This window comes from Nomascus leucogenys, chromosome 12 (genome assembly GCF_006542625.1).
Source record: "Nomascus leucogenys isolate Asia chromosome 12, Asia_NLE_v1, whole genome shotgun sequence".
Lineage (NCBI taxonomy): Eukaryota > Metazoa > Chordata > Mammalia > Primates > Hylobatidae > Nomascus > Nomascus leucogenys.
Genome location: NC_044392.1, coordinates 58,753,088 through 58,871,683, shown reverse-complemented (window position 1 = coordinate 58,871,683; position 118,596 = coordinate 58,753,088). Strand labels below are relative to the sequence as shown.

General features: G+C 43.5%; 2 protein-coding genes and 1 pseudogene across 7 annotated transcripts; 1 reads left to right on the top strand and 2 right to left on the bottom strand.

Annotated features, from left to right (window-relative positions):
- Positions 1-7,730: 7,730 nt before the first annotated feature.
- On the bottom strand, positions 7,731-18,426 carry TRIM45 (tripartite motif containing 45). Of its 2 annotated transcripts, none has more exons than XM_030824771.1 (6): positions 17,357-18,426; positions 14,659-15,392; positions 13,244-13,373; positions 12,198-12,312; positions 9,996-10,122; positions 7,731-9,092 (listed from the first exon to the last, which is right to left on the bottom strand). In XM_030824771.1, the coding sequence occupies exons 1-6, from the start codon at positions 17,842-17,844 to the stop codon at positions 8,944-8,946; spliced, it is 1,743 nt and encodes a 580-aa protein (XP_030680631.1). In that variant the 5' UTR covers positions 17,845-18,426; the 3' UTR covers positions 7,731-8,943. The 2 variants fall into 2 exon arrangements, with proteins under 2 accessions (XP_030680631.1, XP_030680632.1); XM_030824772.1 differs by having other exon boundaries at positions 14,713-15,392; positions 17,357-18,399.
- Positions 18,427-35,113: 16,687 nt separating this feature from the next.
- On the top strand, positions 35,114-35,431 carry LOC101178416 (annotated as a pseudogene).
- Positions 35,432-40,478: 5,047 nt separating this feature from the next.
- On the bottom strand, positions 40,479-109,321 carry VTCN1 (V-set domain containing T cell activation inhibitor 1). 5 transcript variants are annotated; one of them, XM_004089969.1, is made up of 6 exons: positions 101,749-101,967; positions 67,957-68,021; positions 56,044-56,391; positions 52,598-52,876; positions 44,486-44,655; positions 40,479-42,118 (listed from the first exon to the last, which is right to left on the bottom strand). In XM_004089969.1, exons 3-5 carry the CDS (start codon positions 56,201-56,203, stop codon positions 44,531-44,533), a joined length of 564 nt encoding a protein of 187 aa, XP_004090017.1. In that variant the 5' UTR covers positions 56,204-56,391; positions 67,957-68,021; positions 101,749-101,967; the 3' UTR covers positions 40,479-42,118; positions 44,486-44,530. The 5 variants fall into 5 exon arrangements, with proteins under 5 accessions (XP_004090017.1, XP_004090019.1, XP_004090016.1 ...); XM_004089968.3 differs by lacking the exon at positions 101,749-101,967 and adding an exon at positions 71,039-71,112 and having other exon boundaries at positions 40,482-42,118; XM_003268049.2 differs by lacking the exon at positions 101,749-101,967 and adding an exon at positions 109,191-109,301 and having other exon boundaries at positions 41,464-42,118.
- Positions 109,322-118,596: the final 9,275 nt, after the last annotated feature.

Sequence of the window (118,596 nt, the reverse complement as noted above, 5' to 3'; positions counted from 1 at the left end):
CTCACCTACACTGGACTATGACATGATCAAGGAATCTTTTTTTTAAGCTACTGAGATTTTTATGTTGTTTATATAGCAGTTTGTACCCTAAACAAACACTTGAGATTTTATGCTTCACGAAACTATTCAGATTTCCTTCTTCTCATTAGCAATTGTTCCAAAAACACTTACTCTGCTAATTTCTGCTAGAAAGAATCACAGTTCTTCTTACATAGAAACATTTCTCTCCCTTGAGTTGGGAAACAAGACCCTATGTTAACCCAGTCACAGTGTGGACTGAGGCATTCGGAGCCTGTTTAAGCAAAAGTTTTCTATAAGGACAAGATCTAAAGGCTTACAAAGGTAAAGACAATGGCCTGGTGGGAAGAACTCTAGTCTAGCACTGAGATTTGACTCTAGTTCTAGGTTCATCTTAGCTCGGTGTGTAACGTTGAAAAAAATTGGCCGGGTGCAGCGGCTCATGCCTGTCATCCCAGCACTTTGGGAGGCTGAGGCGGATGGATCATGAGGTCAAGAGATCAAGACCATCCTGGCCAACATGGTGAAACCCCATCTCTACTAAAAATATAAAAATTAGCTGGGCGTGGTGGCATGCACCTGTAGTCCCAGCTACTGGGGAGGATGAGGCAAGAGAATCGCTTGAACCCGGGAGGCGGAGGTTGCAGTGAGCTGAGATCACGCCACTGCACTCCAGCCTGGTGACAGAGCGAGACTCCATCTCGAAAAAAGAAAAAAATCCTTACTTTCTCTACACTCTGATTTCCTCATTTGTAAGGTGGGCAGTTTTCAGAACTTAGCAGCAATAAGGTTTCTGATAAAATCAAGAAGCAAAGGAAGTAATATTGCCTTTTTGAAGTTTTGCTGTAAGATCGACATACCGAGGTAAAGATTGAGTCACCTGAGAAGCAGTGGCTCCCAGGCCAGCAAGAATGTACAAACCTGGCTCTGCCATTTGCTGATGGATATTAGGCAAGTTGCAGATTCCTTGGACATCTCAATCCTTTCATCTGTAAAATGTGTGGATTAGCATGTATCTCATGCTCCACTGGGAATTTCATAGCAAATATATATACTATAACATGATCGACCAGATAGATCAGTAATGTCAACTAGAAGGTATTAGATGAACATTGTCAGTCTCCAGTCAAGCACTGTTTAGGGGAGAGGAATTCTTTCAGGTTCAAGCATTCTGGCTTTTAGTTTGGAGAGGGATGCAGGGATTGTAACTTACAATCTTCAGATATTGAGGCCATTGACAAGTAATCTACTGTAAGGTAGATGCCTCCTGGTATTTTGAAACAGCTTTTCTAATTTCCCCTGTTATTGTACGCAAGCAAAGCAACCTAGTTATGTCTTGGGTAGGTGTTCTCATAGCCGTGAGATGCTACTGATTTGATGTGGATGCAGAAAAAAATGGAACCACTGCCTTAATGGGATGGAATATACCAAACATGCATTCTTAAATCCTAGTGCTGGGATGGATTATGTGAATTACATTGTGGAGCTGCATATCTGTCTCCCCGCTTCCCTCCCTGGGGGTTAGGCTGGGTTTTTTTTTTTTTTTTTTTTTTCAGTTTTGTCCTCCTGAGGCTTAGCATCTAAGGGAGTCAGGCATAAATGAACAGAAGTGGCATTCAGGCTCATATTCATTTTAGTGTAAATCAGTTTCTTAAAGTGTAGGTATGACAGGGTGGGTCTTTGCACCTTCTAGTGATGGGCAGCATCCCACAACATAGTGGTCTAATTGAGGTGCTGCACTATGAGTCCTGCCTGTGTCAACCAGCCTTCCTTCATGTCACACTACTGCTGCTGGAATTGCTTTTTACATCTGCCTATTGCACCTGACTTGGGCATGGATGATATGAGGTAATAAATGCTTTGAAAACCATGAAGGGCCACACAAGTGCTAGTGTTATTGCTGTGAGACAAGGTCTGGGAATATGAGAACCAGCAGCAGCATGGGTGCAGCTGAGAGCCAGATGGTGAACATCTGTCACCAAAGTGCAACATTCCTGAGCACTGGATTTATAAGGTATTTCTTACTCGACAGAATTGACTTCATGGAAAGTTTGTAGTTTGACTTTGCCTTAGCCATGTTGATCAAATAGGAGTATTGTGCATGCTGCAGCTAGGCAGAGTCCTGGGCCCTTTAAAAACCTTGTCAGTGACTCCCACTGCAGGCCCAGCGCAATGGCTCATACCTGTAATCCCAGCATTTGGGAGACCGAAGCAAGATCACTTGAGGCCAAGAGTTCGAGACCAGCCTGGCCAACATGGCAAAACCTCCTCTCTACTAAAAATACAAAAGTTAGCCAGGCGTGACGTTGGGTGCCTGTAATTGCAGCTACTCGGGAGGCTGAGGCAGGAGAATCACTTGAATCCAGGAGGCGGAGGTTACAGTGAGCTGAGATCATACCACTGCACTCCAGCTTGGGCCACAGACGGAGGCTCTGTCTCAAAAAAAAAAAAAAAAATTCTCTCCATGGGAGGTGACTTATTTCTCTAGCAATCCTGTGAGTGATTTAGCATGGCAATTCATGAACACTGAGTTGTTTCCTTGCTCTGATTGTCTGTTGCTCAATGAAATGGCTTTTAGCAGGGCTCAAAGGTGAAGCCAGATTCTCCTGCACTAATAGGATAAGCATGGAGACACCAGTGTTCAGTGTGGCCTCTGGTTGTCTGAAACTTTGCTATCAACTATAATACCTTGAAAGAATTAGGTTTCTAAAGTGGGATATTGTACTGCTGTTTGTTATATAGCATCTAGCCTTAGGAAAGGGCAGGAAAAATTCAAAAGCACATCTGTAGGTACAAAGAATTATAATAGAAATTCAGAATTCCTAGGCATATGACCTAGACTAAAATGTTTTCATAACTAAAAATGAAATCAGGGTCATTTATAGTACAAACTACCACAGAAGTTAGGGGATGGAGATAGATATGGAAAAAAAAAAGCAAAACCCAGCCTAACTCCCAGGGAGGGAAGGGGGCGACAGATATGCAGCTACACAGTGTTTTTACTATCTTGAGTTCTTTTTACCCAGATTCCATAGCTAAATCCAGATGTATTAATAGGCAGAGACTACATAAGAAAGGATGAGACTATTTTCTTGCTTAATTATCCACACAGTAATTCAGAAATGTATATTGAACACTTTTTACATGCCAGGCCCTGCTGGGCACTGGAAATATAAAAGTAAGCAAAACTGAAAAACTATCCTGTCCTCCTGAGGCTTAGCATCTAAGGGAGACAGGCATTAGTCAACCCCGTGTGGCTGTGAATCAGCCATGATGCTGAATGAGTGCTACAAGAGAGGACTGTGCGGCTGGGAGGGCTTATAACAGGATTTGACCTAGTCAGGGAAGATCTGAGGAAATGATGAAAGAATGGAAATCAATATGTAAGAGCTCACAAGGCAGAGTGAGATGCTTCTTCCTATACTGCCTGCTTCTAATGAGCATCCACTTCATTGAACCACCTCTTCACTGAGCCAAACCTACCACACAGGGATACGTTCTCTGGAGGAAAGTTGAGCAACTATTGCATTTTGGACATTAGAGTATGGGTGGGCTGACAGGTATGTGTATGTTTATTATCCAAGACAGCCAAGGTGTTTATCCTGTTACAACATCCCAGAGGACAGAGGCTCTTATTTGTGACTCTTTTTTCTTACCTGTAACACCAGAGGCATAACTTACATCATAATGTTGCATCTTGTTGACGCTTCAATGCTCACAATTCAAAGGTGATTTCTGAAGCACTTTGTTACACTGGGGACAGCTCCTAAATCCTCCCACTCTTTTTTTGCCTCACCTTGGAGTCTTGGGCTCTGTTGATCACTGACTCTGCCAGGTCTTTCAGCAGGCAAGACAGCTCAGTTAAATTGGGTTTGGACTCTATTGTAGTGCATGCATGAGACAGCACCCCCAATCCCCAACACCCACACACAAACTTTAAATATTTGTAACAAACAGAATTGTTACCATTAATATTGCTTAAAGGCTAACACATTAGCCAGAACCTAGATGTCTTATGGAAATTTTTTATTGCAATGTTACTTCATCTACATAAAGTTGTCCAATCACTGAAACCTTCAACTGAAATAAATGGTAAGCTTTTTGTTCTCAATTCTGAAATCTGATTCATTAAAAAGGCACATGGGGAAAGATGATATAATACAACAGGCTTCTTCATGGCAAGCAGTTCCCTAGATGTATGAGGTAATTGGAAAATTCAAGGCTGGTCTCTCAGGTGCATATAATTTATACAACAGACTCGAGATAAGGCTGATTTTTTTCCAAGTGGTATTTGTTTAAATGACAAATACTGAGGTTTGGGAGAAGAGAAGTCTGGCTTATAAAAACAGACACCAAGGAGATCCAAACTAATTAGATCTTTATTCACTGATCATAATATTAAGTCTCTACTATGTGCCAGGAACTGTCCTACATGGGGACAGTATGGTAGTTTAAAAATATCAAATCCCTGCCCTCATAGAGCTTACAATCTAGTATGAGAGGACAGACAACAAACAGAATATATATATGTTGGCCTGTAATCCCAGCACTTCGGGAGTCTGAGATGGCCAGGAGTTTGAGACCAGCCTGGGCAACATGGCAAAACCCCATCTCTACAAAAAATGCAAAAAATTCACCGGGCATGGGGGGATGTGCCTATGGTTCCACCTACTCCAGGGCTGAGGTGGGAGAATCACTTGAACCTCGGGAGGCAGAGGCTGCAGTGAGCCGAGATTGTGCCACTGCACTCCAGCCTGGGCAACAGAGAGAGAGAGAGAGACCCTGTCTCCAAAAAAAAAAAAACCCACAAAATAAAACATATATGTATGTGAGATGGCGATGAAACTGGGCAACTCTGGGGTGGGAAGTTGCTATTTTGTACAGGGTAGTTAGCTAATAGGGTAATATTTGACACTGGAGCGGGAACTTGAAAGGAACATGAATCATGAAGGTATCTGTGAAAAAAGCATTTCAGATGGAGGGGCAGTGATTCTAAAGGCCCCAAGACAGTGCTTGGAGTTTGAGGAGCACCAGGCAGACCAGTTTGGCTGGAATAGGGTGATGGAGGCGGATGGGTGGGCAGCAAGAGCAGGGATCCAGATCATGCGGGGTCTTACATGCTGATGTAAAGACTGGCGTTTCTGAGATGTGAGGCCAATGGACAGTGGTGAGCAGAAGAATGACATGAGCTGACATATTTTAAAAGATTTCTCTGATATTGGGTGGTCAAAAAAGACAAAGATTGGGAATTGACCATTGGATTCTGTAACCTGGAGTTTACCGGTAACCTTGACAAGAGCTATTCAGTGGAGTCTTAAGGATGACAGACTGACTGGATTAGATCTTATAGAGAATGAGAGGGAAACTAGAGATACCAAACAACAATTCTTTTGAGGTCCTTTTAAAGAGGAGCAGAAAGGGGGAGAGGTTGCTAAAGGGGGATGTGAAATTCTTGAAAACTCAGCCCTAACATCCAATGCGACTATATTTGGAGAAAGGGCCTTGAAGGAGGTGATTAAGGTTAAATGACATCATGTGGGTGGGGTCCTAATCCAATAGGACTGGTGTCCTTATATGAAGAGACACCAGGAGCACATACACACGGGAGAAAGGCCATGTGAAAACAAGGTTGCCATCTGCAAGCCAAGGACAGAGTCCTCACCAAAAAACAACCCTGCCAGCACCTAGATTTTGGACTTCCAGACTCCAGAACTGTGAGAAAACTAATTTCTGTTGTTTAATCCACCCAGTCCGTGGTATTTATGGCAGCCCTAGCCAACTAATACAAAAGGGAAATTCGTATTTTAAGAGGGAATATTGTACCATGTTTATTTTCTGAAGTAAGCAATCCGGCAGAGGGGAAAATTACTGAAGCAATGTTTTTGGGCAGTGGCTATAGAATGGGATTTAGTACATGGGATAGAAGTTGGCTCTTGATAGGAATCGAGGTAGATGTGTACATGTGACAGGGATGCTAGGGAAATTCTCCTCTGAATCCTTTTATATTCTTGGTGAAATAGGAAGCAAGGTCATAAGTGCAGAGTAGAGGTGGGGTAGAAATTGGAGTTTGAGGGGAAGAAAGTATGAATTGTCTAGAAGCATGGGAGAATAAATGAACTGGGGAGATGTTTCAGGTTATTGGGCAATGCTAAGAGCCCACTGAAATTAGTGGTCATAAATTTAAAGTGAGACTAGTCATCACGCTTTTGTTTTTTTTTGCAGGATCATTCAGTTGGGTTAGATGGAAGGTTGGATCTAACCTGGGTTGGAGTTTTGCCAGGCAAGAATGAGAGGGAGACTATGCAATAGAGTGATTATAGTGATCATCTATAGAATCTAAGCTGGGAAGGATGAAGGGAAGGACCTGAGGTGGGTGAGAGAAACAACAGGAAGGTGGCAGAATCACTGCATTGTGGGCTCCAAAGAGGTAGAATTAGTAGTCAGGTTATTACAGTGGGTGAGCTGGAAAGGTGGGAGGTTGTGGTTGCAGGATGCCTGAAATTGAGACTATGCAGAGGGTGTGGTTGGAATCAAGATCTAGGGTATGTAAGGCTAAGTAGGGAAAAAATAATACTGGGGAAATGATCACAGAACTAAGAAGTCTGTGTAGACAATGAGTTATCCCAAGATTGATAAGGAGTTGTACCAGAGTCACAGCAAGCTCAATGCTATAATCTTCAAGGAATGAAGGGGAACTATTTGGCGCTCAGTAAATGGCTGAACCATGGAGGAATAGCAAGCTGTATAGCTGAAAGGCATGAGCTCCAAGGCTGGCCATTTTTAGAAAAAAAAGTAGGGCTAATGCTCTAGAACAGGGTTTCTCAACAGCAGAACCACTGACATTTTGGATTAGATACTTCTTTGTTTCAAGAAGCTGTCCCGAGCATTGTAAAATGACTAGCAGCATCTCTGACCTTTACCCACAAGATGCTAGTAGCACCTTGCCCCAGTAGTGGCAACTAAAAATGTCTCTGAGACTTTGCCAGATGTCCTCTTAGGGGCAAAGTCACTCCTGGTTAAGAACCACTCATCTCGGCCAGGCACAGTGGCTCACACCTGTAATCACAGAACTTTGGCAGGCCAAGGTGGGCAGATCATGAGGTCAGGAGTTCCAGACCAGCCTGGCCAACCTGGTGAAACCCCATCTCTACTAAAAATACAAAAATTTGCCGGGCGTAGTGGCACGTGCCTGTAATCTCAGCTTACTCTTGGGAGGCTGAGGCAGGAGAATCGCTTGAACCTGGGAGGCGGAGGTAGCAGTAAGCTGAGATCGTGCCACTGCACTCCAGCCTACGTAACAGAGCAAGACTCTGTCTCAAAAAAAAAAAAAAAAAAAAAAACCACTCATCTCGAAGCAGCAGTAATAAGCTAAAAGGACATATACTTCTGGGCTGAGTGACAGAAGGAGTGAGGAAGAGCAAATAGCTAATAATTTGAGAGGGTGACAGGCAGGAATGTGTTTTGGGAAGATCAGATTTAGGTTACAGAAAGAGGCTGAAGGGAATGTTTCCAGAAAAGGGTGAGAACGCAGAGAACATCTTAGTATTTACGGGTATAATGTAGCCCATGTCTGTCAGCCTCAAGGAGGAAATGTATTCCACAATGATCTGACAGTCATCATCTAATTATTTCACTTCCTTTGCCTGACCCAATTCGCCAAATGAGTCATCCACTTCTTAAGGGATCTTACAATGCAGATTTCAATAATTATATTTAATACATGCTGAGTTTATTGCTATATAAGAAATCAAGAGTTTCAGAAGAACACACAAAATATATACAGTGAAGACCTTGGCAGGGCTGAGGCACCAGTGCTATGTACATCCTCTCCCCAAATTCTCCAGCAGCTAAGAAGGCACACTATGAGTGAAGGCACAGTAAGAGTCAAAGCTCCCAGTTAACTTTCTAGGTATATAGATAACAGTGAAGACTACTCTACTAAAAAACAGAGCTGTGAGAAGGATGAAGGTGTCTAGATTTTCTGTATAAGTAGAACTGTAATAAATGTATGAGGTTCTATTTCAACACCATTCCCCTTTATTAACTTTCTATTTGTATGCCCTTGACCAAAGAGTAATCTTCCAGGCTTTGGGGCAGAAGGCTGACATGGCATAGAGACAGAGGAGGGGGACACCACCAAAACAAGATCACATTATCATGATCACAAAACGTTACCAGTAAATCCTCTGAAAGTATGCTAACAAAAAGCGGACAGGATGAAAGGAGGTTTCTAATCTCTAGGGGAAATATCGAAATAATGTGTAGCTCAGAGAAAAATTAAAAAGGTCATAATAGGCCAGGTGTGGTGGCTCACGCCTGTAATCCCAGCACTTTGGGAGGCCGAGGCAGGTGGATCACAAGGTCAGGAGTTCAAGACCAGCCTGGCCAACACGGTGAAACCCCGTCTCTACTAAAAACACAAAAATTAGCTGGGCGTGGGGGCGGGCACCTGTAATTCCAGCTACTCGGGATGCCAAGGCAGGAGAATCATTTGAACTGGGAGGCGGAGGTTGCAGTGAGCCAAGATCATGCCACTGCACTCCAGCCTGGGTGACAGAGTGAGACTCTGTCTTTAAAAAAAAAAGAAAGAAAAAAAAAGGTTATATCAGAAAGGAACTAAACTACCTAGACCCTTCAGTTCCAGTGGAATAGATACCTCCATACTGTACAAAATGAAAAGGAGTCTCCTGTGGTAGAAAAAGAACGTTGCCAACCTACCTTTAAGAGAAATGTAGAGGTGGTGTTTTGTGCTCAACCATCCACAAGTACAATCAGCGAGTAACTAACAAAAGAGCACTTGAACTCCAGTGCAAGATAAGGCACTTTGTTTTTAATTCTATCAGTCTCTTTAGAATGAACGAAGGTCTGGGTCCTCTGGAAATCTCAAGTGGTGCCTGCAGCTTTAAAAGGCTGAGCACAAACCCATCAGAGAGCCACGGTCCTAAGTAGACTCCTCGGTGCGCTCTGCCCACCTGTCCATGTGCATTCAGATTTCTCATTAAATTTTCCACAGCATGACCAATGGGGACGACCTGGGTGGCCTTTGTGTCCATGGCCACAGCCTAGGTACCCACCTACATGGGACAAAGAGGAAAGGACAAAAATCAACCATTAGAGTGGAGTCCAGCAGTTACCATTATCATGGAAATTAGACCTCCTGGCAACATGCAGATTCATGGGAGTGAAAATGTCTAAGAAAATCTTGGCAAGAGGAACAAGCTATCTGACTGCTGTGCAGTCAGGAGGACCCTGAAAATTGATCACAGCAAATCAACTCATGTTAGCCGGAGTTCTAAGAATGCTGTAGTGATAAAACTTACCACCTGAAGGAGGCGAACTAGTTTGCACATTAACTGTAAAATAAATTGGTTTGGATTTTAACTGTAAAATCATTGAAATAAAAAAGGATAGGTTGGTGGACACAAAAAAAATAGAGGTAGATCCTCAAGTGTTTATACAGAAGGATGCAAAAGCCCATTTTATGGCCCATTATTAGAGTAAGGACACAACAATTTTTTTTAAAAGTAATTAGATCCCTTACCTAAACTGACTCCCTATCCTTTCTGTCCCCCTGAAAGACCCAGACCTTGTTCAATTGGTTTAATCATCCACTCCCCCAGCCATGCCTCATTTGGAATTTATTTAAGGTTCTAAAAGGAATAAGATGGGTCCACAGTTTTCACACTGCTCAGGCCACTGGAAAGGGACAGACAAACTGACAATCCTACACAGAAGCACAGGGCTCATAGGAGCTGTCCCAAAACTAACAGAACTGAGAGCTTTTAAGTCTGCTATTTCAATTCAGAACAAGGAAGCTTTAAGTGACACTTTTACAACAGTGGTGTCTCTACAATCACAGACTGTGCTTCCTAGAAAAAGAGCCTAAGTCCAAATGTCTAGTGGTTATGTGGTAGGGAAGGGCCCGTCGCTTGATTCCCACTGCTGGCAGAAAGGCCCAGAGGGTAGTGCTTTCTTACCTGGCATGGTGCCTCCACAGGCACAGCGAGCCGTTTTCTGGCCCCCGCTGGAGCAGAAGGTGCAGCAGTGAAACACGCCTGGGTGCGGGCGGTGCTTTCTCCTCACGGTCACAGTGAATGGCGAGCCCTTCAGTGTTCAGACCAAAAGCAAAGAACAGCATCTTATGAGTTAATAGGATGTGCTGAGCATCACTGTGTGCTAAACAGAGTCTGAGGCACAGGGCCTGTCCTTGGACGAACAAGGACAACAGGAAAGAAAGAGATTAGAGGACAAGAACCCTGCTCAGCTGAGAGGGGGCAGATACAGCTGCAGTGGAAGCATCACAGGGTCTGTGCAGCCCTCCTACCATGCTTTTCACTGCAGATGCTAAGTACTAGACGTAGGTACTGATTTATTCCACGTAGCCGAACCTGCTGGACACTGACAGGACTCACACAGTCAGCTCCATTTTCAGTGACATCTGTATTAGCTGGGGATTGTTGTGGCAAGATGGCAGCAAAAGCAGAAGCCCATGCCACAGTAAGCTGAAGCTTTTCTTAATGGACTCTGCCTCTATCCTTGTATGAAGTATAAGTGCCTAGGTCATTCAATACATTAGTAATCTCAGACTGATTTTTCTCTGGGATTCTCAATCTCAGTTCTTAAGGAACCTCAGGTATAATAAGTAGAATGCTGCAACCACAAAGGTAGGACATTCTGTGGTCCCTTCTCCAATTTGTACGTCTTCTCACACACCAAGCTAGCCTCTTTCCTTCCATCCTGGACATGACTTATCTGTTTACTCACCCATTTATTCTGGGACTGTGAAGACATATGGAAGGGAGACAGGTTAAAATTTGTACAGCTAATAATTCTCAAATTAGTAACTCTCCCATCTGCCCCCTTTCCTTTAAGGATAACTTTCATTCTCTAATTTATATCCCATGTTAAACAAAAAATATTTATTTATTTTTTTAAAGATGAGATCTCACTCTGTCACCAGGTTGGAGTGCACTGGCACAACCATAGCTCACTGCAGCCTTGAGCTCCTGGGCTCAGGCAATCCTCCCAAGTAGCTGGGACTACAGGTGCACACCATCATGCCCAATTTAAATATTTAATAAGTTGCAATGTGCCTATCCTTATGTGAGAGCCACATTGTGAAAACGCAAAACAGAGAACCTAGCACCTTAGAAGTCTTTCAGATGTTAAATTTCCCATCTTAAAGAGTTTACAATCCAGTTAAAAAACAACTTGGCATTCAAAGAAATGGGTTCAAATTCCTATTTTGCTACATTTGCTGTGTATTTTAATGCAAGTTTGGTCTCTCAGTCTAATTGGACACTGATCCCTGTGCCTGAAGGGTTTTGAGGACAATTGAAATAATATATGTAAAAACACCTAACCTGTTCCTGACATACCATAATTAGGTAAACAATAAATGGCTATTAAATATGAGAGTTCCTTGGTGCACAAATCATAAGCCTAATATATCATGATGCTATATGGTATTTTACTGTCCCTGTCAGTGTTGATTTCTGTGGAGGGAAACCTCTGACTATTCCAGTGTCAGCAGAGAGATTCTGCTGGACCTGTTAGTATCACCCAATTTTTAAAAACTCATACTCTCTCTAAAGCAGGAAGTGCTCTACTTGTTTGTGTTATACTTGTTTGTAGAAACCATGGTAACATAACTTGTTTGGTATATTTGTTTGTTTATAGGAACCATAGTAACAGAAAAACCTATATGTAAAACAGAGTAGAAAATTACATGAGCAGATGGTTAGGCAGATAGATGACTAGTCAATTGTGAGGAGGGGGCATTACCCTCTCAACTGTGTTCATGTCCAGACACAGTCTGGACAAAACTGGAAAATCCTGAGCTAGATTATATTTTTTGAATATGCATGGTTGTCTGCTGGCAGCTCACCCCCTGTGGTCAAGACATCTTCTCCATATTAAGAATCCTAAGAAACCGACTGGGAGAATGATAAACTATAAGCATAACTGCCTGGAGGTGACACAGGGATACAGGGTTCTTATGGTCAACAGCATCCTCCAGGAAGAATAAGAGTAGCAAAATCTGGGCTGTTTCTAAAGTGAAGAAGAAGACATGGGGATTCTATTCAATCTCTCTATATAGCTGATCCTATGTGAAATGTCTCCAGATCCTAAGACAGTAGAACCCAGGGAGCTCAGGGAAGCACGTGCACCAGTCTTACCTGCACATGCTGTTCTTTGATGCAGACCCACACAGTATAGACGCCAGGTTCCTTGGGGGTATAGGAAATGTAGTATGTCCCATCCTTGTTATCCTGGACCATTGTTCTGACTGGGCTGAATGGAGATAAGAGTCAAAACACCACTCACTCCCACAAGCCGGCTTCAGCTGCTACTATTTTAGAATGTAAACTCTACACCATCCCATTCAGTACTAATGTTAAATATCCCCAAACAGGATGCTTCTTCCATTTGCTTCAGAAGTTAATTTTACAACAGAAGGTAAACAGCATAAATTCCTATTTAGTCTGATATTCAGACAAATTCCTTGAATATATTATTGTGTCCTTTTCAACAGGCTTCTGTTGAACCCTCTTGCTCTGTTGTCCCTCCTCCATTCTCCAATTCCAGAGAAATATAAACACGCTCCAGGCATAATTTAGTACCAAAGGGAGACTGAATTTTGAAAAGGGTACCATTCAGTCTAACACAGAATATTTTTCAACTTATTCTAAAGCTTGAGATGAAAACAATCTGAGGGGGAGACCATAGCTTTGAGAGAGAATTGAATACAAAACCCACACAAGAAAACACATTTGGCCACATAACGTTTCATAGTATTATGGGGAGGTAAGACGTGACTACTGAGTTACACTCCATTATCTTTTTTTTTTTTTTTTTTTTTGGACCTGGGGTCTTGCTCTGTTGCCCAGGCTGGAGTGCACTGGCACAATCACAGCTCACTGCAACCTCAACCTCCTGGGCTCAAGGGATCCTCCCATCTCAGCCTCCTGAATAGCTGGGATTATAGGCATATGCCTCCACTCCCGGCTAATTTTTTTTTTTAAATTTTGTAGAGACAGGGTGTCCCTATGTTGCCCAGGCTGGTCTTGAACTCTTGGGCTTAAGCGATCTCCTGCCTCCACTTCCCAAAGTGCTGGGATTATAGGCGTGAGCCACTGTGCCCAGCTCCAATATCTTAAAGGACCTCACGTTTCCAGTTTTCTCACTGCCTGTTATCCATGACACCTAATTGTGTCATACAAACCTGTCTTTCTTATCTTTAGGGACAATGGCAACTTGAACGTTGTCTCCTCCCCTGCCCATGATTTCTCCTGCAGCATCCTTACAAAGCAGGGTGAAAGAGGCTGTCTGTTTCTCCCGGGCTCTGTGGAGGTCTGAAAAAGATAAACACTCGGTCCTCACCTCAAATGTAAACTGCAGTGACTACATCTCCATCTTGCTTTTTCTCTTCAGAACAAAGGGTTGTACTTTCCTGTATACTGTAACTACCCTGGCTCCCTTGCTTTTCTCTTCTCCTTCTGCCTCCCAGAGTACGCCTCTTGGGAGTCCTTCCTGGTTAGCCTGGTTCTCTCAGCTAGCAGCTGCTTTGGACCACACAGGATCCTGGACCTCACCTTCAGTCCTGGGAGGCTTTAAAAATACTCAGGACTGACCGAGGTATTTAAAGAAAACCTCTAGACCCTGTGAGAGAGGATAGTAACCCCAAAACCACCCTCCCTAAGCTCCAGATCCTGCTGGGCTAGGCAGGGAGTACAGCTGACCAGCCTCACGACCCTCCACGTTTTGAGATCCTCTGCAACTTGGTAGCTCATGCCAAGGTATTGGGGGGATATCCAGTAGCTATAGCCCCTACTCCAGCATTCAGATGAAACGGTTTCTTAACCTGGGGTTCATGAACTACTATGAGGTCTATGGAAAGGCTTATGAAGAGTCTAAAAATCTAGAATTGTATGCACAAGTTACTGGGTGTTTCTGTAGGAAAGAACATTCTCAAAGAGATCTATGGCTTCCAAACAGTTAAGAATGCCGGTGTCAGAGTCTGATGACTCTTAAGATGCAATCTTCCTATCAGGACTGACAGGTGAAACATATGTTTTAATAACATGCTTCCATTAGAAAGGGAACACTCGTTAAAAGAAACCATTTTTCCCCCAATTAAATGAAACACCTACCATATCCTTTTAAATGCCAGTAAGGTTGATGTGAACCAAAAAGGGCCTAAAGGAAAGGAAACCGTAATGTCGTCTTCCTCATTCCTCTGAAACTCCCTTCAGAACTTGATCTAGGAATCCAGGGCCTGCCATGCTCCTCTCTGAGCAGGCAGAATTTCACCTGGCCCTAGTCACTGCTGTTACCTCCAATGGGCATGTCTCTGTTCTGCCATCTGATAGAAACAAAACATGATCTGTGTGTTTCTCAGCCATTACTACTTCTCTGAACTGGAAAAGGGTCAAGCCTCACTCCTGTATTAACTGTACCCTAACCAGAACAAACCAGAAAGGGCAAAGGTGAGGGTCACTGTCTTTCATATCAGTTTATTTCCCCACCTTTGGTAACCTGGTCAGTAGGGTGTGCTTCCTAGCAGAATAAGCCAACAATCTTCACACACCTTCTCTCTGTCCACTGCCCTCTCAATGTCAATGGGAAATGCCTTCCTACCTTCTCCTTGTAAGACACATTTGGCTGGATCAACCTCTTTGGTATTAATGGTACCATAAATTTCATAGCCATGGCACTGGCCTGCTTTCTCCTGAGGACAGAAGCGTATCTTATCATTTACTCCAGGACGGGCGCTATATTGAACTTTGTTCAGCTTCCTGAGCCGTTCTACTACCACCCCCTTGGTGATGAGGATCTCCAAGTCTGAGCCGCTGGTCAGCAGGTGCTCGGTGAACTCCACTCCAGTCCGCATGTCTGCCAGTAACTGTTCCAGCTGGGCCTTCCGCAGCTGCAGGGAATTTTCCTTCTGGGCCCGTATGTCTTCCAGCTGCTTCAGCAGCTTGTCCCGATGCTCCTCAATGGCCTTAATGTAGCCCTCCGAGAATGTCCGGACATCAGCTGCCACTGCCTCCACTCGTTTCTGGAGGGCACTGTTCATTATGTTGATCTGAGCCAGGGCTTCCTCCAGGGCCTCCACGTGGGGCTGAGTACCTTTGAGGAGCTCCCGCACAGAGTCCCCATGCTTGTGGATGACATTGCTGGTGAAGTCGCAGGGGTGTTCCCGATGCTCCCCCACCACGCAATCCCGGCACACGGGCCGGTCACAGAACTCACAGAACAGCCTCAGTTCCTCTGCAGGGTGAAGAGGACACATGATGGGCTTCCCAATCCGGCTGTAGCCTTTCAAGTCTTTTAGGTCCACTATGGTGTGGTAAGTCGTTTTCTTCTGCCGCCTAGGGGCAAACAGAGTCAATAACAGGAAATAAGGGGACAAATTTGTTGGGAATAGTTGGGCAGAAAGATTTTAGGAGCATAGGCTCTGAAGTTAAACAAACTTGATTTCAATTCCTTGCTCTAATCTCTAATTGCATGATCCTCTCTGATTCCAGTTTCTCATCTGTACAGTGGGGACAAAACCTACCTGAAAGAGCTGTTGTATAGAATAACGTGTGAACAGACTAGGGCTCTGGCTGGCTACATGCCTATGCAGAAGGTTGCAAGACTATGACTGCATGCTAGAACTTTCCCAAAGAGTTTAGACAAGAGTCACAGTCAGCTTCCTAAGGTAAGTTAGCAGTGAGGGCATGGCAGAAAACTAGCACCAAGAAACAGAAACCATGCCAGATAACACAGCAATAAAGTCCAAGCAATTAAAAAGCAGACACCAAGACTCATCTAGCTTGCATCTAAGATTTTGGTGAAGCATTTCTGTTGACCTGTATCACCCAAATCAGCAGGCTAGAATTTTTTTCAAGAGACATCGTCAACATTGTTAGAAAGCGTGAAACCGGCAGGGCGCGGTGGCTCACGCCTGTAATCCCAGCATTTTGGGAGGCTGAGGTGGGTGGATCAACTGAGGTCAGGAGTTTGAGACCAGCCTGGCCAACATGGTGAAACCCCGTCTCTACTAAAAATACAAAAAATTAGCCAGGTGTGGTGGCATGTGCCTGTAATCCCAGCTACTGCGGAGGCTGAGGCAGGAGAATCGCTTGAACCTAGGAGGAGGAGGTCGCAGTGAGCAGACATTGCGTCATTACACTCCTCCAGCCTGGGCGACTAGAGCCAGACTCCATCTCAAAAAAAAAAAAAAAAAAAAAAAAAAAGAGAGAAAAGAAAGTGTGAAACCAATGGTTAGTAGAATCAAAGCTCTCTTTCTAATTTCTTTCCTATAGTAGCCCTCTAGAGATGCAGGGAAATCCTTAGGAAAACATGGTGACTGTTCAGAGTTCCTCCATTAGCATTATATCAATTTGAATCTTATATGCCTATTCTGGCACCAGAAGAGTGGCTGCAGAGAAAATAGGGTCAGCTGGTTTGGCTGGCAGCAAGACAGTCGCAGGGAGTATCACATAATTACAAGTTAAAAATAGAGTGAAGTCTACAAACTTGTTCTGTTAGTGTGGCCAGAAAACAAATGGAAGTAGAACCCGAAATCTATTTTAGGCTAATCCTAAAACTGTGGTCATTTTATATTCTGGTGTCCTAGGATGGGGTAAGGTAGAGTAAGAAGGGACAAAAGTGATCCATCTGACAAACTATTCACCAAATGCCATAAAAGACATAGTCTGCACCCCAGTTAACACCTACCAGCCCACCTCACCAAGCTCCAGAGTAACTCTAAGGTACAAAGCAAAAGCTGAGGTCCAGCCAATCATCATCACCTATTCTAGGAGCGTAGCATAGGTTAGTGGAATGTAGTCAAAATGATCTGGATTTAATACTCAGTTCTGTTACAAACTTACCAACTGTAAGACCTTGGCAGATCACATGATATTGCTGAGATTGTTTCCCCAATTAATAAATGTGGGTGAAAACAGGGCCTGCTTTTCTGTAAGAGTTGCAAGATCAAAGGAGATCAAGAACAGGATCTGTGCTATTATATTCATCCTCCTGTTTCTCCAGCACCCAGTACAATTATTCACTACACGAATGATTGATGATTGAAGGAAACTGTAGCTGCACTTTGTAAATTGAAAGGGATTATGCAAACCTCTATTGCTATTGCTACAGGTACTATATTAGGCTGACCGGGTTAACTGTTGTACTGGAGTATTTGCTATTGCATTGTTATATTCCTCTTTGACCTTCCACGGTATCTGAGAAGGCTTTGCTTTTCAGCTGCTCACGGAGGGATTTGTCTTGACACCTCTTTGTAATCTGCTCTTAAGCTACACCTGGTGGAGTGTCCCATCTTTACCTATGAGCCTGGCAGCAGAAGTGGCAGAGGTTGGCTTTGCAGGTCTGACACCTCTTCTCTACTTCCCTGTCGTTGCACAGGTCACACACCAGGCCCTGGCCTTCCCCACGCAGGCTCTCCAGCATCACATCATTCACGGCCAGGTGGTCTATGGTTAAAGCCTTCACTCCACCCATGGGCAGGTCCACTTGAGCATCACATACCGGACAAAGGATGCCGATCTGCGACTGCAGACTTCGTGGCTTGAGTTCCTGGAATATTGACCCCTCAGAGCTTGTGTCAGAGTCTCCCCCTCGGATGTCCACTACTGAGAAGGGCTCCAGCTGCTCCAGACACGTGGTGCAAACTGTATGCAAACAAGGCAAGAGCCTGGGGGCTTTGAAAAGCCCCAAGCACAAGGGGCAGTGAGTCTTGCCTGAGTTCCCAAGTGCAGTCCCACTAGGGAGTTTGCTTACAAAGCCCAGCAGCGGCTTTCTGTTTTCTGACATACTCCCTACGTTTGTGACCAATATCAGAAAGGGCCCTGGGCAGTTCTACGATGTAGTAGTAGGTGATTAAGCCCACCCAAAAAGAAAGTTTCCAGAACTTGGGCAGAGACCATGGAGACTCCCTCGCTGACAAATAAAAGGGCAGACGGGAAGACGAGGCTTCCTCGAAGGAATCACCCACAGATCTACTCAGGAGGGCCCCCTCCTTTCCACTGCATCCCATACCAGATACGCCCACGCCCTCCTCTGCCCCGCAAGTCCTTCCCGGATGCGCTTCCAGGTCTAGCTCTCCAGCTAGTCCTGCTGCCAACAAAGTCACCCCTGCACCTCTCGCTCCCTCCACTGCCACCCGCCGCCCGCCCCACTGCGCCCCACACGCGACAAGCGCCGACCCCGCCCGCGCACGATGAGGTAGGGGGCCCTCTTGCTCCTTCCCTCTGCGAAAGGCGCGCGCCGGGCGAGGGAATTGCAAGCCGCCGGCGGGCTTCTCGGTGGCCACCGCCTCCCCCGCGCCTCGGACCGGGACGCCCGCGGGCTCTCGCCCCTCCTCACACCAATCCCAGCCCGGTCTACTCCGGCGAGTCCAATCACCGTCCGAGAGGGGCGGCCCTCACCGCTCCGGGCCCCGCCGCCCTCCAGAGTGACGCCACTAAGCATCCAATAAGCTTTGGCAATTTCACATCTTCGCCAGTCCACTCACGCGGGGGGCGGGACCTGACAAGGCCGTTGGCAGGGCGGCAGAAGGGCTTAGAGTGCGGCGGGAGGAAAAGGCCAAGGCTCGGAGCGAGCAGCATAGTGTAGTCAGCGTCACCGTTTCGCAGGGACTGTCCCTCTAGCTCTATGGTGACCAGAGAGGCCTGAGGACCTCTTAAAAAGCCACGCTGATTTGGCGCCGGGACGGCCCTGTTTCTGCCCTCGGACTGGTCCCACGAACGCAGACTGGGCTCTCCCATTGGTGGATGGCACTGTCAGTTGGCTCTGCGCTGGGAGTGGGAGACGTTTTTCGGGCTCCCGAGGCCTCGGCCGCTCGGGGGCGCCAGACCTTTCTCCTCCACGCGGGAGTGAGGCTGCGAGGCTCCCATCTGTCCTCAGGCGCTTACTGTAGCTCACAGGGCCCTCAGGCTTAGCGTGCTGGGTACAAGCAGTCCCGCAGCTCCCCCAGCTTTGGGTATTTTTCGGGGATAAGGGCATCTCAGGCTCGCGTTTCGGGGACCGATTCGGGAGACTGTGGAGCCGAGGTCTCGAATGGAGGGCTTACTTCGGCCGGACTGGGGAGGGCCACCCTCCTTGTCGGGCTCAGGAAGGCTTTGTTTCCTCGTGCGAGGAGAGTGCAGATGACCTAAGGAGTTGAATGTCACCCAGGATTCCACAGTCCTGTGTAACAGAAACGAGCTGAGCGAGTTGGACCCGCTGTTTTTATCAATCACCGAGGGCTCCTGCCTGGTCACAATGGGACAATGGACGGTGGCAATGAGGGACAAGCCCTTTGTGGGCTCAAAACTAATTGGGAAGATGAACACGTCCGACCCCTATAACTTTATAATTACACGGCCGCCTTCTCTGGCCTTACTAGGCGTCTCCTGATTCTCCAAAATTCCAAAAATGGAAACAGCTGCTCCCTTCCCCTCCACCTGTTCTTATCTCCAGCTGCGTCAGCCTGTCTACTGGGCCCTCACTGCTTTCTTTGTTCATGACCTTCCCTACTTAATGTGGACCCAGTGGGCGGCTGTATCACTGATTCCTTCATTATCCGTTTCATGCTATAGGCATAGTGTCTGGAGCCTAAGCTTTTAGAAGTATGGAATCTGAAAAAAAGTTAACCCCAAAATTTGAAAAAAAAAAAAAAAAAAAAGCCACTGTAAAATATAAAAATGAAATGTTTGGCTATTTCCAAAATATAACACGCCAATGAGTCAAAGTCCACCTTTATATAAAATGTGCAAGTAATTTCCAAATGTTAAGCATATCTCCAAAGATTTTTAAATAGTCCTTACCTAGAGTTTTTTCAGCCTCTTGTCCTTCTTGCATCTACTCTCAAAATCTGCATTCGCCTCTCCAGTAGGCTGGAGGAAGTCACAAAAACTGTGTGGACTTCGGTTTGCTATATATTCTTGCTTTGAACTTCACCTTTACCCTCCCTGCTGCTTGGCTGTGCTTCATCTCTTGTTCATGCTGTATCACATTTCTTGTGGTAGTAGTTTCAAGCTTCTCTTGTTTGAGAAGTGCTTTATAATTTACACGTGCAATATCTCATTTAGCAGTATCTCATTTAACCTTTAACAATATTGTAAGGAAATGGCCTCAAAGAGGTCTTGCCAGCTCTTGGATGGCCAGCCCAAGTTAACATATCTGGAACTTGAGCACAACCTTATGATGCCATGTCTAAGATTATATCTGGGCTACCTCTACCTTTCCCTTTTTTTTTTTTTTTTTTTTTTGAGATTGAGTTTTGCTCTTGTTGCCTAGGCTGGAATGCAATGGCAGGATCTCGGCGCACTGCAACCTCCACCTCCAGGGTTCAAGCGATTCTCCTGCCTCAACCTCCCAGGTAGCTGGAATTACAGGCATGCACCACCACACCTGGCTAATTTTTTGTATTTTTAGTAGAGACTGGATTTCACCATGTTGGGCAGGCTCCTCGCGAACTCCTGACCTCAGGTGATCCACCCACTTTGGCCTCCCAAAGTGCTGGGATTACAGGCGTGAGCCACCGCGCCTGGCCACCTCTACCTTTCCTTTCTCAGTTCCTTAAGCATCAAATCTCTCACACATGCTGCAGCTAATCCCTTCCATTGATGAGAAAAACAAGGCTGTCTGAAGAACTGCCTCGCCTTTCTACTTAAAAAATCCACGATTCCTCACACCTCCTCTCGTACCTCTCCTGACTGCCATTCTTTAGTGCCAAGATTAGTTCCTCAAGATCTTTGTTTTTTATCCCAACCTCTCCTGCTTCCTCAAAACCTTATTCCTATGTTTCGGTCAGTCAGTTTTTCTGCCAAGAGTTCTGATGAAGTCCTGAAAGGGGAAGCAAATCGTCTTTTGATCTAGCTCCCCTTCAATGTATCAACGGTGGTGGTTCTCGCCGCTATATTTCTCAAAAGAGTGGTCTCACTGTCTGCTTTCATCATCTTTTTATAACCATCACCACCCATTTATTCCTCCCCTCTTTCCTATTGAGACTTTCTTGTAGATCATGTGTGACCATATTTCTGGCCTTTTCTCAATAGGCAATCTCTTTAGTATTTACCATTTTTTGTCCTTCCTCATCCTTAAAACTTGCCTCCTCCTTGACTTCTGAAATACTCTGCTCTCCTAACCTTCTATCTCTTGGGCTGCTTCTCACACCCTCAATCCTCAGTAGTTCCCCTTCCTCCACTTTATCTCCTACCTTTGCATCTACATTTCCTCATATGTGGATGATTCCCAGACCAACGCTTCCAGTACTGATGTCTCCCCTGAGCTTTTGACATAGATTTCTAAATCTGCACTCAAATATATTCCTATCACCAAGTCCCACATAGCTTAAACTTCACTGAACTTCTTTGCTCACTGAACTGCACTCTCTGAATTTTCCTATTTGATTCTCTCCAGAGTATCATCATTCTCCTTTCCCTCCTGCATGAAACCTTATAGTGCTGCTGGCCTCCTTTCTCTTGTTCCGTATCCAGGCAGACACCAATTTCTTTCCATCCCCACTGCCAACACCTCACTGCATACATTTTTTAAGATGCTATAGCTCTTTATCACCCTCACCTTAAGTATCACAATAGTGTCTGAATTATCCCTGCCCTTTATTTATTTTATCTACACAGTTCTTCCAAATTAATTGTAAAAACATGTAAAAACATGATACAAGTCAGTCTTCATTCTAAAACTTTCAGTAGCTCCCCATTTTTGTAGGATAATGTCTGGATTCCTCAACAGATTCATAAAACTGCTTGTTTAGTTATTCCCTAAACAATGCCAAGCACGTTTCTTGGTCTTTGCCAAGTTGTCGGCAACATTCTCCTTCCTTTATTATTTAAACCTACCCTTCCTTCTATGAAAGGCCTACTTCAAACTTTCTCTTATTTCAAGGCTCCAGATTCAAGCCTAATAGCTGTTTTGCCTATATTATTCACTTTGCAGCTTGTGCTACCTTGTGGTATTGTTTTTATTATGTGTGTATATGTATACATGTGTATATATTTATATATGTGTATATATTTACACACTATATATATCACATACACGTATACTCTCTCTGTTAAAATGGAAAATCTTGGCAACTTAGACAGTAGTCATTTAATAAAGACCTGTTATTGATGAATGAGAGAATGGTGATCTCAAGTAATGGGAGGACAAACAGGACCACCTTCAACCAAGAGTTTTATGGATAGTGCAGACCATAAGTGATATGGAGTGACATCACAGGATGAGAGAGGATTTGTTAAGGATGCTCCTTTCTCAGAATTAGTTCGGTGTCTTCTTCCATGCTCACACATTGCTTCATCTGTCTGGGGAAGCAATAGTCATGGGATTAGAGGAACAGGACTGATGAAAGTGACCAGGGTTCATGAAAGTGTCTACAAGAGTTTCAGCCCACCCGTTTGCCCAAGACAGGGAAGATACTGAAGGCAAGAAAGCCAGGAAGGGAGAATGACCCATCAGGAAATCAGGCAAGCCTGGTTTGGGCACTTTGCTTGATCAATACCTCAGACATTGAGTGGATATATGGAAAGGGACCAGAGAGTTCTGTCAGACTTATCTTTCACCATTCTATTTCTCTCTGTCGCCATCCTTCCTTCTTTCCTTCAAAGGAAGGAGACTCCTTTCTCCTGGGACCTGTGCTCTGAAGTTCAGCCCTGCCTGCCTCCTCTCTCTCTTCTGCCTTTATCTTCTTTCTAGTGGATCTTTCTTTCTGCTCATGTCCATGCTTTAGTCTCTCCTTCTACCATATGCCCCTCTCTAGCTCCCAATCTCTCTCTACTTCTTTATAGCCAAGGTGCTTGACAAGAATAGTCTACATTTGCATCTCTTCTCCTTGCATTTTACTCCTAAACACAGCACAATCTGGCATTTGCTCTCACCATTCCTCTGAACTTGCCTTTGCCAAAGTTACCAATAACTTCATATTTGCTAAATCCATTGGATACTTTTCAGTTTTTAACTAACTGAATTCACTATAGCTTTTAACACTGACAGTTTTTTGTTTCTGTTTGTTTTTCTTGTTTGAGACAGGGTCTCACTCTATTGCCCAGGCTGCAGTGCAGTGGTGTGATCACAGCTAACTGCAGCCTCAATCTCCTGCACTCAAGCGATCCTCCCACCTTAGCTTCCCAAGTAGCTGGGATTATATGTGTGTGCCACTATGCCCAGCTAATATTTTTATTTTTGTAGCAATGAGGTCTCACCATGTTGCCCAGGCTAGTCTTGAACTCCTGGGCTCAAGTGATCCTCCAGACTTAGCCTTCCAAAGTGCTCAGATTATAGGCATTAGCCACTGCGCCTGGTCTGACACTGACAACTTTCTTCTTGAAACTTTCTTCTTCCTCAGTTGCCGTATGCTATTCTTGATTTTTCTTCTACCTCCTGCCACTCTGACCACTTCTCTTTTTCTCTACAGGACACTGCTTCTTCCACTTGGCTCTGAAATGTTGCTAGTTCCCAAGGTCCTTAGCCCTCCCTCTTTTTTTTTTTTTTTGAGACGGAATTTTGCTCTTGTCGCCTAGGCTGGAGTGCAATGGCGCAATTTCAGCTCACTGCAACCTCTGCCTCCCAGGTTCTAGAGATTCTCCTGCCTCAGCCTCCCAAGTAGCTGGGATTACAGGCATGTGCCACCGTGCCTAGTTAATTTTGTAATTTTAGCAGAGACGGGGTTTCACTATGTTGGTCAGGGTGGTCTTGAACTCCCAACCTCTGGTGATCCACCTGCCTTGGCCTCCCAAAGTGCTGGGATTACAGGCATGAGCTACCACGCTGGTGGCTGCTTCTTCCTGTTCCTTGTCTTCCTCCTCCTCCTCCTTCTCCTCTTCCTCTTCCTCTTCCCCTTCTTCCCCTTCCCCTTCCTCTTCCTCTTCCTCTTCTTCTTCTCCTTCTCCTTCTCCTTCTCTTTCTCCTCCTTCTCCTTCTCCTCCTTCTCCTTCTTCTTCTTCCTTTTCATCCTCCCTTGATTGATGTGGGATTTGGAGGTGATTTATAAAGCGTGAGCCCACTCGTTACATGGGGGCTCTTTTTACTGTATTATTACCTCCATCATATCTCTGAATTCACTCCCTGTTTTCAATTCATTCTCTATAATCCTGTTAGTGATCTCTCTGCAATTCAAGTTTGATCATGCTCTTTGGTAGCTCTTCCATGCCTTTGTTTACTCATTTAATATCCTTTGAGTACCTGGAATATGATTTTCCCAAATGTCTTCACAGCTTACTCCCTACTAAAATAATAAGTTCCTTGACAGCAAGGACTTTTGACTATGTGCCAGGCAGCAGAGATGTATTGTTAAAACAAGTAAAAATTCATGCGTTCATGGAACTTACCTTCTAGTAGGGGAAAGCAGCCAATAAACAATAAATATGCTGGGCACAGTGGCTCATGCCTGTAATCCCAGCACTTTGGGAGACTGAGGTGGGCGAATCACTTGAGGTCACTGGCCAACATGGCGAAACCCCGTCTCTACTAAAAATACAAAAATTAGCTGGGCATGGTGGTGCACGTTTGTAATCCCAGCTACTTGGGATGCTGAGGCAGGAGAATCACTTGAGCCTGGGAGATGGAGGCTGCAGTGAGCGGAGATCATACCACTGTACTCCAGCTTGGGTGACAAAGCGAGACTCTGTCTCAAAACAAAACAAAACAAAAGAGAATAAATATAATAACTGCAGAAACTATACAGTATGTTAGAATGTAGAATGCTATGGAGAAACATTAAGCAGAGTGAGGAGCATCCAGTGCAGGATGAGGGTGTTGCAATATAACTGGAGTGGTCAGGATAAGTATCATTGGGAAGGTGATATTTGAGCAAATACTTGAAGGTGAAGGAGGGACCCATGGGGAAAAGGTATTTCAGATGAGGGAAGAGTTAGTGCTTGCTGAGAGAGGAGTGTGCCTACTCATGTTTGAGCAACAGTGAGGAGGCCAGTGTGACAAAATCAGAATGAACTAGGGGGAGAGGAGTAGGAGGTGCCTTCAGGATAAAACTCCATATGTCTTAGAGTGATATATATAATCTCATATGTATATATGGTTTCCCATGACCCTGCCTCTGCCAGCCCAGTCAACCTCATTTCTTGCACTGCCCCATCCAAACCCAAGCATGCACACTGGGCTTCAGCCTTCTTTTATGATTATACAAGCTACTACTTATTCTGCTTCGGACACCCTGCCCACTCTTCTTTGCGTAATGAATTCCAACCCATTCTTCAAAGCTCAGTTTAGACATCAACTTCTTTAGGAATCCTCCATTCAGCAAGTCTTCATTAGGTGTCCCTCTGTGTGTTACCCATGGTACTCTGTGATGATCTCTATCAACTCTTTAACATTCTGCATTTCAATTTTCTACTCGCTTATCTGATTCAGCCCTCTGTTCTCACTGTTCCCCTCCTCTTCCACACCGGGAACTCTTAAGGACAAGGGACCTTGTCCTGTTTCTGCATCCTTAATACTGGGCACAGTGTCTGAAACTTAATATGGTTTAATAAATGTTTGATAGTGAATAAATGGCCAAGATTCATGTTTCATTTCTAAGAAACTGATCGTTAGGACAGATGACTGGAGAAATTTATTGTTTATTTCAGACAGATCATTTTTGTCTTCTGATTTTCTTTTTTAAAAGGGCCTGATTCCTAAAACACAGAATCTTTAGTGCCATCTAGTGGAAACAGCTCAATAAAAACGCTATACTATGAATAAAACTCAGTTTCCTTTGTTCTATTTTGTTTATTTTGAACCAAGACGGACAGAGAAGGGAGGGCTAGGTTGCATAGACTCCAGGGCACACTGCATGCTGGCCGTTTTTATTTTTATCTAAAAGTTCACTGTACCCGAGAGGACTCTAGTTGTGAGATCTAACAAGTATGAATAGTCCCTTATCACTGACATTTTGTGAAAATGGGCAACTCTTCAACTTTGAGAAGGTAAGAAGCAAACAGCTAGAATAATGTGAGCTTTGGAACTCTCCTTGTATAACTGCTTTTAGGTCAAAGTAGAAGTACACAAGATATCAGTTCCATTATTAACGACTATCCTTTTAGAAAAAAATTCTGTACTGTTTTATCCAAGACAGACTCCTTAGCTCTTCTCAATTGACTCCTAGTTGTCTGATCAATTGTCTGTCATGACCCCAAACAATCTGTAGTTGATGTAGTCAGGACAGGAAGCTGCATCCAATCTTAGTTGGTCTGGTATAAATATAAGCGGTTCTTAGACTATTTACACTTTATTCATCTGTTTCTCTGAACTCCCTTGTTTATGTTTATTACATAACAGAGCTCATTATTAATGTTGTTTGAAATACATGTTTTAAAAATTACCTGCTACTTTCTGTTAATGTATTTTATTTTTTAAATGTGGATAAATGTGTTGTGATTTATTATTTTTCATAAATTTATCTTCCATATAAAATATTCATAAGTAAAATGAGTAACAATAGTAAGAAAATGGCACATTTTAGAGATTGAATTTCGTGCTGCATTTGGCAATAATGCTTGTGATTAAAATTAGTACAGTGCTCATGCTGCTGTGTTAGAGAATTGATCATAAAAGGCTCTTGATAATATTGCATTATAATTTAACACTTTTTTCCTTTTAGGATTCTTTCATTACTTGTACTTATTAAACATGACAACTTTAAAGATTGATTTTGAATGGAAAGTTTTGGTTTAGAAGGGGCCCTTTGTTGGGAATATGGTTGCCCCAGTTATCTTGCTCACTGTCAGAATGCTATGTCAATGAGGGCAATCTGTTGAGTTTTCTGTATATCCTTAGTGTCTAGTTGGATGTCTGGCTCATAGTTGGAGCTCAATAAATATTTATTAAATGAATATATGAGAAAATTGAGGTGCGGCAAGGTAAAGACACTGATTTAAGGTCACGTATGACATTACTGGCAGAATTAGGGCAAGAATCCTTGTCTTCTGACTCCCACTCCATTGAGTGGTTCAATATAATACTTTGTCTTGAATCAGTACTGCTTTTAGATTCAGATGCCTGTGGCACTTACCCTGGACCCTTTGCTTTGAAAGAACCCCCCTGGCCCTTCTCCAGCCACACCTCTTCCCATGGGCCAAGGAATTCCAAGAGTACATGTCTCCCCTCACCACCCCACCCTCACCTCCTTCAGACTAGGTTCCAGCCACCTACAAGCCCGAAATTCTTTGACAAATAGCCAGAAGCCCACTCCCAGGCCCATGCAGTTGTAGACTGCAGGGTAAGTGTGCACACACTTAGGCCTCAGGAGTGGTCAAAGGACAGCTTTTGGGGATGGTGGAACTTGATCAAGCCTGTTGGAGTGTCCACACACATATGCAAGTGCTTCTGGTAGGATGGAGAAAGATGAGAACAGGCCATGGGCTGGATACCCCTGTTTGTCCTCTTGCTCATGGCCACTCAAATATTAGGGGTAGGCCTGCCTCCTATATTAAATCTAGTTTCTCCACATATTTAATATCATTTAAACCAGCACTAAGTGAACGCCAGTATTATGCCAGACACTGTGCTGGATATTTTCAAATGCATTACCCATTTAAATGTTATTCTTCCATAAGAATGCTCAGAACTTACCCAGTTTACCTAAGGGCAAGCAACTGAGAAGTTAAATGCATAACCCGTATCCTCAGGAAGTAAGTACAGTACCAAAATACTGGTGTGTGTGTGTGTGTGTGTGTGTGTATGGTATGTGTGTGTATACATACATATATATACATACTTTTTCTTGAGTAAATAATGTATCTGATAAAAACATGCAAACAATTTACAAGGATATAAGTAAATAGTAAATCTCCCATGCCAGGCCTTGAGTCAGAGACAACCGGTTAATATTTTTTTTTAATTAAAAATACCCACATATTTTAAAATTTATCATCAATAATTTTTAAACTTTTTTATTCGGGAAACTTCAGATATATGATATACACAAGCATAGGGAAAAGTATAAATAACCCCTAAGTACCCCTCACTCAATTTCACCAGTTACAGCATTCTGTCACTCTTGTTTAATATACTTCCCCAACTTTTATGATGTTTTCTCTGCTGGGGGTTTTTAAAGGAAATACCAGATATCATGTCATATTATTAAATTATATTAAAATATTAGATAATTTATAAAGGTTTTGATGTAAAGATGGAAAATATTTTGAAGTTTCCATGAAGACCTCTTAATTTAAAAAATGCCACATAAGATTATATACGCCATATAACATTTTACCAATGTTATTTAAATTTATTTATTTATTTATTTAGAGATGGAGTCTCACACTGTTGCCCAGGCTGGAGTGCAGTGGCGCAATCTTGGCTCACTGCAACCTCTGCCAAGTTCAAGCAATTCTCTTGTCTCAGCCTCCCAAGTAGCTGGGACTACAGGCGCACACCACCACACCTGGCTAATTTTTGCGTTTTTAGTAGAGACAGGGTTTTGCCATGTTGGTCAGGCTGCTCTCGAATTCCTGACCTCAGGTGATCCACCTGCCTCAACCTCCCAAAGTGCTGCGATTACAGGCATGAGCCACCATGCCCAGCCCTAATTTTTAAATATTTAATATTTCCTCCTTTGTTCCAAAGGACTCAGGTGGGAGTTAGGCAATAAATAATAATTTTGTGACTATAAATTAAACTTAAACGTGTGCATTCCATCTCATGCCATGCAGTTTTCTTTGCAGAATTCTGTGAGACTGTGTCTCTTTTTATTTTATAGTCCGTCCACTTTTTATCTTTCTTTCCCTTCTTTTGGAAGAGCTGTTGAAAATTGTAAGCAAATAAATGCCTTTTTTTCCTCACTTCTCTGCGTGATAAAACCTGAAAATGATGAATATATAAGGGCAGACTATGATTTAATGTAGTGCCTTTTCTAATTCAAATGACAACTAACTTTTCTGAGCTAAAGTGTGCCCACATCGTGATAATAATATTTAGAGGATGAGTAGGTTATAATATATCATGGCATACAGAGAAGTCTATACACTAGTTCCAGGAATGTTGCTAGGAAATATAAAAAAAAAATGTTCCTAGATGCAAGGAAATATAAACAATCCCCATCAACTAGGGCAAAGCCTAGGTATTTATTTCTATATTGACAGCAACTGTTTTTTTCTTAAGTACCTATTTTCTAGATAGCATTTAAATCTGCACTGCATTTTAATAAATTTTTCACTTTTTTGCACAGTGTTCAGGACCTGAAAGTTCCTTCTCCTATTATTAATGAGGAGTATATGATGTCTTCAGGAAATTCTGAAGTAATAAAGCTCTTCTATTCTTCCGTGTTCCGTGCCCCTCTTTTAGACAGAATCCCATCAGGAAAATCTTTGGAACAGTACTGTCTGGAGCACCGGACTGGGGGGGTGCCAGGTGAATCTCTGTGTTTGAGGAGCTGAGAGGCAACACTCTGGGTGGAAAGAAGGCTCAGAGACTTGTTTGGAAGCTGCCTTTGCAGAGTAAAGCACTTTTTCATATATGCATCTAGTGTGGCCTGGAGCAATGCTGATAGAGATTGTGAGGTAGGAAGAATCGAGGTGGGTAAAGTCCCTCCAAGCCACCTTTGGTATTGCCATTGCTCTAGACCTGTGTTGTCCAATATGAGGACTTGAAATGTAGTTGGTCCAAATTAAGATAATGCTGTAAGTGGAAAATGCACACTGGTTTTGGAAGATTCATTATGGAAAAAAGAATGTAAAATATCTCGTTAATAATGTTTTATATTAATTGCATGTTGAAATGATAATATATGATATATTTTTATTTTTATAGTTTTTAAGGCATAGACTTTATTTTTAGAGCAGTTTTAGGTTCACAGCAAAATCAAGCAGTTTTTTGTTAGAAAATTTACAACTTATCTTACTTTACATTTATATGTGATTACTATATTAATATTATTTCTAAAAACTAATTGTAATAGGAGTTCATTCTATTATATTCTGATTTATTCCTTCTTTATGTTAGATCTGTTTATCTCAGACATTCTAAATGGGAGTAATATTGCCCCTAAATGGACAGAACTTGGTTCTTAGATTGTTAAAAGAATCCTACTTTAAAAAAAATTTTTTTATTTTAGATGGGGGGTTACTCTGTCACTCAGGCTGAAGTGCAGTGGCACAATTATAGCTCATTGCAGCCTTGAACTCCTGGGCTCAAGCAATTCTCCTGCCTCAGCCTCCCAAGTAGCTGGGACTACAGGTGCACACCGCTATCCCCAGCTCTTTCTCTTTCAGTGTACAAAGCACAGATATATATGTAGTACAAAACCAGAGATAAATAGATAGATAGATGATAGATGATAGATAGATAGATAGATAGATAGACAGATAGATAGATAGATAATAGATAGATAGATAGATTAAAGTTTCCTGAGGGGCGATTAGGAAAAAAAAAGTTTAAAATTGTTCCTTAGGAGGTTGGTCATGAAAGGCTGACTAACACTGGTTTATCTACACTAGATATTCTTAGAGTGTGTGAACATAACAATGGAACTTTTTAATGAACTATCAATCTCCAAAGTTTCCTAAGAAGGGAGAAAAGTATAAAATAGATGAAAGATATAGAAAGATTTACATTTACAGATTAGTGGGAAGGAAGTATCTGAGGAGTGTTAGAAATCTCTATCACTGGCCATGTGCAGTGGCTCACGCCTGTAATCCCAGCATTTTGGGAGGCTGAGGTGGGTGGATCACCTGAGGTCAGGAGTATGAGACTAGCCTGGCCAACATGGTGAAACCCTGTCTCTACTGATAACACAAAAATCAGCCGAGTGTGGTGGCATACACCTGTAATCCCAGCTACTCGGGAGACTGAGGCAGGAGAATCGCTTGAACCCAGGAGGTGGAGGTTGCAGTGAGCCAAGATCATGCCATCGCACTCCAGCCTGGGCAACAAGAGTGAAACTCTTTCTCCAAAAAAAAAAAAAAAAAAGAAAGAAAAAGAACAAAGAAAAAAAGAAATCTCTACCACCAACTAATCACCAGATGTTAACCTTTTTGACAATTCATTTCTGTCTCTGTCTCTCTGTGTGTGTGTGTGTGTACGCGTGTGTGTATGTGTGTTTATTATCTAGGTGAAGCAAACATAAATGTTCTTTGCATTTATCTTTTCAAATGTTTTCTAGGTGTGAAATTTTTCCAAATAATAGTTGGGGAAAGGCCAGGCACGGTGGCTCACGCCTGTAATCCCAGCATTTTGGGAGGCTGAGGTGGGATCACAAGGTCAGGAGTTTGAGACCAGCCTGGCCAACATGGTGAAACCCTGTCTCTACTAAAAATACAAAAATTAGGTGAGCGTGGTAGCGGGTGCCTGTAATCCCAGCTACTCGGGGGGCCGAGGTGAGAGAATCGCTTGAACCCGGGAGGTGGAGGTTGCAGTGAGCCGAGATCGCACCACTGCACTCCAGCTTGGGTGACAGAGCGAGACTGTCTCAAAAAAAAAAAAAAAAAAAAAAGGGAAAATGCCATACTTCCCCACACCCTCTCTCTACCCATTCCTGTACTGGGGTCCTATGGAACCACAGTTTCTTGGTAACATGTTTTCTCTCACTTCTAGATATTTGCATATATTTCTCCCTCTGCAGGGAACATATTGTCTGGCCTCCCACTTCGTCCTTCACACACAGCCTTTGCTTAGATAACTCCCAGGGGTCTTTTAAAGTTTCACTCCCTCCAGGAAGCCTTTCATGATCACCTAACCCCACTAAAGTCTACGTTAAGACTCTCATATATATTTCCTTTATTGTAATTGTTCTTATTATTGTCCTTGTCATACAATATTATACGTGTACATTAAACTTGTCTGTTTTCACTGCACTATGAGTTCCTTAAAAGCAAGGATTATGATTTATTTTATTCATTCTTTGTCCTCTGAAACTATGACAGGGCATCTCACAATATTTATTAAAGTAATAATTGATTTTTCAATAAAATGCATAGTTGCTTTATATAACCCCATTCAAAAGGAAGAAAAAAAAAACAAGAAAAAGGGGGGAAAAAAGAAAACTTTGATGTTTTATTTGGTTCGTAAAGCTTTACTGATGACAACAGCATAATTTCAGGTTAGACTTTTATAAAATATTGAAAATAACTCCTAGATCCCACTAGCCATGTAAAACTCTGGGTGAAATATCCCTGGCAGTCCTAGAAAAAATTGGTTGGTTGTTTCTCTCAGCTCCAACAGAGCTGTTTCTGCCTCTATCTTACTCTGCAGGAGGTGCGGTGGGAGGTGGGAAGTCGGGGAGAGTGGGGATGGTACAAAGATGAAAAATAAGGGAATGGTTTTTCAGGAATTTGGAGTTTAGCAAGAGAAACAGACTCATGAGTGATACTAACAGTTCTACCTTACATATGTATCATGTTTTTTGTTTGTTTTTTTGCAGTTTACAGTGCAATTTCCCATCATTTATTCCTCAAAAAGCCCTTTAAAGTAGGCATTATTAGCCCCATTTTAAGGGTGATTTTAATATAAGCCAGGATGTGCCATGAAAGTAAGATGTTCTTTTTTTTGTTCGTTTTCTAGAATCCAGGCATTTCCTCTGTATCTAGTGTCCATCATCTAAAATCTACCACTCCTTACCATACTCTACACCTTTCCTTTTGTATAAAAGTGTGTAGGTATAACGCAGGCTGCAACTTCAGCCTTCAACAGCAGGAACTATTGTCTAATGAAAGATGTACTCCAGATGGAAAATTTCTCAAGTGAAATGGATGGGATTGGTAAATCCATTGTTTTCTAAATTAGCAAATATTTGGGTATGTAATAATATACATTTATTCAAGACAAAGGCTATGATCACAGCTTTTCAAAATATGTGTGCAAATGGATGAGGACTAAAGCATACACATTCTGATCATTATTAGGGAGGTGGATTTAGGAGTAATTATTTTCTCCATAAATTAAAAATCGTCAATAATTTTTAGCTTATGTACATACCCAAGTTCTTTGGCATGTTAATTAAAGAAAGCTGAGAATCACCTGTTTTCAGTCCTAAAGGATTCTTGGCTTATTTAACCCACTAGGTGAGTGGCCATTTTCCCTCTGTCTTCCCAGCTCCAATCAAGACAATCTTCCCACCTTCTCTCAAGAACATGCATAGGACTTTGCCAGAATTATTGGATCAAACCACTGCACCATGACACCTTGACCTGGGAAAGAATTGTTTATCTATTTCTCAACTTCATCACTCTTCTGTTTTGAATCTGCAGGCATAATGAATGCTTGCTCTCCCCTTCCTGAAGCAAATTACTTGTATTTGTATATCCCTTAAAGGGGTGGTTCTTGGGCCAGGGGTGGTGGCTCATGCCTGTAATCCCAGCACTTTGGGAGGCTGAGGCAGGCGGATCACCTGAAGTCGGGAGTTTGAGACCAGCCTGGCCAACATGGTGAAACCCCGTCTCTACTAAAAATACAAAAAATTAGCCAGGCGTGGTGGCATGTGCCTGTAATCCCAGCTACTGGGGAGGCTGAGGCAGGAGAATCGCTTGAACCTAAGAGGCAGAGGTTGCAGTGAGCCGAGATCGCGCCATTGCACTCCAGCATGGGCAACAAGAGCGAAACTCCATCTCAAACAAAAAAAAGGGCGGTGGGGTAGGGGGTAGCTCTTTGATCACAAATTGAAAATATGAAGGCAGGAAGACTAGTCGAGAGTCTGGGGCAATTGTTCACTTGAGTGATAATGCAAATCTGGGCAGAGTCCTGCAGGCCTCTTCTTCCCATACCTGGCAGGGAGCTGGCAACGTGCACATGTGGCCACACCCATGTGGTCACCCTTTGTGCTGCAGTTTCAGCTGATCAATAGTTCAATGACATTTGTATGTAGGGAGGATTGCTTGACCCTCCTACAATGGCTGCTCGGGGGGTCTGATTATTCCTTTTCTTTATCTGAGCAGATATACATCTGAAAGGTCCTGGAAGTCCTTGGAAGAACAACCTAATAACAGCTCCTGAGCATTGGGGGTTCCAATTTCCAACAGGGCTATTTCTTCAACTGAGGGCTTGCATAGCATCATGGTTGCCTACTTTTCCTGCAAATATAATATAGACCATTCTGTGGGGAAGGGTCACTCTCTACTAGAACACTTGAACCTGATGAGTCCAGTACATCTATACCCAGCCTAAGTGCTATAAGGGCCCAGAGGATTACCCTGCTCCTTGAAATCTGATTGTGTTTCCCCAGAAAAGCCCTCTTTTATGTTTACACTACGTAGCTCTAGAAGTAAATGTGTCTGTATCCCTTTTGCCTGACTGGCCAGCACACAGGTGTTTTCGGTCTTCAAGGACTACAAAAAGTTAAGGGTGAAGGAAAGAAAAACACACACACACACACACACACACACACACACACACACACACACACACCGGTTTCTATCCTGAGAGCCCCAGGACAGAAAAGATTGTAATCTACCTCTAGCCTAAAAACATCCCTAGCACTCAGCAATTTAGTTTAGTCACATGGAGACAAACTGCCCCTTTATCACTCAATTCTCCTCCTTTGAAGATTGGACCCACACTGGTTTATTTTTTATCTTTTCATGATCTGTGGTCTTTTGTAACATTTAAAATAGTAACCTGTGGTTTGGGGAGGCCATTAGCCAATTCTTTTCCCTTAACAGCATCTACCTGCTGAGCCATTGTGCTCTAGTTTTTAAGTGTCTTCTGACCTGGTTTGCTATCAGTAGCTATTTGGACAAGACTTTCTGTTGTGCCCCAGCTGTTCAAGCACTAAACATCGATTCTTGGTCAAATGGAGGGAAAAGAAGCAAAGTTCATGTCTTTCCTTTTGTGGTTCCTTGATAGTCATTCACTCTGACCACCACACGTACTTAATAATAGCTAATTTTGATTAGTTCCTTCATATATGCCCATGTTATGGACGGAACTGTGCCCCCGCCCCACCCGGCCCCAGATTTATATGTTAAATTCCTGACCTCCAGGATACCTCAGAACATGACTCTATTTGAAGATACAACCTTTAAAAAGGCAATTAGGGTCAAATGAGGTCATTTGGGTGGGCCCAAATCCAGTATGATGGGTGTTCTCATAAGGGGAACTCCATGTGCCCTCCCCTCCCAACCTCCTTTCGCCATCTCTCCATGCTGCCATAATGGAATGCATGAACGCCCTGGCTGATGCTCTCAAGAACATCAACACTGGAAAAGGAGGCAAACGCCAGGTTCTTAATAGGCTATGCTCCAAAGTCATCATCTGGTTTCTAACTGTGTTGATGAAGCATGGTTACGTTGGCAAATTTGAAATCGCTGATGATCACAGAGCTGGGAAAACTGCTGTGAACCTCACAGGCAGGTTAAACAAGTGTGGAGTGATCAGGCCCCGATTTGATGTGCAACTCAAAGATCTAGAAAAATGGCAGACAAATCTGCTCCCATCTCGCCAGTTTGGTGTCATGGTACTGACAATCTAAGCTGGCATCATGGACCACAAAGAAGTAAGACAAAAACATACAGGAGGGAAAATCCTGGGATCCTTTTTCTAAGGATGTGATACATACTTACAAATAAAATGCCTCAGTGGAAAAAAAGAAAAAAGGGAGTGACATCAGGAGTGCACACACACAGAGAAAATGCTGTGAGCACACAGCAAGAAGGCGGCTGTCTACAAGACAGAGAGGCCTCAGGAGAAGCCAAATCTTCTGACACCTGATCCTAGACTTCCAGGCTCCAGAACTGTGAGAAATAAATGTCTATTGTTTAAGCCACCCAATCTGTGATATTTTGTGATGGTAGCCCTAGCGGACTAATACAGGCAGGCAATGTAATAACTGCTTTTTATGAATTATCTCATTTAATTCTCACAGTTACTAGATGAAGTCGGTACTATTTAGACAGGCACTCCTGATATAAATTTTGCCCACAGCAGGAACTCTGTTCAGAGTATACTCAGGCTGGACCCTGAAAGTAGGTAAGTAGAATACTCTGGCTCATAAATGGATGAGGTGGGGAGAGAAGTTTAATGGACACAAGAATTCCCTGACACTTGTGTATCTTTATCCAGATTGTATCTAACCGTTTGCTTCTTGTTCATTAAAGGAGAATGGTAATACCCTAATTTACACCAGGAAGACTTCTTACAAGGGTTTATTTATTAAACTGATAAGTCCTCTTTGATTATTCACTAATAATTTCTAATTTTTTCCTCTATTTTGTTCTTTCTTACCCATCTCCAGGGAATGGCTGGGTGAATGTATGTGCACATAACATTTTCCTTTCTGTATATGCTGGCTAAAACTGTAGGTCTCAAAGGTTATCGAAAGTTCAGAAACAGACACAAGTATATGTAAGAAAAATACATATAATAAAATATTTTAAAAAGTCAGTGAGGGTAAGGATAAATTAACAAATAGTATTATAAAATCACTTGAAAAAATAATAGCTAATTCATCTCATAGAATATACAAAAATTAATTTCAGATTGGATTAAATATTTAAATGTTAAAAATAAAACATGGAAGCATTAAAATATAAAGATTAATTTTTTGTATAATTGAGGGCTACAGAAGGCATAAGTACTAAAGGAAGTACTTAAATATAAAGACAGAAACCAAAATAAAAATTACTGATAGATTTGACTACATAAAAGCAGTGTGGTGGGTCATGGCAAAGAGGCTAGAACCATACGTAATCTATTCTCAACATTAGTGGACTCAGGAGGATTTAATAATTAAATCTGTTCTTTCCAGGTATACTTGAGGCCAACAACAAGGAACACATAATCTGATCTCAGGAAACATTTTGCATCATCTGGTAAAGATTTCTGCCTCATCAGATTACAGACTACATGTGAAGCCTTGAAGATACCTCCAAGGAGCTGCATGAGCACAAGGCAGTGTCCTCACAGTGAGCTAGGAAGGGGCTTGCACTGTCACTGCCAGCCCCTTTGTGCATCAGAGAAGGCCTGAGCGTAATTAAGCAGTCATTGCTGTCTCCTCCAGGCAGAGGAGCCATCCTCCTCACAGATGGCTGACGATCTTATGAAGCTGAACCTCCCAACAAATCCTCATAGTTTGATACAAATAAGAATGATTGTCAATATTCATACAATGTTTTAAACCGTACGTAGCAATTTTGCACATTCTTGTACTCTTTCAGAAATAGTGTGGGTTGTGATGATAGATTTGGGTTTGAATTCTGGTTAACCTGTTGGCTATGTGATCCTGGGTGAGTTACGTAACCTCTCAGAACATATTTTCTGCTCTATAAAATGGTGATGGTGATGGTGCTAGGGTCAAAATGATACCACCTTATGGGATAAGGATTGGATGAGAGAAATGCCTAGTTTGACCCATAGGAGGCACTCCATTTCCTTCCCTTTTATAAAGGTGGTTATTTGCATCAGTAGACCTCAGATTGCCACAATAGTTACATGTTTATATAGGTGATGTGTTCTCTTCAAACATGTCTCATGTTACATGGTGATTTTTTTTTTAAGAGATAGGGTCTCACCCTGTCACCTAGGCTGGAGTGCAGCAGCATGATCTTAGCTCACTGCAGCCTTGAACTCCTGGGTTTAAAATATCCTGCCACCTTAGCCTCCTGAGTAGCTGGGACTACAGGTGCATGCCACCACACTTGGTTAATTAAAAAAAATTTTTTTTTGTAAGGACAGGGTCTTGCTATGTTGCCCAGTCTGGTCTTGAACTCCTGGCCTCAAGTGATCCTCCTGGCTTGGCATCCCAAAGCACTGGGATTACAGGCATAAGCCACCACACCTGGCCTCACAGTGATTCTTAACTCAGCAATGGGGCATGGAGGCGTTAATATCTGTATTGCTAAAAAGCACCCCTGAGCCTCCAGACTGAGAATTGTCAGTCTACAGTATGATATCCCAAGTATCTCCCACGAGTTTGATATTTTTGTGATACCTTATTCTTCACTTTTAGTAGCTTTATTTCAATAAAGTAAGGCTTTGCTTATATGGGAGGGCAGTGCATTAAGCTAATGCAAATTATAGTTGATAAACTACCTTCTCATGTAGCTGAATGCCAGGGAGCATTTTTGTTGGGGGCAGTGCTGGCGGGAGTTTTGATGGAAATAATAGTAGAGAGATGGAGAGTACAAAAGACCTAGAGGAGGGTTGATTGAACCATAAGGAAAAACAGGTAAAAGGGAAGGTGAGAGGAATTGAAGACAATTATCATTTTTCTCATAGAGCCTCATTTAGCAGGCTGAGACTTGGCTGTTTCGGGAATACCTGCTGCCTCTCACTAGAAACTGCCATCTTTATGCTATCACCCTGTCTCCCATCCAGTCTTACCTACCCGAGGTATAAGACCTGGACTCACCACTTGAGTTATACATGGCTACCTGATCCATCTCATCAAAGTCATATTAAATACTATAAGATTCTCAGATTTAATCTGTCAAAACCTAAATAGTTCTCCCTGTAATGATACATGAACGGCTACAAATAAAGTTTGGAAACTGCAAATATAGAAAACTAGAGAGAAAGGAAGTGGTCCCAGTCTACCATGAGCAGCTCATAGGCTAGATGAACTGAACATAGCTTTCAGTTTGTTCTAAGGAAAGGATATAAGACCAAAGTGTCCATAAAGTTCTTATTTAAAGTAACTTTTAGAGTTTGGGGTAAGAGATCTTTCAATTGAAACTACTAAGAATACTTCTTAGGCCAGGCAATTTGAACTGAAGAGATAAGATAAAGCTGAAGGTCAAAGTTATGACTTTGAGAAGAGTCAAGGCAATGTCATCATAAAGGAACCAATCTTCCAGTAGACAGGGGCTCCTGGAGTGATAACTACAGACCTGCTGTTTCCAGGCTGCAAATTAATTGCATTGGCCCAGCAGACACCATCAGTAAACAAGCCTGCCAGGGAATATCTACTTGATCCTCTTTCATGGAGCAAACTTCCAAGGGCTGCCTGGGTCCCATCCTTATTTTGTTATCATCTTCAAGTGAGTCCAAGTGCACAGCAATGAAAAAAATGCATGTGTAGACTAAAGAAAAGAGTAACATAACGGTGCGTTGGACCATAAAGTGATAGATAGCTTCATGAGGAAAGAAGAATTTTGGAGGGACTTGGATGATGGGTAAAATTTAAAGAAAGGTGGGAGACAGCAAATGTATCCATACTTCTGTAATGTTTTAGCTTTTGGCACTTAGGTTTGAGCATCCCCAGATGTCTGTGGTGTACCTCATAATCTGGTCCTTGCAGTTGGGCTGATGTGATAACATCTGTTATCTAAGGTATCTACTGTGTGCTCATGGACAAGGCATCTGTTTCTGTGACTCTGTTTATTTTCATTGATGACTCCCATATTGAAACTCCTGGGAATGATTCCATGAAAGATGAAATAAGCCAAGGTTCGAAGGAGCAAACAGTTCAAACACATAGTAATATAGTGGGAATTAGAGCACCCTGATGGATGTATGGAGACTTCACCAGCTGGAAGCAGACTGGGAATTAGAAGTTTCATCAACAGAACCAAAGCACATGACATATGCCACAGGGCAGAATCCTTATTATGTAATAATGACCCCTGCACACTTCTCTCCCCCAGTTAACAATGCACAGATTGAGGTCATTGTGTATTTACAACCTGGAGATAGCTGACAGCCCATACTTCACCTTGAAGTTTGACTTGTCTGTTCCCTCAAATGTGTCAACACTTCTGAAATGTTTTTGCCTTCGGCACATCGGTTTGAACATCCCCATATGTCTATGGTGTACCTCAAAATCTGGTCCTTGCAGTCAGGCTGATATGACACATTTTTTGTCTAATGTACCTACTGTGTGCTCACGGACAAAGCCAAATAATTAATCTGGGATTGTTTATGCTTTCACAGTTTGCTTTCTCAGTTTGGTTCGGCATTGATCTCTTCTTGCAGAAGGCCTATATTGGGACCAAACTGGGAATGCAACAGGGCAAAGTTGGTCTAAAAATCCTCTGGGAATTTGCCATTTGGCAATTAAATTTTCTGTAGATTACATCTCTCTACCAATTACCAGTGTGGCTTTTAGAATGTCATAAAATCTGAGCATAGCCAGTTACATTTCTTTTACCCTGAGTCTCTGGGTCTTTATCTGAAAAATTAAAGGACTAGAAAAGATGACTGAGTTTTTTACAGCTCTAGTATTTGAGAATTTAATAATTGCTCAGTAGTGAAAGTCAGATTTCTTGACACTAGAGCAATTAGTCTGTCCACCTATATGTATTCTCCTACATGTATCTGCCTGAAGCCCATTGCTACTAGTATCTCCCGAGATGGAAAGGTGCCAGGCTGGTATAAGCTCAGTGGAATTTCACTAAGAAACTAGACCCAGCCACCCAGCCCATACTCACAGTCTTATCTTTCCTCCCATTCATTTACCCATTCACTCAACAAACATTTATTGAAGGCCTGTTAAGTGTTAGGTACTAATCTTTAGAACCTGCTCTATGGCTTTTTAGTCCATCTTCCCTTCACTCACTTTTTTTGACAAACCAGGCAGACAATGGTGTAGGAAATGTATATTTAATCATTCTCTTGAACAATCAGAACTCTAAAATCAGTTCTCTATAACAACATGTAATACAGTCACCGTGGCTCCAAGGTCCAGGAAGGCAGTGGTTAACACATGAAAAGTGTGGGAAGGGGGCTGGAAACAAAGTATTCTTTCCCATCAAAGCTTCATTCCTCAAGGCCTCAATTCAAGCAGTCATTGTCCTTGCTTTCAAAAGTCTGTGTGTGCTTCATGGAAGGTATATGTTTGTTGCCTTAATTTGAATCGTGGCCAGGCAGGGTCTGGAGATCTAAATTCAGAGTAAGAAAACCTGAGCTATAACTCAGGCATTTCTCCTACAGAACTTGGCTTGCAGGGTAGAATGAAGGGAAAGAAACTCAGATGCTCAACAAGCTGAAGATAATCCCATCAGGCATTTCCCACAGGCCTTGTCAACTCTGTTCGCTTAGAGATGTTATCCTGGTGCCCAATAGAGTTCTGGCTCTCTGTGCTGAGGCAGCAGCCAAAGAGACAGAATGCTTATTTGCCAATGACTAATGTGAGGAAGCAGACAGATTTGTTGGCTCCCCTCTTTCCAGGCCCTTTTCTACCCGAAACCAGCGTTTCTTAGCCCTGACACAGTTGACCCTTTGGATTGGGTAATTGTAATGGGGAGACGTCCTGTACATGGTAGGAGGTTGAGCAAGCATCCCTGGCCTCTATCCACTAGTTGGTAGTAGCACTGTATCCTCCTCCACTCCCTCATTGTGGTAACCAAAATTGTCTTCAGACATTCCTCCGGGGATGGGGGCCTAAATCACCCCAGCTGAGTCCCACTGCTCTGGATGCTATTGAAAACTGAGGTCATAGCTGTCCACGCAGGATGGAAAGGAGAAGCCTCAGAGCTTGTGATGACATAATGCCATCTAGTCAAGGTGAAAGGTCCTTTCCTGGACCATTCACGGATGAATATCATCTGAGAAATAAACCCGCATTTGTTTGTTTAAAAAGAAGGTGCTCAGTTCATTTATAAAATCGATGTCGCCGACTGCTCTGTTTATGCTAAAATTATGATCATTTTTCTCAACTTTGGCATTTGTCAGTTGGGAAGAGAAGTCGAGGCACCTTTGGAAGCATCATAAAAAGTGAATCATTTGACCCATTACTAAAATGCAGCCGCCTCTGAGTTGTGAAGTGGCAGTCAATTAGCAGCATCTTAGGGTACATACTACAGCTTAATTTGTGGAATATAAGATGTGGATATATTGGGATAGACTTTCCAGGGGCTTCCTCAGAGCAACATTACAGCACATATAACTAAACATTCAGAGACAAAGAACATGCACAATCCTATCCTCTCACTCCCCAGGTGACAGGCAGGGGGAGGTCCCTGAGATCTGGGGATGCACTTGTCTCCACGTGCATTTTACTTATCACTCTTAACACACTTGTCTAGTTCACATGAATTATTTTCCCAACTTCTAATATGTCTTTGAAGATAGATTTATTGTGTTCATATTGGAGCCTTCTGCTTTTGGCTTCTTTTTGTTTCTTGCTCTTGTTTGTTCACTCCAGACTTCTAGATATGAATTCATTTCCTCCCAGAAATATAAAACTAGGTCATATCTGGTGGTGAAATAGTTCTGTAGATCCCTGGGACTGTGGAAATAACAGCAATAAGATACCATTATAGCCATTCACAAAACAATTATCGAGAACTGAGAGCTTCCCTGCCACTGCGTGGTGTATCTCTTGTTTACAAAGGGGCTTATTTTTCGGTATTTTGATGTTGTTCTGTTGAGGCCACATGGTCCCATGGGTTGCTGGGGAAAAAGAGATGGCTTGAATCTCTCCTTAAGGGAGTATCATCCCAGTGGCAGTCTCAAGGAAGAGAAGAGATGGGTCCTCATAGTAAATGAGAACTGAGAGGAGTCTGGGCAGGCTCCTGAATAGAGGTGGAAAGGTGGTTTCTGCCTCAATTCCTAACCAGGGAGTGTGTGTGGCCTAAAATGCCATGACCTATTATAATGTGTATCTCAAATAATGTTCTATTCATTTACTTTTATTACTATTTTTTTGAGACAGGGTCTCACTCTGTTGCCCAGGCTGGAGTGCAGTGGTGCAAACATGGCTCACTGCAGCCTAAACCTCCTGGGCTCATGAAATCCTTCCACCTCAGCCTCCTGAGTAGCTGGGACCACAGGTGGGCTAATTTTTAAATTTTTTTGTAGAGATGGGGGTCTCACCATATTGCCCAGGTTGGTCTTAAACTCCTGGGCTCAAGCAGTCCTCCCATCTTGGCCTCTCAAAGTGCTGGGGTTACAGGTGTGAGCCCCCGTGCCCAGCCTTATTCATTTACTTTAAAAAAAACTACTTGATTTATGGTTATTCCTCTATGGTGCCAGGGAGAAAGAGGTGGACTGCAGCTAACTGGGTAATTGTATATAAGCCTACGTGTGCTGCATGTGAACATTATCCATTAGATGTATGTCATGGATTTTTTTTTAAGCTGTAAATTATTTCTCTAAGGGAATACAAGGCAAAGATGAGTCAGCTATGTTATATAGGACGTATTATTTAGTTGTACGTTATTAAACACTCATTTGCAGTGTTGTGGGGAATCAAGGAAAGAAAAAAGTGCTTTTCCCTCTACTAGTGAGATTCCCAAGGGACAGTTTCCTTAGGGAAGTCTCTGCTGACAACTGTGGAGGATTGGAAATGATGAAAACTGGTGGGTTTCCTTACAAAGGATCTCCTTTGTTCACTGCACTATAGTGAAATCTTGGAGAACAAGAGAAAGAATGAAAAGAAGCAGATCAACAGATCTTTACCTGCCTCTGAGGACTTAGCAATGTAGGCAAGGAATACATGTGCCCTGGAGAGTGTAAGATATAAATCATACATGCATGCCAAGAGGATGTAAAGTACAACCACCCTTGGGAAGGTGGGAGATAAGCTAGGAAGCATTTTCCTAAAATGGATAAAGGAAGTAGTGGGTATAAATTGCCAGAGTAGAGAAGATTTCCAGGAAAAGACAGTGAGGGAGGGAGCAAGACCAGAAAGTAATGGTAGGTAGCAGCTAGTGGTAGGCAGCAGTAGTGGTAGGTAGTAATGGTGGGTAGGTACGCGTCTGTGACTTTGACTTTGATATAGTTATGTCCAGAGAGTCACTTTAGGGTCTGGAGCAAAGGAAGGCTATGATGAAATCATGTTTCAGAATACTTTGATTCTGGCACCATGTTTCCTATCAGCTAAAACAGGGAAAGGAAGGAGCAGGTACAGTGTTTCAAAACCAGTCTGGGTGTGAGATGATGAAGGCTGGATTGGGGTCAATCTGAGAGGCAACACAGGGGAAAATGTGATAGGTAGGGGTTGATAAGAAATTGACATGAGGGACAGAGGGGAGACAAAAATAGCTCTGAGGCTGTAAACCTGGAGGCTTGGTGGGGATGCCACTGAGTAATATGGGAGTATCGACTGGAACTTCATGATCTCAGCTTTATAAACATTTCATGTGCAGAAGAATATTCAAAAGGAAATATCCTAACAATAATTGGAGCCAGAGGACTGAAGTGAGAAGGAAATCTCAGCAGGAGGGCTAGTTGGTGAGTCATCTGCCAACTGTCCACAGGGGCCGGCTGGAGGGGCAGGGAGGGGTTTTATGTGAATGATGATATGCTTTATAAATAACAGTGAAATCCAGGGTAATTAGTCAGGGCGAAATATCTCTTTCTCTTCAATAAGTTATTTTGCCTTCATTGATGACTGAGTAACTTAAAAGGTATTTGAATTTACATAAATGAATTGTATGTTATTTTTCCTATGGGTCTGTCAATGAAGTCTACGCTGTTTGCTGACCTAACAAATGATTACCTTTCCCAGTACTAGTGGAAATAATGTCACAGCCCTGGTGTCATTAAATGTTTCTTTCTGTGGCTGATGCTGAAGGCTATCTGACTCTCATTAGGAGCACAAGCACCCACAGAACCAATCTCCCACACTATTTGTGATTAATCTTACCTGTTGTAACAATGACTTTGCATGCTTTTTTGTGGCCGAGGCACATTATTTTAGCATCAGGTAAGGGGTGAGAGGCAGAAGTGCCCAGCTGATGGCAAAGAAAGAAGAGACACACAGAGAAGCCTTTGAGTTTAGCAGCTGTAGGTGACTCCGCCTTTTGATCTCAGATTCTGTGAAGTAAGAGAAAAAGTTTAGGGTCATATAGGAGAAGCTGGATGTCTTCTTCACATGACTGGTTAGCAAAGAAAAGTACCTGAAAAACAGAACAAGTTGTTCCTAATTCAGGCAATTTTTTACCCCTTTGCCCACCACTCCGTAACTGGCTTAAAAATAGAGCTTTCTCTTTCTTCAAAGAAAATTCCATTCTGTGGTCCATTCCAGTGAACACTCAGCCGAATGAAAAACTATACCAATAGAGAGATTGTTATTGGTTACCAAATAAAGAATAGGCTAAACAAACAGCCATGGCCAGTTCTTGGCTTGAGACACATTTTCCCTCCAGGCAGTGATCTTTACAGGATCCATGTCATTACATTAGCTTTCATCATACCACTATAAAGTGTCTAGGAAGTATTGTTCTCATTCTGAAGTAGAGAATGGTAGATGTAAAGAAATGAAATAATACTTCTTTTGCCCTATTTCCTCCCTAAACAATCCTATCTCTTTTATTTCATTTCAGCTCTGTCACTTACCAGCTGTGTGACTTTAGGCAAGTTACTCAATGTATGTGCTCCAGTTTCTTCATCTATAAATAGGGCTAAAATACTAATAACCTACTTCATAGGGTTCTTATGAGGATTAATGAGTTAATGCATGCAAAGCACTTAGAATAGTGTCTGGCCCAGAATAAGCACTCCATAAGTATTGGCTGTAAAAACGACAATAAAGCCAACATCACTCAAGCCTAATAAATATCACTTTCATGCTGGTCATTTCCAAGTCTACCTCCTTAGTTTGAACTCTGTCCTGAGTTCCACATCTAGATTTCCAGTTGCTGCTAGATATGTCATTTAAAAACATAATTATTCAGTAAATATTTCTGAGTACCTACTATTGGGGTTCAAAGGAGTCCAATAAATAACAGCTTCTTCCCCAGCTTAGCTCTGAACCAATTAAAGAGAAGGACAAAAAAATAAGGCAACTGGAAGATCAAAATATCACCTTTAGTGCTGAAAATCTGTTAACAGAGAATGAGGCTTTGTAGGTAGGCAAGTGGGTTACAGCCTAGACTCCCCACTGTCAGACAGAACCAGACTGATGCAAGTCTCCTGCAGGAGCAGATTCTACCCCTGAACAACTGACGGCCTGCAGGAGCACAGCAGAATGTACACGGGCTTCCTGAGAGTTAGCAAAAACAAAGAGAAAAAGGAGCTGAGCTACTTATGTCCAGCTGCTCCTAATATACTCATCAATCAGATAAATTAATTCCTTGTTCTCTGGGGAAGACTGAAAGAGGGAGGAAGAGAGAGGCTAAAAACATTACACTGGTGGGGATCCCTTCTCATAAAAGGAAATATATGGGGTAAGGGTGAAGTGTTCTCCCCAAAACCTATCACATGCTAGGTATTGTGCTAAGCACTGGGCATCTCTAACTGGGTACATTTAAAACTCAACATCCCTAAAACCCTTATCTACTCCCCACACATATTGCTCTTATGTTTTGGGGTGGGTTTTTTTTTTTTTCTGGTAGCATCACCAACCTTCTAAGTATCCTGGGTAGAAATATCAAACCCATTTTGACTTGTGATTTCTCTTGACTTTCACATTTGCATCACCAAGGACTGTACATTATTTTGTTTATGCAACTTTTGATTCTTCCCCTTTTCTTTCCCACTGCCCCTGCCCCAGTTAATACTCTCATAATTTCTCCCCCAGACCATTACTGTAAGCTCCTGACTTCATGTCTTCCCATTTTATCCAAACCATTTTTTTTCTTCTTCAAAACCCAGCCTGAACCCTGCCTTATCTATGGATCCACTTCAGTCATAATTAACAACTCTTTCTCATAGGTACTAAATCTACACTGTGATTAACTTCTCTTCCGATGCTTACGCTATTCATTTCAGTATCTCAGGGGGCTTAAAAAAGTACTCTGAACATACTTGGCACACAATAGATATTTGTTAAATGAATGACCTAAATTAGCAGTATAGGCAGACAACACAGGATGTAAATCCCATGGCCCTACTTGTTTAAAAACATGTATGGAGCACCTACTTGGTGTATGACAATAAGAAATTCTGCTATTTTCTTAATTTTGAGCTACCAAAAGTTGTATTTCATCCTAGCCTGACACTTCGAACACTTGTTTTGATGCATCCAACAAACATGTAAAGAAGACAGATCTATTAATTGAATAAAAGGTTTGCTCAATGTCTATGTCTTGTTCAGTTATGGCCCTTGCTACTAGAAGACATTATTTACACAGCTTGGAGCTTTTTACTGGGAACTGGACTGAGATACTGTTATCAGCACCCATTGTTTTAAATGACCAATACTTCAGTCCCTCCTCTTCTGGTAAGGCCTTTCATCAGACACTGCCTCATTGGCCTAGGTATGGGCAGCTGACCCAAGTCGAGTCAAAGTCCTTCTTGGGAATGTAGAATGAGACTGATGAATTGAGGTTCAGTCTCACTACTCTCTTGGGTAAGAGATTTTTAAATATAGGGATGCTTGGCAATCATGTCTTGCCATATGGACTAAAACAAGAGAGTAAAGACAGAATTAAGTAGAAATGAGAGACAAAGAATCTCAGTGGGATTTGAGTTCCTGGTTCCAGTTGATCGTGAAGTCAACTGAACTTCCTGTCTTTGGTTCCACAACATTCTAATACACTTTCTACATTTCCCTTACATTGGTTTTCTGCTACAGGCAACTAATAATCCTAACCAGGATAGTTGCCAATTTGTTCCTCAAGATGGTGCAAGAGCTCTCGCTCTCATATATAATTTTTAAATTACTTTTAAAAAATTGCTGTAAAAACACAACAAAATTTACCATCTTAACCATTTTTAAGTGTACAGTTCAGTAGTGCTAAGTATATCCACATTGCTATAAGACAAATCATTAGAACTTTTTCATTTTGCAAATCTGAAACTCTATACTCATTAAACAAAAGCCTCTTTCTCCTTCAACTCCTCCACCCTGCCCTCTGCTAACCATCATTCTACTTTCTGTGAATTTGACTGCTTTAGATGCTTTGTTTAAATCATACAGTATTTGTCTTTTTGTGACTGGCTTATTTCACATAGATAATGTCCGAAAGTTCATTCATGTCATAGCATATAATAGGATTTCCTTCATTTTTGAGCCTGAATGGTATTCTATTGTATGTGTATACCATATTTTCTTTATCTAGTCATCTACTGATGGACATTTTGGGTTGATTTTATCTCTTGACTTTTGTGAATAGTGCTACTGTGACCACGGGTGTGCAAATATCTCATTCAGACTCTGAATCCTTTTGGAGGCATACCCAGAAGCAGGACTGTTAGATCATACGATAGTGTGTCCAGAATTGGTTCCTTCTGGTGGGTTCTTGGTCTCCCTGACTTCCAGAATGAAGCTGCAGACCCTCATGGTGAGTGTTACATTTTTTTTTTTTTTTTTTTTTTTTTTTAGACGGAGTCTTGGTCTGTTGCCCAGGCTGGAGTGCAGTGGCGCAATCTTGGCTCACTGCAAGCTCCGCCTCCCAGATTCACGCCATTCTCCTGCCTCAGCCTCCTGTGTAGTTGGGACTACAGGTGCCCTCCCTTACCCCCGGCTAACTTTTTGTATTTTTTTTTTTTTAAGTTGAGAGGGGGTTTCACCATGTTAGCCAGGATGGTCTCAACCTTCTGACCTCGTGAACCACCCGCCTCAGCCTCCCAAAGTGCTGGGATTACAAGTGTGAGCCACCGCGTCCGGCCTGAGTGTTACAGTTCTTAAAGATGGTGTGTCCGGAGTTGGTTCCTTCAGATGTTGAGATATCGCGCGTCTGGAATTGTTTGTTCCTCCCGGTGGGTTCGCGGTCTCGCTGACTTCAGGAATGAAGCCGCAGACCTTCGCAGTGAGTGTTACGGCTCTTAAAGCTAGTGCAGACCCAAAGAGTGAGCAGCAGCAAGATTTATTGTGAACAGCAAAAGAACAAAGCTTCCACACCCTGAAAGGCAACCCAGGTTGCTGCTGCTGGCTCGGTGGCCAGCTTTTATTCCCTTATTTGGCCCCACCCACGTCCTGCTGATTGGTTCATTTTACAGAGTACTGATTGGTCCATTTTACAGAGTGCTGATTGGTTCATTTTTACAGAGTGCTGATTGGTGCATTTACAATCCTTTAGCTAGACACAGAGTGCTGATTGGTGCATTTGCAATCCTCTAGCTAGACAGAAAAGTTCTCCAAGTCCCCACTCGACCCATGAAGTCCGGCTGGCTGCATCTCTCAGTAGTTCTTTTTTTAAATTGTTTTGATGACACTTTATACTATTTTCTATAGAAGTTGCACCATTTTACAGTCCCACCAACAGTGCATGGGGGTTCCAATTTTTCCGCATCCTCACCAACATGTTATTTCCTGTTTTTGCCTTATTTTGTTTTGATTTTAGAGTAGCTACCCTAATGGGCATTAGGTGATATCTCATTGTGGTTTCGACTTGCATTTCTCCAATGATTAGTGATGTTGAGCATCTTTTCATTTGCTTTCTAGCTATTTTTATATCATCTTGGGATGAATGTCTCTTCAAGTACTTTGCCCATTTTAAAATGAGGTTATTTGATTTTTGTTGTTGTTGAGTTGTAGGAGTTCTTAATATATTCTGGATTGAAACCCCTTATTTAGATAAACAATTTACAAATATTTTCTCTCATTCCGTAGGTTACTTTTGTGTGTGTGTGTGTGTAATTTATTTTTTAAATTGATATATCAGAGTTGTAGATAATTTTGGGTTCATATGTATAATTTCAAATTAAAAAATCATAAGAATATGATTTATTCAGTTAGATTCAGCAAACATTTATAAGGTACTTATAATGTGTAAGGTATTTTGTGCATAGTGCTAGGCTTGATTTAAACAGCAGCCTCCTTCCTTCCTTCCTTCCTTCCTTCCTTCCTTCCTTTCTTTCCTTCTGTGGCCCAGGCTGCAATCTACTCGGCTCGCTGCTGCCTGCGCCGCGGACTGCCTGGGACTGCTGGCGCGTGTCACCGCTGCCTGCTTTTTCTCCTTTGGCTGCAGGCGCGCCTTCGCCATGTTGGCCACGCTGGTCGCCAGCTCCTGACGCCGAGTGCTCTGCCCGCCTCAGCCTCCCGAGGTGCTGGGACTGCAGACGGAGTCTCGCTCACCCGGTGCTCGGTGTTGCCCGGGCTGGAGTGCGGTGGCGTGGTCTGGGCTTGCGGCAGCCTCCGCCTCCAAGCTGCCTGCCTTGGCCTACCAGGCTGCTGGGATTGCAGCCCCTGCCCGGCCACCGCCCCGTCTGGGAGGTGGGGAGCGTCTCAGCCCGGCCGCCCCTCTGCCCGGCCTCCCCATCTGGGAAGTGAGGAGTGCCTCTGCCCAGCCACCCATCGTCTGGGAGGTGAGGAGCGCCTCTGCCCGGCCACCCATCGTCTGGGAAGTGAGGAGCGCTTCTGCCCGGCCACCCATCATCTGGGAAGTGAGGAGCGCCTCTGCCTGGCCGCCCCGTCTGGGAAGAAGTGAGGAGCGCCTCTGCCCGGCCGCCCCGTCTGGGAAGTGAAGAGCGCCTCTGCCCGGCCGCCCTGTCCCGGAAGAAGTGAGGAGCGCCTCTGCCCTGCCGCCCTGTCCGGGAAGAAGTGAGGAGCCCCTCTGCCCGGCCGCCCCGTCTGGGAAGTGAGGAGCGCCTCTGCCCAGGCATCCATCGTCTGGGAAGTGAGGAGCGCCTCTGCCCGGCCGCCCCGTCTGGGAAGTGAGGAGCGCCTCTGCCCGGCCACCCATCGTCTGGGAAGTGAGGAGCGCCTCTGCCCGGCCGCCCCGTCTGGGAAGTGAGGAGCGCCTCTGCCCGGCCACCCATCGTCTGGGAAGTGGGGAGCGCCTCTGCCTGGCCACCCACCGTCTGGGAAGTGAGGAGCGCCTCTGCCCGGCCGCCCCGTCTGTCTGGGAAGTGAGGAGCGCCTCTGCCTGGCCACCCATCGTCTGGGAAGTGAGGAGAGCCTCTGCCCGGCCACCCATCGTCTGAGTAGTGAGGAGCGCCTCTGCCCGGCCACCCACCGTCTGGGAAGTGAGGAGCGCCTCTGCCCGGCCGCCCCGTCTGGGAAGTGAGGAGCTCCTCTGCCCGGCCACCCACCGTCTGGGAAGTGAGGAGCGCCTCTGCCCAGCCACCCACCGTCTGAGAAGTGAGGAGCGCCTCTGCCCGGCCACCCATCGTCTGGGAAGTGAGGAGCGCCTCTGCCCGGCCACCCATCGTCTGGGAGGTGAGGAGCGCCTCTGCCCGGCCGCCCCGTCGGGAGGTGAGGAGCGCCTCTGCCCGGCCGCCCCGTCCGGGAGGAAGTGAGGAGCGCCTCTGCCCGGCCGCCCCGTCCGGGAAGAAGTGAGGAGCGCCTCTGCCCGGCCGCCCCGTCCGGGAAGAAGTGAGGAGCGCCTCTGCCCGGCCGCCCCGTCCGGTCCGGGAAGAAGTGAGGAGCGCCTCTGCCCGGCCGCCCCGTCTGGGAAGAAGTGAGGAGCGCCTCTGCCCGGCCGCCCCATCTGGGAAATGAGAAGAGCCTCTGCCCAGCCACCCATGGTCTGGGAAGTGAGGAGCGCCTCTGCCCAGCCGTCCCGTCTGGGAAGTGAGGAGCGCCTCTGCCCGGCCGCCCCGTCTGGGAAGTGAGGAGCGCCTCTGCCCGGCCGCCCCATGTCTGGGAAGAAGTGAGGAGCGCCTCTGCCTGGCCGCTCCGTCTGGGAGGTCTACCATGGAGGCCAGAAGCAATGTGGGGGCTGGACGTGGTGGCTCACGCCTGTGGTCCCGGCGCTCTGGGGGGCGAGGCGGGTTGATCACTTCGGGCTAGGAGTTCGAGACCAGTCTGGCCAACTTGGCGAAACATGAAAAATACAACAGACAAACCAACCAACCAACTCAGTGACAACAAAACAGGTCTACCCTGGAGTCATACTCTAATTTTTTCTATTTTCCTCCCTTTCTGATCCTTTATCCCACTTTCTTTTTCTTCCTCTTCCTTCTCCCTCTTCTTTGTCAAATAGAGGATTGAGTTATTATCACTGATCCACATAAAGTCCCTCTCTCATTTATTTTAACTCCCACCCCCTATTTCTATTCCCCGACTTCCCATGTGTAACCTTCCTAATATGTTTGATACGCATCTTTTTGTTTGTATGTATTTTTAGAAAATGTTTATTGTTTTTGTGTGCAAAAAAAATTAATAAAAAAAAATAAAATAAACAGCAGCCTCCTGACATACTCCTTTCATTACAGTTTGAATCCAATTTAGCCCCAGGAAGGATGGTCTTAAAAGTCAGAATTCAGTCTCTGCATTTTCTTGATACTAGCTCAACCTAAGGTTTTGTATGCACTAAAGCACTGCAGGGAGACTAGGGTGCTGGGTCTTCTCAGCCAGTTCTCAGCTAGGGTGCTGGGAGACCGGTTCCATCTAGGGGTTTCGGATTAATCCTGAGCCAATATTAGTGGGATCATGAGTCAGTCCCATGAGGGATGAATAAAACTAAGTCAGACTCCAGACTTTTAGTCTTCAGATTCACAGCCTTCTCAAAGGCAGGGTGGAACCAAACCTTGGTTTCTAGCCTAAGTTTTGGAGGGCTTGAAGTCCAGCTGAACATATCAAAGATGTCAAGTAATTAATTATCATTTCCCCACTGCTGCAGCAAGGTAGTCCTACTGAGTTATACAGAGCCTCAGAATCCTAAACACTGTTCTCCAGACAATCAGTCAATGAGAAAGCATACAAGATGAAACCTAATTGCCATCTTTGACCTATATGCCATACATATTGTTTTGTGTTGGGCTTTCTCTTATGTAATACAATCTCAACTGGAATTGAGTGATCAAATTCTTAGTGAAGAGGACTCTAGAGATTTTTGTGCCTTGGTATATATCTATTAATGAAATTAAATTTTAATTTAGATTTTACTGTTTCCCCAGTAAATCCATACAAAAGCATGGAGGAACCCACCTGTCACTTTGATATCCCCTGTTGCTTTGGCAATGTCATTTTCAATCATACAGGAGTATGTGTTGTTGATCGTAACATTGTAGAGCACAGACACAACCTTCATGGTCACATTCTCAGAGTTCAGCTCAAAGCTGGTATTGGAGACTTCTGAGAAGTTGGCTCCCTGGTCAACTTGGGATGCCCAGACCACTGTGGGCTGGGGGAACCATCGGGGAGCCTCACACCGCAAGGTCTCTGAGCTGGCATTATAGTCCACATTCACTTCCGGCATGCTGAAGGCTGCAGGGCCAAAAGTCAAAAAGGGCAGATGCCAAAGTCAGACACGTAAGACAATATAGCCTTTGAAGTGCTAGGTCTTAAAAATGCAGTCATTTTTTTTTTTTTTTATCATTGAAGCTATTCAGTACTTCCTCAGAGGTCCGTCTGTGTATGGCCTATTGTATTATAGGTGCAAATAATTATTTGCTCATAGTATTGCTATACATCACAACCCTTTGGCCAATCAGAAACCCCAAGGACCTAAATTCTAGGTATATTATTGTTACAATACATAATTTTCTCCAAGTAAGAGAAAATTCAGTGGTCATAAAAAAGCTTATCACTTAGGGAAATTAGGCATTTTTCCTAGGGATCTGTGAAGCTTCTGGATTTTATGTATTTTTCTCCCTGGAGGATAAAGTTAGGGTGAGTAGGGACAAGGAGAAAGAAGAAACAAACAGCATTCATCTATCACCCACAGAAATTCCATCCACAAGCTTCGTCATCACAGGGATTTGGAGTTTGCTTGGGTAGAGATTGTCCAGCTCTGGTATCCAGGGATAGAAACAGACATTTGTTTTCCTCCAGGTAATTCTCCTCACAGGAGAGTTAACTGCATTTTGAAATTAAGATTTAGCTTCCCCCCGTATCCAGGCAGAGAGACAGTTGTGGAAAAATGTTTAAGCCTGGACTTTTTATTCGGGTAAAATATAATTTATTAATTTATTTGGCGGCTTCCTTTACCCGGGACTGAGCTGGTGCTGAGTAAGTCGTAAAAGGAAAGCCCTTGCCTAACCCTTAAGGAGTCTGTTCTCTAGCAGGGGAGACAAGACTCATGCTTGGAGCAGGCAGGGAAGACGCTCTTGGGTGATGATGTGGGAAACTAAGTTTACATGACAATGAATCACCATTCATTGAGGGTATATTCTGTGCCAGTACTGTATTCCAGACCTTATTTCATTTGATCCTCACAACACTCCTGTGAATACTATCATCCCCATTAAAAAAAAATCAACTTTTAATTTTGAAATAATTTCACATGTACAGAAAAGTTGCATAGAAGGTATAGAGTTCTGGCATAGGCCTCATCCAGTTTCCTCTAATGTCAACATTTTAACCAATGTGCATTCGTCAAAACTGAGAAACTGGAGGCCAGGCGCGGTGGCTCATGCCTGTAATCCCAGCACTTTGGGAGGCTGAGGTGGGCAGATCACCTGAGGTCAGGAGTTTGAGACCAGCCTGACCAACATGAAGAAACCCAGTCTCTACTAAAAATACAAAATTAGCCAGCTGTGGAGGTGCATGCCTGTAATCCCAGCTACTTGGGAGGCTGCTGAGGCAGGAGAATCACTTGAACCCGGGAGGCGCAGGTTGCTGTGAGCCGAGATCGTGCCGTTGTACTCCAGCCTGGGCGACAAGAGCGAAACTCCATCTCAAAAAAAAAAAGAAAAAAAAGAAAAAACAGAGAAACCGGCAATGATACATTACTATCAACTAAATTCCAGATTTGATTTGTATTTCAACAGTTTTTCCACTAATGTTCTTTTTCTGTTCCAGGATTCCATCCAGAACACCACCATGCTTTTAGTTATCATGTTGCCTGAGTTTCTTCCAGTCTGTCATGTTTTCCCAATTTTCTGTGTATTCCATGACCTTGACAGTTTTGAGGAGTACTGGTTAGGTATTTTCCATGACCTTGACAGTTCTGAGGAATACTGGTTAGGTATTTTGTAGGTTGCCTCTCTGTTGGAATTCATCTGATGTTTTCTCCTGATTAAACTGAGGTTACAGGTTTTAGAGAGGAAGAGCACAGGAGGTAAAGTGCCCTTCTCATCACATTATATCAGAAGGTACATGCTTTTGACATGACTTATTAATGATGTTAACCTGGATCACCTGGCTAAAGCAGTGTTTGCCAGATTTCTTTGGAAGCTGGACTTCACTAAGTCCAATATACCCTGAGTGGGGTAGGGAAGGTTTCAAGCTCCACTTTTTGGAGGGAAGAGATCTAAATAAATTATTTGGAATTCATCTGTAAGGGGAATTTGTTTCATATCCCTCATTTATTTAAATAAGTATGAAGTCATATGTATTTATTCTGTACCTTTGAGTTATAATTCAATACTATGTTATTTATTTTGTTGCTTAAATTGTTCCAGCTTTGCCATTGGAAGCTCTTTCAGTTGGCTCCAGTATCCCTTTGACATGATCCCATTTTAAGATGAAGAAACTGAGGCTCAGAGAGATTGCTTTGCCCAGGCCACTGTACTTACACAGGTCTGATTCTAGATCTGAGCTTCGAATCATTGCATATACATGTTATGAGGTGTGCAAAAAAGGCCTGTGCATACTAGTTTAGGCTGGAAAGGCCTGGTTTCTGCCTGTCCTTCAAGGCTCGCCTGAAATACCAGCTTCTCCAGGGGGCTTTCCCATCCCTTCCCTCCTATGCATTTGAACGGGATCTCTCTCTTCCTCTCAATCACTCTATTTATATTTCTCTTAAAGCATTTGATACACTTTACTAATTATTATTATTTACAGACTTTTATTATCTCTGTCCTGACCCCTAACTCTATGAGATCTATACTATGAGCTCTGCAAGGGTAGGGAAAATCTGTTTAATCATCTTTGTACTCCTCACAGTACCTGAGTCCTTTGTATATAAATTCAGAAAATAGATGTTAAATTGGGTTGGCAACAAAGGGTGGATTTCATTGTTGCAGGGGAAGGGGAATTAATGAGTTTGTAGGACAATGTTGTTTTCATTTTGGTTAGTTCCCTTTGAACTTCTAAAATGCACCCACTGTCATGAGTCTCTGAAGATACTGATTTCAGGATTGGGCTTGGGTCTACTTAGCATGGAAATATCCCAGGCTAGGCTGCTCTTATTAGCTGTACCAGGGGCTACCACAAAAGAGACTACATTTATTTTGTTGAATAGAGAACACACCTGGAAATTCTGAAGCAGCGAGAACCCAGAACAAAAGATTTTTAAGGCCTCTCTTATAGTTGGCTACTTTTGGGGTTGGTGTGGGTCTTGGCCATAAAATGGTAAAAACAGCTGTTAGCAGAATTGGGAGTGTCATTCTCTGATATTGGTCACAACATGATATTTCATAAGCAACTCATAATCTTTAGCCTTAAATACTTTTGGTGCTTTAAAAAATCTCTCTCCAAAAGTAACTCACCTCCAGTTTTATACTCAAGGTTAGCATTCCCCTTGCCTTTAGAAGTGATGATATAACATTTGTAGGTGCCAGCATCTGTGAGTTGCACGTTTTTCAGCCGCAAAGAGGCATTGCCAACTATCACTTGATCAGCAAACACTGCTGTCCGGCCTCTGAACATTTCATCCTGCTCTGACAGCTCATCTTTGCCTTCTTTGAACTCATGGACCAAGCCTAAAACACCTTCCTTCAGCCATTGTATGACAATATCAGAAAGTTTGATGTCAGGTTCAAAAGTGCAGCTCAGGATTCCATCCTCCCCAATGTTCCCAGCTGAGGCGACAGTAGTGACTGTGATGGAGTGTCTCCCTGCAGTTCAGGAAGCAAAGATCAATGCTAAGGGAAGCCTTGGAACTTCTACAACCAAACCCTTCATTACTGAAAGCCAGACAGAGACTTCTGTGATAAATTAAAAATATAGAAGAACATGAGAGGCAGTAAGAAGACAAGAAGAGAAAGAGCAGGAAGACAATCATTTTGATATATATAGCAGATCTGTCATATATAATGGCTTATGTAAGACCAAGTAACCCAAACCTTGAGAACACATTGGACTTGGGGTTTGAAGATGAAAATTCAAGTCTTGGCTTTGTCACTTAATAGCCATGTAACCTTCAATAAGTCATGTAACCTCCTTGGATCTTAGAAAATTGGAGGTAACAGTGTCTGTCTTACCTACTATATTAGTCCATTTTCATGCTGCTGATAAAGACACACCTGAGACTGGGAAGAAAAAGAGGTTTAATTGGACTTACAGTTCTACATGGCTGGGGAGGCCTCAGAATCATGGAGGGAGGCAAAAGGCACTTCTTACATGGGGGTGACAAGAGAAAAATGAGAAAGAAGCAAAATTGGAAACCCCTGATAAACTCATCAGATCTCATTAGAATTACTCACTACCACAAGAACAGTATAGGGAAACTGCCCCCATGATTCAAATTATCTCCCACTGGGTCCCTCCCACAACACATGGGAAATATGAGAGTATAATTCAAGATGAGATTTGGGTGGGGACACAGCCAAACCATATCATTCCATCCCTGGCCCCTCCAAATCTCATGTTCTCACATTTCAAAACCAATCATGCCTTCCCAACAGTCCCCCAAAGTCTTAACTCATTTCAGCATTAACTCAAAAGTCCACAGTCCAAAGTCACATCTGAGGCAAGGCAAGTCCCTTTCACCTATAATCCTGTAAAATCGAAATCAAGCTAGTTATTTCCTAGATACAATGGGGGTACAGGTATTGGGTAAATACAGTCATTCCAAATGGGAGAAATTGGCCAAAACAAAGTAGTTACAGGGCCTATGCAAGTCCAAAATTTTACAGTTCCAAAATGATCTCCTTTGACTCCAGGTCTCACATCCAGGTCATGCTGATGCAAGAGGTGCATTCCCATGGTCTTGGGCAGCTCCACCCCCGTGGCTTTGCAGGGTGCAGCCTCCCTCCCAGCTGCTTTCATAGGCTGGCATTGAGTGTCTGTTGCTTTTCCAGAAGAACAGTGCAAGCTGTCAGTGGATCTACCATTCTGTGGTCGGAGGACAGTGGCTGTCTTCTCACAGCTCCACTAAGTGGTGCCCCAGGGGGGACTTTGTGTTGGGGCTCCAACCCCATATTTTCCTTCTGCACTGCCCTAGCAGAAGTTCTCCATGAGAGCCCCACTCCTGCAGCAATCTTCTGCCTGGGCATCCAGGCATTTCCAGACATCTTCTGAAATCTAGGTGGAGGTTTGCAAACCCCAATTATTGACTTCTGTGCACTCACAGGCTCAACACCACATAGAAGCTGCCAAGACTTGGGGTTTGCACCCTCTGAAGCCATGGCCCAAGACCCTTTTGGGCACAGCTGGAGCAGCTGGGATACAGGGAACCAAGTCCCTAGGCTGCACACAGCATGGGGACCCTGGGCTCGGCCCACAGACTATTTTCTCCTAGGCCCCCAGGCCTGTGATGGGAGGGGCAGCCATGAAGACCTCTGACATACCCTGGAGACATTTTCCCCATTGTCTTGAGGATTAACATTCAGCTCCTCATTACTTACCCAAATTTCTGCAGCCAGCTTGAATTTCTCCTCAGAAAATGGGTTTTTCTTTTCTTTCACATTGTCAGGCTGCAAATTTTCTGAACTTTTATGCTCTGCTTCCCTTATAAAACTGAATACCTTTAACAGCACCCAAGTTACCTCTTGAATGCTTTGCTGCTTAGAAATTTCTTCCACCAGATACCCCAAATCATCTCTCTCAAGTTCAAAGTTCCACAAATCTTGAGGACAGGGGCAAAACATCACCAGTCTCTTTGTTAAAACATAACAAGAGTCACCTTTGCTCCAGTTCTCAACAGGTTCCTCATCTCCATCTGAGACCACTTCAGTCTGGACCTTATTGTCCATATCACTATCAGGCTTTTGGTCAAAGCCATTCAACAGGTCTCTAGGAAGTTCCAAAATTTCCCACATTTTCCTGTCTTCTTCTGAGCTCTCTAAACTGTTCCAACCTCTGCCTGTTACCCAGTTCCAAAGTTGCTTCCACATTTTTGGGTATCTTTTCAGCAGTGCCCCACTCTACTGGTACCAATTTACTGCATTAGTCCATTTTCATGCTGCTGATAAAGAAATACTGGAGACTTGGAAGCAAAAGAGGTTTAATTGAACTTAACAGTTTCACATGGCTGGGGAGGCCTCAGAGTCATAGTGGGAGGTGAAAGGCACTTCTTACATGGCAGTGGCAAGAGAAAATGAGAAAGATGCAAAAGCAGAAACCCCTGATAAAACCATAAGATCTTGTGAGATGTATTTACTACCATGAGAGTATGGGGGGAACCACCCCCATGATTCAAATTATCTCCCACCAGGTCCCTCCCACAACACATGGGAATTATAGGAGTATAATTTGAGATGAGATTTGGATGGGGACACAGAGCCAAACTATATCACCTACTTTAAAGGTTTCTTGTGAGGATCAAATCAAATGGATATTAACCTGATTTGCAAACTGTAATTACACATGTAAGGTATTGCTATTCTCAGTTAACCAGAAGTGGCACAGAAGTGAAATCTCATGTTAACTAAATGTGGCTAGTCATTCTGAAGAATGCTGAATTCTAAAGTGCTGTAACTTTTATTTCTGTTTGAATGATGAAGAAACTAAGGCATTGCAAAAGTAAGTGATTTGATCAAGTTTAGAGTGCTAGCTATAGCATAATGAAGAACTGTATTTAATTCAGCTGATTTTTGGTTTAAAATGAAAGCCACCCTCTCCTCTCCAGACATACCACCAGTAGAAATATTAATTATGTGCCAGCTGTATCCAACTGCTTCTTCCTCACTTGGCCAGCCTACAGCCTACCCAGTCAAGGAAGGATCAATCAGCTGTTCATTGTACACTGGGGGCTGCTGACTGAGGACACCTATTGGGGTGATTTAATTAACTGAATCTTCTTGAGAGGCTCTTTCTGTGGCTTGGATATGAAACTAAGGGCAGATGGCCTTGGAGCCCAAGAGGAGAGTGGAGGAGACACAAAGAAGTATGGGGGAGAGACCATGGGAGAGAAAAATGGAAAGAGTCTTCCATCCCCAGAGCTGTCTTGGATCCTGGGGTGTTCAGGTCTAGTTCCTGTCCTAATCTCTGCACATCCTTTAAACAACACCTGATATTAAAGTGGCCTGCACAAGTCTCTCTTACAGCCAAAAAAGCCCAACATAACGGGTCCCGAGAACTTCTTAACTGGACTTTTCAGCTTCTTTATTGGTATTTCTGCCTTTCATCTTCGCCTCCATCCAATCCATTTTACATGCATTAATCCTACAGGTAGAGCTTCTTACAGTACAATTTGAACATGTCTGTTTTCTAATCACTCATCTTTAATGGTTCCTAAGAGCTGTGGAATGGATTTCAGATTTTCCAGCCTGGACTTCAAAGCCAAACACTGCCTGGTACATAGTAAATGCTCTATACATATTAGCCCTTATTGCTGTCTTTGCAGCCTTATCTCCAACTACATCCTTTCGTAGTCCATTCTGTCTATCTGTATCAAATTATTTGTTGATTTTCTGCCTTAAATAAAAAACATACAAACAAAGCAGACGTGTTTGTTGTTGTTGTTGTTGTTGTTTTAATGTGAGAGGTAAGCATTATCAACATAAGGATATCTTTGGCTCTTCTCCTCTTCCAGCCTATTAGGGGTTGGAATTATCTCATTGACTCCTAGACCTCTACAAAGTAAATGAGGGTAATGAATGAGAAAGAGAACTGGAGAAGCTAATCTAGATGGATTTGCAGCAGAAAGAACAGAAGGCTACTGATGGAAGAAAAATTACAGCTAGAAAAGGAGGAAGAGGAGACAAAAACAAGTACATAGCCTGGTTTGGAAGGATGTTTTAGAGGCTTGAGAGTGTGAGAAGAGAGACTTTGGAAGCAGCTGCCATACATGGCCATTCCTGTGGGAGATCTGGGAGAGGATTTACGAAAGAGGACAAAATGAAGTTTTTGCTATGTAAAAAGAACACAACACACCTCCATTCTCTGCATTAGTATTTTCTTGAACATTGATTTAAAGATTCAGTTTGCTTTTGAAGTGTTGTTACTTAAAGAATGACATCCAAGTCATCCCAGGCTAGCATGGGTTATACAATTACACTGTGCACCTTCACACCCCTGTTCATCTTGTACCTATTAATTCATAGCTCACACTTCTTTATCACCAGTTATGCAAATTCTACTTATATTCAAAGTCTGTTCAGAAGGCAGCCCTCCCATGAAACCTTCTTTTAATTCACCAAAGGAAAAATTAGTAGATTCTCTCTTTACTTTCCTGTAACTTTTTTTTTTTTTTTGGCCTTTATTATAGCAGCTGTCTCCCTCTACCTGGTCTCTAGTCTATCTCTGGAACTAGTTTGTGAGCTTTTCAAGAGCAGAAACTGTCTTAATCCTATCTGTAAGTCCTGTAGTGCCTAGAGCTATGTTTCTGCAGAGAAAAATAATGTTTGCTGAGTTTATGAATAAATGAATAAATAAATGGAAATCAGTAGAAATCAAAGCATTGTTTGAGATAGGCTAAAATTATTATAGGAGTAAGGGACGTTTGGCAGGATTACCACATCTAAATTTTGGGGAAATGTGATCCAGTGAAAAGGAAGGCAATAAAAATACTGAGAGATTCACAATAAAATCATGAATCAAATACAACTATGTTAGAGCAAGGGTAAATTTGATGGTTGTTGATAAAGTGCCATTAAAGTTGAATTGAAAAATTACTTCTCAGAAAAAATACATGATTAGCACAGTTTATGGAGAGAATGAAATGGTAATGACATACCTTAGTTCAGTAATTGTATTACTGAATTAATTTTAATATGTTGGCCTTGAGCTCACAGTTAGGGAATCCGTTGAAATATCTCCCAGAGAAGTTAATGATTAAAAGTAGGCAGCTGTGGAATGCCCCAGGGACCTGCTGCAGGTTCCAGTCATTTAAGGTTGCATTAATGATGTGGCAGATGGAATGAGTGTAATGTTGATTAAATCCCCTCCACCCCAATGTCAAATAAACAAGAGAAATAAGAGCCAATGAGAACTTAAAAAAACCACAGGGACCTAGCCATTGCTTTGCACCCAGAAAGCAGTCAATAAAATACTTGTTTGTTAAGTGAATAAATGATTGTTAAAAGTGATAAAATTTAATTTGCAAGCAACCACATGTAAATGTTACTTCTCACAAGAAAAGAAACTATTCAGACTTGCAAACAGACATAGGCTCAAGGAGGATTATGCCATCTGGCCTCGTATGACTCTCCAGGCCTATTGACCACCAGATATTTTTTTTTTATTTTTTGGAGACAGAGACTCACTCCACCAGAGATTCTTGTGTGATTTGTTGAGTCAAAGGACAAAAGGGCCCCATGGAGATGGGCTAGAGGCAGGTAGCTATTGATAGAGAATTCTATTAAATGGGCACAGATTTTAAGCATTTCATTTACCTCTAAGATTTCATTAAACCCCTTTAAAATTGCAAGACTGCGCCACTTACTGAAAATTATCCAGCTTGTGAGGGCTAATTACTACCACAGCTCGTGTCTGCACGAGGAAAGTGGGGCTGTTAAAGCAGGGGCAAGACGAAACCTGAGCAGCTCTGGGTTCACACGGTGGGAGTACTATTCAATCAGCGCTCCGTTGTAGGGGCAGGAATATCTTGAAGTGGGGGTACAGGTAACACAAGGCAAAGATTCTTTACAGAAACTATGATGCTGGGGCAGCCTACAGCACTGGATAAAACCTGGAAAATGAGCTGTCCTTTGAAATGACTCAGAAAGACAAGTTCGTACACTCCAGTAGCACAGAGAGCATGCTAGATGTCTTCAGCAGATGGTCATCAGCATCTGCTAAAACTCAGCTGTCCAGATGGGCACCACAGTACATGGCTTACAAGGTCGAAATGCAAAGCCTAACCTTGGGGTCAAACCTGTGAGTGTCACCCTTGCCAAAGAAGACGGTGGGGTTGGGAGAACAGTTGCCTCTGTGAGAAGAAATTTAAAAGGACACTGGGGGCCGGGCACGGTGGCTCACGCTTGTAATCCCAGCACTTTGGGAGGCCGAGGCGGGCGGATCACGAGGTCAAGAGATCGAGACCACGGTGAAACCCCGTCTGTACTAAAAAAAAATACAAAAAATTAGCCGGGCGTGGTGGCGGGCGTCTGTAGTCCCAGCTACTCGGAGAGGCTGAGGCAGGAGAATGGCGGGAACCCGGGAGGCGGAGCTTGCAGTGAGCCGAGATTGCGCCACTGCACTCCAGCCTGGGCGACAGAGCGAGACTCCGTCTCAAAAAAAAAAAAAAAAGACACTGGGCCAGGCCAGATATGGGAACAACGCAGGAATGCAGCAGAACATGGTGTTCGAGAACATGGCACAGGTACAGGCTGCCTGGGTTGAAGTCTCATTGGTATGGGGTGATGACATACCAATGAGTGTAGGTTCGGGAAGCAAATTCCTAAGGCTTGAAATACAGCCATGCTCACTTGCTGACTGTTGTGTGTCCTTCCACATATTTCTCATCTCATCATAGTAATAACATCTACCTCCTATTTGTTGTGTGTAGTAAGGCAAATCATGCATGCAAAGTTATTTAGTACAGTGAAGTGCATGAAGAAAGGATTCAAAAGATATTATCATCATGATAAAGTTTAGATATTTGTATTCACCCAAATCTCATGTTGAAATATAATCCCCAATGTTGGAGGAGGGGCCAGGTGGGAGGTGTGTGGGTCATGGGGGCAGATCCCTTATAAATGGCTTGGGCCATCCCCTTGGTGATAAGTGAGCTCTCAGGCCCTGAGTTCACATGAGATCTGGTCGTTTAAACTTATGTGGCACCTCCCCACCACTCTCTCTCCCTCTTGCTCCTGCTTTCGACATATGACATGCCTGTTTCCCCTCGCCGTCCATCATGACTGAAAGCTCCCTAAGGCTTCACCAGAAGCCAGGCAGATGCCAGCACCATACTTCCTGTAAAGCCTGCAGAATCAGGAGCCAATTAAACTTCTTTTCTTTATAAATTACCCAGTCTCAGGAATTTCTTTATAGCAGTGCAAGAACGGCCTAATACATATCATCATCTGTTTAATGCTATTTGCTTAATTTCAATGTCTTATATATTAAACCAGCTAACATTTTACTGAATTCATTTAAAGTGCGATAATATGTCTGATAAATGTTATAGTCCTTTTAATAGAGGCAATTGAAAAAATCCAACGAAACAGTGTTAAACTAACAAACTGCCCATTTTATCCAAATAACCAGCTGTCACCCTGTGAAATGGGAAGGAGGCAGAACACCTTTTTTTTGGCAGTAGTAGAGTTTTAAATTTTTGATGGTACATTACTGGATTGAGTAGACTATTACTTCCATCTATCCACACCTCCATGCATCCATCCAACTGTCCATTCAAAAAGCACTTACGGAGCACCCTGTGCATTCAAGGAACTGAGTTCAGTTCTTGAGGTGGCTGTCGCTATGCAACAGGGAAAGATATAAGTAGCAAACCCGTTGACTAACACAGGGAAGTTATGATATTGTGAAAATTCTTGCTAGGGTAGTCAACACCACAAACAACCAAAAGACAAACAACTCTCTAAGAGTTCTGATGCAAAGCCAATGAGCCTTAGGTCCAAGAAAGTTTAGTCATCAAGATTTAGAGAGTGACAAATAAATACTAGGGTTTTAATTGAAGGTGATGTATAAGATCAGGAATAAGGTAAGTTATAATTAACAGTTAAGCCTTAGTGGCCTGGCGCGGTGGCTGACACCTGTAATCCCAGCACTTTGGAAGGCCGAGGCAGGCGGATCACAAGGTCAGGAGATCTAGACCATACTGGCAAAACGTGGTGAAACCCTGTCTCTACCAAAAATACAAAAAATTAGCCAGGTGTGGTGGTGCGCACCTGTAATCCCAGCTACTCTGTCTCAAAAAAAAAAAAAGAAAAAAGAAAAAGAAAAAAAGAGTTAAGCCTTAGTGAGGAAGGTACCAAAATGTACTTTAGCATTACTATCTTTAAAAGTTATTCCAAAATATTTGGTTTATCAGTCTATACTTTATTTCCTTATACAGAATATATATGTAAATCAGATAGCAGTGGCTCACACCTGTAATCCCACCACTGTGGGAGGCCGAGGTGGGGGGGATCACTTGAGGTCAGGAGTTCGAGACCAGCCTGGCTAACACGGCAAAATCCCATCTCTACTAAAAGTACAAAAAATTAGCCAGGTGTGGTGGTGCGCGTCTGTAATCCCAGCTACTCAGGAGACTGAGGCAGAAGAATCACCTGAAGCTGGGAGGCAGAGGCTGCAGTGAGCCAAGATTATGCCACTGTACTCCAGCCTGAGCGACAGAGCAAGACTCTGTCTCAAAAAAAAAAAAAAAAAATATATATGTATATAAACATAAAATGTATATATACCTACATGACATTATATACATTTTATGTTTATATATATACATTTACAAATGTTTTTGTATGTCTGTACTGAAGTATACAAACATAAAAATCCACACATCATACGTTATGTACAGCTTGAAGAATGATTATAACTTTATTCCATGTAACCATCATCACACCAAGAAATAGAACCTTACTGCCCTCCCAGCAGTGCCCTCACACCCCTCCTCACCGCTACCTGCTTACTTGTCCCCAAAGGTAATAAGAACCATTATTCTACCTTTGACCAGCAGAGATCCATTTGCCTGTTTCTGAACTTCATATGCATAGAATCATACAGAACTTACTCTTTTGTGCTCTTCTGTAGTTCCACATCATGTTTTGCACATGAAAATGTACTCAGTCTCTGTCACCAGGAAACAGAAATTAAAACCACAAAATTCTACAACACCCAGTATTGGTGAGGGTGTGGAGAGCTCGATCTCTCATGCATTGCTGGTGAAGAGTAGATTGGCTCATCACTTTGGAAAACTGAATGGCAGTATCTATTAAAAGCTATGTATTGGCCTTTTGGACATACTCCTTGTAAGCTGCTTTATTTTGAGACATTAGAAAAAGAATTGAAAGATGGCCAAATAAAGCAGGAAGAGGAATATTAATAAAGATAAAAGCCAAAATTAGTAAAATAGGAATACAGATCAGAGAAAATATAAATAAGCTAAAAGTTGGTTCTTTCAAAACTACTATAAAGCTAACAACACCTTATAAATCTATTTTAGTATATGAGAGACAGAGAAAGACAGAGCAGAAGGAAGAAGAAGAGAAAGAAGAATAGACAGAAAGAGAGAGAAAAAAACCCCGAGACTATGAACAGGAAAAGAAATACATTAACATAGGAAATCAATATTAGAATGAAACAGTCTAGTGAATTCAGAAACAGATCAGAAACAGAAACATAGGAAACCAATATTAGAATGAAACAGGCTAGTGAATTCAGAAACTTGGTTGAGAGAAAACAACCAAGATTATGAACAGGAAAAGAAATAAATTAACATAGAAATCAATATTAGAATGAAACAGGCTAGTGAATTCAGAAACAGATCCCCACACATTTGGATATGTGATTTACGACCATGATGGTACTGAAGGGAAGTGGGGGAAGGACAGTGTGTTCAGTAATGGTGCTGGGTTTATTGGATACCATAAGGAAAAAATGAATCTTGACCCCTCTCTTGTACTACATATAAAATTAACTTGAGACGGTTTGCAGATATAAATGTGAAAGACAAAACAATAAAGCTTCTACAAGATAATCTAGAAGAACATCTTCACGACCTTGGAATAGGCAAAGATTTCTTAAACAGGTTACAAAAAGCTCCAAGTATAAAGAAAAGGATCAATAAAAATTAAAGTTAAGAACTTCTGCTCATTGAAAAACATCATTAAGAGAGTAAAAAAGCAAAGTGTAGAGTAGAAGAGATTTGGTGATACCTGTAACTAGTTTGCATCCATAATATACAAGGAATTACCTACAAATCAAAAAGAGAAAGACAAATACCCCAATAGAAAAAAATGAATGAAAGATAAAATATACATGTTATTTATTTTTTTATTTTTAATGTAGAGACAGGGTCTCTTTTTGTTGCCCAGGCTGGTCTTGAACTCTGGCCTTAAGCAGTACTCCCACTTCAGTCTCCCATAGTGCTGGGATTATAGGCATGAACCACCACAACTGGCCTAAAATATATGATTGATGACAAAGAAAGTGGGGAAGGGATGAATGTCTTTTCTAGCAAACACAACTCTAGCAAGTTTTCTTAGCTTTGCTTTTGTGACAGTATTGAGTGGCACTGGAGAAGCATGTCTACACTGGAGAAGCGTGGCAGAAAGGCCACTGGAATATAGAAAATAAAGTTACGGAGCTTTGGTCACAGACTGAGTTAAAATGAATGTGTTGGACTGAGTCAGGTGGTTTATGAAAAAAAGAGCAGACAATTTGCTTCAGAGAAGAAAGCTGCCAGCCTTAACTCATTCAGTGTCAAAATTAAAGCAGCATCCATAAAAGATGCTTCAGAGGAGTGGCCTATGCAGAAGAGGAAAGTGAAGACTCTTCTGCAACTGACATTGGCTAGCTACATTCAGAAACTAACCATCTGTGCTACAGGGGTATCTGTTTCTTACATGGTATAGTAGTCATGACCAGTTGTCTCTTTACCTAAGACCCCTGTGTATAAAGACTTGATATTCTTTAACACTTCAGCTGAAGCTTCGTTGCAAAGAAATCATCTACCCAGGCCAACCACTGACAGAATGGCTCAGAGGCAGCACTTTACCTATGATCCCAGAATGACATCTTCAGCACTGACTGATAGACTACTGATAAACATCTCATTTGATTATCTCAACTTAACTGGTGATGTTGACAGTATCTCCCCACTCAAAAATGAGGAAACTAGCCTGGGCACGGTGGCTCAGGCCTGCAATCCCAGCACTTTGGGAGGCCGAGGCAGGTGGATTGCTTGAGCTCAGGATTTCGAGACCAGCCTGAGCAACATGGCGAAATCCCATCTCTACTGAAAATGAAAAAATTAGCCTGGCATGGTGGTGCACATGCCTGTAGTCCTAGCTACTTGGGAGGCTGAGGTGAGAGGATGGCTTGAACCCAGGAGGTGGAGGTTGCAGTAAGCTCAGATCATGCCACTGCACTCCCACCTGGGCAACAGAGCCAGACCCTGTCTCAAAATAAATAAATAAATAATAAAAAATGAGGACACTGAAGTCGAGGACTCAAATGACTAGTTGTGGAGAAAGCACAAGAAGTAGAAGAATGAATGCTATACTCTGAGGTTTTCTGGGTCCAAGCTCTGGGCTCTTTCCATGCTAACACACTGAGTGATTAGGAGTTTAATGGTGAGGGGTGAATAGATTGTAGTAATGCAAGAAATCACATACCTGAAATACCAAAGCCAATGATGAGTGCAATTGCTCCAGCCAGAATAATGATGATGCTAATTATGCTATGGGAAGAGAGAGAGAAACAGAAAATTACTTCTCCATTCCTCTTGATGTGCTGCTTTGCAACTGGGGTACAAATCTGTTGTGGATAAGATGAGTCACATAAAGCATCTCAACTTTTTCTTCCACATAAGTTTCTTCCTAGAAATGGGTACCTTAGAAAGGAATTTCAGCAATTCCATCCCCATCCCCCTGGGGCTCTGGGATCAATGAAAAGAGTGACCCTTGCCTCTGACTGTGCCATTTACTGTCCTATTTCCAGATCAGGGAAGACCATATGTAGAGACTGTTGGGGCAAGAATGATGAAAACACATCTTTAATGCCAGGTGCCACTTGAGAAGGACTGGTCCTGTTCCCAGCCTATCCTGAGCATCACTGTCCACTCTTGTGTCATTTGTCTCCCTGTCTTATCTCCTTCCATAGACTTTAAACTCCATTAAGGACAATGGTCGCATCTTCTTCACTTTGTACCCACTCACACCTCATCTACTGCACTCCATAAGTCCTTGGTGGGAGTCTGTTTTCTCTTATTAAAAAAACAAAAACAAAAACAGATTTACTACAGAAAGTTTAGAAAATATAAACAAGCAAAAATGAGACAAATAAATCACCTGTAATCCCATCATCTAAACACAACCACTGTGTTTTGATATGATTCTCACCAATTATTTTTTATTTTATTTTACTTTAAGCTCTGGGATACATGTGCAGAACGTGCAGGTTCGTTACATAGGTACACATGTGTCATGGTGGTTTGCTGCACCTATCAACCTGTCATCTAGGTTTTAAGACCTGCATGCATTATTTGTCCTAATGCTCTCCCTCCCCTTGCCCCCAACCCCCCTGACAGGCCTCAGTGTGTGATGTTCTCTTCCCTGTATCCATGTGTTCTCATTGTTCAACTCCCATTTATGAGTGAGAACATGTGGTGTTTGGTTTTCTGTTCCTGTGTTAGTTTGCTGAGAATGATGGTTTCCAGCTTCATCCATGTCCCTGCAAAGGACATGAACTCATCCTTTTTTATGGCTGCACAGTATTCTATCGTTTATATGTGCCACATGTCCTTTATCCAGCCTATCACTGATGGACATTTGGGTTGGTTCCAAGTCTTTGCTATTGTAAATAGTGCTGCAATAAACATACATGTGTACATGTATCTCTATAGTAGAATGATTTATAATCGTTTGGGTATACACCCAGTAATGGGATTGCTGGGTCAAATGCTACTTCTGGTTCTAGATCCTTGAGGAATCACCACACTGTCTTCCACAATGGTTGAACTAATTTACACTCCCACCAACAGTGTAAAAGCGTTCCTATTTCTCCACAGCCTCGCCTGCATCTGTTGTTTCCTGACTTTTTAATTATCACCATTCTAACTGGTGGATCCTCACCAATTTTTAATGAACAGATTAACAAACGACACCTGGGAAACTAAATAAACAAATAAGGAAGTATTGCTTACACGTACTAAGTGTTAGAATTATATGGCAGACATGTTGTTCCAACCAAGCAGCATGTATAACTTATATCAATTATCCATTTAGTAACCTTAGAAGGAGAACAAATTTTATTGTCTCCATTTTATAAGATGAGGAAGTGACACAGGGAGATTAAGCATCTTCCCTAAAGTCACATAGTTGGCAAGTGGCAGAGCAGAGATTAGAATTTGTCTCTTAAATCTGTACTCAACTCCCTCCAAGCGTACCAAGGGTTGGAGTTCAACGATGGGGCATGACCCTTTTCTTTGCCAAGGGGAACAAGCACTCCATGAGGGGTCACCTGCTTTAGCTCGTGAGAGTGACTCAGGCAGAGCAAAAGGCACAGGTCAAAGTGGTTCCTGGGAAGCTCGCCCGTTGCTGCCTGTCCTGGCGCATACATCATCGGCCAGACGTCCTCAGCCGCCCTCTCACACGGCTGCCAATTCACACGCTCCCAACACCCACGCTGATGTTACTCAATAGGCAGGACAAAAGAAAGGCACAGGGAGGCAAAGAACGATGCTATAGAGAGAAAAATGAAACGCGGGGCTTTGCACTTTCTGCCCTGAATAGGCTCATTGTACCCAGCCTCCTATGGCTCAGGAATGGGCCCACCAGACAGAAACAACAGTTCCCCTGCAGGCCAAGCCCTCATAAGGTGCAGCCACAAGGCAGCAAGTGAAGCTTTAAATAATAGGGCATCTGCTAAATTGATTCCAAGGGGAGACCACATTTGGCCACTGCTCCTCTTTTTCCACACCTCAGTGTAGCCTCAGTTCTTACTGGTCCAGGAGAGTGAGAACAGCTAGATAAAGTCATAGCGAGAGGCACCATCTGCTGTCTTTGACTACTGAGACAGGCAGCCGACTTGTGTGTGGCCTAGGGTTTTCATTTACTTTGGGTAAAATACTTCATCTCTCTGAGGCTCATTTTCTTTTTTTGTAAAATGGGAAATAGAGTAATTCCTGCTTTACCTATTATAAAGGTTGCATGTGTCCCCCCCACATTCACATGTTGAAGTCCTAACCCCAAGTACCTCAGAGTGTGCCTTTACTTACTAATAGGGTCATTGGGAGAGGTGAAGCCAGCTGGACTTCCTGGGTCGAGTGGAGACTTGAAGAACTTTTCTGTCTAAAGGATTGTAAATGCACCAATCAGCACTCTGTAAAAATGCACCAATCAGCGCTCTGTATTTAGCTAAAGGATTGTAAACACATGGTCAGCGCTCTGTAAAATGGACCAATCAGCAGGACATGGGTGGGGCCAAATAAGGGAATAAAAGCTGGGCACCCCAGCCAGCAGCGGCAAACTCCTCGGGTCCCCTTCCATGCTGTGGAAGCTTTGTTCTTTTGCTCTTCACAGTAAATCTTGCTGCTGCTCCCTCTCTGGGTTTGCACTACCTTTATGAGCTGTAACACTTGCTGTGAAAGTCCGTGGCTTTACTCCTGAAGTCAGAGAGACCACGAACCCACCAGGAAGAACAAACTCCGGAACAAACAACTCCGGACGCGCCACCTTTAAGAGCTGTAACACTCACCGCGACGTCAGCGGCTTCATTCTTGAAGTCAGCAAGACTGTGAACCCACCAGAAGGAATAAATTCTGGACACAATTGCAGATGTAATTAGTTACGGTCATACTAGGGTAGGGTAGTGGTTAATTCCTAATCCAATATGGCTGGTGTCCTTATAAAAAGGGGAAATTTGGACACAGATGAACACACACACACATACACACACACCACCACGTAAAGATGAAAGTAGAAATCTACAACTCAAGGAACACCAAAGGTTGCCAGCAAAACTTCAGAAGCTAAGAGAGAGATGCAGTGGATTCTCTTTCACTGCCCGCACAGGTAACAAATCCTGCAGGCAAGTCCATCCTGGCCACCAGCCTCTAGAGCTGTGAGATAATACATTTCCATTTCTAAGCCACCTGGTTTTCAATACTTTGTTACAACAGCACTAGCAAACTAATACAAAAACGTTGTTTGAGGATCAAATTAGACAGTGAATGTGGCGTTATTCAGAAAGGGCTATTCATACACTACTTTTTAAATGAATTTTATGTATAAGCTATTACTGTAAGTTTATTATTAAAAGCTGTGACTTTTACGGGAGGGGACCTGAACAGCGACACTGAACAGATACCTGGGCCCTTGCCAAGAAGAGGGGGACAATAGAAGTTGTGCATTTCAGCCAAAGCTCCTGAGCCCCTCCATCACACCAGGCCCACGTTTCCCTCGCTGTGAATACAGAACCCTGCCATCTGTCACCAAATTCCCTATCGGAGCAAGAATCACCTTGAGGTTTGTTCCAAACTAGTATTCCCTTGGGAAACAATTCAACTTCCAGAGCCTTGGAAAGAGAAGCAGGATCTACCAGAGCAGCCAAATTAATTCTTGTCTATTGCTTATTAATTTTTTAGAAAGATGAAAAAAAATTTCACTTCAGGGGTTCTTACATTGCTGTCTGATCTTTGCTTTCCCCTCAATGGTTTCCAATAACTATGCTGCAGGAAATTTTTAATGCAAAATTATGTCTTCTAACCACTGCATTGGGATTCATAGTGTACTTTTGCTACCCACTCTTTACAAAAGGGCCCAAATAAAAATCAATGCTTTTGGAGGACTTGCTTATTCAGTAAACATTTATTAAGTACTTGCTGTGTGAAAGACATAGTGCTAGTCAATATGAAAGAAATGGAGAGATGATATAAACAAGGTCCCTGTCCTCAAGAAGCTTATAGTTAAACTGAGGTTACATACACACAAACCTTTGTAATAATCTGAGGCAGAATGTGATCAGGGCTTTAGTAAAGAAACGAACAGGCCAGGCGCGGTGACTCACGGCTGTAATTCCAGCACTTTGGGAGGCCGAGGTGGGCGGATTACCTGAGGTCAGGAGTTCAAGACCAGCCTGGCCAACATGGTGAAACCCTGTCTCTACTAAAAATACAAAAATTAGCTGGGCGTGGTGGCACGTGCCTGTAATCCCATCTACTAGGGAGGCTGGGGCAGGAGAATTGCTTGAGCCTGGGAGCTGGAGATTGCAATGAGCCGAGATTTAGGGAGGTAGGAAGAATTTAAACCCAGGGGAAACAGAGATAATCAAAGTGCATTTCCATGAACAAATTTCCAAGAAAGTGAAGAGAAAGGCTTTATTCAGAAATATATTGAGCTGATCCATGCTGTTACACACTCTCTGTCCAAGGCAGAAACACACAGAAAAGGTATTATTTCTGCTGCACTGGGGGTGCAGGGGGTCAGGATCTAAGCATTGCACTTTAGAGCTCTGGGCTGTGGGCTGGGAAGGTGCTTTCAGAGGCTGCAGAACCCAGAGCCTTCCAGGTGAAGGAGCAGCTTTGCAGCCTGGAATTCTGTCCCCATTCCTGAGGAGGGCCTGGTTCGATTCCCTCGCATGCCTGCTTCAGCTGCTGCTGCCTTCTGCAGCACGTGAAAGAAATTGGGCCTTTGTTAAAACATATGCACATTCCTGAAAAACCTCACATTCTGCGAAATTACACAATAAAGGTAACAGGCCTTATGGGGGAAAATAGGCTTACAGGCAGAGGGCTCGAAACCTATGCGACTTTGTAATTAGTCTACTAACGGAAACAATAACTAGTACCTCGGGAGAGAACTTAGACAAGGCAGGCAGCTCAGTAGGGCCAGAAACTACTTCAGGGGATATAAAAAATGCACAGATATAATAAAATAAACACTCCCGCTGCTGGGTGCTGTGAGCTGGCGTGGTCACTGTGAAGGTGGGTGCCGTGGATGTGCAGCCTAGGACACGCAAGGGTAGGATGTACTTCTCTGGAGAGGGAGCCCCGTGTGCAGATGTTCATTCAAAAAAATTCTTTTTAATAAAATAAAAATAGAACTGAAAGCCATGCTAAGCTTTTCCCACTGAAGTTCTCATTCTATTCTGCTATTTCAACTCTCCTTGCTTTGAAAGAAAAGGCATGTGAACCAACACAACTTCCATGTTCTCCTGCCATCATTCCCTTTTTTCAACCACACATGAGCTCATTGATGCTATAGAAACATATACTGCAGCAGACAGCCTGTATTACTGTATCACACACCAAAAAATAAACCAGAATAGAGATACCTCTCTCTCTCTTTTTTTTTTTTTTTTTGTTTGTTTGTTTGTTTTTTGAGACAGTTTCACTCTGTTGCCCAGGCTGGAGTGTGCTGACATGATCTCAGTTCACTGCAACCTCCGCCTCCCGGGTTCAAGCAATTCTCCTGCCTCAGCTTCCTGAGTAGCTGGGATTACAGGTAAGTGCCACCACGCTCGGCTAATTTTTTATTTTTTGTAGAGACAGGGTTTCACCATGTTGGCCAGGCTGGTCTTGAACTCCTGACCTCAGGTGATCCACCTGCCTCGGCCTCCCAAAGTGCTGGGATTACAGGTGTGAGCCACCACGCCTGGCCAGAGACACCTATCTCTTAAACAATCTTTCATTTATCAGAGGTCCATGGCATGGCATAACAAGAGCCGATGCTTATCAGGCGTAATGCTTCATTATATGGTATCTCGTTCAACCTTACAGCAACCCCATGAGGTAAGCACTACTCTCATTACCTTTTCACATGTGGGGAAACTGAGGCTTAGCTTAAGTAACAGATGAAGCTGTCACAACTGGAAGGTGGGAACGTCAGGTTTCAATTTGAGGGAGTATGACTTACAGACTTGAGGTCTTAACTACATGCTATACTTCTAGAAAAAGTGGCAGGAGGCCTCATGTTTGGAAGGCTCCTGTCACCTCCTCGAGCACCTTTTCTAAAACAAGAGCTTTCTGGATCTGCTACACAGTGTGGAAAGCTCAAAATGCTCAGTCTGGAAAACATAAAATGCTTTTTGTTTTATTCAAACATGAATGGTTTCTATGTTCTCGAGTTTCTGCCTCCTTCTCAAATACTAACAGAACTGGGAGATACCACATTCCTTATAGATCATTAGTTTAGCTCCACTCATGCGATTGATAAATGTTTAAAACTCTGAAAACTAGATTAGTTTTGCAAATGTGTGATTTATTTGAATATACCAAGCAGGATATTTGAGTAAATCAAGTTGCAGCAAACATATTACATTGTTCACAAACCAATGAGGTGACTAGGTTTATAAAGAATGCTGAAATTAAAGACATTTACTTCAGCCTATCCAAAGAGGAGATTAAGGCTGGGTGTGGTGGCTCATGCTTGTAATCCCAGCACTTTGGGAGACCGAGGAGGGCAGAGCACTTGAGGTCAGGAATTTGAGACCAGCCTGGCCAACATGGTGAAAGCCTGTCTCTACTAAAAATGCAAAAATTAGCTGAGCGTGGTGGTGTACATGCGTAGTCCCAGCTACTCAGGAGGCTGAGGCAGGAGAATCGTTTGAACCCAGGAGGCAAAGGCTGCAGTGAGCCAAGATTGTGCCATTGCACTCCAGCCTGGGCAACAGAGCAAGACTCCATTTCAAAAAAAACAAAAAAAGCAAAAAGGAGATTAAAAGCGGGAAAGGAAATTTCTTTATGGGGAAAAAGTATTTCCTATAAAGGGGAAAAGGAATTATTTTAAATGCTATGTGGAATAAAACATTGGGCTTCAAGGTAAAACTAACCATTTCCTAGATATTGATTAGCATAGGTTTCAGGTTTCTGAGAAGCTTAGATTGTTGTCTACTCCAGTTTTTGTTTTGCTGAAGAATTCAAGGTGTAGAGTATGTTTCCTGGCCTCTACCCCTCTCCCTGTATCTCTTTATACTGGTAAAGTCAAGGCCAGCTTTGGTCCAGGAAACCGAGAGCAGAAGCATCAGGAATGGTGAGTGCAGGCTTGAGGAGAACTTGGCAATGAGGAGGAATCATTATGTGGGGCTTGAGAGCTGTGTGTGGAAGAGACAGGACATCCTTTCTGGGCAGCCCCTGCTCCATCAACATGGCAGCAGATGGCCAGACTTTGTATTTGGGAAAGGAATTTTGGGGAATTGCATATAAGAGACTTGGCTGCTGTTGAGTATCAGGCTGAAGCATCCTCTTTTCTTTGTAGCTACCCCCAAGAATCACAGCACAGTTTAGTGGATTCTTCCAAAGCACAGGCCCCAGAATTGAATCATGACCTGGGGCCCAACACTGTGAAACTAGGGTAACATGGCTGGCAGAAAGATTTCATCTTGTATGCCAACAATCATTTGAATGACTGGTAGTGGTGGCTTAGAATATTGTGTTGAAAAAGACTGCAAGATTGTCTCTGTGCTCACAGGGAAGAGTGCCACCACTAATGAGTATTTTCTTTTCTTTTTTTTTTTTTTTTTTTGGCGGGGTGGGTGGGGGTGGCGACAGCCTCATTTTGTTGCCCATGCTGGAGTGCAGTGGTGCAATGACGGGTCACTGTAGACTTGGCCTCCCACACTCAAGCAATCCTTCCACCACACCTCCCCCAAATAGCTGGGACTACAGATGTACACCACCACAGGTGCACACCACCCAGCTAATTTAAAAAAAAATTTGCAGAGACAAGTTCTCACTATGTTGCCCAGGCTGGTCTCAAACTCCTAGCCTCAAGTGATCCTCCCATTTTGGTCTCCCAAAGTGTGGGGATTACAGGCACACCTGGCTGCATGTTTTTTTTTTTTTTTTCTTTCTTTCTTTCTTTCTTTTTTTTTTTTTTTTTTTGAGATAGAGTCTCTCTCTGTGACCCAGGCTGGAGTGCAGTGTCGTGATCTCAGCTCACTGCAACCTCCACCTCCTGGGTTCAAGCAATTCTCCTGCCTTAGCCTCCTGAGTAGCTGGGATTACAGGCATGTGCCACCATGACTGGCTAATTTTTTGTATTTTTAGTAGAGATGGGATTTCACTATGTTGGCCAGTCTGGTCTCAAACTCCTGACCTCAAGTGATCTGCCCACCTCGGCCTCCCAAAGTGCTGAGATTGCAGGCGTGAGCCACCGCACCTGGCCTTCAGTGTTTTCTTTCTTTTGTTTTATTTTTTTTATTTTTTATTTTTTTTAGAGACAGGGCCCAGTTCCCAGTTCTGTTTCCCTGGCTGCAGTGCAGTTGCACAATCATATCTCACTGTAGCCTTGAACTCCTGGGCTCAAGCAATCCTCTCGCTTTAGCCTCTTGAGTAGCTGGGACTACAGACATGTGCCACGACGCTCAGCTAATTTTATTTCATGTAGAGACAGGGTCTTACCATGTGGCCCAAGCTGGTCTCAAACTCCTGGCATCAAGCAATCCTCCCACCTTGGCCTCTGAAGTATTAGGATTGTAGGTGTGAGACACCACACCCAGCCTTACGAATGTTTTCTAAGTGAGCATGTGGGCCCCATGTATTCCATCCCTGGGTTAGCAGAAACACATGAAAGGAGGCTTTAATTCACTGCTAGCTACAAAACCAGGGGAATCTCAGGCTAATTTAATAGCAATGTAATGGCAGTACAATAGCAATGTTAGCTGACACTCCTCCATGCACATTTTTAGCCCACACTTTAAGAAGAACACTGATTAACATGCATACTTAGAACAAGGTTTCTCAAACTCCATACTATGAACTATTTGTGCTAGATAATTCTTTGTTATTGGGGGTCATCCTGTGCACTGTAGCATGTTTAGCAGCATTCCTGGCCTGTAACTTCCAGATACCAGTACCAACACTACCCTTGTTGTGTCGACCAAAAATGTTTCCAGACGTGTCACCCCAGCTGAGGACCACTGATTTAGAAGAAGTGAAATCAGGGCGGTGATATGACTAGAAATCATGTTTTTTGAAAAATAGTTGAAGGAAGTATGGTGGTTTAATGTAAAGAAGACTAAATATAGTGCTATCATTTCAGTATTTGAAAGGTGGTGTTTGGCTTGTTCTCCATCACTCTGGAGGAAGAAACAGAGGCACTGAGTGAAAGTTCTAGATTAGATTTAGACTCAAAATACGGAGAAACTTTCCAACAGAGCTCGCTGACACTGGGCTGCAAATGCATGTGCAAGCAGGGCCTGGGTAAACACACAGGGGGTGGGAAAAGTTTCTAGTACCAGATAAAGCTTCAAACAATTTTGAAAGGCCCTTTCAAATAATTAGTTACATGATTCTGTAATTTGATATTCCCTGGGATTTGCTCTGGCCTTGGCTTTGTCTGTACATGCCTCCTAAAACTTTTGTTAATCATATAAGAATGATAGCTAATATTTATTTGAGTACATTGCCTCATCCATCTAATCTAATCCCTATGATGACCTACGGAGATAGACACTATTATCTTTGTTTTATAGATGAGGAAGCTGAGGCCTAATGTTAAGTAATTCCCCTGAGGACTCAGTCCTGGGAAATTAAAGAGAGCAGGATTAGACTCAGGTCTCAGATGCCATCATCATTGGTCTTAACCATTATCCCATATTTTATATTAATCAAAAAATTTGTAAACCTTGGGATTCGAATCAGTGGCTAGGCTTGTGTTTGCACAGTTGTAACTGATGGAAGGACAGCACATCCAATCTTACATAGATTGAAAAACATTTCTCTCCCCGCCAGGAAGTGTCTTTCATTTGGGACTCTGGAAGGAAAACTGGAAGGCGCATGAGTATCAGGTGGAAAATTTCAGATTGTTAACAAATAGACACCTTTCCTTAAACCGTATTTGAGTTTGCAGCAAAGCCATTCTATTTTATTCTTAAGCTTGTCCTATTTATAACATCACCCTGATTGCCATAAGCATGCATTAGCATTTCATCATCATCCTTGTGCACACTATTTGTCACTGGCACAAGCAGAGCGAGACAAAAGGCAATGTAAGGTTGATTACTAGTCCTTTTTGTAATCATACCTGTATTTCCTGCTCCTCCTTATTCTCACTGCAGAGAAAAAAACATTTCCACAAGATTCCCTCAGCAGCATAACTGATCCCATTGTATTGAATAGCAAACACACTCCAAACCTTTCATGACCCTCCCACAAAGGGCCTGTACTGTTAGAAAAGCTGAGTATCCCATAAGCAGTCTCTGTCATGTGAACAAAAACAGCCTAATTGTGTGTCTTCCAAAGTGGAGGTTAAGAGAGATTGCAGGGGTGCTCATAGCACCTGGGTGAGGTCTGGCTGCTAATGAACACTTCTTTTCATGGTTAGCTGTTGTCCTGGCTGCTGTCCATTCACCAAATCCTCCCCACCATAATCTTGGCATCCCCTTGCTCTCCCCACCTCTCTCCACTTCTGCTCACCTCTCCTCCTCCAGCCCAGCCGTAGATAAGGGCAGGAGCACCGCTCAGGGACAGCCTGATCATTTCTGGAATGGATGCAACGAAAAGAAGCTGCTGCTGCTATTCCTCCCCTTATCCACTCTACAAAGAACCCAGCATTTCCTAACGGGGGCTCCACAGGAGCAGGAGACATGAACAGTTGGGCAACACTGCAATTCATCCTATACCTGCCTCCAGATTCAACACGATTTTTTCCACAGGGCTATTGTGAGGGTCCAAAGAAACAAACGATTCCTTACAAAACGTAAATATTAGCTATTATTTTAAAACTATAAATGTTAATTCTTGGCTAGGCGTGGTGGTTCATGCCTGTAGTCCTAACACTTTGGGAGGCCAAGGTGGGAGAATTGCTTGAGGCCAGGAGTTGGAAACCAGCCTGGGCAACATAGTGAGACCTTGTCTTAACAACAACAACAAAAAAAGTAAATTCTTATTTTTACTTTTCACTATTCCCAAATTTAAGTAACTCCTGATTGCTTATGAAAGTTCAAACTGTTCTTGACTGATGGTAATGGAAAAGAAAAAGGAAAGTTGAAACTGATCCTAGAATTTAAGACCACCCTTAAATGCCCCAAGCTATTTTTCTAACCCTTCTCCCTTTAGGAATCCCTGTATTCTCATCAGACTGTTCACTGCCCGGTTGCTCTCTGCTTAGAACACCCTTCCACCTCTTCCCAGGTAATCAGAAGCAGGCCCATCCAGAGCCCAGCTCAGCTCTGACCTGCCTCAGGCTCATTCCTGAGGGCCAGCCCAGAACGTGCCCTCCCTTCTCTTTTCTAAATGGATTTAAGGGAGTGGGAAGGCAGGTGAACCTCAGGAGGCCGAACCTGTGTGACGAGAAGAGGAGGAAGGGCTTGAGACAGGAGCTGGGAGGGGGAACTAGGCCCCGAAAGAGCTGAGAGGAAGGACAGGGCAGGCTCCCCGTGAGGGACGTGAATTTCAGGGAGGTCATCAGTCACCCTGGTCATCAGTCACCATGATCTGGGCCTCAGGCAGATGGATGGCCTGACAGGGAGAGTGAGCTGTAATCTAGATTACCTTTGCAACACCCTAAAGCCACCGTGACTGTTTTGAATTTCATTCCTTTTCTTGGCTTCAGGAAATCTGTGCCTGTCACTGAAGAGATTCAGAGAAGCACTTGAGCTGGCTGCTTCTCAGAAAGCCTAGCCCTGGGATCAGTTCACTGTTTATTCATTAATAAAGCTGGAAACAAGTACATCTATTACCCTCAGAGCTTTTCTCTACGAAAGCCCATACACCTGTCTTAGGCAGTCTGATTTCTCTATGTACAATGTCATATTCGTACACTCCAAGGCTTCTGTCATCCACTGTCTTTATTTTATAATGCCAGAAAGTCTTCCCAGTGAAAAGCAGACCACTGTATCCTAGAAGTAAGTAGGGGATGTATTGTTCAGTCTTCCGAAAGATCTACCAGGAGTTCCAATGCAAATCCTTGCCTGCTGGGACCCACATTCTGCAGGTGTAGCCATGTAGAGCTTGTGTGTGTGAAATTTAGGTGTGAAAATCAGGCTGCCAGACCCACCCCTTGAGGGCCTGGCTTGCCTGAGCAATTCCCTGGCTACAGCCCCTGCGGCTGCTCTGGTACCATAACAACCCTTGCCTGCCTACATCAAGGGGTATTCTGAAACCCAAGGCAGGGAGACGCTGTCCTAGGGTGGAGGCAACTGTCCTAGGGTGGAGGGACAGCAGGGAGACGCTGTCCTAGGGTGGAGGCAACCTTACGTAGAACCCTTCTGTGTTCCTGACCATCTGTAGCAGACACAAAGGAATCTTCCTGGGCCTTCCAACCTGGAATCTGTAGTTTTTTACTCCCTGGAGCTGCCTTCAACCCAGGGCCTGCCTCGTGATTTCAGATTTTGTTACTTGGTCTTTTCTCTCTGGTCCAGCCTGACTTCCAGGGCACCAATCTTAGTTTTCTTCTATAGATTTCAGCATTCCCCTGGTAGAGACTCCAACCTGATGCTATGTGCTGTGTCCTGTACCTACCCCACCTTTGGTTACCATTCTTTCCCACTGAAGCCCAGGGCCTGACACTGACCTGGAGATGGGCTACGGGGCTCTTATGAATCACAAGATGTCTGTTTTATTTTCTAAGCCTTCTATACATTCTGATACCATTTTTTAAAGAAAAAGAATAAGATTAAAATATAAAGTATTGATTTAAGCATAGAAAGCGAAGAAAGCATACTAAACTTGAAAGTTTGAATAAAAATATAAGCTCAAGAAGAGTTTATATAAACCTGTGACTACTTTCTCCCATCTCCCATCACCTCCACACTCCATCCATTCTAAACCACTCTGGGTCCCTGACTACGCCAGGCTGCTTCTTGCCTCCATGCCTTTGTTCCTATTATTTTTCAAGTTCTTGGAACATGCAAGGAACTTACCAAATGCTTGTTGAATAAATGCCCCACCTTACAGACTGCTTCCCTCGGAGCGTCTAGCACGTAGTCTTTAAAATATGTTGAATTAATGAATAAATAAATATCCATGCTGTGCTACTGAGAGAAACTAACACATTCTTAACTTTTGAGAAACCATTTATGGGAGAAATTATCATTTATCTTTCTCTTTAAAAAGTCTTTTAAAAAATTGTGTTATCGGAAATCTTGCTGATGCTATAAATTGTAACAAAATGCCTTGGAGGGTTGTACATGGAAGACCTGGTTGGCTGTGGTTAAGAAGGGAACCTAGAGATTCATAATAGCTGTGCTTGAATACTTGTTAAACTTGAGTCCTCTTGGCCATTTCTCTCCACAAACAAGGTACAAAATAGAAGTGTTTCTCTAAAAGAGAAAGGACATTGTAGGGAATGAAGAGTTAAATTTCCAGAATAGTGCATACTAAATAGCGTTTAAAAAAATCCTTGATAAAAATACTTAAAATGCTGAATAAAAAGAAAAAAAAAGACAAAACCACACACACATTTTTGAGTACTTCATTGTCGCCAGCAAGAAAAATGAGGGAGATTTGCAGAGGCTAAAAATGAAACCAGCACATGAGTCCAGATCAGTAAGAGAGTGCTGGGCACACTGGCTATGCATTCCAGGGACCAAAAGCTTCTGTCTTCAGAGCCATGCCAAATACCAGAGACAAAGCTAAGGGGCCATTCAAGCTGGGGACTCACTGCCAAGTAGGAGCCCTTTAAAATGAAATCTTGGTTTCAGGGGTTTTGGGAAATGGAGATGTTAGGAATTCAGGCCTCAAATCTGCATGATGACTGGCTTATATATACACAATTTCAGGGAATATATATTCTTTTATTTACCTAGCACCAAGACCAAGTGAGGTTGTTGCCTTCTGGTACTCCCCCTGCCCCAGCTTTGCTGTCCAGCAGTCCAAGCCATCAAGAACCTTAAGATATGGAAGGCATTTATTAGGCCAGTCCAGAGTCACCCGAAGTCTGGGCAGCACTGGGCTATCTGCGAGGCTGACTGAGCTTGTCCTTCCAGCATTAGCCAAGCAGGAGTGGCAACCTGTCTCTCCCATCCCTGACCAACACACACACAAAAAGGGACCAGAGGGAAAATTAAGGTTCAATGAACTTATCTAGAAATTTATAATCAGGAAAACCAGAAAGAAGTGACTTTAAGCAATTTTTTTTACCTTGTGTGTATTTTTTTTTTTTTTTTTTTTTTTTTTGAGACGGAGTCTTGCTCTGTCGCCCAGGCTGGAGTTCAGTGGCGCGATCTCTGCTCACTGCAGGCTCCGCCCCCCAGGGTTCACGCCATTCTCCTGCCTCAGCCTCCCGCATAGCTGGGACTACAGGTGCCCACCACCTTGCCGGGCTAATTTTTTGTAATTTTAGTAGAGACGGGGTTTCACCATGTTAGCCAGGATGGTCTCGATCTCCTGACCTCGTGATCCGCCTGCCTTGGCCTCCCAAAGTGCTGGGATTACAGGCTTGAGCCACCGAGCCCGGCCTCCTTGTGTGTATTTTTATAGTTCAGTGTTCTTTATACTTTGAATTCTATGCTGGCTGGTGGGGGTGTCAGTGGGCAGTACTACCGTCTTTTTAATACTTACAGCATATTTCTGAGCTTGAGGGAAGAATATTTAAAGTCCAGGGAGAAAGCTCCTTTTTTCACTTGGTGCCCTTCTTCATGATGCGTGTGTGTAGCGTTGGGAGGATAGTGCCTGGCATGGAGCAAAGGCACTAACGATGTTGGCTCCCTTTCCTGCTACTCAGAGGCTAAGGACCACAGCAAGAGCCAGGGTGACTGTGGATACCGAGCGTGTTGTGTTTCAAGGCCAAAGGAGTGAAGGATAGAGTTAGGAGAAGAAGGTTTCATCCATTTCATCCAGAGACACTTAGAGGCAGATTCTGTTAGGGACTAAGAACCCTACTAGGCCTGGAAGCAGTGCCTAGCCAGTTTTCCCTTGGTCTAGAAACTAATTAGCTTTGCTTCTTGCTAACCCAGAGATAAGAAAAGAAACCAATGCTGGTACCTCTAATGCTGCCACAGCTAAGTCAGATCTTGACTTAGACTTAAGAAGTTAGGATAAATAACTAGCTCTGTTAGTTTTATATTTATAATGTTTCTTAGTTTCTTCCATCTTTTAGGCATATCTTACCCAAACCAAGGGCAGAGACATTTTTTCATATTTCAGTCAAATACAACAGTTCCAAGTGGTCACTTCAAGTCTCAGGTTTCTTCCTGAGAAACCCAGGAAAGACCAAGTTGTGGCAGCAGAAATCAGGGCCACATGGGAAAAGAGGCAGGAATGACTAAGGTCTTGGTCCTTTGCCATCCAGGCAATTTTTCTACTACTTCATGGAAACCAACCACATTCCACCAGAAAAAATTTCCATGGGCTGCCATCAGAATCAAAATATAGCTAGGCTGGGGATGTCCTGATCAGTGCCAAAGTGGCATTTGTAAGCCAAAAATAAAATTCTGAGGCCCCCCAACCACCCGAATGGACCCCTCCTCTTGGCCAAGGGCATTCCAAAGTTAATCTGCAAAACTAGTTCAGGCCATGATAGGAAACAGAGGGGGTCAGACATGCCCCATTATACCCTCCTCTCTTAGAATTCAAGAAAAGCCCACCAGCATTACAATCAACACAGGCTTTATCCGATTAGAAACACAATGTATTCTCTCTGAAGCCTACTTGGAGGCTTCATCTGCTTGATAAAATCTTGGTCTCCACAAGCTGTTATCATAACCTAGAAATTCCTTTCTATTGATAATAAATCTTTCAACCATTTGCGTGTCAGAAAATTTTTAAATCTACCTGTGACCTTGAAGCCCCCTAACCCCCACTTCAAGTTGTCCCACCTTTCTAGGTTGAACCAATGTAAAGCTTACATGTATTGATTGATGTCTTATGTCTTCCTAAAATGTATCAAAGCAAGCTATACCCTAACCACTTTGGGCACATATCATTAAGACCTCTGGAGACTGTGTCATGGACACATCCTTAACTTTGGCAAAATAAACTTTTTTAATTGATTAAGACCTGTCTCAGATACTTTTGGGTTCACACATTCCTTGCATGAAATTCTGCTTCACTGTTCTGAAATGTGGTCCCTAGTTGTAGGAGCTATCTTTTCCAGAAACTGGAAACGTAGTTCAACAATGGTCATGAGTGCTACTTCCAGGCATGAGAGATCTGAAAGGCATAGTTTGGCTTCATAGCTATTTGAATTTCTGGAAAATGTCAATGGTTGGAGAGACAATAGGTAATATAGCTGAAATTAGAACAATCATGTTAAATCTGAGTCATGTAGCTATGGTGTGGTTGGACCCCCAAGGAGGCATTTTCTCTGTGTGTAAAGTGGATTGTACCTGCTTAGACAGCCAAATGAAGCATCTTCAAGATGCTGGGGCTCAGAAGCATAAACCAGGCCAGGCCCTTAACTGGTTACAGCTTCCTCCATCCCTGCCTCAGCAGTATTAGAGGAGCAAGTTCATTCTTAGGCTTTTTAAGTATTTTGTGATTTTATAATGTCATGTTTTATGTTGGAACTGGGGCTTGGAAAGTGAAATGAACTAGTTATTGTGAAGGAAAAGAAATAATTGGATAAGAGATAGAATGCAGGGAATGAGAGGGTGGGTATAATAGATGGGGCCCCTTATTTTCCCTCTCCACATCAAGTCCAGATATTCTCTGTACATTCATTGATGTCCATGAAACCATGGGCACTGTAGGAAGACACATCTGAATTATCCAGGCCATTGGTTGCTCACATCTGGAATCCCAGCACCTTGAGAGGCTGGGGCGGGAGGATTGCTTGAGGCCAGGAGTTCAAGACCAGCCTGGGCAACATACCTGGTCTCCATAAAACAAATTAAACAGTGTTATTCAGGCCCTAGAACTGACCCTGTTCTTGAATTCCTTAGGGCAGATTCAGAGGGGATTACTATTTTTGCAGGTGGCTGCTAAGATTTCTGGACCCTTTTACAAACCTTTAAAAAAGGAGCTTTTTGGCCGGGAGCAGTGGCTCATGCCTGTAATCCCAGCACCTTAGGAGGCCAAAGCAGGTGGATTGCTTGAGCCCAGGAGTTCAAGACCAGCCTGGACAACAAGGTGAAACCCTGCCTCAGCAACAAGGTGAAACCCTGCCTCTACAAAAAATACAAAAATTAGTTAGGTGTGGTGGTGCGCACCTGTAGTCCCAGCTACTCAGGAGGCTGAGGTGTGAGGATTGCTTGAGCCCAGGAGGCAGAGGTTGCAGTGAGCTGAGATCATGCCACTGCACTCCAGCCTGGGTAACAGAGCAAGACCTTGTCTCAAAAAAAAAAAAAAAGGAGCTTTTTCCTACCCACTTTACCAATTTAACAGTATTACCAAGAACCTATAATTTCACTATTGTTCCTTCAGGCACTTGAGGAACTAGGGGACAAACCAATAGCATGAAGTCCCCAATGACATACAGGATCCTGTCAGCGCATTTGTGAGATACACAGACTCCTCCTTCTTTAGTGTATAGCTTCCCTCTAGATAATTTTTCAGGGAAACTAGTAGCCATATGCATCAGAAACTGTCTCTGTGCCCTCATTATACCAGATACATTCCTCTAACACAAATATGTTACATTGTATTGAAATTATCCGGTCACACATTTGTGTCTCCTTTAGTGTCCTCTAAGTTTCTCAAGAACAGTGACCGTATCTTTTCATTTTTGTGTACCAGGATGTTACATTTAAAGTTTCAACTGAGGTTCCAAGATAAAATAGATGCTGCATACCAAAGTGAGGTGCCATATCACTATGCAGAGTTTAAAAAGGGAATCTTTAAAGAACAAAACAAAAAATAAAAAATAAAAGAAATTATAAAATGAAAATAAGAAAAGAAAAAAAACCTAAATAAAAAGGGGGTCTTTGACAATCATTTCCATAATTCTTACCCACTTCACTCACTTTGACAATTATTTCCATAATGCTTAGCTGCCTCACTCAGATGAAGGATATTAAAAGGGCCCAGGGTAGGAAAAGATATGGGAAGATATTTCTTTGGGGATTTTTTTTTTCTGTGCTATGTGAACATCCTCCTCCCCCACTCTAACACACAAATACCAAGCTTAACTTGAAGAGCTCGTAATATGTTCTTGATGGGATAAGGTGGGGGACACCATGGATTAGAATTTAAATCATACTTGAGAAATTCAATATGATCTAGAACAGATCAGAGAGAGAGAGAGAGAGAAGGAGAGAGACAGACAGACAGACACAGAGAGAGGGAACACAGAGAGCTGCAAGAGTCACCACTCTTTTATGAAGCAAGGAATGTGTATCCTTCCAGCAGGGCAGATATCCTAGAACCATGTGGAGTCCTCACCAATAGGAATAACCGGGAGAGGGAACTGAGCAGTGAGAGTCATGTGTGAAGTAGACTTTTGGGGAATAAGGGAACTGGGGCAATATCAGGCAGTTGAAGGTGAAACCAGGTTTTCATCAGAGGCTTCAGAAATTTCATCATGTATTTCTATATATGCACTTTAAAAGGTCAGATATAAAAAGAAACTATTTCTTTGATTATAACTACTGGTCATGCTGAATCAATTCACCAATCACATTTATTTCTGTAAGTGTCAGACATCATGCCTGACTCATCCTAGGCATTTGATAAATGCTAAACTGAGCTCATCTGATTTGGGGACATATTCTACCACTATACCAAAATATGTCCATGACACAGCCCATCTGAATGGCAGCCCATTTTTTTTTTCCCCAAGATCCTTCAGGCCATTGAAAGCAGTTCATATTTTTATTTCATGGTAATGACTCCTAAAATTATACTTTTGGGTAGGTTTTATGTGAACAATTTTAGGTAGTTTTATGTGAACAACTACAATTAACTAAATATAAATACACATTTAGAAATCTGCTCTTAATTATTATATATAAGTAAAAAATAGTTTTCTAACTCCAGAGGTACAATGTTATTATAACCCATATAAAGTCCAGATGTCTGTGGTCTAGGTTCTGGCAGTGTCCCGGTAAACAAAATATCAGCCTGGCAGAAAAGTTTAGGTGAAACCCATGAATATCTACAAAAATATCAAAGGCATTACATGGATAACGCACAGCAAAACTTCCTCTTAAAAAGATCCTCTTTACCAACTTCTACCCTTCTTATAAGTTCCCCTAAACTTTTCCCTTCCTAGAATTTCCTCAAAACTCTCTCTGAAGTTCACTTCCTAGTCTCTTCTCCCTCTGCACCTACCCTGCTGCCTATTTTCTTGTCTCACACCTGCAGGTCCGCTATCCTCTGTCCTTTCTCTCATTTCCGTTTCAGTTTTCTCTGCATGATTTACTCCACTGAACTCATAATTGTGAGTTGGAGAATGTGGAGATTTAGCAAAAAGCACCAAGATTTTCATGAGAAGTTGGGTAGAGAAAGAAAAGTCTGTGAGTATTTAATTGTTTTTCCCTGTCGTTCCGTGAAAGGGAGACTTGGCAAAAGTCAGCATCAGGAACAAGAGGAACAGACGACCTGCTTTACTCGTTCTGAAGCCCTGTAGAGGTGGACCTTCTTCACCCCAAAATAACCCTCATCTTTAGCTTGATAATAAACTGAAACTTTAGAACAAGGAAGTCATTTCTTTGTTTTTGTTCCTGATTTAAATATTTAGTATAATATTTCACTCATTAGTTATTGATAGCTAGGTAAATGAGTGTATTAGTTACCTTACTGGGAGTAGAGTTGGATGGAAAATTAAGAGTAAGGCAGCTAAGAAGAGGGACATCAGTAAAATGGGGGGATAGGAGATCCCCCACTCATATTCCCCCATAGCAATGTTAATTTGGCAACAACTGGTGGACACAAGTGCCTTTGTGGGAGCTTTGGAATCCAAGTAGGAGATTGCAAAATGCCAGTGAAGCCCAAGACAAAGGAGGTAGGCTCATGCCTTGGTGGCAGACTCACCCACCACAAGCTACAGATCCAGAAACAGCTTCATACTCTGTGGATTCAGCTACAACCCCATTTGGTCTTGGTCCTGCCAACAGAACCATCGGCTAAGGAGCCCAGGAGGAGTCACACACCACACACAAGTGCCTCAGGTAACAGGCCCATTGATCTTGTTCCCATCTTTAGACTGCAGGTCAGCCTATGACCCAGTGCTAGTCCCTCTCTGCTGTGCTTATGGAACAGTCCTGTTCACTCAGGACTTGATGGGAGACATAGCTGTCTGTGCCCATGGAGACAGACCTGCCAATCTCAGTCCAGCTGAGGATTCTGAAGCAGCCCTATGACCTACCTTCAGCATTTCTCAGGCTGTGGCCTCGGCAGTCCTAACCACCCAAGAACCTGGCAGGAGCCATGCCCATCCATGTCTGCAGAGGTAGGCCTGAAAACCTTGGTCTCAATTGTGGATCCTGAAGGAACTCTGTGACTTGGTTTCAGCCCTCTTTAGCCACAGACCAGAGCCAATGCTGCCTGCTTACTAACTCAGCAGGTATTCTCCCAGAGACTTGGCAGGAGCCATAGCCATACACACACCTGATAACAAGCCCACTGTCCGCAGACCCAACTGCAGACCCCGAGGCAGACCTTTGTTTCAGTATCAGCCCTACTGACAAAAATCTAGGACTACTCCAGACAGGATCCATATCTGCCCAAGCCACTGGTAATGGGCCCACCAACAGTGGACCCTGCTGCAGACCCAGGAGCAGTTATGTAACCCCACTCCAACCTTGCTTAACTACAATCCTGGAGGCAATACCATCACTCCAGGGAACTGACAGGCAAATGTCCTTACCTGCCAAAACCAATCTATAAAGTCTAAAACAGATGTTTGGTCCTTACAATATATAAACAGTAATGCAAGTCTACGCACATTAAGAAGGATCAGGCAAACGTGACACCACCAAAGGAACTAGTAAAATTTCAGCAACCAACCCAAATTATGAAAGTCTATTAATTGCCTGACAAAAATTTAAAATAATCACCTTAAAGAAGCTCAGTGAGATGCACAAAAGAACACACACAGACAATTAAACAAAAATCAGAAAAACAATACATAAAAAAGAAGAGTTTAATAAAGAAAGAAAAACCACAAAGAAAAACTAAACAGAAATTTTGGAGCTGAAGAATGCAATGACAGAATAGAAACATTTGATAGAGAGCTTCAACAGCAGACTTGATCATGCAAGAAAAAAAATCAAGGAACTTAAAGACAGGTCATTCGCAATCAGTCATTTAGAGGAACAAAAAGAAAAACAATGAAAAATAGTAAAGAAAGCACATAAGACCTTTGGGCCACCATCGAGTGATCAAATATATCCATTATGGGGATCTTAGAAGGAGAAGCAAGAGAGAAAGGGGAAAACATACTATTTAAAGATGTAATAGGCCAGGCGTGGTGGCTTATGCCTATAATCTCAGCGCTTTGGGAGGCCAAGGTGGGAGGATTGCCTGCAGCCAGGAGTTTGAGACCAGCCTGGGCAACATAGCCAGATAGCCAGACACCATTTCTATAAAAAATAAAAAACAGACTGGGTGCTGTAATCCCAGCACTTTGGGCGGCCAAGGCGGGCAGATCACCTGAGGTCGGGAGTCTGAGACCAGCCTGACCAACATGGAGAAACCCCGTCTCTACTAAAATTACAAAATTAGCCAGGCATAGTGGCACATGTCTGTAATCCCAGCTACTTGGGAGGCTGAGGCAGGAGAATCGCTTGAACCCAGGTGGCAGAAGGTGCGGTGAGCCGAGATTGTGCCATTGCACTTTAGCTTGGGCAACAAGAGCAAAACTCCATTGCAATAAATAAATAAATAAATAAATAAAATAAAAAATAAGCTGGGCATGGTGACAAACACCTGTAGTCCTAGCTACTTGAGAGGCTATGGTAGAAGGATCTCTTGAGCCCAGAGTTTGAGGCTGTAGTGAGCTATGATCATGCCACTGCACACCTGTACTCCAGTTTGGGCAACCAAGCAAGACTCTGTGGGGCGGAGGGAAAATGTAGTAGTCGAAAACTTCCCAAATCTTAGGATATATATATATATAGACATCCAAATTTACAGAGCTCTAAAGATTTTAAGCAGGGTCCCCGAAGTGTATTACTACAAGACACATTATAATCAAATAAAATCCAAAGTCAAAGACAAAGACAGAATTTTGAAAGCAGCAAGAAAAAAGAGGCTTGTCGCATATAAGGGAAACTTTGTGAAGCTACTGGTGGATTTTTCAGCAGAAGCCTTACAGGCCAGGAAGAAATGGGATGATATATTCCAAGTGCTGGAGGAAAACAACTGTCAACCCAAAATACTAAACCTAACAAAACTGTCCTTCAGAAATGAAGGACAGATGAAAATATTCACAGACAAACAAAAGCTGAGAGATTTATTACTACTAGACCTGCCTTATGAGAAATGCTAAAGAAGGTTTCTCAAGTTGAAATTAAAGGATGCTAAGTAACAATATGAAAGCATATAAAAGTATAAAATTCACTGGAAAAAGTAAATATACAGTCAAATTGAGACTACTCTAGTTCTGTAACTGTGGTACAGGAATCACATTAAACTGTAGTATGAAAGTTAAAAGACAACAGTACTAAATATAACTATAGCTATAATTTCTTAATGGGTATACACTATTAAAAATGTAAAGTGTGACATTAATATCATAAGATGTGTGTGTTGGGGGTAAGATTGTAGAGTTTCATGTGCAATTGAAGTTAAGGTGTTAGCTTAAAATAGACTGTTATAAGGTATTTTACATAAGCCTCAGGATAACTCAAAAAAAATTCTAGTAGACAAAAGATAAAGAGAAATGAATCAAAGAATAACACTACAAAAAAGTAATCAAATCACAAAGGAAGACAGAAAGACAGAAGGAAAGAAACTTCAGACCACTTAGAAAACAATTAACAAAATGAAATAGTAAGTACAGTTAGCCATTAGTATTCATGGGTCCTACATCTGTGGATTCAACCAACTATGTATCAAATATTAATATATTAGGAAGAAAAAAATAACAACAGAGCAATAACAATGGAAATAAGAATAACAATACAGCATAACAACTATTTACATAGCATTTACATTTTATTAGGTATTTTAAGTAATCTAGAGATGATTTAAAGTATATGGGGGATGTGCATAAATTATATGCAAATACTACACCATTTTATATAAGGAACTTGAGCATCTGTGGATTTTTTATCAGGCATTTTGGGGTGGGGGGTGGTTCCTGAAACCAATTCCCCACAGATACTTAGGGATGACTGTACTTATCTGTCAATAATTACTTTAAATGTAAATGGATTACATTTTTCAATCAAAAGACAGAATGATTGAACAGATTTTTTACAACGATCCTACAATATGCTGTCTACAAGAAACTCATTTTACTCTTAGGACACAGAATGAAAGTGAAGAAATGGAAAGATATTCCATGCAAATGGCAGCCAAAAGAGAAGAGCAACGGCTATGCTTATATCAGACAAAGTAGACTTTCAGTCAAAATTTGTTGAGAAGAAAAAGATAGTAACAAAGATAATGACAAAGGGGTCAATTCATCAAGAGGATATAACAATTGTAAATATATCTATGCATCCAACTTTGGAGCATCCAAATATATAAAGCAAATATTAACAGAACTGAAGGGAGAAAAGACAGCAAAACCAAAATAGTAGGGGACTTTAATATCCTACTTTCAACAATGGACAGATCATTTAGACAGAAAATCCATAAAGAAATGATAGGCCTGAATAATTCTACAGACAAAATGGACCTAATAGACATAGAACATTCCATCCAACAGCAGCAGCAATAAATGGCATTGGGAAAACCAGAGATCCACATGCAAAAGAAAGAAATTGGATCTTTATCTTATACCACACACAAACATTAACTCAAAATGTATTGAAGACTAAATATAAGACTCAAAACTCGAACTACCAGAAGAAAATATAGGAAAAAAGCTCCCTTTGATGTTGGTTTTGGCAATGACTTTTTGGATATGACACCCAAAACACAAGCAAATACGCAAAAATAAAGAAGTGGAATACTTCAAACTAGAAATCTTCTGCACAGCAAAGAAAACAATCAACAAAATGAACAGGCAACCTAAAGAATAGAAGAATTGCAAACCATGTATCTGGTAAGGAGTTAATGTCAAAATATATAAGGAACTCATAAAACTCAATAGCAAGAAACCAAATAACCCAAGTTTTAAAAATGGGCAAAGACTTGAATATACGTTTTTTTCAAAGAAGATACATAAATGGCCAATGGGCAAATGAAAAGGTGGTCAACATCCCTAATCATTAGGGAACTATAAATCAAAACCACAGGGAGATATCACCTCACACCTGTTAGGATAGCCCTTACAAAAAGACAAGTGATAAAAATGTTGGTGCGGATGCAGAGAAAAAGGAACATTTGTATACTATTGGTGGGGATGTAAATTGGTATAGTTATTGTGGAAAACAGTATGAAGGTCCTTCAAAAAATTAAAAATGGAACTACCATATGATCTATCAATCTCACTGCTGGGTATATATCCAAAGGAAATGTAATCAATGTCTAGAAGGCATATCTGCACCCCCACGTTCATTGCAGCATTATTCACAAGAGCCATCATATGGAAACAAACTGTGTCCATCGATACATGAGTTGACAAAGAAATTGTGTCTCATACTTACAATGAAATATTATTCAGCCTATGAGAGGCAGGAAATCCTGTCATTTGTGGTAACATAGATGAAACTAGAGGTCATTATGCTAAGTGAAATAAATCAGACACAAAAAGACAAATACTATATCACCTCATTTACATATGGAATCTTAAAAAGTTATACTCATTGAAGCAGAGAGATGAATGATGGTTGCCAGGGGATGGGGGTTAGGGAAAATGGAGAGGTGTTAGTCAAAGGGTACAAATTTTCAGGTATAAGAGTAATAAGTTCTAGGGATCTAATATACAGCATGGGGGCCTGTAGTTAATAATATTGTTTTGTAGGCCGAGCACGGTGGCTCATGCCTATAATCCCAGCACTTTGGGAGGCCGAGGTGGGTGGATCACCTGAGGTCAGGAGTTCGAGACCAGCCTGACTAATATAGTGAAACCCTATCTCTAGTAAAAATACAAAAATTATCCAGGCATGGTGGAGGGTGCCTGTAGTACCAGCTACTAGGGAGGCTGAGGCAGGAGAATTGTTTGAACCTGGGAGGCAGAGGTTGCAGTGAGCAGAGATCACGCCACTGCACTCCAGACTGGGAGAGAGAGCAAGACTCTGTCTCAAAATAATAATAATAATAATAATATTGTATTGTACACTTGAAATTTGCTAACAGAGCAGATCTGAAGTGTTTTCACTGCAAACACACACAAATAACTGAGGTGGTATATGTGTTAACTGACTTGATTGTGGTAATCGTTTCACAATGTATATGTACATCAAATCATCACATTGTGTGCCTTAAATATATAGAATTTTTGTCAATTATACCTCAATTAAGCTGTGGGGAAAAAAGAGAAAGGAGGTTAAGAAATGGGAAAGAAAACCTCAAATATTGAAGAAGATGGGAATGTTAAATCAAAATTTTGTCATTTTCTTTTTCAATATGTTGGCAGGGTTAGTGCTGGTTCTGGAAAAAGGCTTTAGTGAAAATTATTACTTTAAGGCATATAAATGGTTGGTAGGAGCGTAAGTTGGTACCAACTTTAGTGTGGGGAGAGGGGAAAAATTTGGCCACATATATCAGAAGGCTTATGATGTGCACAGCCAACTTTGATCCAGTAATTCTACTTCTAGGAATTCATTCTATAGAATCAACAGGATACATTTCCGAGGTTATCTATAGTGTTGATTAAAATTAATGTAATAGGATTGGGTGCGGTGGCTCACACCTGTAATCCTAGCACTTTGGGAGGATGAGTAGGGAGGATTGCCTGAGCCCAGGGGTTTGAGACCAACTTGGGCAACATAGGAAGGCCTTGCCTCTACAAACATTTAAAAAATTTAGTCAGGCATGTTGGCATGCACCTATAGTCCCAGCTACTTGGAAGGGTGAAGTGGGAGGATCACTTGATCCTGGGAAGTTGAGGCTGCAGTGAGCCATGATAGTACCACTGCACTCTAGGTGAGGCAACAAAGTGAGACTGTGTCTTAATGATAATAATAAAATAAAATAAATATAATAATTTTGGCAAATAATTGAAGGCAATTAAATGTCCAACAATAGGGAACTTAGTGAGTGAATTAAGGTTCATCATTAGTGGCAATACTATGTATTTGTTAAAAAAATCATATTATAGAAGAAGATTTATTTGAGAAATACTTATAAGACCAATAAGTAGAAAGTAGTTTCCAAAATAATATGTACAGAATTTTACTATGTATTAAATACATATATATATGTATATATACATATATATAGAAAGAGAGAGGGAAAAAAAAGACTGGAAGGACATATAAATAGTGGTTATCTCTAGGTTAGGACCGATAGAGATTTTTTTCCTTTGTGCTTTTTTGTATTTTCCAATTTTTCCACACTAATCCAATATTATTCTTATAAAACAAACAAGGAAAACATATTTTAAAAAAGAAAACCCTGCCTTTTTTTTTAAGAGTACAATCTAACTCTTTTAGATGTTGGGCAAACAGGCATCTCTCCATTTAGTGCTCCCATAAAGCTGGTAACGTAAATACTTTCCTGGGTTAGTGGTTTGCATTTTCGGAAGAGCTCTCATAGAAGAGCTAGTACCCAAGTGAATATATGCTATAAATTATAGATAACTTGTTTTTCTTTATTTAAGTGAGCAAGCGTGTTCTTCATAAGTCGATACATGGCTCACAAGCTACCCCAGGCAATGATTAGAGAGCAGCCTCAGTTCCAGAGAGCTCAAGCGAGCAGCACCTGGGGCCCCTAGAATTTTCGGATAAACAGAATACTTCCTTCACAGTTTGACACCTTTGGGGAATGCTAATGAAAGCCACCATCTTGCAGCTCACTTCTTTACAACTTTATTTGCCTTAAGGGTAGAAAATTGTGAAGCTAGCAGGAGCCTCTACCCATATTAAAAAGATTCTCTTGCAGTTCACATACTTTCTGCCTCAGAAAATCATCATTTACTTTTAGACAACATGTTCATTAAGATAAGTACAATATGTTGGGGTCAGTATTAGTGAAACTATAAGTACTTATTTGCTAAGCCCATAGAAGTCAAGCATTTCATTGACCTAGTAATTTGTCTACTAGAAAATATCAATGTAGAAATATGAGAAAACAGATTTATCATGCACCTAAAGAGAAGTAGCAATGTTCACACCCCTCCCTCTTCTCATTGCTCTTAGAGAACTCAGGATATATTATTAGGATTTTTTTGACTTTTACAGAGGACAAATTTGAGGCAGGAGAATAGGGTCTGGAGACAGGGAGCATAGGGCCCATTCATGCTGACTTCCTAGAACTAAGTCAAACGGAAACACTTCAGCTATAATAGTAAATACCCTCTCCATTTACTTAGGGAGTATACTGAGTAAATGACTTTGAACCTTTACTTCATCCTCTTCATTTACATAGGGCATACACCAAATAGCCAATGGAAACCTCTAGAGGGTATTTAAGCCCCTGAAAACTCTGTAACAGGGCTCTTGCGCCCCTATGCTTGGCCTGCTCCCACCCTGTGGAGCATACTTTCATTCTCAATACATCTCTGCTTTTGTTGCTTCATTCTTTCTTTGCTTTGTGCGTTTTGTTCAATTCTTTGTTCAAGATGCCGAGAACCTGGCCACCCTCCACCAGTAACATATTTACACCCTCCACCAGTAACAAAATGAGAGGTAAGGATCTGAAAGATGGCATGGCTTGTTCAAGGTTTGCCAGTGTTTGCTTTTTCAGTGAGTCTAAGTCAAGGGCTGTACTTCCATTTACATCATGAGAAAACAAAAGGCTTGTTCTTATGCCTGCTGGTAACTGGGTGTTTGTAGCAATGCCCCTGACAGTCCAAGAATTTCTCCTGTAGGTGCACTCACTCTGGGCACTGCCTTCTGCTGCAGGGGCACAAAACTGTCGGGACCCCATTTAATGTCACTTCAACCTTACCCAGCTACAGTTAACCACTTTAATTAAATTAACGTGTGCTATCATAGGGAAGCCCCACCCTACCTTTCCACTCTCATCTTCCACTTCCCTGAAGTATCATGATTATTTCTACTCACATCTAACAACTGCTAGATAACCAGATCAGATCTGCACAGTGATGTCAAAATGCCTACTCACTCTCTAGAGAATTGGTCATACTAAATGTGAATGACAGACAACCCTATTAAAGGCTTGTGTGTTATATGTGAATGACAGACAAGCCTGTTAAAGGATCTCTCATGGGAAGGATTCCAGATAGTGGGACAGTGGAGTAAAACAAGAAAAAAAAGCAGAAGCACTGGGGATTTAGTCCTGGCCAGCCATTGTTTCACTGTACTCTGATTCTACCCCCATCCAACATTTCCATTCCCTGTCTTAGACATTTGGCTCCAGTGGCTGCAGAAAAATTAATTCAAATTCTGGCTACGTGTGCCTTCAGCATCCATGTTCTCTGTAGAGGCATAAGCAACCCAGGGCTGCATCACCTCCTGCATCCACATCAGCGTCACCCACCTGGTAGTTATCAGCAAAAGAAATGAACACCTATAAACTAAGATGAGAATAATACCCTGAAAGATAAAGTAATTAAAATTATAACAATGAGATGGCAGTCAAAACAATACCCACGTTTATTTAGTACCTGTCATTTGAGAAATACGGGGTGACCCATTCATATCGCCTCATGAATCCTCCCTATACTTTTATGAGAGAGGAAAGAGCATAGGTCAGTTACAAAAAAAGCCAATGTGGGGCAAGGTGAATCAAGAAAGCACTGCTGTAGAAGGGAAAGGCCTGAAAAATACAATGACTTTGGATATCAAATATGGGAGGGCATTCCTGGGAAGTAAAAATACTAGCCTGCCCTTTGGTTCCTGGGCATCTGCTCAGCCAGCATCTGCATCCAGTTTGGAAGGTAGGAGAAGGCCCCAGATTCTGCTCCTAGGCTCCCACATTCACGTACTTTTGTCTCCTCATGGCTTCTATTCTTTTGTAATTACCCCAGTGCCTAGTTTCTTGAAGGTGTCCTAATGTATATTAACAAGTATTATTTTTAAAGGGATTACATTTTCATAATTTTGGGTGAATCACAATTAAACAGATTTCTTTAAGCCTATAGGATTTTTTAAAGCCTTTAATATGCTACTATGCATAATGAATGTCCTAGAAGAATATATATTAGGTCAAATCCTTTGAAATTACCATTTTTCTTTTTCTTTTTTTTTGAGACTGAGTCTCACTCTGTCTCCCAGGCTGGAGTGCAATGGCATGATCTCTGTTCACTGCAAACTCTGCCTCCCAGGCTCAAGCAATTCTCCTGCCTCAGCCTCCTGAGTAGCTAGGATTACAGGCACCATGCCCAGCTAATTTTTATATTTTTAGTAGAGACAGGGTTTCACCACGTTGGCCAGGCTGGACTCGAACTCCTGACCTCAAGCGATCCACCCACCTTGGCCTCCAACAATGCTGGGATTACAGGCATGGGCTACTGCGCCCAGCCGCAAGGATTCTTTTTTTTTTTTTGAGATGGAGTCTTGCTCTGTTGCCCAGGCTGAAGTACAGTGGTGCGATCTCAGCTCACTGCAACCTCTGCTTTCCGGGTTCAAGCGATTCTCCTGCCTCAGCCTCCCCAGTAGCTGGGACTACAGGCGTGTGCTACCACGCCTGGCTAATTTTTGTATTTTTAGTAGAGACGGGGTTTCACCATGTTGGCCAAGATGGTCTCCATCTCTTGACCTTGTGATCCGCCCACCTCGGCCTCCCAAAGTCCTGGGATTACAGGCGTGAGCCCATGCGCCCAGCCCGCAGGGATTCTCTTAACTGTAAAATTGCTTTACAATTTTGCTTTAATGCAAAAAGTTTTCATGGAAAAAGCAGAGCATAAAAGCACACAGATTGTATTAATAACTATGTAGAAACTATCCACAGTTGGGCTTTAAAAGGGCAAAAACAAAAAAGAAGAGTCATTTATAAGCATAGAACTATGGGCCAGTCACAGTGGCTCATGCCTGTAATTCCAGTACTTTGGGAGGCTGAAGTGGGAGGACTGCTTGAGCTTAGGAGTTTTTGAGACCAACCTGGACAACATAGGGAGACTCTGTCTGTATAATAAATAAAGTAGCTGGGCATGGTGGTGAGTACCTGTAATACCAGCTAGCTGGGAGGCTGAGTTGGGAGGTTGCTGGAGCCTGGGAGGTGGAGGCTACAATGAGCTATGAGCTCACTGCTGCCTTCCAGCCTGGGAAAAAGAGTTCTGAGAAAAATCCCAGTGCACCCCTTCCCCATTCTTTCCAAGGTTGGAGAGTAGTGTCAAGGAGAATATGACCTCCAGCCAGGACTTCTGTATTAAGTTCCTCTGGCCTCCTCATTGAGCTAGGTGGACTCCAAGACCTAAGGGACAGGTAAAGCATTACCCTTTGAACAGCTTCTCTGCCTTCTTACCCAGATGAAGCCTGCCTACATAGATCCCCAAATCTTCAGGTATTCCCATCACTCAGTGGCTCCTTTCTAAAGTTTGTATTTAAGTTGGTTATTTGAAGTTCTGTACAGGAGCCTACAGCAACACTATTTACAAATGATGGTTAGCTTTTCCAGCAAGGCCCCAGATATCTGTTGGATTCCAATGTTTTAGACGTTTTGCATATCTATTTATTTTGAGGCAGGATCTCACTTTGTCACCCAGGCTGGAGTGCAGTGGTATGATCTCAGCTCACTGCAACCTCCATCCTCCCATGTCAGCCTTCTGAGTAGCTGGGACTATAGGCGTAATCCCAGCTACTATGCCAGGCTAATTTTTTTTGGTTTGTTTTTTGTTTGGTGGGGTGCGGGAGGTAGAGACAAGGTTTCTGCATGTTGCCTAGTCTGGTCTCGAATTCCTGGACTGAAGTGATCTGCCCCCCTTGGCCTCCCAAAGTGTTTGGATTATAAATATAAACCACCCTGCCCAGACAATTCTATACATTTATAATGGGAAAGAAAAATAGTAGAAAAATAATCCTATCATAAATGCACAACTACAGTATAGAATGCACTCTTGAGGGTTAATTTAGGGAATAAGCTCCAACTTATAAAGCTGTGTCCACGGGAAAATGTCTTCCTGGGCTTGCTTAAGTCACTGTCCCAAAAGCCCCTCAGCAGCCTCTTGGTGGAGAGTGAGACTGTCATTGCCCAAGAGGATTCCTCTGTCCAGGCCTTTAGACAAAGCCTGGCCGGTGGGAGGGAGTCCCACTGCAGCAGCATCACAGAGCTGCTGCCCAGAAAGGCACAGTAACTCGGGATTATAGCTTTCTCCCCAGGGCTCTGTGGGGGAATCCCTCTGTGTAGGAGAAATTCTGGAATCCTGATCTCCCCCTTTCCCTGCATGCATCCCACTCCCAAATGCAGCCTTGTTCCTAGGTTCTGAGCCAGCAGCAATTTGCAAGCCTGCCCCTAATATTCCTTGCCTACTGTCCTTCTGAAGGACCTGGCATGAGTAAGTACCCAAGAGATATAGCCCCTTTATGGGGAAGCACCCACAGAGCTGGCCCCAAGGTGAAGGTGACCACTGTGGGGTGGGGTGGGGGGGAGCTTAAAAACTTGGCTTGTTTTGCTAAGTTGCCATGACCCTACATTAAGGTCATTAGACAAAGATCCCCTGGCCTAAGGCCAATAAAAATGACACCATGACTTTCCCATCAAATCTGGCTGCTTCTCTCTTGGCTGCAGAGAATCATTAATATTTGGTCTCTCTTCACCAAATGGAAAAAAGAAGGAAGAGGCTAGAAGGCAGTTTCCTTGGATGAGCAGAAGTGAAATCAAATCTCAGCTTCTTGCCTCCCCCGTCTAACTCTCTCCTGCCTCAGGGCTTTCCACCAGGACCTGTCTGGAAATCTTATCTCAAGCTTTAATGGCTTATGCCTGGGGCTCCTCTGGATGTGAAAAGAAATTCCTTCCCACACAGTACCTGCTATTACATGACTTACCCTATCATGCCTCGTAAGACTTTAAGAAGCTTCTGCCAGCCACTTTAAAGGATAATTGTTCCCATACTGTTATATTCTGTTCCTGAACACTTAGGTATTTTGGCAAAAGGTAGGGTCAATCATCAAATATAGGCAATGGATGAAAGGGTATGTCCTTGTACCTGACTGCAGAGCTTGGTGGCTTCAAGTTGTGGGGGCAGCAGGGGAGAAAACTGCCACCAGCAACCGGGTATAGAGAAACGGAGGCTGAGAGACCAGCCGATGTCAGGAGTGAGGGGGAGAGCAGCAAATCAGGGGAGTGTAGTGTCATGGAAACCAAGAGAAGAAAGAGCTCAGGGAGGTGGTGGGGACATCTGTGTTGAATGCTGAAGTGAAGACAAGATAAGAACAGAGGTGTAAACATTAGACTCAGCAATGTGGAGGTGATTAGAGGCATTGACAGGAACGCTGTCTTGGTATAGTGGGGACAAAATCCATCTAGAGTAAGTTGAAAAGGAAATAAGAATATGTTGCTAAGTGCTTTATGCCTTAGCTCATGTAACTCTTATAACAATCTTATTATGTAGATTCTAATATTATCCCCATTTTACAGATGAGGAATCCAGGCACAGAGAGGATAACTAAATGGCCCAAGGTCACACAGTTAGAAAGTGAAAGAGTTGGATGGACCCAGACAACCTGGCTCCAGCCTGTGCTTGAAACCTCTACCTCACTCTCCTTTCACAGTGCCCTGAAACCAGGATGAACACTCACTCCAGACAACATTAGCAACAAGTGCTGAAAAGGAAAAAAAGAGAGACGGGGTGGGTAGCTGGAGAGGTTGTGGGGCTGAGAGAGGGTTTTCTTTCAAGACAGAAAATCCTGATACACGGGTTGCATGCTGATGGGGATAATAGAGGTGCGGCGGAGAGATTGATGATGTCTGCGCACAGAGGGGCTGACCTTTGATAGGAGCTGAGCAAATCCTCTGGTACCAGGAGGGGAGGCAGAGAAAAAGGGCACCCGGTGAGTGTAGCAGGTAGTTTTGGATGTGAAAAGATAAAGGAGTACCTGTCTGCTGGTTTCTCTTTTCTCAGTGAAGGGTAGAGCAAGATAATCATCTGAGGCTGGGGTGGGGAGAAGGGATGGGGGTTGCGAGAGGATTGAAGAGGGAAGAGAGGTATGAAATGGCCATTCTGGGGGTGGAGGTGCCAAGAAAACACAATGAGGAGGCAAGGCAGGGAGCTACAAGAGACAATTCCTAAATTTTATGGATGCACTCTCTGTCTCTCAAATCTTTCATGGTTTTTATCTATGAAATTTTTCATTTTAAATTGCAGAAAAAGAAAGAGGAAAAACTGCCTGCCCTCTTTCCCATGACCGCTGTGCTGGCAGCAGCAGGAACACCTCTGAAGTGATGTGATAGGAAATCAGAAGCATTGCAGGCAGATGGTTTGAGATTGTGAAAAGCGCACACAGAGAGAAATGTAGCCTGGGTTTCTTACCTGTAGAAACTTCATGGCTTTTCCTTTGTTTTCATCAAGACCCATCTGTGGCTCTTTAGCACATTTCTTAAAGAAGAAGGTGGAATGATAAATGATCCCAGGTGAAATTTATATCTATCTGGATTAAATCCTTGTGCTTTTCTGGAGGAATCAGGGAGCACAGAGAGGCTGCTAATACAGAGAATCACCTGGAAGTCTTGTTACGCCACAGGTTACCAGGCCCTGTCCCCAGAATTTCTGATTCTTTGCAGGATGGGGGGAATGAAAATTTGCATTTCTAATAGTTCCCAGGTGATGTGGATGCTGCTGGTTGGAAGACCATACTTTGAACATTGAGTTTGGATGGGGAAGGCCTTAGGGTTCATCTAGTTCACCACCTCAGGTGGCAGAGGATTTCCCACACCTCACAGAACAAGGACTAGAAAGACGATATCTGAGTCCATTGAAATCCCAAAAGATTCCAGACACAAAATGTCCTTAAGTCCAGCTGCTATTGTTGGACTTGTCATTCGTCTCCCTCCCTGCAAGTCTCTGTTTTTCTGCAAAAACATCAGAGGGACTAATTTGAGAGTAATTAACACATAAAGTGCTAACTAGATACAAGACGCTGCTCTGAGCTCTTTACTTGTATTAACTCACTTAGTCTTTATAACAGCCCTGTGACCTAGGTGCTACTATTATTAATGCCCAATTTACTGATAAGGTAATGAAGACACAGAGAGGTTAAGTAACTTCCTTGAGGTCACCTAGCTAGGAAGTGGAGAGCTGGAATACATCCACGGATCAGACTAACTCCAGTTTCCACATTATTTCCACACTTTTGTATGGCAAAAGTAAGTATGTATGAAGTCTTGGTCTCTCAGATTTGTGGATTCTTGGTGCTTGGGTAAAATGTGGTCTGCTAGGGTCCAACACAGTTCTTAGCTAGGGTCCCTGGGCAATATAGGATCTTGAAAAAAACCCTGTTTTGGCCGGGCGCAGTGGCTCACGCCTGTAATCCCAGCACTTTGGGAGGCCGAGGTGGGTGGATCATGAAGTCAGGAGATCGAGACCATCCTGGCTAACATGGTGAAACCCTGTCTCTACTAAAAACACAAAAAATTATCTGGGCATGGTGGCATGCACCTGTAGTCCAGCTACTCAGGAGGCTGAGGCAGGAGAATCACTTGAACCTGGGAGGTGAAAGTTGCAGTAAGCTGAGATCACACCACTGCACTCCAACCTGGGCAACAGAGCGAGACTCTGTCTCAAAAAAAAGAAAAAAGAAAAAACCCTGTTCTACTATTTTTAATGCATGGCCCTTGAACAAGCTGCATACTTTATTCTGATTATCCCATTGATAAAATGAGGTGTACTGACTTTCTGAATTTTTAAGCTCTGAAAGCATATATATGTATGTATGTATACATATATATACATCTATATACATGTCCTGTATATGTATATATATGTGTATATGTATATGTACATGTATGTATATGTATGTATTTGTATATATACGTGTCATATATATATATATATAGAGAGAGAGAGAGAGGTCTCGCTCTATTACCCAGGCTGGAGTGCGGTAACACCAATGATGGCTCACTGCCACCTTAACCTCACAGGCTCAAGCAATTCTCCCACCTCAGTCCCGAGTAGCTGGGACTACAGGCATGTACCACCACACCTTGTTGATTTTTGTATTTTTTGTAGAGATGGGGTTTCACCATGTTGCCCAGGCTTGTCTCGAACTCCTGAACTCCTGGACTCAAGTGATCGCCTGCCTCAGCCTCCCAAAGTGCTGAGATTACAGGTGTGAGCCACCGTGCCCAGCCAGCATATAATTCTTTTTTTTTTTTTTTTTTGAGACAGAGTCTCGCTCTGTCGCCCAGGCTGGAGTGCAGTGGCGCAATCTCGGCTCACTGCAAGCTCCGCCTCCCGGGTTCACGCCATTCTCCTGCCTCAGCCTCTCCGAGTAGCTGGGACTACAGGCGCCCGCCACCACGCCCGGCTAATTTTTTGTATTTTTAGTAGAGACGGGGTTTCACCGTGGTCTCGATCTCCTGACCTCGTGATCCACCCGCCTCAGCCTCCCAAAGTGCTGGGATTACAAGCGTGAGCCACCGCACCCGGCCCAGCATATAATTCTTACTGAGTTTCAGTCACTCCTTACTCCTGCACTCATTCATCTAGAGCAGCTGCCTGAAGCAACACAGACCAACAATCCACAGGCTCCAGCTAATTCTGGGAGCAGCTCTTCCCGTGGCCAGCTAAGAAGAATTCTGCCATGACAGTCACTGAGGAGGTGTGTTTTTGCCAGTGATGAAGGGTTCTGCTTAACTAGCAAGAGAATAAGCACGGCTGATTAGAAAGGTAATTTTTCAATAAAAGTAGGTATAGAGGACTAGGTAGTAACGTGTTGTTCCTGCCATTGGCTGCCTAGGAGAAATTGAGCAGGGTAACTTGCCTCAACATTTGCATCTATGAAATGAAGATGATTAGGACTATGAGACAGTTTAGCTAATTAAGCATTACCACGTGCTTGGTCATAGTCGCATCGCTCCAATTGGTCCCTGAGGTTGTTGTTCTTGGTGTCAGCAGTGCCTCGTCAGAGATCTAGACGCTGAGCTTGTACGCACTAGGACCTCTCAGATGCACCTCACCCACCCTGAAGCTCTTCACCACCAACTTTTAATGCTCTATACTGGCATTAAAAGAGTCAGACATTTAATAAGTCTAAATCCTAGCATCCTCAGGTTTAGAGAAGGATTGTGTCTCAGATTCGTGACAACAAAAGGTGTGGTGGACTTTATTATTATCATTTGTTTTTGTAGAATAAGAATCTGGAGAACTTTATGAGTATTCTCCAGAGTTCTTTTAGAGCTAACTGAATTTAAGAGATCCCTGGGGCAATTAATCCAAAGTATACCCTCACTGCAACATCTATTTCAGGATCAGAAGTGCCAGTGGAGTCGTGAAATTGAAGTTAACAAATTTTTATGGAGAGCCAACCAAGAACCATGGATTGCAGAGGGAGTTCCAAGTAATGAGTATAGCAATAGCTAACATTTATGGAGTTCTTAGGATGTGCCAGGAACATAATTATCACATATCATTCATACAGCCCTAAGAGTTAGGTACTATTATCTGCCCCATTTCATAGATAGGGCAATTGAAGCTCTTGGAGGGTAAATGTTCATGGTGGCACAAGGATTTGAATTCTGATGCATAGCCATAGTGCTACATTGCCTCCCTACAACAATGTGCAAGACAGAGTCCCAAACCTCAAGGAGCGAACCCTGGTGAGGGAAACAGTCACCAGGAACAGATATTCATAAACATGGCTGACTGTGAACATAAGATGGGCAATTGATGGCAACTAGAAAGATCCTGTAAGACTTCAAAGTGGAGGTGGCATTTGAGCTGAATATTGAAAGAAATGAGTAGCATTGCAACAAGTGGAGATGGGGGAAAAGCATAACACTCAGAAAATCATCTACCCCCAGTGGGGGCAGGAACACAGGTGCCACCTATTTAAGTCTTTCTTCCAATGGACAATTTATCTCATTTTGCAGATTTCTGTCCTGTTCATGGGATGGACTCAGAAGGTTCTGAAGGCTCAGATTTTATAGGCTCAGGGAAGCTGAAAGTTGGACACAAATATGGCCTGTGCTGAGATCTCCTCAGCCCAGGCTCAAGCAAGATTTTCTTACTAGACAAGCTTCCATGGTGTTGCGAGGCACTGTTTTCTCTGACCATCAAGGTCTGAGATGTCAGAGCCAGGCACCAGCTTGCAAACTGAGGAGAAATGGGAAACAAAATTCCAAAGAAACTCCCTGAACCTCCTTGTTCCAGGCTCCCTCATTCTCTACTTCATCCACCTTCCTCTGGTAGAAAGATCCCTGCTCTTTCTCTACTCAGTAGCTTCCTTCCTGTGACATGTTTTTATCAATCCCATTGTCACTAGTGATTTCAGATGAAACAGGGCAAAGTTTTATGGATCACTAGCCTTGTGTGTTCCATGAAACTCCGCTCTGTTGACATCCATTAGTCTGTATCCTGGCCTCTTACTACCTATCTTGCCATTTATTCTCAGCTCTTTCCCTGACCCCCCTCTACCTCTGCCCACCCTTGAATGTTGGTGTTCTTCAGCTCTCCATCCTGGCCCCTTGCTTCTCTTCCTCCACGTGCTGTCCGTAGGAACCACCCTCTATGACTATTCCTTGCCCTTGAGCTATTGACACTCAGATGTCTATCCCCAGCCCTGACCTCTCGTAGTTTTAGCCTCATGCCTTCTGCTGCCCAGGAAGCATCCCCATCTGAAGGTCCCAGGGGAATCTCAAGCTCAACACATTAACTAGCTCTCCTCTCTCTTCCTTGTCCCCAACTCACTGCACCCAATCCAGAAACACGGAAGTCATTCCAGGATCTGCCCCTTGCCTCACCTACTCTTATTCTGCAGCATCCTACCTGCCCCTCCAATCATTGATCAAATATCACCAGTTTTAAGTCCAGTGTTTCCTGAATCCATTTTCCTCCTGTAGTTCTTTACTCTCACTCTTATCTATGCCAGGTCCCTGTCATCCTGTATACTCTGACCACAACTGTTTCCCAAGTCTTCTTCTGACCTCCAGGCTTGCTGCCCACCTGAGATGAAAACCACCTTGACCCCCCTCTGAAGGCTCTGAAGGCTCAGATTTTATAGGCTCAGGGAAGCTGAAAGTTGGACATCAATATGGCCTGTGCCTGTGAGGGCTCCTCATCACCACAAATCCCAGTTCTGAGTCTAGCAAAGAAGGCCCAGTGTGACCTGGTGTGACCTCTCAGCCTCATCTCCCAGCATTTCCTGCCTCAAACTTCATGTTGTGATGATAATACAGAGTAGTGTGCAGCTTTCCAACACACCATGCTCATTCATGAGTTTTATTGTATTTGATTTAATTCTGGTTCCTCTACCTAGACAGCCTTTTCCACCCTTCTTCATCTGGGTCTTACGAACTCATTTTTCAAGACACAGCCCACCCATTCTCTGGCTCAGAAACCCTCCCCAAAAGCCTTGGGTGAGGGAAGTGCTCCCCTTGCAGCCTGTACTTATTGTCTGAGGACTTAAGGGTGGCGCGTTAGAGTTGTTATGTGGGAGTCTTTCTCCTCCGTTAGGTTATGACCTTGACAGCATCTTAGTCACTTTTACCCCATTGTCTAGTGCAATATTCAGGACACAGTAAGTGCTCAGTTAATATTGTTGACTGGAACTTAACCCCCTCAGAGGAAGGGTTTTCTACCCCTGTCCTCCTAGCAGGCGCTCTGCAAATGTTCCTGGAGCAAATGCTGCTGCTGTCAACAGCCATGATGGGGAGAGGGGAGGAAGGTTCTAGTCACACAGTTCCTAAATGTGCACGGAGGCCAGGCACAGTAAAAACTGCACATCAGCATTCCATCCCTGAGCAGCGTGCATGCTGAGAGTGAGATCTGAAGGAATTAGGCTCTCTGGCAATTATGAATACTTAGGAGAATCACTCACCGGGTCTGCAGAGGATGGCAGGCCCTTTCTTGAGCGTTCCCACATCACCACTGTCATGATCACCTCCAGGAGAGGTATTTTTATGAATTAAGGCCATTATGACAAAGGGAGAGGGTTGTTAGGGTCAAGAGTTCCCCCAGGCAGGCTCCACCTGCATCCCTGAGATGAGCTTTCATGATCCTGCTCCCCACTGAAGCTGCTCATTGGCCCTCTTCCTGGAGGCCCCATGCACAAAGGACCTGCCACCCTCATGGACAGTCACTGCTTCTGAAACTGCAGAGTGTGAATAGCTAACAAGGCACGCAGGGGCCAACAAGAGGAGTCTCTGTTGATTCCAGTGGGTTTCTGAAGGGTGGGGGATCCGAAGTTTGAACACCCACCTCCTGCTAATCCTCCAGCAAAACCAGTCAGACTGGATGCAAAGCATTATGAGACAGCCCACACATCCCATCTGACCTTCGAACAACAGAGCCACTTGTTGCAGGAGGAGGGTTTCATGTCCTTGGGATCAAGGCTGGAGGAGTGGGGGGCATGGGGAACTGGGACTGACAGGAGCAGGGGAAGGGCGGCAGGGGGAGAGAGCTTGGGATTTCAGAGCAAGATCCCCTCATGCACAGTTTCACAGTCACCTGGCCTTAAAACTGAGGTGATAACGAGCCTTCGCAAGGCAGTGGTGGATACACTGCTCTAAGACACCTAGTGCAGGGCAGGGAAGGAGTCACTCACAAAATGCTGGCTCCTCTGACATAGGTGCTTCTTAGGGACATCCTCTCAGGGCAGAAGGGTCTAGAGGGGAAGCCCCGGCCACCCACCGCTTCTCCTGGAGCACAGTGCTGTAGCCAAGCACAGGGGCGGGGGGAGAAGTGCTGCTGCAGCCACCTCCTCCAGCCCTGCAGAGCCCTTCACCCCTGCTACCCGGCAGGTGATTTCAGATAAACGTGAGTCAAGTCAGGGAAGCTGATATTTTGTTTCAAGGAAAAGAACTTCCTGGGCTGCCTCTGGGAAGTAACATTACTCTCGTAGTCTCTCCACAAACTTCTCACTGTTGACCTGAGGATTCCTTTCCTCTCTCCTTCCCTCTCTTCTTTTCTTCCTTTTGTGGGAAAAAGAAACAAATTGGAGGACTGGTCCTTCAAACAACCTCTAGAACCAACAAGTATCAGCCTCCCTAAACACTGTTCTGAGTTGTGACTGACACTGAATCAATCATTTCAAGAAAACCCTGCACTTTCCATCTCTTTCCTTCCAGGAGGGTAAATGCTGTTCTGAGGGAAAAAGAGGCAACTAGAATGTAGCTCAGGGGAGAAGCAAAACGTAGGGGAGGGAACTTGCTTCCTTCTTCCTCTCTGGGGAGTTCAGCAGCAGCAAGTTCTCCTCTCCAAGGAGCTCCTAGGAAAACTAGGGACCCAACCTCTGAGATGGGGGGGCCTGGGGAGGGGTGTTGGTGTGAATTGCTCAAGAGTAGCAAGAAATCACACCCACAGAGAAGAATGAAAGCACATTCTCCTCGTTCCCCCTGGGGGCTGCATAAAGAGTCCTCCTGCATCCCCTCCACCGTCGCAGTCATGGATTCCCTGCCATCCCACCATGCAGCCCACACCAGCCTGCTCAGTGTCCCCACGGTGCTCACAGCCTTGACATCTCAGGGGAATGCCCAGCTTGGCACACACTCCCCTCAGTCCAAGCTGCCCAGCATGCGCCAGCCCTCCATGGCAGGCCACCAACCAAAACCCTGAACAGGTGCCTTGAGCAGCTGAGGTGGGATGTTAAGTCAAGTCCAGTTAGGCTCTTGTCTGGCCAGGCTCCCTCTGGCCCAATGCTGGATTAGATAAAATTATAGGTGGGGTCCTATGGGACAGCCCAGCAGTGCTCAGCATCCCCGAAAGACCTCACTGCTGTTCCCTTCACCCATAAGGATAGAGAGAAGAGTATATACTACCTCCAGAAGAGGATCTGCCCCAGGGAAGCCATGGCTGGGGAAGGTTCCCAGCGTATCTGGGTACTGGCTGAGTGGAGCTGCCGCTGCCCTCCTTGGTGACTCACAACCAGCTCCCGTGTAGTGGCCTTAAATAGTGTGTTCAGGCCGGGAGTGGTGCATGCAGCTGTAGACGGCTCAGGTATGAGGAAACGGGCTGAGCAGAATTCCCTGCAGGCACAGTGGCTGCCTGCTCCAGCCAGCCAGCCAAGCCAGGGGCTCAAAGCTGCCTTTCCAAGCCTTGACTTTGGGAGGGTGATGAGGAAAAGCTTCCCAGGCCCTTGCTTCAGGGCCTGTATTCAGCAGGACTTTCCTCCTGACTGTGGAAGGGAGCTGTAGGGAGGGAGATTTAATCTCAAAATAAGAAAGGACTGGAATAGCTCAAAGTGTCAAACTATGCTAGGAGCCTTGGGGCCAGGAGTCCCCATGTCTGCTGGTAGATGACCCTCAGACAGAGGCTGGGTCACCACTGGTCAGGTCTCTCGTGGAGGAGACTCATGCTGGGGGACCTCAGGAAGGCCATGAGCTGAAGTGACAAGACCACTGAGTTTGTCACTCAAGACTGAACTTGCCTAGGTCTCCTGAGATGCCCAGCTGGGTGTGCAATTCTCTTCCAGTTTCATTTCAGTGGGAGTGGGAGAGGACCAGCACTTCCCACCTTGCAATTTTTTTGACTCCAAAAAGACACTGAATGTGCTCTGCTTCAACTGCTCCTCTCTCTGGAGATCCCAATACCCAGAAGCTATCGCTGTCAAAGGTGAGTGGGTTAGCAAAAATCTCTGACATTTCATCCAGCAGATTGCCAACTAGGCAAGATTCTCATTAAAGCCTAAACCTTGCTCTCTCTCTCTCTCTCTCCTCATTGTTTCCTCCAGCCCCCAGGAGTACCTTGGATGGGAAAGTTTCATGACAGGTTGCCCGGCTTACTGCTGCTGCTGACTGACTGTGTTTGCAGTGAAGGTGCTCCAGGCCTTCAGCAGCATCCTCCTAGTGTTGGCGTATGGGCAGGTGGAGCAACCATTGAGTAAAGATGGAGCAGGAAGGGAGAACTGAGTGGTGAAAAGAAGGCAGCAGGAGAGGGCAAGGTCACAGTGGAAAGACCTTTAGAGTCAAACAGCTAGGCTCAATTTCTGGGTTCCCAATTAATCATGTGGCTTTGAGAACATCACTTTACTTCAAGGTGTGTCTCACCAGGTTGGAGAGAGGGATAAATGAGAGGGGGTCTACGTGCCTTCCCTTCCCCAGAGCAAGTAAAGGGCGATGCCCTGGAATCTATGCAGTGCCCGTGCTGAATGGTCACTTCCCGGGTCTGGGGAAGCTGAGGGCAGTGGGAGCAGTGGTTTCTGTAATTCCAACCAAAGGCACAGCGATTCTGCCCTACCACCTCAATGAGCCTTAAGAAGAGCAGCTTCAGCTGGGCACTGTGGCTCAAGCTTATAATCCCAATATTTTGGGAGGCCAAGGTAGGAGGAATTTTTTTTTTTTTTTCAAGACTGAGTCTCACTCTATCATCTAGGCTGGAGTGCAATGGCGCAATCTTGGCTCACTGTAACCTCTGCCTCCCAGGTTCAAGCGATTCTCTTGCCTCAGCATCCCGAGTAGATGGGATTATAGGTGCACCACTGCACCCAGCTAATTTTTGTATTTTTAGTAGAGACGGGGTTTCTGCATATTGGCCAAGCTGGTCTCGAACTCCCAACCTCAAGTGATCCACCCACCTCGACCTCCCCAAGTACTGGGATTACAGGCATGAGCCACTGCGCCTGGCTGGTAGGAGGAATTCTTGAGCCTAGCAGTTCAAAACTAGCCTGAGCAGCATAGTGAGACTTCGTCTCTACAAAATTAAAAAAAAAAAAAAAAAAAAAAAAAAAAAAAAAAAAAAAACAACAAAAAAAAGAATCCTTCTAGTAAGAGACAAACAAACAAAAAATTAGCAGGGAGTATAGTCCCAGCTGCTCAGGAGGCTGGGGCGGGAGGATCACTTGAGTGGGGGTTGAAGCTGCAGTGAGCCATGATCATGCCAGTGCACTCCACAACGGGCAACAAAGCAAGATGCTGTCTTAAAAAAAAAAAAAAAGCAGCCCCACCTCAAACACCCTGGGGCAGAACCATGGAGTTTCTCTCTTCTAGCCATGCATCATCACTAAAGGGACAGCTAAGGATGACCCTGGAGGGCAAATCAAGACAACTCAGCAGAGACACCTCCGAGTGAGAGGGAAAATGCAGCTGAAGTGGCCCACCTGTTAGAGGGCAGGCATTACCTGGCAGGGATGTGGAGCTGAAAAGCATTCTGCTACCTCTGGAGAAGCAAATGGACAGTACTCTGGTTCTGACTCCAAAACCTGAAGAGTATCACACACAAAAGAATGAGGGAAATCATTACAAAGCAACAGCCCAAATGTGTGTGTGTGCGCATGTGCCTGCGTGTGCATGTGTAAAGAGAGAGTCTTGGAAACATCGAACTCTCCAGCATTTGAAATCCTCTCTTGGCTCCCCTGACACTGTTCTCTGAGACTCTCACTAATGCCCCTCACTGTCTTGTGCCCAGGCCCTTTTCCTTCACCTCTCCTGTAAGTGATAGGGGTCCCTGTGGTCCTGTCCTCTGCCTTTTCTTCTCATAGCACACATGTGCCCTGGGCGACCTTGTCCACTGCTCTGCTTCAGCTGCTCTGGAGATCACAACATCTGCATCCTCAGCTCCCTTCCCTTGACCAAGCCCCAATCCCACATACCCAGCTGCTTAGCGGACATCTCCACTCGGCTGTCTAGAAGGCACCATCCCCCATCTCTAACCCGGCTGCTCCCCCTAGGTCACACCTTTTGGAACACAACAGCATCCCACACTAGGCTGCACAGTCAGAAACCTCAAAGTCACCCTTTATTCCGCCTGCCCAGCTCCCTACATCCCTGATTCCTCCTCCTTGTGTTAGTCTACTAAGGCTGCCATTAAAAAGTACCACAGACTGGTGGTTGAAACAATAGAAATGTATTTTCTCACAATTCTGGAGGCTGCAAGGCTGAGATCAGGGTGTCAGCGGAGTTGGTTTCTCCTGAGGCCTCTCTCCTCGGCTTGTTAGATGGTGTCTTCTCCCTGTGTCTTCACGTGGCCTTCCCTCTGTGTGTATTTGTTGTCTTCTTCTTTTTCTTCTTCTTCTTCTTCTTCTTCTTCTTCTTCTTCTTCTTCCTCTTCTTCTTCTTCTTTCTTCTTCTTCTTCCTTCTTTTCTTCTTCTTCTTCTTCTTCTTCTTCTTCTTCTTCTTCTTCTTCTTCTTCTTCTTCTTCTTCTTCTTCCTCTTCCTCTTCCTCTTCCTCTTCTTCTTCTTTTCTTCTTCTTCTTCTTTTTTTTTGAGACGGAGTTTCACTCTTGTCGCCCAGGCTGGAGTGCAATGGCGTGTTCTCGGCTCACCGCAACATCCACCTGCCAGGTTCAAGCAATTCTCCTGCCTCCGCCTCCCAAGTAGCTGGGATTACAGGTGCCCGCCACCACGCCCAGCTGATTTTTTTGTATTTTTAGTAGATATAGGGTTTCACCATGTTGGCCAGGCTGGTCTCGAACTCCTGACCTCAGGTGATCCACCTGCCTTGGCCTTCTAAAGTGCTGGGATTATAGTGCCAGCCCTAATCTCCTCTTCTTATAAGAACACCAGTCATATTGGATTACGACCCACCTTCATGACCTCATTTTAACTTAATTACTTCTTTGGAGGCCTTATCACCAAATACAGGGGGTTAGGACTTTATGAATTTTGAGGAGAGACATAATTCAGCCCGTAAAATTCCTCTATGCCTCCTAAGTCCATCCCTTCTCTCTATCCCCAATATTATTGCCCAGATTTCCTCCCTCATAATTTCCAATTTGAATTAAATTATTAAATAATGTCCTTCTCCTAGTCTACCTCTACCTGTGCTGATCCACCCACTTCTACTAGAGTGATCTTTCTAAAATGCAAATCTGATGAGGCACTTGCCTGCTTGAAATGACAAATGCCTCTCCAGAGCCTGTGGTCTGGCCTCTGCCTACCTCTCCTGATTTTTCCCTCATGTCTCCTCTTGGTCCTCTGTGGACCAGCCATACTGCACTGCTTCAGGTTGCTCTAAAATGCCAGCATGCTCTCCCAAGCCATCCTGCCTTTACACACGTTGCTCTTTATACCTGGAATCCATCCCTGCCTTTTTCTTGTTTTATATAAAATTTATGGGAAACTTTCCCAACAACTACCATCTGGCAGGTGCCATGCTCCAGGCTCCCATGTGAACCTGGTGCCACTGACTATGCTCCTAAATTGGGACCATTGAATTGTCTGTCTCCTTCACTAGACACACCTTAGAAATAGAAAGGTGTCTTATTCATTTTTGTATTTCACACCAGCATAAGGCATGCACAGAGTAAGCAATCATTAAATGTTTGTTGGATAAATGTACATTTTTCTTTCACAGCACACAGTAATGGTACTATTTTCCATTTATGCATCTATCTCATTGCTAGTCTGTGAGCTCCTGGAGGGTAAAAACTAGGCCGCCTTCATCTTTTTTTGTTATCAGGTCCTAGCACCATGCCAGGCATAAAAAGCACTCAGTAACATTTGATGGATGAGTAAGCAGAGATCAACTTGGGGTGTGATCAATCAAACATTTTCCAGAGGAGATGTCTTGTGAGCTGGATTGACACTATTAGAGGCAGCAGAGAACAAGTTGCATTTGAGATAGAGGAATAATTTATGATTAGGACAAAGGTAAAGCAGACATAAGAGATAAGCACAGAATCTATTCTCTCCTTGTTAATTTTGGGGAAAGAGAGAGACAGACACTACTTAATGTATCTGGAACCAAAATGTCTTATGAATTTTTTAAAAAAATTATTTAAATAGCCCAGTCACCTGGAGCTCTATTTTCTCATTGTGTATCTGCATATTTTCCTGTGTATAAAGCTTACATTTCCTTGGAATCACAGCACATTCTGGCTCTGATAGGAAGAGCACCCGCCCATGAGTGAGTGTGGATCCAGCCGGTTGTTCCAAGTACTGGCACAGAAGCAGGCTCTGTGCTGTGCTTGCGACTGGACCAGGCATGTTGCAAGCCACTCCCCTGGTGGTCTCTGGCATCCAGACAAGGGGAATGCAGTGGCACCTAGGCAGGGGTGTCCATGACCCCAAAGCCCCAGAGGGGGTGTTACAGCATGGTAATTAGCTCTTATAGTCCCTGCTTCTGCTGCCTAGTGGACAGTGGCATGTTAACAGCTCTGTCATTTCCTCGCCCCACTCTGGCTGGCGGCTCTGGGGCTCACTTGGCACCACTACTGCTTTCCGTTGCATGGGGTAGGTGCCCTTCACCAGTCCAATGTCCAAGAAGAATGCGGTCATGCTGACTATCGAAGGGTTGGGCCTGAACAAGGCCTGGGCAGGGGCATTGCTGGCAGGAGCTCTCCAACTGGCAGAGTGATCAAGAAAAATCCTGTGTCATTGTGACTTCTGGAGTAATGGCTGGCAATTGTTTATGTCTACACCTTAGCAGAATTCAGGCTCCCCTATCCTCCTAGCCTGGTGGTCTCTCATTAGCTTTACAAAGGCAGTTAAGTTTGGGGGAAGGGCTATTCTCACTTAAACTATAAACTAAATGTCTCCCAAAATTAACTTGGCCAAAGCCCAGTAATAATTAAGTACAGCTTGAAGGCTAAAGGCCAGAAGTGAGTTGGCTAGATCAGATCTCCCCAACTGCCATAATTTTCTCACTGTTATAATTTTTGCAAAGGTAGTTTCAATTCTGAGAAACACCTTGTCATTAGCAGGAATTTGGAATCCTGCTAAAGGAGAAGAGATCTTATAATATTTTGCAGAGCTGGGAAGAGCAGACCTTGTAGTCTTAACACAGCAAAATTCAAAAAGGCTAATTGAAAGGGATGCTGACATCTGGTAAAATATTAAGGAGCTATCACTTTGTCTGAGACCTTGACTTTCTTCCGCTAGTTACTAGGGCCTCCATATAAGGGAAGGGCTGATTGCTTTGTCACTGGCCAGGCTGAGGACTAGTATCTGATGCAGATGCTATGCTTCCTCTCCATTCCTCCTTCCTCATCCTTCAGCCAGAAGCCCTCAGGCATCAATTCCTAGCAGCCCTGCCTATTGGTTTACCAGTTCACAAATTTGTGTGACCCCTACTATTATCACTAAGTCAGAGTGTCCTGGGGCCTGAGTGGAATCCCTGGTCAGCAGACCCCCACACTGACTTATTTATTTGAGACAGGGTCTCACTCTGTCTCCCAGGCTGCAGTGCAGTGGCATGATCTCAGCTCACTGCAACCTCCACCTTCTGGGATCAGGTGATCCTCCCATCTCAGTCTCCTGAGTAGCTGGGACTACAGGTGTGCATGACCACGCCCAGCTAATTTTTATATTTTTAGTAGAGACTGGTTTTCACCACATTTCACGGGTTTTGGCCAGGTTGGTCTCGAACTCCTGGCCTCAAGTGATCTGCCCGCCTTGGCCTCCCAAAGTGCTTGGATTACAGGCATGAGCCTGCGAGAAAGGATCTGTTCCACACCTCTCTCTTTGGCTTGTAGATGGCCATCTTCTCTTTATGTCTCTTCATATCATCTTTCCTCTATGCATCTGCCTCTGTGTCCAAACTTTTTCTTTTTTTAAGGACACCATTCGGGGTGGAGCCAAGATGGCCGCATAGGAACAGCTCCAGTCTACAGCTCCCAGCATGAGCAACACAGAAGACAGGTGATTTCTGCATTTCCAACTGAGGTACCGGGTTCATCACACTGGGGATTGTTGGACAGTGGGTGCAGGACAGTAGGTGCAGCACACTGAGCATGAGCCAAAGCAGGGTGAGGCATTGCCTCACCTGGGAAGCGCAAGGGGTCAGGGAATTCCTTTTCCTAGCCAAGGAAAGGGGTGACAGATGGCACCTGGAAGATCGGGTCACTCCCATCCTAATACTGCGCTTTTCCAACGGTCTTAGCAACTGGCACACCAGGAGATTATATCCTGTGCCTGGCTCGGAGGGTCCTACACCCACGGAGCCTCACTCATTGCTAGCACAGCAGTCTGAGATCAAACTGCAAGGTGGCAGCAAGGCTGGGGGAGGGGTGCCCGCCATTGCCAAGGCTTGAGTAGGTAAACAAAGCGGCCAGGAAGCTCCAACTGGGTGGAGCCCACTGCAGCTCAAGGAGGCCTGCTTGCCTCTGTAGACTCCACCTCTGGGGGCAGGGCATAGCCAAACAAAAGGCAGCAGAAACCTCTGCAGACTTAAATGTCCCTGTCTGGCAGCTTTGAAGAGACTAGTGGTTCTCCCAGCACGCAGCTTGAGATCTGAGAAGGGACAGACTGCCTCCTCAAGTGGGTCCCTGACACCCGAGTAGCATAACTGGGAGGCATCCCCCAGTAGGGGCAGACTGACACCTCACATGTCTGGGTACTCCTCTGAGACAAAACTTCCAGAGGAACGATCAGGCAGCAACATTTGCTGTTCACCAATATCCGCTGTTCTGCAGCCTCCGCTGCTGATACCTAGGCAAACAGCGTCTGGAGTGGACCTCCAGCAAACTCCAACAGACCTGCAGCTGAGGGTCCTGACTGTTAGAAGGAAAACTAACAAACAGAAAGGACATCCACACCAAAACCCCATCTGTACATTGCCATCATCAAAGATCAAAGGTAGATAAAACCACAAAGATGGGGAAAAAACAGAGCAGAGAAACTGAAAATTCTAAAAATCAGAGCGCCTCTCCTCCTCCAAAAGAACGCAGCTCCTCACCAGCAATGGAACAAAGCTCAATGGAGAATGACTTTGAGTTGAGGGTTGACTTTGAGATGAGTTGAGAGAAGAAGGCTTCAGACGATCAAACTACTCCAAGCTAAAGAAGCAAGTTCAAACCCATGGCAAAGAAGTTAAAAACCTTGAAAAAAGATTAGATGAATGGCTAACTAGAATAACCAATGCAGAGAAGTCCTTAAAGGACCTGATGGAGCCGAAAACCACAGCACGAGAACTACATGACGAATGCACAAGCCTCAGTAGCCAATTCGATCAACTGGAAGAAAGGGTATCAGTGATGGAAGATCAAATGAATGAAATGAAGCAAGAAGAGAAGTTTAGAGAAAAAAGAATAAAAAGAAACGAACAAAGCCTCCAAGAAGTATGGGACTATGTGAAAAGATCAAATCTACATCTGATTGGTGTACCTGAAAGTGATGGGGAGAACAGAACCAAATTGGAAAGCACTCTTCAGGATATTATCCAGGAGAACTTCCCCAATCTAGCAAGGCAGGCCAACATTAAAATTCAGGAAATACAGAGAACACCACAAAGATAATCCTCGAGAAAAGCAACTCCAAGACACATAATTTTCAGATTCACCAAAGTTGAAAAGAAGGAAAAAATGTTAAGGGCAGCCAGAGAGAAAGGTCGGGTTACCCACAAAGGGAAGCCCATCAAACTAACAGCTGATCTCTCAGCAGAAACTCTACAAGCCAGAAGAGAGTGGGGGCCAATATTCAACATTCTTAAAGAAAAGAACTTTCAGCCCAGAATTGCATATCCAGCCAAACTAAGCTTCATAAGTTAAGGAGAAATAAAATACATTACAGACAAGTAAATGCTGAGAGATTCTGTCACCATCAGGCCTGCCCTACAAGAGCTCCTGAAGGAAGCACTAAACACGGAAAGGAACAACCGGTACCAGCCACTGCAAAAACATGCCAAATTGTAAAGACCATCGAGGCTAGGAAGAAACTGCATCAACTAATGAGCAAAATAACCAGCTAACATCATAATGACAGGATCAAATTCACACATAACAATATTAACCTTAAATGTAAATGGGTTAAATGCTCCAATTAAAAGACACAGACTGGCAAATTGGATAAAGAGTCAAGACCCATCAGTGTGCTGTATTCAGGAAACCCATCTCACGTGCAGAGACACACATAGGCTCAAAATAAAGGGATGGAAGAAGATCTACCAAGCAAATGGAAAACAAAAAAAGGCAGGGGTTGCAGTCCTAGTCTCTGATAAAACACACTTCTTTTTTTATTGTACTTTAAGTTTTAGGGTACATGTGCACAATGTGCAGGTTTTTTACATATGTATCCATGTGCCATGTTGGTGTGCTGCACCCATTAACTCGTCATTTAGCATTAGGTATATCTCCTAATGCTATCCCTCCCCCCTACCCCCACCCCACAACAGGCCCAGGAGTGTGATGTTCTCCTTCCTGTGTCCATGTGTTCTCATTGTTCAATTCCCACCTATGAGTGAGAACATGCGGTGTTTGGTTTTTTGTCCTTGTGATAGTTTGCTGAGAATGATGATTTCCAGTTTCATCCATGTCCCTACAAAGGATATGAACTCATCATTTTTTATGGCTG

Coding starts and splice junctions, on each gene's coding strand:
- TRIM45 (XM_030824771.1), bottom strand. CDS start 17,844: ATGTCAGAAAACAGAAAGCCGCTGCTGGGCTTTGTAAGCAAACTCCCT. Junction 13,374..14,658: donor ATGTGTCTTACAAGGAGAAG/GTAGGAAGGCAT, acceptor TATCTTTTTCAG/ACCTCCACAGAGCCCGGGAG. Junction 10,123..12,197: donor TCAAAGAACAGCATGTGCAG/GTAAGACTGGTG, acceptor TGAACACTGAAG/GGCTCGCCATTCACTGTGAC.
- VTCN1 (XM_003268049.2), bottom strand. CDS start 109,222: ATGGCTTCCCTGGGGCAGATCCTCTTCTGGAG. Junction 56,392..67,956: donor CATTGGCTTTGGTATTTCAG/GTATGTGATTTC, acceptor CCTGAACTGCAG/GGAGACACTCCATCACAGTC. Junction 44,656..52,597: donor AGGGGATATCAAAGTGACAG/GTGGGTTCCTCC, acceptor CTTACTTCACAG/AATCTGAGATCAAAAGGCGG.